Source organism: Akebia trifoliata, chromosome 2 (genome assembly GCF_017979445.1).
Source record: "Akebia trifoliata isolate Shusen 1 chromosome 2, ASM1797944v1, whole genome shotgun sequence".
In the NCBI taxonomy this organism is placed as follows: Eukaryota; Viridiplantae; Streptophyta; class Magnoliopsida; order Ranunculales; family Lardizabalaceae; genus Akebia; species Akebia trifoliata.
In genome coordinates this window covers 28,378,493-28,522,671 of record NC_141376.1, presented here as the reverse complement: position 1 = coordinate 28,522,671, position 144,179 = coordinate 28,378,493, and the positions used below count along the sequence as shown (strand labels likewise).

Below are 144,179 nucleotides of genomic sequence, written 5' to 3'. Positions count from 1 at the left end.
TCTTGGATTTTTTTAGTAAAAAGAAGTGATGTGGATTGAGGTATTGTGAGTACAAATGAAGACCACGTAATGAATATAGGCATGATTGTTAATCGAATTCAATGGAGGAATTAAAAATGTATTTTTTTATTATTTTTGATTGGTTCTACATGGCATGTTGGAAGACACTGTAATATCCTTGTGCATAAAGAATAATAATATGGATACAAGCATTTAGAGAGACCAAACTAATAGGTATTTAAATCATACTTCTAGTACTGATACGAAACTAATCGGCCTCAAAGACTCGAGCAAGTCCTAAGTCGGCTACCTTTGCAGTCATATTCTCATCAAGGAAAATGTTGCTGCAATTTGTGTCTCTGTGGATTATTCTTGTATGTGAACCTCCATGTTGAAATGTTAGCCCCTATTTGTTCTGACAATTATGTCAATTTGTTGCTGGCAATTTAAAAATTGGGCCGTGTTCCTATCTACAAACAAAAAAAAATTAACATTTTGCAAATATTTCTTCAATACACATGTAAATCTATTCCAAAAATTCAAAAAAAATTTAGATGTTTGGAATTGTAACTTAATAGTTCAGTACCAAAAGAGTCAGGAAACTAGGTACCGAAACAAGTATCAAAAAATTTACATTCGATTCATTAGAGGACTTACCAAAAAGAACTTGATCAAGGCATGATGATAGAAGAACTCTATCATCATGACTCATGGAAAACGCTGTGAGTTGGATCAAAGGATCTTGGTTGGATTGTTCTCTGTATAACTTTTACATTTTTCAATTTGATTAATAAAAATGCAGTTGATTTTCAAGCTCACGGTTTTATGGGACTTGCAGTGGAAAAAAATAATAAACTAAGTAACACTACGTGAAAATCACAAAAATTGAAAAAATAAAATATATTGTTGGGCTTCGGTCGACAAATTTAGAAACTCAAATTTGATGGGCCTGGGACCATGAATTTTGAGTTCTCAACCCCACTTTCTCAGTCTCTATCCAATTTGTTTCCCCTCTCTCACTTTTGTGTCTCTCTCAATCAACTGTGAGAAACTTTTCCAATTGTGATAAACTCTCCTTCTCTCTCTCACTCTCAATTGTGAGAAATTATAAGAACTCTTTGTGTCCCTCGATCTCATATCTCTCTCTTTATATGATCATTCTCTCTTTGTCTCTGATTTCTAGATCTCTCGATCTCTCAACACTAAAAATGATGGAGTGAAGAAAAAACCGTTATGAAGATGAAATCTATGGTTAACTAGAGCCTTAAAATGATCTCTTGATTTCCCAGGTTGGTGGAGCCATAACGTTGTTGAGGTTATTGAAGATGAGATGTAAGGTTTATGATTCCATGAGCTCTTCGATCTTTGAATTGATTTTAACCCTTATTTACTTGGATATGGTTTTGATTTTTTCTGTGAATCTGAACAGCAAGGATCAAGGTTCATGATCTCAGAGATAACTTAAAGCCAGATTTGTTAAGCGAGTTGAAAGATCTGAACATAGAACTCACTTTGTTCTGTGTCTCTAAGGTCATTGGTGGAGCTCCCAACAAGTTATTTCTCTAACCCTTTTTTCTCTAGATTTTAGATCTGTAAGTCCTTTCTCACAAGTGCATACGCGAATCTCACACTCCATTTCCCAACTAAAAGGTTAATTTTCTACTTTTTTTATGCAATTTATCTCCTTTGGATTTAATAGCAAAATCAAGCAAAGGTTCTCTCCTCAATTCTTAAGATTAGGTTAAATTTCTACTTTAATAATTGATGATGTAATAGTGTTTCAATGATTTTACTTGTACGAATCAATTTTCTTCCAAAAACTTCTTGAATATGTTATAAGAAAAAAATTCGATTAGTTGACACTGCATTATGTAGGAAGGTCATTAGTTTTAGTTTTGATAGAACTAATGTAACATTAATCATATCTTATAGAAAGACCAAACTAATAATTAGATAAACTACAAATGATAGCTCTTTTTCAATATTGACTCCTAGCTATACTTAGTTTAGTACTAAGAAATACAAGTATCGAGCTTCTGGATTCAACCTTAGTTCAATAAGATTCCCGACTTTCAATGACCATCACTCGATGAAGTTTACGTTCTAAGCGCTACCACTTGTACGGTACCCGTTGGTATCTTTAATAAGTATTACGTTGTGAGAGGTGTAGCCAACTATTACCATAGTAGAGGCATTGTTTAATTTATGTGAAACCAAACACAAATTATAACTGTGTTTTGGGTTTCTATTTTAAATGTGTAGCTTCTAGTTAGAGATCTCAAAGTTAAAAATTGAGAGGATGGTAGGTGAGGGTTAGACATTAATGTTCAGTTGATACCGTGAGTTCTTTTGGAAGATCTTTTAAGTGGGTGAAGCACTCGTGTCAAATTTTGACACTCAAACAGACTTTTGTGCACTCTTTCCAGATTTCTTTTTTCTTTCTTTGTAAGATAGTAACTAATATTTATCATAGAGTATGAGTTCTATTCTACCCATTCCAATTGATTTTTTTTCCCTTTAAGTAGATATATATTATGCGTATATGTATTTTGTCTATGGATATATGATATAAATTGTAAGATATGCCATTATGTATTTCATTTATCTTTATTATTGCATAAACATTTCTTATTTTTCACATTATTAGTGTTGTTTGAGACTTTGAGTATTACAAATCCTATTTTTTTTAGGGTTTGCCAATTCTGCCACTTTCTATATGTGTTAAGCTCTTAACGTCTACATCCTTATTACTGCAACGTCGAATTGTGACTCATCTTCCTTTTCACAAAGCAAGTTTCTATTTGGACTCTTTTATTATATCTTCTTTTTCTATTTTTGAGGGTTCTAATTTCGGGGGAGATAGAAACTCTCGATTTTAGAAGTAGAGATCTCTAGGGCTGTAAAATCATAGTAATTGTTCTTGATCTGATTTCTATGGATGTAGGCGCACTGCCAAACCACATAAATCTCCTTGTGTTCTTGTGTGCATTTTCTGGTCTCTTTGCTGTTTGTTTCTTTCATGTAGTTCATAGTTAAGAAATTGCCTTAACTGAGTCTGAAATACTACTATTTTTGCTTTAAGATTCCTATTTTAGGGAAGCTTGAGCAATTTCATTGGGTTCCAAAGCGAATGATTTTTTTTGTGGTTTGAAAATAAGTCAACTACGTTCTTTGGAGTAGCAACAACATATTTGATTCATTGGTGAGGCGAGATGGGTAGCATTCTGCATTTTTAGTAATGATTTGGTAAATTCACTACAAGTATATAGATCATGCTTCAAAAATGAGCCAGTCATGATGACCAATCAATTCTCAGTTTGAATTTTTCCCATTATGTCTTTTCCGATCCATTTTGAAATATCAATAATGTATTTGACATCTACTCATGCACACTGACCCATTTTGACTTGGAAGGGGAATGACCTTCATATCCTGATTTATTTTTGTTTTAACTTTCTTAGTATGTTTTATACTTTATAGGGTACCTAATTCTTAAACTTTACAATTGTCATGAAAACTGATCTTTGGATTAATATTATGTTTTCTTTTTTCCACAGTGCATGATCCTTGGAAATAAACTTGCATAAGAAAGATTTATAAAACTTAAATATTGGATTCAGTGATGACTAAAGTTTGATTTGATAGAGCTGAGGCAAATAGGTTGATACATGCACAGAAAATTGCTTTGCTTACTCATGTCTAGATTGGATTAGGTCTATTTGGTACTCATTATTATTCAAATCCTATCCTATTACAAATTTATATAGTTTGTCACTAAGAGATTATGTTAAGATACAATTTTTTTTTCTTGATTTGTTGAAAGTTTGATAAAACTACATCGTCCTTACTCATTCAACTTGTAGATGTCTTTTAACATCGACAATTTCGAGTAGGAGTGGATACTGAAACCTATGTTATCAAATGAATACCTCAAAGGTGTATATTCTTTAATAAAAAAAATATTGGTTAAGTTACCCATATTTGTTCCTTTATTTATTGAGAGGATTTTCTTTCGATAAATAAATGGAAAACACAAGCTGAGTGGTGGAGCATGTGATGTACGTGGAAATTGTGGAGAACGGATCTGCTACTATCCAACAGGGAGGCTTGTCAACTGCACCTTGTTCTTCCTTTCATTGAGGTAATGATTCTAAAGTTTATTTTTAAAAACCACGGTATTTTTTAAGAGAAAGGCTTTAGGAAACATCCTAATTTATTCATTTATGTCCATTATTCTGCAAAGAAATAGTGAGCAATTTGAAAATTCTCTGGTTTAAGTTCTATATCAATTAAAAATTAAATCTTGGGTTCTAGAATTATTATGTGTTAAAATACCTTTTATGTTACTTTCTTTATTTCTTGTGTTAGGTTCTTTGTTACTTATAAAAAAATAATTATAACTTAAATCTTATGGCTCGTCTAATTGTTTTTATTTTTTCTCTAAAATTCAATGCTAGCAATGCATTCAATGCAGTTCAATGAAAGCATTTGAAGACTGTGTGGCTTGTCACATAGGAATCACTGGGAGGCTTGTGATTGTGTTGGCAATGATGTTGTCCATGCATTCTAGTCCATGAGTTGGAATATGTACCTTACCTTATGAACCAGCTAATGGAAACTAGCAATATAGTGTTTCTATTTACCAAGGAATCATTTTATTCACTCTTGTGGTTGTGCAGCTGCTTTCGATCGCCTAGACGTCAATTTCAATTATTTTTTTTATTAGAAAATTTATAATGCAAAATCACCAAATACCAGCAATTAGACAAGTCCTTTTTTATGGTTGATTTTGAGTATTTTTTCCTTGCATTTCTTTTTACCTTTCACATATATGAAAAGCCTCCTTGTTGACTTGTTTTTAGGCTTATACTTTTCATTACATAAGTGTAATGAATTGACAATGAACATTTGATGTTATTGCCTTTGCTTGCTTCAGTGGTAGGGTAATGATCACATTTGATATGTGTGTTCCTTGTTAAAAGAATAATGGCTAGAGAAATTTAAGGTGTTTTTGTCTAACTTAAAACTGGAACTGGAGCTTTTGCACAGCAAACAAAGCTGCATAATAGCTTAGTGGTAAGATCATTTTAAGCTCATAGATGTTAGTTTTATCTTCCATCTAAATATAGAAAATTTTAACAAAGTCTAACTATGTCAGCACAAATCAGACAGACCCATCAATAAAAAAAAAATATTATATAATTAGTATAGAAGCATTTGAAGAAATGCAAAGCAATCCTAATAGGTAGTAAACTTTGAGAAAAGTCAATTGAGTTAACTTTCAAGTAAAATAATTCTAAATATTTTAAAACAGTTTAAATTCAAGAAAGATGTTTTCTTTATCATTTTATTTATTTACTATTATTATTATTATTATAATTATAATAACTGTTGAATTAAATATTCTATTGATATACATGTTTTGAAAACATCATGTCAAAATTACTAGAAGACTTTGACTCTAGACAGAGTGAAATAGAATATTAGGATTAGTTTAGCTAATCCCAAATCTTTGGGATAAGGCAGCGTCGTCAAAATAAATGGTGTGAAATAGTTATTGCACACAACATAGCAGAGTGTGAATGTGCACCCTAGCCACTAAAATAGTTGCATACCATTGTCATCCTCATTTCAGACCTAGAAACTAATGCAACAAATACAAGGATAGTTTAAACAAGGATGATTACTTATTGAAATAGGTCAACAAAAGCCATAATATTCTATAAAAACACCAAACCTCTCTACAAGATCTCTTTAGGATTAGTTATTCATTCCTCATAGGAAGATCTTGTGGAGGTTGTTCCCAAGGTCTTAGGTTCAAACCCCTCGAACCCCTTCTTATGCTAGTCTGGGTTTGCCTTAACCTTGTTGACCTTTCATGAAAAAAAATGTATAATAATCTAACCCAAGGGAGATGAAAGGTTCAGCAAGATATTTTAGGAATTTCATCCTTACTAACCGAATCCTTCAAACCCACTCACAAACATTGTATAACCTAGTTCTTGGTATTCCTTTCTCAATTGGATACCTCAACCCACTTTGAACTTTGGGCTCTCACTAAATACACATCCACTCTCCACTTCCTTACTTAGTCCCTATTCTCATTTCATACTTCTGAGTTCCCATGAATGTGTATAGTTGCATTCTTTGATCAAATGTCTTAGGTAGCTGTGATACCTTTGCTTTTGTATTTGATGTTTCTCTTTCTCAAATGGATAATGTATGTGCATGCAAAATTTTGTCAGACCATGAGCAAATAGCTTTCACATATGGGTTGGTTGAACAAAAATTTTAAAGGTTTCAACCATAAAATTCCAGAAGGGCAATATGATGGGAAGCTTAGAAATGATAGAGTTTTGGATGAACCTTCTAGTTCTATGGTAATTCAATTATTGCATCTTGTTGGGAGTTTCTTTTATCTTTTATGCTTGACTTACTTGGTAAGGACACTTTGTTCCCTCACATTTAGTTGGAAAGCAGTTCATAATTGATAGTTGTAGAGTTAATTAATGAATATGAGATGCTATCGAGCCTAATAGGGATAAGTTCCCGTTTTAGATTATATTCTTTATCTCCCATGAACATATCATAGCCTTGGTTAGATGATGGGTTTTAGATTTTTAAATGTTAAGTTGCTTCTTTCATGTTAGTGCTTTTCTAACTTTATTTTGTGGAGGAACTTGAATACATGATGCATTGTTTGAGTATGAAGATATAAATCGAGCTATTGCATTTTCTCTTTCAAAAGAAGATAAAAAAAAGGGAAAACAATGATTCGTGAGTAATATGGCTGTTTTGTGTGATTGTGAATGCTCTTGGAATTCTTTGATTGCATGACTGTAATTTATGCCTTAACACAGACAAGTAATTTGATCGATGACTTATACTAATTGCATTTGAGTATGGTCAGTGGGATTGATCTTTTTTCATGTCTATATATAGTTTTTTATGGATGGGTTTACTAATTGAGAATATAAACATTGGATTGGTGGGGCTCTAAAGAGTGTGTAAACATGAACTAAATTCTAAGATAATGGTGCAATTTTTAAATTTATATTGTTTTGTTTATATATATATAGGCATCATGCATGATCTTTGTTTGCACAATGTAGGACTTGCTAATCATTAAAATGTTGTCTTCTTAACCTGTTAAGAGATGCAACTTTTAGCAGTTGCCTTTGTGTAAGTACTACCTTTGAAATTGTTTTTGTGATGTTCAGAGTTTGATTTTCTGTTCTTTAGCGCTTGTTCTTGAATTTCAGTTATTGAGTTATGACAGATGCTTTTGTAAAGATGACACTCTTATAATACTTTTTCGTTGATAAATGTTTTTGTTTTAGTTCATTTAGGTTTATTACAAGATTGGATGGATTGTGACACGTGGCTATGGATGGAAATCACGGAGGAACAAGATCTAATTAGCTTACCCAAAAATCTTTCGAATAAGGCTTCGATGATGATAATGGCTAGATTGGTTGGTTGTAAATCAGGAACTCATTGTAATTAGCATGGCTTGGATGTGAATTATCCAACAAACTGGATTTGCAATTATATTTTAGATTTTATTTAATGAAATATAGCTTCTATGGATTGTGTGGCAATAGTTTTGAATGACTGGATGTTGATTGTTGGATGGCTTGGAGTACAGCTGGATATCATATATTTGTTAGCAGGCTTTACTAAACTACAAAAAAAGAAAATTAATTTTTTATTAGATACAATTCAAGTTGAAAGTTGCCCAGATTTGATGGCTTATAGCTATCAAAATTTCCCTAAACAAAATCTACAGCTTTAGGCAATTGCATTTTTTAGTTAGTTTGAAGTCTTTGGGCTGCCAAAAAATAATTCTACATTGAAAATTTTGACAGGCAAATTTGACGAGATGGTCCATCAAATTTTGCAAAAGTTGATGGCCCTCAACCGTCGAATAAGGCACTTTTTCACATAGTGTAAAGAGCATGAAAAAAGGTCCAATCATGAAAGCAATCCTTCAAATTCTCTAATGATTTTGAGCTAAATCACAAACACTTGCCATAGCTATAAGTACAAGCAGAAAGCCAAATTGAAGCTGCATTTAACTTATAGAGAAACAACTAACTCAGAGAGTGTCGATAGCACCTCTCCCCTGAGAGCCATTAGCACACCTCCATGAAAAAGGTATTCAAATTCTTCTTTTGAAGGAAAGAAAGGTACTGAAGAGACCCCATCAGCAGCAACATTCTTACTGTTACTTAGAAGGATGTTGGCCTCTGACCTTCTTCCCATTATCACTTACAACAGGCATGTATAGTGTAGCTCTGAAATAAGTAACACTAACAGTAAACAAAATAAAATATTAGTATGGCTATTATCGATAACGTGAAACCATCTCTATTTTAGAAATCCATAATATATGGAAACACATCATATCAGATTTACTCATATTCTAATTTCAAGAGAAAGTGAATTGTCTGTTATGCGTTCATTTTACCTTTCCACTTGAATTACATTCATTTTTCTACCCTTTCCGAAGTGATTGGATGTCATTTCCTTTTGTTACCCCTTATAAAAAACACAATTGATCAAAATTCCTTCATCATGTAGATGTTTAAAAAGAATGACATTGAAGTCATGGAAAAGGGAACAAATCTTTTTCATCATCTTAGTGGATTTTTGTACCTTAGGTATGTTTAGGAAGAGGTCCACTAACATAAGGTGGATTTTTACACCGTCACCCATCAATAAGAAAACATAAAAATATAAAAATGACTTAAACGTAAAAATATGATTAGATTAGACTGATTAGTTGGACGGAGTGGATCTTTTAGTATTTTTTCTCTTAAAGAGTATCTTGTCACTACAAAAAAAAAACTGTGAAATAGGAATTATTATTTAAACATGACATTAAGCAGTTTCTATTTAAAAATAGCATTAAGTGTGTAAAACCCCGAGTTTTCAATATGTATCTCGAGGAAAAATAAATAATGAAAGTTTGAGAAAATCCTAAAAGTAGGACTTAGGGGTAAAATTTTAGGATGTTTCTAATCATTTTTAATGGAATCTGACCTCACCATTGGATTCAAAAAGATTGAAAAATATACTTTAGCATGCAAGCATGCTCAAATGCGAGTCCGAACCGAAAAGTTACAAAATCCTCGATTATCCAGTCGGACCAGGCTAAAATAGCGACTTTTTACTGGAGTAAGAATTATTAAGATTTGATTACACCATTGGATTTATAACAAAAAATTATTGAACATGGACTATTTACATGTCATTTTTTTTAGCCCAAAAAGTCGAATTATCGTCAAAAATGAAAATGACATCAATTTTAGGGGTCACCTTAAGCCAAAAATGTAAATTTTTGTTAGAGATAGAATTTGTAAAAATTGACCACACCATTAGATCTAGAATGAAAAATTAGATGAAATAAAGTACTCAATTGTCAATTTTGGAGTCCGGATGGTCAAGTTATCATCAGTCGAAATAATAAGTAAAATACCGATTTTGTCCCAAGAATTTATATAAATAACTCTTAATTTTTTTTCACTATTCATTTTCCCATTTCGTTAAAAACCAGTGACTTCTTTTTTTGTTAAAAAATTTATTTTTTTCCAATCTTTCAACTTCGATTCGTCTCGAACCGTTCACCGTTGATGTTCGAAACAGAAGGGAGAAACGTCCGCAGTCTCGTTCTCTACAAAATCCACTCAAATTCCTTTCATTTTCTCATCTTTTTCACCCTGTATCGTCAAAAAATAGTCGTATATATACGGGAGTTTCGTAATTTCGACCTCAGATTTCATCCGTTTCGTGGTCAAACCATCCTCCGTCGTAGAATGGAGAAAGGATGACGATATCAAGATCTTCAAAACCACTGGCCCGATTTTGAAAATCAGTCGTCTCAAAGTACGAGTCACTTCGATTTTTGTGCCAATTACCTCGATTTACGTGCACATACTTCAATTTTGTCTTCTAGAGATTGTAAGGAACTCTCAATTTCTATTAGTAATTGTAGATTGTGAAAATTGCATTTAAGATTTTATTAAAAATTTGTGGTGAGTTTCCAAAAAATATCAAATTCAATTGGTTATTTCAAATTCACGCTAGAACTTGCATGTTTGATATGTTTAACTGTATTTTATAACAAATTATACGTGAGTAGGATATTTCATCGGGTTATTTCCGTCAGTTGGGTCCTGTGCATCACTCAGACTGCGTTTTGATTTAAGTTTTGTACTTTTTCAACGTTATTGATAAAAATGAATTTCATAGTTGAAAAAATGATTTAATATTCAATGAACTCATATTGAGTTGATGAATATCAGAAAGTGGATATTTTATTTGAGACATTAAAAACTGTAAAAAAAAATTGAAAAAAGAAAAAAAAGGTATGAAACGGTAAAATGTCAGAGTCATACTTAAGGGGTGATATCTGCATTTTACATTGTTGTGTTGTGTGTAGGTTAGTTAACGGATATCTAAGGATAGTGTTATTGGTTGCATATTTATTTACTTTCTACTAGCGCGAGGCGTTATTTACTTTTTCATTCTGTTATTTATTTTAGGCCAGTGGCCACACTTGCATGGTAGGAAACTTGATATCCATTCACAACCTTGTATTGTTAATTTCTCTTTTATTTTCATCTGAAAATAATATATATATATATAACTATTTTGTGAGTTGTTACAGAGTCTGTGAATACCTTAAGGGATAGTGCGTCATATCATCTAGAGTGGTGTACTATCCTGGGATGTACGATAGGGACTACCAAGCTCATACATGGTATGGGACGCGTATGAAAGTGGAGTCACAACCGGAATCCGGGTTTATTCTTCTTTATCTTTACCAGTGAACTTGTAATGTAAAGGTGGTCGTATACGAATGATTTATATATTTAGGAATCACATGCACGCCTGATAGGCATAGATGAAGATGATTAGTCTTTGATCACTAACAATCTATAGTAGTTGAACGTTCTGACACATCGAAAAGAGACCTATTACTTACGGTCACGTCAAACGGCCAGCCTAAGTCAGATAAATGGTCCCGCAAGTGTGGTAAACATTGACCAACCATAAAATCAAGAACTAATACTTTATTATGAAACATCATGTCCCAACTGGGAGTGATCCAGTCGTGAATCACAACTCTCTAATTCCACTACTCTACCATTGTGTATTATGTATCTGTTGCCTTATTTTGATAGATAAAATGAAATGCATGTTTAATGTTTTCATTTGATCAATTAGATTTGTATAAAAAGAAAATGTTATAGTGAGTTTTAAAATGTTTAGTTGCTCATCCCTCTGATTATATATACCAGTTAATCATAGTTTTTTTTGTAAAATTTTACTTATGTTAAAATGATTTAGTTTGTTTATTCGTTCATATTAGGAAATTTTATTGGCAGAAATTGTTTGCTTCCCTACTGTGTAACCATTGTTACTCACCCTTTCTTTCTCCAACTTTTTTAGTTTCAGATTCAAAGCTTGGCAAGGCAGGTATAGAGTACAAGTGAGGATCATCTGGTGGGTGAGATAAACAACCAGAGTTCGTCACCTGGCAAGTACTAGGGTTATATCCCCTAGTGGTGTCAGTTCGTCTAGAAGTATTATGGATTCTATATTGAGTGTTAGGACTTTTGTTAGAGAGGAATTTTTGTATAATCTTGTATTTTATTTACCTTCTGCACTCTGATCTATCGTACGTTATTAGATGTATATAGACTTCCATTAGTATGATATTTTGTATGTATATATGTAGGATTGTATGTCGTTTATTGGGTGCAGTTTGAACGCCTTGAAATGCTAACCTAAACAGAGGAGACTATGTCAAAATTTTGAGGTGCCACCTACTACCTCGGGATCTGATGTGGGGATTTGTGTTAGTGTTTGGCGAGGTGCCACAAATGGTATCAGAGCACAGCATTAGATCCGTATGGGATACGGATCTGCTGTGTTTTGAAGAGTTGACGGATACCATAGATATTAGAGCGATAATCGTAAAGTGTCACTAGGAATTCATTATCCGAGCTCATTAGTAGTTTCGTATTGGAATTAAGAGTTCTTCCATGTCTAGAAATCTATAGAACCTAGTAAGCCTAGGATAGGATTCTAGGTTTGTTCTGATAGTAATGGAAATGGAGTCTATTACGAAGTTCCAAGCTACGGTAATGATTCGTAGTTACGTAAGAACGTTTTTGGCCTTATTCTGATAAGTGCTTTGTTACGATTAAACACAAGCGAGACGAGTGGACGAGGCAGATGCCGAAACATAACAGAGATGAGACAGGTTCTGGATTAAACCACTAACCTGATAGCACAACTAATATCATTCATAAGATAGGTGGATGAGTCTCATCTCAAGTCCAGAGAAGAAATATGAATAATACAACCACCACCACCTTGAAGCCAAATGGAAGGAAAACAATTAGTATCTAATAAGAGACAAACAATTATGAAATTAGTAAATTCATAGGAAAAATAACCATACATGAGGAATGAGATTATAAACATACCAACTCAATGGATGGAAGAATTTTATAAAAAATAACATATACTACAAAATCAGTCAAAAGAAAGAGTTGTGGTACGTTATGAATGTAGCAAATTGGGATATAAAGAAGAGCAATGCTCGGGTCGACGTCAATCGATTAAGGATGTGTGACTCAAAAATATGTAGACAAGCTAATACAGAAAATAATAAGGTCATCAGATTTTAATAAAGCAGATAACGTACTCGTGCCACCCCGAACAGACAAGATGGTATCATTAGTAACCTTTTGAGATGAATGTATTGGGAGATGAATTGTTTAAGTGGGTAAACTTCAGAAAGATGTTTTTTGATAGATTTATATCTGAGACTGCTCGAAAAATCAAGCACTGAGATTTTTTGAGATTAGTGCAGTATAATCTATCGATTATAGACTATGATATGTTGTTCACTAGATTATCACGATATGTACTCAAGTTTATCCTGACAGATTTATAGAAGGCCCATAAATTCTTTAGAGGACTATAACCCTACCTAAGGGTCAGGAGGTCAATGATTTAGACTACCAATTATAGAGATACGATGAGTCGAATTTAGAGGGTAGAGCGAGAGGGGATGGAATTACAGATGTCCCAAGGATAGACCAGTCAACCATTGACCTCTCTTCCTTTCAGATCAGACCCGGCCAAAAGGTTGATGTATTTGAGGCCACCTACCCCTGGATCAGTTTACCCACAATATAGAGCTACTTCACCGTCGAGTTGTAGGATTCCCTCATCACCGATTCAGAGAGCAATTGGGACTCCAATGAGGCCAGTGGGGTCAAGAGTACCAACGAGACAGGTCTAGAGATTACAAGCTCCAGTTTACCAACTACCCACTCCACAAAAATCTACGAAGAAAAAATCACTGACCTGTTTTGCGTGTGGTCAGGAAGGACATATCCTGAGAGAGTGTCATCTATCGCAGTATCAAGCAGGGGGTGGTAACCCAGGAGAAAGTACCTGTCTCCAACGAAATTTTAAAAGGTACGATTTCTAATTATGATGTTAGAAAATTGGACTTTTATTCAATGTTATTTCCTTTAGATCATGTGCTTCTGATAAGATTATGCACACTTACTAAAGTTAAAAATGTCGAGATAGGCCGAGTAATAAAATTGTCTACACTACTAGAAGACTATGATTGACAAAAGGTTGTTGAGTACTAGGAGACAAAAAATACTGACGAGATATGCACAGTAGAGTAGGGTCGAAAAGAACATTACACGGGAAAATATATGTTGTGGGGATGAGTACATTTATAACATGATAATAATATGGTGTTGGGTTTGTGTGCGTAAAGGCTAAAAATATTTGTTAGTAAGTGATGTTTAGGATGATATCTTGTGAAGAAAGAAGGAGATTTTTTAAGAAAGATTAGGTAAGAACCTACAGAGTATAGGTGTGCAATCTAAAACTGAAATTTGGTAGGTGATCAAAATGAATGAATATTTGGAGATAAACTCGACGTGTGAATGATGAATTTCATTAGGAGAGGTAAGGGGTAGATTTATGAATAGTGGGACATGTTGGGTATGACAATTAGATAAGCTAAAAGTAGCGTTAAAAGGATTAAAATTATAGTAGGGAAGAGTTAGTTAGAAAAGATAGTTTTGAAAAGTAAAGTAGGTCAATGTAAAAATGAATGATTTTGTGACAAGGTTGCATTAATGGTGACATAATGGAATTGTGAGAAATAGATGAAGAAGGTAAGATAACAATATTGCTTATGAATTGAAAGTCATGAGAGATAATTGTGAGATTTGTAAAGGTTAATTGTGGTACTGTCAATATGGGATGATAAGTAGAAATATGTAGGATTTAGGCAAAATATAAAGTTATATGAATAAGGATTAATTGATATTACAATGATATTTAAACACTAACTAGTCAATACTGTAATTTTGGGAGTAGAGAAAGAAAGCGTGTTACTTGCAGCTTATGGGACCGTTTGAAGTAGTTGAATAGATGTTGTGCAAGTTCACCGGATGTTCCACGTGTCCATGTTGAAAAAGTATTTGTCAAGGCCTTCACATATGGTTAGTTGCGAAATAATTTATTTGATGTAAGATTTATCCTCTTGATTAAGATTTTAAATCATGAAAATTATGACAAAGGCCTTGAGGAGATGTCACGGTAAGTAGAAATGTACTACTATATTGAATATAAAGATATTAGTGTATTGGGAATAGAGATTTTAATGCGGTTTGTAAATTTAGTGTTAGTAGATATTTGTATTATACTAGGGATATAATAAGTGTGGAGGTTGTGTATTATTTTATTAAGGCGTATTAAATGATGTGCAAATAGCAGTGATGTGTTTGCAGTAAGTCTATGCAATGAGGAGTAATAATCAGGGTAAGTATGAAAATAACAAATAGACGGTGTAATTAGGGAGAGAAGTAAATATAAAGAATAAAGAAGATTTGAAAAAGTTGTTGTTGATAGATATTAGCAACGAAGTGATATAAGGTAAATTGATTGTTATCTTAGGATTATACAAATAATGGATCATTTGAATATGAGAATGATTTAGAGTGATTAATTGATGGACGTATTGGATTGATGAAAAATAGGTGACATAAGGTTATGAGTTATAAATGAGATTAGCTTAAAACTAAGAATATAAGATAATTATACATGTCGTATTAGTGGAATGGCAATAAATTTGATAAGGTATGATTTCAATTTCGAGGACGAAATTTTTATTAAGGGGGGGAGAATGTAAAACCCAGAGTTTTTGATTCGTATATCGTAGAAAAATAAATAATGAAATTTTGAAGAAATCTTGAAAGTGGGACTTAGGGGTAAAACTTTAGGATATTTCTGATCATTGTTAATGGAATCTGACCTCGTCATTAGATTCAAAACGATTGAAAAACATATTTTAGCCTGTAAGCACGCTCAAATGCGAGTCCGAGCAAAAAAGTTACAAAATCCTCGATTATCGAGTCGGATCAGGCTAAAATAGTGACTTTTTACTACAATAAGAATTATTAAGATTAGATTACACCATTGGGTTCATAATAAAAAATTATTGAATGTGAACTATTTACTTGTCATTTTTTAGCTCAAAAAGTCGAATTATCATCAAAAATAAAAATGACATCAATTTTAGGAGTCACCTTAGGCCAAAAATATAAATTTTTGTTAGAGACAAAATTTTTAAAAATTAACCACATCATTAGATCCGAAATAAAAAATTAGATGAAATAAAATATTCAATTGTCAATTTTGGAGTTCGGATGGTCAAGTTATAATCGATCGAAACAATAGGCAAAATATCGATTTCGTCACAAGAATTTATATAAATAAATTCTTAATTTTTTTTCACTATTTATCTTCCCATTTCGTTAAAAACCAGCTACGTTTTTTTTAAATTTATTTTTCTCCCAATCTTCCAACTTCAATTCGTCGCGAATCGTTCACTGTCGACTTCCAACGCAGAATGGAGAAACGTCCATAGCCTCGTTCTCTACAAAATCCACCCAAATTCCTTCCGTTTTCTTATTTTTTTCACCCCGTATCGTCAAAAAATAGCCGCATATATATATGAAAATTTCGTAACTTCGACCTCGAATTTCATTCATTTCGGGGTCCAATCGTCCTCCGTCGTAGAAGGGAGAAAGGACGATGACATCGAGATCTTCGAAACTAGTTGGTCAGTTTTGAAAATTATTCACCTTGAAGTATGAGTCACCTCGATTTCAATATTGATTGTCTTGATTTTCGTGCACGTGCATCAATTGCGTCGCCTAGAGATTGTAGGGAACTCTCAATTTCTATTAGTAATCGTAGATTGTAAAAATTACATTTAGGATTTTATTAAAAATTTGTGGTGAGTTTCCAAAAAATATCGAATTCAATTGGTTATTTCAAATTCATATCAGAACTTGCATGTTTGATATGTTTAACTATATTTTATAACAAATTATAGGTGGGTGGAATATTTCATCGGGTTATTTCCATCAGTTGGGTCATGTGCATCACTAGAACCGCGTTTTGACTTAAGTTTTGTACTTTTTTAATGTTATTGATAAAAATAAATTTCATAGTTGAAAAAATGATTTCATAATCAATGAACTCATATTGAGTTGATGAATATCAGAAAGTGGATATTTTATTTGAGAGATTGAAAACTGTAAAAAAAATTGAAAAAATGGAAAAATGGTATGAAATGGTAAAATGTCAGAGTCACACCTAAGGGGTGATGTCTGCATTTTACATTGTTATGTTGTGTGTAGGTCGGTTAACGGATATCCAATGATAATGTTACTGGTTGCATGTTTATTTACTTTCTGGTAGCGCGAGGCGCTGTTTATTTTTCTATTCTATTATTTATTATAGGCCGGTGGCCATACTTGCATGATAGGAAACTGGATATCCATTCTCAGCCTTGTATTTTTAATTTCTCTTTTGTTTTTAAATGAAAATAATATATATATATATATATATATATAGCTATTTTGTGAGCTGTTGAAGAGTCTATGAATACCTGAAGGGATAGTGCGTCATATCATCCGGAGTGGTGTACTATCCTGAGATGTACGGTAGGGACCACTAAGCTCATATGTGATATGGGACGTGTATGAGAGTGGAGTCACAACTGGAATCTGAGTTTATTCATCTCTATCTTTACTAGTGAACTTGTAATGTAAATGTGGTTATATACGAATGGTTTGTATATTTGGGAATCACATGCACGCCTGATAGGCATAGACGAAGATGATTAGTCAGTAATCACTAACAATTTATAGTAGTCGAACATTCTAACACATCAAAAAGAGACCCATTACTTACGGTCACGTCAAACGACTAGCTTGAGCCTGATAAATGGTCCCGCAAGTGTGGTAAACAACGACCAGCCACAAAATCAGGAACTAATACTTTATTATAAAATATCATATCCCGACTAGAAGCGATCCAGTCGTAAATCACAACTCTCTAACTCCACTACTTCACCATTATTTATTATGTATCTGTTACCTTATTTTGATATATAAAATGAAATGCTTGTTTAATATTTTCATTTGATCAATTAGATTTGTATAAAAAAATGTTATAGTGAGTAGTAATGATGATGTAATGTGAGTTTTAAAATGTTTAGTTGCTCATCCCTGGCTATATGTACTAATTAATCATAGTTTCTTTTGTAAAATTTTACATATATTGAAATGATTTAATATGTGTATTCGTTCATATTAGGAGAGGTTATTGGTAGAAATTATTTACTTCCCTACTAGGTAACCATTATTATTCACCTTTTTCTTCTCCATTTTTTTTAGTTTCAGATTCAGAGCTTGACGAGGTAGGTATAGAGTACGAGTGAGGATCATTTAGTAGGTCAGATAGACAACCAGAGTTCGTCACTTGGCGAGTATTGAGGTTATATCCCCTAATGGTGTCAGTTCGTCTAGAAGTATTATGGATTCTATATTGAATGTTAGGACTTTTGTTAGAGTGAGAAATTTTTGTATAATTTTATATTTTATTTACCCTTTCGTACTCTGATTTATCGTACGTTATTAGATGTATATAGACTTCTGATAGTATGATATTTTATATGTATATATGTAGGATTGTATGTCATTTATCAGGCGCAGGTTGAACGCCTTGGAATGCTAACATAAGAGGAGACCATGCTGAAATTTCGAGGTACCACTTAGTACCTTGGAATCTGACATTGGGATTTGTATTAGCATTTGGCGACGAGCCACAAAGTGGTTTTATCTTCTAAATGCATTTTAATTGTAATTTTAAAATTCCAAATTTCCATCTCATTATTTCCAAACGAACTGAACTTGGTCCATCTCTCTCTCTCTCTCACACACATAGTCTCTCTGTCGATCAACTTCTCGATCTCATCTCTCTTTCTCTCACACAGTTTCTTTCGATCTTCCCTTTTATCTCTATATATCTCCCTTGTATGATCTTATATCCCCCTTTATTTGATCGATCTCTCTCTTGAGAGTCTCCCTGTTTTATGTACTCGATCTTAAAGGAAGGATGTAGAGGTCTCAATCAGATGCGATCTAACAATCTAAAGATGGTTTCGACCTAGTACAAGCCAATGAAGAGAAGGATTCCGAAAAGGGTCTGGTTAGGGTTCCAAAAATCTCAAGGTGTCCTCGTGGGTGGAAATCACACCTCATCCAAGTTTTGTACTCGCTAATCTCTTTTTGATATCGAGGTAACCTAGTTTGATTTCATCTCTTCTTTTAAAAAAAATTTGATTTTTCTATGAAAATTCGTAATCTCTGTGATCTATTGTTCAGATCGAGGTAACATTCGATCACTCTCCCCCAGCACATTGAAAGATCTGAAATTTATGAGATTTCGAGTCACATAAAAAAGGAATCATGGCTTTAAAATTCTTGAAATCTCCAATTCTTCATGAATCCATAGGTAGACGTGTTCTCCTTCATGCTTTTCTCTTTTCATCGAATATGGCGATCTTTCCTTTTCTGCAACTTTTATGTGAAATCGGGCTGAATAACCTTTTCATGGTGAATTCAGATAGATCTCATCTCCCCTTCTATTTATTCTCTTTACCTGTCTCTGATATCTCGAAGTGATCTTTCATATCTCGATCACATTGGTCCCAAGGGCACAGTTACCTACTACATCACCTCATGCGACAAGTCAGGATTCATCGCGACTTCGGGCTAAGTATTCTCTATAATCCCTCTTTTCTTTATATAGATTGTATTAGGATTTTTTATCCAATATCTTTGGATTTGGATTGAAGATTTAGGTTTTTTATCCAATATTTTCATTATAGTTTCAACATCTTTCAATTTCAAAGATTCATTATTTGTTTGGGGACCTCAATTTAATTTCAGTTTCTTTCAAGATGTGAACAGTATTTCAATGCTATAGTTGTTGGTTCTGATTCATATATATATCGGGTCAAATGTTTAAAAAAATATTAAGTAGAATTTTAAATTTGTTTAGCGTAAGATATCATACTCCTCATTTATTAAAAGAAAATCAGTAAGAAATTGAGGGAGCACTGTGTGTCCTTATTTAAACTTGAGTTTTTCGTTTGCAATAAGTGGATAGTTTTATTAATTGATTGTAGTTCTGTTGGAGAATTGGAATCTTGGAAATTTAGGTGTCTTTAGACGAAATTTTAATGCATGCCAACAACAAAATACAATTCTTCCATTTTCCTTTATTGTTTAAATCATTATTATTACTATTCGTTTTTTACTTCAGTGATTAAATCAATGAGAACTTGTCCGAATGCATGAAGTGTATATATACAACTAGTAGGAATCTTATATTATATGGTTAAAATCTGAGATCACAAGATTTTCTGAAGTTATTATCTGATAGTTTATATATTTATCAAAAAAAAATCTAGTAATTTATATATGTACCATATATGGAGCTATATCTAAGATCAAAGGCTTTATTCAAACTAGATGATGTGTAACTATTTGCTTATAAATTCTCTTTAGTTAAAAGTATGACTGTTTCTTGTGGACTTAATAGAATTTTTGTAATCACTACTTGTCTGCCTTTCATATTTGCAGCATTTCCTAAGGACAGGATCTTGCAAATTTGGAACAACATGTAAATTTCATCACCCATGAGACAGGCATGATGCAGGATTGGTCCCATTGAACATTTTGGGTCTACCGATGTGTCAGGTGCTTGCTTTTATATGATTTCTATTTTTTTGTCTCTGGACTTGCTTGTGTTTGCATACAAGCATGCAAGGCCCCCGGAGCTAGATGTTTGTTGTTCTTTCTTCTTCCCAAGGCATCATTCATGCACATCAAGGCTAGAATACTTATACTGTCAGTAGTTTATCTCTTAAGTTGAACGAATTATTAATATGACATGTGGATGTTGATATAATCTCCATTTTGTGTAATGTATGTGTTCATTTGCAGCTGACTTATTTATGGTTTTCAACCTCTATTGTTTTTGGTTGATTGTTTATGTATAATGAAAAGCCATTTTAGAATTTTTTTATACATTTGATCCAAGCTTGTCAAAATGTTAGGTTGTTACACAAAAGTTTACACATTTACAGGTACATTTATTGAGCTATGCTTCAAACATTTCACTTATGCTTGCCAAATGTTTGGTTGTTACTTATTAAAAACCTTGTTATATTTCGTTGTGCATCGTGCCCTAAAGAATTCATCGATTTCATATCTTGATAATGAGAATCCATGGAAGACCTTCCTATCTAATGTTTAAGAAAATTGCTGGTGGCCATTGATACCTACATACTTATATTTGAAGCCCTAACTCCTTACCTAACATCCATACCCCAACTTTAGCTCAAAAACTCTTCAAAAACACCTAGAAATCCATAAAAAAGTTAGAAAATTCAGATCTAAGAAGAAAGTACCTCGTCCTGGAGATTTAAAGCGAATCCGTGATAGAATAAAGTAAGGAATATTAATCAAGGGATCTCTCCGCCAGATCTGAGGGAACAAAACCATTGCATTGCAAAGGTAAATATTTTTATTTATTTATTATTATTATTATTTAGGTCTTTTTAACAATGTAATCATTTTTTGGAATTAGTAGAGACCAACGTTTGCCTGGCAGGGTTGGTACCTAACACCTTCCAACCCCGTAATGTGATCCCCGGACTCAGTATTTTTTAGTAGATTAGTTATTTGTTTATCCGTTTTGAGTTAATATTTGGTTCCTAGACCGTAATAACTAGGTGGCGACTCTCAAACCTCAAAGTCAAAAGTGGATCCGCGCACCCCGCAGATTGAGGGCACTTTCACTTATTCATTGATTGATTACAATGTATAAAATATATAAGAGAATCAATTTACATAAAAAATCATGGATGTGAACAAATCCGTCTACAATCTCCCCCTACTTTAAATCCATGACAATTACTCATTCATGAATAGAGTTAAAATTGATTTTCGATATCCTCTTGAGATCGTTAAAGCTGCACAAAAAAAATACTTAAACCATCTCATAGCAACATATTATAATTTAAGAAAGCTAAGATAACTCCCCCAATAATCATGTAACCTCCCCCATATTACATCGTTATGTAAAACATACAAATTAGTCCAATAAGATTTCGAAATTCAAGTCATGTATTTAACCAGTGACAAAGAAAACACACATACACACACACAATCATTACCAAAAACATACACAATATATCATTCACAAGTGTGTGTGTGTTTGTGTTCAGTTTAAAAAGTGTTTTTTCATGATATCTCCCCTTATTTGGCTAGATATAACAAAAATTATAGACCAAAAAATAAATAAAGAAGAGAAATTAATCACTATCACTCTCATTAGCTCTACTTCCAACATCGTCTCTCGAAAACTGAGGATATGTAGGATAGTCATCATGCTTGCATCACAAGAAGTTGTCAATCAGGATAACTTTCTTATCAATGCCTTTAAGTAGCTTTAAAACTTCTGACTTATTGTAAAAAGACTCAGAATGAACCGAATTTTTTACCTTTGGATTTCTCAGTTGTTGTTGAGGTTTTGAGCTTCATGCACGATAAGGTAACAATATTGAGATGATTCATTTGATGAAGAATTGAGTCAGAAGGCTTAGGATGAAGACCGTAGGACTCGATGATTTTGGAGATAATAATGGAAAATGGAAGAGTAAGATTGGAGATAGTATGAACTAATTCTTCAATAATATAATGAATTATAACTGAAACCACATCGATGGGTTGTCGATTATAGATACACCCCAATAAATAGAACAAATCAGGACTTATCTCATCATGGTGCCAGACTTTAGTGACTAAATTTTAGGTCAACATCCTAGCAAGCGGTTTATAATTAGGAAAGAGAATCTACACCGAACAATACCCTATGTACTACTCTTTTGTTATCGCTATGGTATGTCATGTCACAAAACATCTATATATGATAGTATCACCTATGCTTTAGATAAAAATTGTGTTATAAATTATTAGTTTGTAGAATAATTAATTTTTTCTATTGCAAAGTAATTTGAAATTTCTTTGGCTAGAAAGGTCCTTGACTTACCTCAACTCTTGACCCATTCCTTAGGAATCACAAGAGTCCCTGGGCGTGGTATCTAGACCAATAAGCCATAGGTATTAGTAAATCTCTCCCTCACACAGTATTGAGGTTTATGCTCAAATTTTGGGTTTGAGGTGGGGTCGAGTATCTCCCAGTCATGTTGTCAAGTCAACAATAGTCAGATTTCGGGCGTGATATAAAAAAATGATACAAGACATAACAGTCAAAGTCTCATTATTTTTGTTGTTACAATTCATCTAACACTATTCAAAACAAATGAAGTACTGTGTTTACGATCAACATTATAGTACTTTTTTTTTTATTATCAAAAGCATGGATTATAATAATGGAGCATATCTAATTAGCTAAATCAAAAAAATAATAATAAAATAAAATAAAAAATAAAAATAAAAAATTGAGTAGTAAATTAAAAAAGACATCATACACAACAAATCCTAGAGGGAACCATTAAAGGTTGAATATTTACTTACTTTGACATGCCAAACAGGGGATCAATTATATGGCATGGTTTGGTAACTCTGAATCCACTTGTTATGCCACCAATGTAAGTATAGGAACCTATCCTTATCTTAATGGTTCTAATGGATGGACTTAGTTATCTAGAACTTATAGAATAGCTGCGCTTCATAAAAGACTATTCAATGCTTCTAGGCAATCTGGTAATTCAGTATTACATTATACTATAGCTCAATGTGAGCGATGATGTGTATGAAAACCCTTAAGATAGATCCATGGGGTACTATGATTTAGTCAGTTTGACGTGAGTCACAAGTTGCCACATTAGTTGGAGTACCATGACTCGATGCCACTTGTGAGTGGGGAGGAACCCACAACATGGCTTACATTTTTGTGACACATTAGAAGCATTAAAGCATTATAAAAGGTAGTAAGCGTGCCCGGGCACTTAAGACTTGCCCTACATCGGTCGGTCATGTCCAGTGAGTGTGATACCTTTGCTACCAAAAACTCCGAGATCATGAAAATTTCAATCTGTTCCTTACTATTAGGGTATTACATCTAAATTTCGCATTAATACTAATCTTCTTGAAGTCACATTTTTTCCTTCCAAATCAAATAATCCCATAACATAAAAATAATCTTAAAGAACGACCATCATCCATAAAATAGGATGTTAATGGGCTTTCCAACCTTTATCAAAGTCTAGTATGAAACATGAGTACCTATTCTAGATCCAATCCTGATCTAGGGTGAGCCTACAACTCAAAGTCAAAGATATAACGGCTCAAGCCATCAAAATTGAGTCTAGCCTATCCATGTGTATCATGAATTTGAGAATTAATAGTGGGTCTTGTACATAAAACCATAAATGGATAAAATAATGCTCAAATATAATAAATATTTAGAGAACCTTAATTTATGCGAAAGAACTTAATGGAATATAGGATCCATAATCATAAACACAAATCTTATTAACATACTTTAACTTATACAAGTGAAAATAAACTTAGGCTTGGATTGGTATGGCTTGGAGAGGCTCTGATTTTTTTAAAGTTAGCCCAAACTTTTCTTCAACACTCACATCCTCTGGCTTTATGCCATCGTCAAGCTTCCAACTAAATGAGTGGAGAAGTGATGCCAACATCAAGTGAATCATTTTATATGCCAATGGCAATCCTGGACAAATTCGTCTACCTGCACCGAATGGGATGAGCTCGAAATCTTGACCTCTAAAATCAATGTCTGACCCAAAAAATCTATCAGGCATGAACGAATAGGGCTTTTGCCATATGTTAGGGTCTCTGCCGATAGCCCACACATTCACTAGAACTTGTGCATGCTTTGGGACAGTGAATCCACATATTTCTACTTCGGTTTCAGCTCTACGAGGAATTAAGAGTGGAGCTGGTGGGTGTAGACGGAATGTTTCCTTAATGATTGCTTGTAAGTAAGGGAGCTGAGCAATATCTGACTCCTCCACGGTCTTGTTCTTGCCAATATTTTGTTCAAGCTCTGATCGAGCATTTTCCATTATATTTGGGTGGCGGAGTAGCTCTGTCATTGCCCATTCTAATGTGCTTGAGCTTGTGTCTGTCCCTACAACAAATATATCCTGCATAAACCATTTTACATTAGAATGTCTACTACTCTACTCGGAATCTTTAGGTTACCTTTTAAGGTTTTCCTATGACCTACCTCCATAATCAATGGCCCATATTGAATGGAGGAACAAAATTTGTTTAAGTTACCCTAAATCCCATCTTTTCGTTACCCCCTAATATTTACCTAATATCTAAATCATATTAATCAATAATTATCTATAACATGAACTACTAATCTTCTACTCAAATTAAACTTAAAAAAGGAAAAAAAATATTAAAAATGCATCAAATACAATTGATTGGATAAAATTTAACTTAATGAAACTATCAATCAAATTGGACATACATTAATATCTATGCTACTATGTAATGAAAATGAACCATTGAGGGATTGACATAGAATTATGCCAAACAAGCGCATATTAAAGTGCAATTTAGAAATAAAATTACAATGTCACGACCATATAATAAAGTTAGATAGTTTTTTTTTTAATTACCAAAATATCCTTTTTGTTTATTCTCCAAAATGAACTTAGTTAATAGAATAATGCTGAAGTGATCTGACATCGCACACCCTGATGTGAAAGTGTATGGGAACCATAGATACTTTCCTCGAGATACAAGAGAAAAAGCAACTATGGTTCCTATGTAGGATATTCTTCGAAAAAATAACATGTGACAATCTCGAGGAAATTTTGTAGAATGTCTAAATTACAAGACGATTTAGCTGAATGTCTGAAATCATAGAGACGGAGAAGAAAGGCCGGTTTTGCCTTTAATTGTGCTCTGAGGGTGTGTAATCGAAGTTCAGGATTCACAAATCCCATAAAATAAGGAGTATCAATATAATTGCGGAAATCAAAGCAAATCCCTAAAATGATGTAACCGTTAAAACAAAAATCAAGGAGAAAATCCGGGAAGATCTAAGGGAGGAAATCCATATAAATACCTAGATGCAAAGCACTGAATGGTATGAAATTTTCTCTGAAAATATCCTACACTATTCCTTATACTATAAATCCTGATTTCGGCGTTGGAGTGGTATTGTTGCGGGCACCCTTAGGAGCATAAGAAAGCTAGAATTCCTTTAACAACTAGAATCACAAGGTATTGCAAGTTTTTGCATCTAAAATTTGGCGTCGTCTGTGGGAAACATTACATGGAGATAAATGACCAACATGGTGAAGACAAGATGTGATGGACTTGGAGAGCCAACGAATCCCTTACCAATGGACCCACTACCAGCACCGCAAGACCCAATGCTGGTGCTACGCCATTTGTTAACAAAGACGAGGAAACAAATGCGCTAGAGGCTGAAAAAGAAAAATGATGACATCATGGCAATAAGAAGGGAAAATGAAGATCTCAAACAAAGATTGGGTAAGGGGACCGAAATGGGCCTGGTAGGGGAAGGCAGACAAGGACCTCTACCCCCTACAACAGAACGAACCGAGATGAGCGTACTGTGAACTCAACATATATCATAGCGCACTAGGAAAGCTCAGAAGCTCGAAATCCTATGACGAGGGGAGAGGTGGAAGAAATGTTGCAAAAAAGAAATGAAGAAACCATTTGAGAAAGAGATCTGGGACAACGATCTCAGAATGCAATTCGGGAACTCAAGGGGAAGCCATTTTCACCAGCAATAATGGGAACCAACCCTCCAAATTCCACCCCCCAAAGTTTAAGGCATACAACGGAACAAAAGACCATATGGATCATGCCCTCCGCTACTAGAGTCAGATGGTGCTATACCAGAAGACGATTTTTTTACTTTGCAAACTCTTTCCAACAACTCTAAAGCATGGGGCTATGTCTTGGTTTCAAGGGATGCTTACAAAATCAATAACAAGCTTCTACGAGCTCGAAGAAGTCATCGTCGGGCAGTTTGTGCACTTATAGAAAAATAAAGTTGGAGTAAAAATGCTTTTCCATCTATAACAGGAAGTTGGGGAGAGTATCTGATCTTTCATTACTTGTTTCCAGACAAAGATATTGATTGTGGAAAATCTGGATGAGGCGACCACATGTGCAGCCTAATTAACGAGTCAGCACGTGGTAGATTTCTCGCGAAACCATACTTTTGAGCAACCGCTCTCATTTCTCTCTCTCTTCCCTCACAACCATTATTGCTGCCCTCACCACTTTAGCCCCCATAACTGTAATCGAAAGTTAAGAGATTGAAGGAGGAGTGCGAATAAAGCTTCAGAGATGAACATAATAGATATCTGAATCCAAATTTGGAGAGGAAGAGATCCAACGTTGAGAAAAAAAGGAGAGAGAAAATCAATCAAAAATTCAGTTTTCTCCGGTTGATGTTGCCGAAAAATCTATCTTCGGTGAAGAAAATCAGTATTTCAATGAGTCAAATTCGATGAATCCTTAAGTGAGAATGGCGTCTCTATTTCTGTGGAGATGGAGCTTAGTAAAGAACCTGATTGTTTCTCATCTGTGATTCCTGTTTGGTTTTTTGAGATGAGCCCAATATGGTCGGGAGAGGCACATTCCTTAAAGGTAGAAAAGATCTTATTTCAAGGAAAAACCAAATACCAAATTTTTTTGATATTATAGTCGATAACACTTGGAAAGGTTCTTGTCTTGGATGGGGACCAGGGAGGACGGTTTCAATCTCCACCATAGTTGTATACTATACAACATATATTCCTTCCTACCTATTCATTATCATAGTATCTTCTTTTGCAATTTAAACCTTCTCTAATGACGGACAGTGTACACAAGTCTCTTGTTACATCGAAATCACGACAAATTTTGTGCCTAAACTTTTGAAATTGGAAAGAACATCCATTCTGCTCTCTCTCTCTCTCTAACAGATGTTTTATATACTTGAAGAAGAGAATGCCTTTGTTCTTTGCAAGTTGTTTTTGCCACACAAATTTTTAGTAAGTGCTACATGCATTTGTGTTTTAGTAAAAATAAAAAATAAAAGAAAAAGAAAAAAGTCGAGATGTGTGTTGTGTCTCATGTATTGTGGCAACTAGCAGCAACATATAGAAAAAATGTGAGTTGTGCTGCTATATGTATATGTTGTGTAATGACCTGAAAATCTTAAAAATGTATCTCGAGGAAAGAATTTTAGATCCGTACATTGATTTAAAAATATGGATTCTTAATTTTTAATATTTGAGAAAAATTAACTTCACCAATAGATTTAGAAGGATCAAAAAAATATATTTTATCCTGTAAGCACACCTAAATCTGAAGTCGTTTGAAAAAGTTATCAAATCCTCGAGTTTCGCATTAGATATTTTTCCAACATGTAAACAACACTTTAGAGACGTAATTTGAGGAAACCGATCATACTATTAGATTCGTGTCAAAAAATCACCCGAAATAGAATATAAGTTTGTCCAATTCGGCATTCGAAAAAATAATTCCCAAAATGACAAGTATGTCCCAACTTAAGTTATATAAATATCTGAATTCTATTAGAAAAATTAGATTTTTCTTATTCTCCTCTCCGAATAAATCTCAACCATTTTTCCTTGATATTTGAAACTTAGATCTATGCCAAACAAGAATGATCCTAGCTTAGCCGCAAAAAGGAAAGTTGTTCCTCTCATCGAGGGTTACGCGTGGACATAAAGAAATCCGATTTTCAACAGAAGAAAATTTTGGAGATTGGCCAGATGTGATTTTAAACTCCGTTTAACCGTTGAAAATAACTTGAGGTAGGTAGCCTTCCCTTCTACCTTCTAGTTATGCGATAATTTCATAGAAAATCCATGTGATTGTCGATAAATCGATTGTTTCATTAAGTTTATACATATTTGAACGATTTGAATTATATTTACATGCTTATTTATGATTGGTTTTGGTTCATTTGATGTAATATAAGTATTTTATAGTTGGTATAATATTTGGATTGATTTTGGTCAAGTTTCGAAAAAAAAAATCAGCAATTCGAAAAAGTATCCGAATGTTGAGTTTGGTGCTAATTTTTTTTTTGTTGCTTCCATATAGTATGTATACCAATTTCCTACCTTTATTTCATTAAAAACAGTTAAGTATTACCTTAAGTTTTTTAATTAATAAATAAATAATCCGTTTTCAATTTCGACTTTGAAAAATCATTTTTTCAACACTTAACCAAATTTTCATAGATTTCTAGCTTTTACATCTTATGGTTTTATCTTTGTTTTTGAGTCTTTCGACTCAACCAAAATCATCGAATGGAATTGGTTGATGCTATATGGATTTCCAATTACTTTAAAGGTGAAATTACTTTGATAAATATGTAGAAAATTAGATGATAGATTGATCGATTTAATTGATGGATGGATAAAGAGAACGTATGTTCTCGACTGATTGATGGGATAGTACCTCTAGTTCTACGTAGTGGCCATACCACATAAAACGTGATTGATAGATAGAGAGATTAGATGGTTGAAGGATGGAAATGATAGATAACTGTCACTAGAGGGCACTACCAGACTTTATTTATATTTTCGATTAAAAGAAATGATATATTATATACAAAATAAAATATTTTGTTTACCAGTAAAAGTTTGTAGAAAACCCATAAAGAGTGACGCGTTACGGTGTATCCGAAAGTGACGAGCCAATCTAGGATAACACTAGATGTCATATGCTCTTCGGTAGTATGAGATACCTTAGAGCATATTACAACTTATGAAATCCGGGAATTTCTCCTACTTATTTCCTAAGGAACGTTGTGTGTAAAGACGGTCTCTGTATAGTGTAGAGATAGGCGGGGTTCACATGCATTGCCTCTTGATAGGCTTCGACACGAGGGATTTTCTGAGCTAGTTAGTGATCACTGTTAGTCTATAGTTGTTAAACGGTCGACCTCACCGTTAGTTGAACTCAGTATTGGGTTCTTGGTCAACGATCAGTTTGAACCGGATAAATGGTTATCCAACTGTGGTATGCTAGACCGGCCACAAAATCAAATTATAACGATGAGATTCCACATCGGAGGTTAAGTTTGGAATATCGTATTGCCATAGCTGAGGCGGTTATATCGGCGTGTTCCTCTACTCTCTTATCGATTACACCGCCGTGTTCTTATTATGTATTTTTTCCTTATTTTGTAATGATTGATAGATGTTTTCATTTAAAAGATGCATATGCTACTTTGAATGATTGAAAATGATAGATTAAAAGTTATTATAACTATTTACTGAGTATGCTTAGACATTTATCGTATGTTGCATTATAAAAACTTGCATAATTTAATTGTTCTGATGATTACCCGTGCATGTATGACTCACTGTTAGAATGGTGTTCATCCTGCTGAGTAACATTTCCTTGTTACTCACCCTATCCTTCACATTTCAGATTATTCAGCTTTTGAGGAGTCGTTATTTGATGAGTCTTTTGAGGAGGTCCCTGAAGATGAGCAAATTGATGTCTTGTCACCACCGTGTCTTTGAGGATTAGTAGAGGATCCTAGCAGTTTTTGCTTGTAGATAAGAAACATGTTATTTTAGAAATTTTTAACCTGATGTATTATGAGATTGAGGATCTTGACTTATATTAGTGTTTGTCGATTTCTTTCGCTTACTCTAGACTCTCGTATAGATATTAGTTAAATGTTTATTCCGCTGTGTATATTTTCTTTCTATAAGTATTATTATTTGTGAATGTTCTATCAGGTTGTGTGATTGATTACCTCACACCTCGAGATTTTGCCTGATGAATCGTAGGGATTCGTGTTGGGATTTCGGGGCGTGACATGTTGTTGGCAGCAACCAAAAGAGGGGTTAAACTATCTTCACCAATTTAGTAAGATCTTAAATCTTGCTAACGATCACTAACCTCACCATGTGATAATAAAAAATTAGGGAATTATTAGCTGTCCTCTCTGTGGCCAAAGAAATGTCTCTTTATTGTCACACCAATTTTTCTAATGTTACCTTAATTATAGTAATTACTTGGTAATTTACATTGGGGTAGCATTGGTAGAAGTGGGTATGGCAACAACGACTCACTTCTTATTTTTTTTTTAGGATTTTAATTTTTAATTTTTTTTATTTTTTTTAAAGGGTTATTTGATTTTAAAGAAAAATCTCCATCCCAACAATTACCATTATCTCCTCAATATTCTTTGAGAATTTCGATGTGTTTGGGGTCACCAAAGCAATTTTTGATTGAATTAATAATAAAAAAATTGGACTAAAATATATATATATATATATATATATATATATTTATGTGCTTGTTTCGATGATTGAGTCTAATTATTAGTCCTATGATGATTGTTTATCTAACATGCCATAAATTGAGATATGTGTGCTTATTTTGATCCTAGTATTGATGTAATGGGATGTGATTGGTTTGTGTATTATTGGGATTAATATTTCAAGGTTGTAATGATATGATCAGGCCCATAGGCCCATTGGTTTGAAAAATGCCCCGAGCACACCCCACCCTGTATTGCACACACCACAAGCACGTTTACTATTTTGCACGCTTGCATGTCCCAATATAGACAACGTACCACTAGTGCGTGGCCCAATTCTATCGGAGATGCAATGTCATTCATGAAAATCACTATATCAAACTGGGGCATCAGTACCGTCTAATCAGGTGACTTTGAAAAGTATATCGATACACCCAGGCTGGAGCAACCTGAGCCTTTGACCTATTGTAAGCCGCACAGTTACATATCCCGCTTGTCAACGTAGTACTAATCCATGGTTGGTCCCCTTGTGAGATGCCAAACCATTTATGAAAGCTACAACTTTTGACTCGTACCTATAGGTATATCAAAGATAATATCAGTACACCAGTTGCACTTCTTGGTCAAAACTAGTGCCTAAGTGAGATCCTGCTCCGATGTATTATGGTACTAGGAGGATAGACTACGTCTATTCTAGAAAAGAGGTGATTTAAGAATGTATTTGCTCAAGCATCGCGTGCCACCTCTGATCTGGGGATTAAACTAGCTACTTTTGACTTTAGAAAAATGAGTTGAAGTTTTAGATTATCACTTATACGGCATATCAAACCAAGTTACCACGTACCGTCTGATTGAGTACGCTCGAGAGGTATATAGGTGTACTTGGGCAATGGTGGCCAAATAAGATTGCATTGCACGTAGTAAGCTTAGAGTCTAGAAACCACCCTTATAGGTCATGACTCGAACTTATTGTGGGTGTTCCAGGGTTGTTTATTGAATGAAACCTTGTAAAATGATGAATGCATGTGAATGATGATATCAGAATATATGTGAATGATGAATCAGAATGTATGGTTGTCCTCAAGAATTAAAGTGTTTTTTTTTACCTTATTAAAATGGGTGTACCGACCCAATAAAGAATCCATTTTAAACTTGGCAATGATTTATAATGACCCAGTCTATCTCGATCCAACGATCATTATGGGCCGATCCATTTGAATCAAAATAGAATTTAAACTATTTTCTAATTTAGGTTCTAATCCATTTTAAGAAAAGAAAAAAAAAATTCAGAAGAAAAGTGTTTTCCAAATGAAAAATATTTTTCAAAGAAAAAATATTTTCCAAAAAAAAAGAAAATGAAGGAAGAATGATTTACAAAAGATCTATTTTTGCATGTAAAATTTTTGAAATATGTTTTTTTTATGAAAAATCTATTTTTGCATGGACCTTGGAAAATTATCAAAATATGTTGCAAAAAATAATCAGATTTGTGAAAATTTTTATATAATGAAAACATTATTTTTCAATAATTTTCATGAATGTCATAAAATTATTTTCCTTCTAAATAATCATTGAACGAATAAATTGTTTAATGGATTGGTGCATAGAATTCAATAAAATCTCAGGGTTCATTTAAAATGTTATTAATGGGGTAATACTGAAATTGATAATCCACATTTGATTGGGTTACAAGGTTATCATTGTACTTAAGCTCAATCGTCCATCGTCTAATTAGGGTTGTAAATCCGGTCAGTTAAAACAAACGTCAATATCAAGTCAACAATCAAAAATGGCTTCAAAATTTCTTAATATCGCCCAGTTGTTCCCTAAAGATCATAGTACCTCAGTCCTACTAGTTAAAAGTAATATCTCGAGTCCGGAGTCCGTAATCAAGCCTGTTGTGGGTATTTGTCTTGAGTTTTCATGAGTCATTTGAGTTAACTCGAGTCCAATCAATCTAGCAAGGTCATGTTTTCTTTAGATTGAGTTTACTCTTTTCCTATTGGGTCGAGTTAGTTTATCTAGTCTATAGAGGTGTCTATCGCCCCTTCTTAATTTGATTGGATAGAGAGAATTTTTTAATACTTCGAGTGCATTAACGAATTAACTAATAATCTGGCTTCAAAGATATATTTTTCTCTTAAACAAGAAGATAAGGATTGAGGTCAACAACTTTCAATCAGAAAGCAAAGGTCATTGGACCTTAGAACAAAAAATAATTTCTAAGAAATTCAGATAGAAACTATCCTATCCCTAGAGGAGCACGAGGAGATAATGAATTTAATCAGAAATTTCAAAAGACTTGTTCGTGTAATCATATGAGGGTATGTTAAGTACAAGCTTGGGTGTTGTTCAACATGGAATAGATACTCATCTATATCAATGGAATCAAAGAAGATGTTAGAAAATATATTAGTGCTTTCCCCACTACATCTCGAGTTGAAAAGTTCATTTAAGCACATGTTATCAGTCGATATGGGGATACCTTTTGAGCTGATATTTGATAATGGATTGTACTTCAAAGCTTAGGTCATTACTCCGTGTTCTGTTCAAAATCTGACATCACAAATCATCTCCCTACTGTCTTCAGATCAATGGAGCGGCTAAAGCAGCCAAATAAGAGTCTCCAAACAATCATCAAGAAAATGCGTCCATCACACCAGGATTGGTCAAACAAGTTATCATTCACACTGGGGGGCGTATCATACTTCAATATAGTCTTCTACTAAAGCTATTCCCTATTATCTAGTATATGATATGGAAGTAAGTAGTCTTACCAGTTGAAATGAAAATCCCATATCTCAAGGTCTTGTTGGAAAGTCAGTTGTCAAAAGTAGATTGGGTTCTTCAATGTTATAAATAATTAAATTTGATTGAAGAAAAATGACTAAGAGCTCTGTACCACGTGCAGGCTTATTAGAGAAGAATCGCCCATGTATTTGACAAAAATATCAAGGCCTGTCACTTACAAGTCGGGGATTTGGTACTCAAAGAGAATCGGGTACCTATCTTTGACCCTAGAGGGAAGTTCAAGCCAAATTGGGGAGGTCCGTTCATCATCAAGGAAATATTACCAAAAAAAGCTGTCAGAATTCAAGACCATGATAGAATTGAATTACCAGAACCAACCAACCTTGACCAAATCAAACGGTACTACATTTAAGGAAGTCATCTGTGGTCGAATCAATCTTCCTATTACCCAGTTTAATTTATCTTTTCTCGAGCCTTTTGCAACCTTTTAAAAATATATATATATATATATATATATATATATGGATATATACCTTTTCTTTCTTAGACTGATCACCTAACCTAAGGGAGGGAAAATTCGAACAACATTTTTTGTCTGATCCCAAAAGTCTGGGGTACGTAGGCAATCTGAGAAGTTACTTCAGGCCTGACCACATCAAAGAAAATAATATATATATATATATATATATATATATATTTTCCTAAAAAAAATATAAAAATAAAAATAAAAAAGTATTGTCAAATAGGGAAGAAAGTTCAAAAAAAAGAAAAAAAAAATGCCACACAAGGGGCATTTGGGTTTTTAAGCCTCAAAATTATTTTATTTTATGCCTAGTCCTAAGCCTACCTATGAAAGTCCTCCTAAGTACTGTGTGAAAAAGTCAAGGAAGGTAGTAAAGCATGATCAGACAGTAACTCTAGAAGTTCAGAAAGGAAGAAAAAGAAAGAAAAAATGATAAAGCCTGTCAAGTTGAAAACCCGTAAAGGGCGACTTAGGCAAAAATTAGGGCAAGCTCGCAAGGTTGAAAATTCGAAAGGATGACTTTGGCAGCAATCAAAGCAAAGAAAAAAGAAAAGAAAGCTTACTAGATTGAAAATCTGAAAAGGCAATCTAGGCAAAAGCTAGAGCAAACTCGCTAGATCGAAAACCTGAAAAAATGATCTAGGCAAAAGTTAGAGCAATAAAAAAAATAGAAGAAAATTTCAGGCGGTCCAAGTCAAAACATCAGAAATCCGAATAATCAAATTCAATACTTAGCTTAAACTAGGCAAAGACTTAGGAGCCACAAATATCTTGTCTACGATTGATCTGCAATTTTTTGCTTCCCCAAGTGAATCAAAGGGGGAAAATGGTAAATTTCATGATGAGTCTCTAAAGGAAATATCTTGTTCTCTTGAGCCTGACTCAAAATATTTAATATAAAATGCCAAAATTAAAAGTTGAATCTTTATTGCACTTGTGGTAATCAAATATGTCAAACCTTCATACAAGGGACTTTTTTTTTCTTCTCTGACATGCAGTTTCCCCCTTATACTAGGGGCATTGTTTTTGTGTTTTTACAAGATGTGTTCAATATAATGTTTCCTATCAAACTGGGCGCATTTTTTATTTCAAGCCTGATCAATGTTAATCCTAAAAAAATAATGGGAACCCCTAATTTAAGGTCACCCTCTTGATAGCATTTTTTTGAAAACCCTTGAGGTTAAAAAGAAGTTAACATTCATAATTTTGAAAAAACCTTGAGGTTCAAACAGAAGCATTTCCGATTTCTCATTTGGTTGTGCCCCGAGATTAACTCATAACCCATTCACCTAGAATAAGAGATAGGGCATTATTTCTTTCCCAGATTCAATCATCCTTTCCCAGATCTATTCACTCTCAAATTCAATCATTCTTTTCTAGATTCATTTTCAATCATTCTACCAGATCTATTCATTCCCAAATTCAATCACTTTTTTCCAGATTCATTTTCAATTATTCTTTCCCAGATTTATTCATTTCCAGATTCAATCACTCTTTTTCAGATTCATTTTCAATTATTCTTTCCCAGATTTATTCATTTCCAGATTCAATCACTCTTTTCCAGATTCATTTTCAATCATTGTTTCCCAGATTCATTCCTTCCTTCCCAATTTTACTCAAACAGATACTGCCGAGGGTTTTCTCAAAATTATGCTCAAATATCACTGAGGATTTCTCGGAATTATGCTCAGATACCATTGAGGGTTTCTGGGAATTATGCTCAGATGCCGTCGAGGGTTTTTTTCAAAATTATGCTCAGATACTGCCGAGGGTTTTCTCGAAATTATGCTCAGATACCGCCGAGGGTTTCTAAAAATTATGTTCAAATGCCGTCGAGGGTTTTCTCGGAATTATGCTCAGATGCCGTTGAGGATTTTCTCGGAATTATGCTCAGATACAGTCGAGGGTTTCTCGGAATTATACTCAGATACCACCGAGGGTTTTCTCGGAATTATGCTCAGATAGGGTTTTCTCAAAATTATGCTCAGATACCGCCGAGGGTTTCTCGAAATTATGCTCAGATGCCGCCGAGGGTTTTCTCGGAGTTATGCTCAGATACTGCCTAGGGTTTTCTCGTAATTATGCTTAGATGTCGCCGAGGGTTTTCTCATAATTATGCTCAGATCGTTGAGGGTTTTCTCGGAATTATGCTTAGTTATGCTCAGATTTTACTTAGTTTTTGCTCAGTTTTTACTCAGACCATATGATATTTATCTCAAACACACACGTGTACATTTGTTCAATTATTCAAGGAGAATTTTCTAAAATTAAAGGATCTGACACTGCTAGTGAGAGCTCGCACTTGAAGACCTGACAACATTTTTGTTCGGGGAGAATTTTACCCTCAAGGATTCGAACGCCTCAACGAATTGCTAAATCAGGCTACAAAATAAACTGTCACTAACTTTGGCATTTAAATATCGCACTATCTACTAAAATAAATTTTGTTATCCAGTTTGCTTCAACCCTCTACCAAAGAGGGGCATCTATAGACACCCTATTTTTGCGCTCGCCTGATTAATCAACTCGTCAACCCAGTTGCAACAGTTCCCAATGATGGATGTTTATTCCAATGCTTTATTTTGTTACTAGATGTGTTTCAGAAATTCGGATGAGGTATTTCGAACTAACAAAACTGTAGAAATCACGCTACACTAAGAAAATATGACCCCAAAAACATAGAAATCATCATCTTGTAAGCAAAAAAGAAGTTTCACGATAAAATTCACAAACAAATAACAAAATTACCAATATACCCCTAACCTCAAAACATCCTTAGAGCCTACAGTACACTTAGAAAAATCCTTTCAAACACATAAAAAAATAAATTGAAATCAAATAAGTCATTTCACCAACTTTCACCAAATTTGACAAAATTACTAAAATATCCCTCATAAAGTTCACAATCATTTCGTACAAAAAAATTTATAAATGAATCAAGCTAGTACTCCCATTGAATTCCTTATGAATAATCAATTTCAAAACATCTTGGAACATTGAAAAATGACTTAAAATGCAAAAAGTCCTCTCCAAGAGCAAAATGATAATTTTACAATTTTAATAATTAAAAATTTTAAAATTAATAATTAAAATATTAATTAATATAAAGTAAAATTCTAATTAAAATTAAAGTCAAAATCTTAAAGTCAATCAAGTAAGACTCAAGTCAAAATCTTAAACTCAATCAAGTGAGACTAAAAGTCAAAATCCTAAAAGAATTATAATCAAGCTATAAAACTATCTAAAACAATTCTAATTAAATAATAACTCTATTTAAAACAATTCTAATTAAACAACAACTCTATTTAAAACAATTATAATTAAATTCTAACTCTATTTAAAACAATTATAATTAAATATTTATTCTATAATTCTAATTAGACACTAGCTCTATCAAAAAAATATCTAAAAAATCTATAAATAGGAGTCTCTACAACCTATTTTTGTAAGAAAAAATAAATCCTAAGAAAAGTAGGTCAAAAAGTTTTCCTAACTTCCTATAAATCCTAATTTTGAAGTCCCAACTCCTTACCTAACATCCAAACCTCAACTTTAGCTCAAAAAATACCTAGAAGCTCTTCGAAAATATTCTGAAATCCAAAAAAAGTTAGAAAATTTAGATCTAAGAAAAATGTAACTCGTCTTGAAGATCTGAAGCAAATCTGAAGACAGAACGAAACGAGGAGTGCTATATGAAGAACTATTCTACCTGATCTAAGGGAACAAGACCATTATTTTCGTAAAGGTATATATTTTTTATTTTTTAATGGTTAGATTTTTTTAGCAATGTAATTCTATTTGGGAATAAGTAGAGATCGACATTTGTCGAGCATGATTGGTGCCTAACACCTTCAAACCCCGTAATGTGATCTTCGGACTTTGTATTTTTTAATAGATTTGTTACTTTTTATCCGTTTCGAGTCAATATTTGGTTCCTACACCGTAATAACTAGGTGGCGACTCCCAAACCTCAAAGGTCAAAAGTAGATCTGCGCACCTCGCGGATCGAGGGTGCTTTCACCCTCAATCTCATATCTCTCTCTCTATATGATTATTCTTTCTTTCTCTCTCTTTGTCTTTGATCTCTAGATCTCTTGATCTCTCAACATTGAAAATGATGGTGTGAAGAAAAAGCCATTATGAAGATGAAATATAGGGTTAACTAGAGCCTTAAAGTGATCTCTTGATTTCCCTGGTTGGTGGATCCATAACGGCTTTGAGATTATTGAAGATGAAATCGAGGGTTTATGATTCCACGAGCTCTTAGATCTATGAATTGGTTTTAACCCTTATTTACTTGGATATGATTTTGATTTTTTCTGTGAATCTGAGCAGTGAGGATAAAGGTTCATGTTCTCAGAGATAGCTCAAAGCCAGATTTGTTAAGGTAATTGAAGGTTCTGAACACAGAACTCACTCTGTTCCGTGTCTCTAAGGTCATTGGTGGAGTCCCCAACAAGTTATTTCTCTAACCCTCTTCTCCCGATTTTAGACTTGTAAGTCTCTTTCTCACAAGTGCGCACGTGAATCTCACACTCCATTTCCCAACTAAAAGGTTAATTTTATACTTTTTGTTGCAATTTATCTCCTCAGGGTTTAATAGCAAAATCAAGCAAAGGTTTTCTCCTCAATTCTTAAGATTACGTTAAATTTCTACTTTCATAATTTATGATATAATAGTGTTTCCATGATTTTACTTATACAAATCAATTTTCTTTCAAAAACTTCTTGAATATGTTATAAAAAAAATTGATTAGATGAGACTACAATATGTAGGAAGGTCATTAGTTTAGTGTTGATAGCACTAATGCAACATTAATCATATCTTATAGAAAGACCAAACTAATAATTACATAAATTACATATGATAGCTCTTTTTCAATATTGACTCCTAGCTATACTTAGTTTAGTACTGAGAAATACAAGCATTGTACTCGATGAAGTTTACATTCCAAGCACTACCACTCATACGGCACCCATTGGTATCTTTAATAAGTATTTCGTTGTGAGAGGTGTAACCAACTATTACCATAGAAGAGGCATTGTTTAATTTATGTGAAACCAAACACAAATTAGAACTGTGTTTTGGGTTTCTATTTTAAATGTGTAGCTTCTAGTTAGAGATCTCAAAGTTAAAAATTGATAAGAGAGTAGGTCGGGGTTAGATATTAATGTTCAGTTGATACCATGAGTTCTTTTGGAAGATCTTTTAAATGGGTGAAGCACTCGTGTCAAATTTTGACACTCAAACTGACTTTTGTGCACTCTTTTCAGATTTCTTTTTTTCTCTCCTTGCAAGATAGTAACTAATATTTATCATAGAGCATGAGTTCTATTCTACCTATTCCAATTGATTTTATTTTCTTTTTAGTAGATATATATTATGCGTATATGTATTTTGTCTATGGGTATATGATATAAATTATAAGATATGCCATTATGTATTTCATTTATCTTTATTATTGCATAAACATTTCTTATTTTTGACATTATTTAGTGTTGTTTGAGACTTTGAGTGTACAAATCCTATTTTTTTAAGGGTTAGCTAGTTCTGACACTTTTTATATGTGTCAAGCTGTTAACGTCTACATCCTTATTGCTGCAATGTGGAAGTAATTTGCATCTGGTGTACTGTGACTCGTCTTCCTTTTCACAAAGCAAGCTTCTATTTGGACTCTTTTATTCTATCTTCTTTTTCTATTTTGAAAGGTTCTAATTTCGGGAGAGATAGATGTGTATAGGAACTCTCAATTTTATAAATAGAGATCTCTAGGGCTGTAAAACCATAGTAATTGTTCTTTATCTGATTTGTGGATGTAGGCACACTGCCAAGTCACATAAATCCCCTTTTGTTCTTGTGTGCATTTTATGTTCTCTTTGCTGTTATTTTCTTTCATGTAGTTGGAAGAGCATAGTCAAGAAGTTGTCTTAATTGAGTCTTAAATACTACTATTTTTTGCTTCAAGATTACCTCTTTTGGGGAAGCTTGAGCAATGTCATTGAGTTCTAAAAGGAATGATTTTTGGTGGTGGTTTGAACTTAGGTCAACTACGTTCTTTGGAGTACCAACAACATATTTGATTCATTGGTGAGGCGAGATTGGTAGCATTTTGCATTTTTAATAGTGATTTGGTAAATTGACTACTAGTATATAGATAATGCTTCGAAAATGAGCCAGTCTTGATGACCAATCAATTTTCAGTTTGAATATTTTCCCATTATGTCTTTTTTGATCCATTTTGAAATATCAATAATGTATTTGACATCTACTCATGCACACTGGACCCATTTTGACTTCGAAGGGGAATGATCTTCATATCCCGATTTATTTTTGTTTTAGCTTTTTTAATATGTTTTAAACTTTATAGGGTAACTAATTCTGAAAATTTTACAATTGTCATGAAAACTGATCTATGGATTCATATTATGTTTTCTTTTTTTCACAATGCATGATCCTTGAAAATAAACTTGCATAAGTAAGATTTAGAAAACTTAAATATTGGATTTAGTGATGACTGAGGTTAGATTTAACTAGAATCTAGGCTTGGGTGGACATTTGATAGAGCAGAGGCAAACAGGTTGATACATGCATAGGGAAATTGCTTTGCTTACTCATGTCTAAATTGGATAAGGTCTATTTGGGACTCATTATTATTCAAATCCTATCTTATTACAAATTTATATAGTTTGTCACTCTAAGAGATTATGTCAAGATACAATTTTTTTTCCTGATTCTCTGAAAGTTCGATAAAACTACATCGTCCTTACTCATTCAACTTGTAGATGTCTTTAACGTTGACAATTCCGAGTAGGAGCAGATAATGAAACCTAAGCTATCAAATGAATACCTCAAAGGTGTATATTCTTTCATAAAAAAAATATTGGTTCAGTTACCCATATTGGTTCCTTTATTGATTGAGACAATTTTCTTTTGATAGATAAATAGAAAACACAAGCTGAGTGGTGGAGCATGTGATGTACGAGGAAATTGTGGAGAACGGATCTGCTACTATCCAACAGGGAGGCTTGTCAAATGCACCTTGTTCTTCCTTTCATTGAGGTAATGATTCTAAAGTTTATTTTTAAAAACCATGGTATTTTTTAAGAGAAAGGCTTTAGGAAACATCCTAATTTATTCATTTATGTCCACTATTCTGCAAAGAAATAGTGAGCAATTTAAAAATTCTCTGGTTTAGGTTCTCTATCAATTAAAAATTAAATCTTGGGTTCTAGAATTATTATGTCTTAAAATACCTTTTATGTTGCTCTCTTTATTTCTTTTGTTAGGTTCTTTGTAACTTTAAAAAAAACAATTATAACTTAAATCTTAAGGTTCGTCTCATTGTTTTTTTTTTATTTTTTCAAACATCTCTTGCTAACAATGCATTCAATGCAGTTCAATGAAAGCATTTGAAGACTGTGTGGCTCGCCGCATAGGAATCACTGGGAGGCTTGTGATTGTGTTGGCAATGATGTTGTCCATGCATTCCAGTACATGAGTTGGAATATGGACCTTACCTTATGAACCAGCTAATGGAAACTAGCAATATAGTGTTTCTATTTGCCAAGGAATCATTTTAATCACTCTTGTGGTTGTGCAGCTACTTTAGATCGTCTAGGCGACAATTTGAATTTTTTTCTTATTAGAAAATTTATAATGCAAAATCACCAAATACCAACAATAAGACAAGTCCTTTTTTATGGTTGATTTTGAATTTTTTTTCCTTTCATTTCTTTTTGCCTTTCATATATACGGAAAGCCTTTTTGTTGACTTGCTTTTAGGCTTATACTTTTCATTACATAAGTGTAATGAATTGTTAATGAACATATGATGTTATTGCCTTTTTTTGCTTCAGTGGTAAGGTAATGATCACATTTGATATGTGTGTTCCTTGTTAAAAGAACTATGGCTAGAGAAAATTTCAGGTGTTTTTATCTAACTTAAAATTGAAAGTGGAGCTTTTGCAAAGCAAACAAAATTGCATAATAGCTTAATGGTAAGATCATTTTAGGCTCATAGATGTTAGTTTTATCTTCCATCAAATCAATCTAATTGAACATAGAAAATTTTAACAAAGTCTAATTGTGCTAGCACAAATCAAACAGACTCATCAATAAAAAAAATAGATAATATAATTAGGATAGAAGCATTTGTAGAAATGTAAGAGCAATCCTAATAGGTAGTAAACTACGAGAAAAATCAATTAAGCTGACTTTGAAGTAATAAAATTCTAAATATTTTAAAACAATTTAAATTCAAGAAAGATGTTTTCTTCATCATTTTATTTATTTACTATTATAATTATAATTATAATTATAATTATAATAATTGTTGAAATAAATATTATATTGAAATACATGTTTTGAAAACATCATGTCAAAATTACTAGAAGACTTTGACTCTAGACAGAGTGAAATAGAATATCTGGATTAGTTTAGCCAATCCCAGATCTTTGGGATAAGACGGCGTCGTCAAAATAAATGGTGTGAAATTGTTATTGCACGGAACATAACAGAGTGTGAATGTGCACCCTCACCACTAAAACAATTGCATACTATTGTCATCCTCATTTCAGACCTAGAAACTAATGCAACAAATACAGGGGCAGTTTAGATAATGATGATTACTTGTTGAAAAGGGTCAACAAAAGCCACAATATTCTATATAAAAACAAAACCTCTCTACAAGATCTCTTTAGGATTAGTTATTCATTCCTAATAGTAAGATCTTGTGGAGGTTGTTTCCAAGGTCTTATGTTCAAACCCCCTGAACCCCTTCTTATGCTAGTCTGGGTTTGCCTTAACCTTGTTGACCTTTCATGAAAAAAAATTGTATAATAGTCTAACCCAAAGGAGATGAAAGGTTGAGCAAGATATTTTAGGAATCTCATCCTTACTAACCGAATCCTTCAAACCCACTCACAAACATTGTATAACCTGGCTCTTGGTATTCCTTTCTCAATTGGATACCTCAACCCACTTTGAACTTTGGGCTCTTACTAAACATACATCCACTCTTCACTTCCTTACTTAGTCCCTATTCTCATTTCATACTTCTGGGTACCCATGAATGTGTATGTTTGCATTCTTTGATCAAATATCTTTGGTAGCTAAGACACCTTTGCTTTTGTATTTGACGTTTATCTTTCTCAAATGGATAATGTATGTGCATGCAAAATTTTGTCAGACTATGAGCAAATAGCTTTCACATATGGGTTGGTTGAACAAAATTTTTAAAGGTTACAGCTATAAAATTCCAGAAGGGCAATATTATGGGAAGCTTAGAAATGATAGAGTTTTGGGTGAACCTTCTAGTTCTATGGTAATTCAATTATTGCATCTTGTTGGGATTCTCTTTGGTCTTTCATGCTTGACTTACTTGATCAAGACACTCTGTTCCCTCACATTTAGTTGGAAAGCAAGACATAATTGATAGTTGTAGAGTTAATTAATGAATATGAGATGCTATCGAGACTAATAGGGATAGGTTCCATTTTAGATTATATTCTTTATCTCTCATGAACATATCATAGCCTTGGTTAGATGATGGGTTTGTGAATTTTAAATGTTAAGTTGTTTGTTTCATGTTAGTGCTTTTTTAACTTTATTTTGTAGAGGAACTTGAATGCATGATGCATTGTTTGAGTATGAAGATATAGATCGAGATATTGCATTTTCTCTTTCAAAAGAAGATAAAAAAGGGAAAACTGATTCGTGAGTAATATGACTATTTTGTGTGATTGTGAATGCTCTTGGAATTCTTTGATTCCATGACTATATTTTATGTCTTAACACAGACAAGTAATTTGATCGATGACTTATACTAATTGCACTTGAGTATCACTGGGATTGATCTTCTTTCACGTCTATATATAGTCTTTTATGGATGGTGTGAGAATCAAGAAAAGCTAGGGTTTCTTATTCAAATAATGACTAAATTGTTATGTTACACCTCCCCTCAAACTCACGATGCTACTACTAAAAGCATGGAGAGTTTGCCAAACAAGAAACAAAAACGCGGAGTGGAGTACGCCTTAGTAAATATGTCAGCAATTTGCACAGAAGAAGGAATGAAAGGCAATGTGATGGTGCCAAATTGAAAATGATGTCGAGCGACATGACAATCAATCTCAATATGCTTGGTCCGCTCATGAAATACAGAATTACGGGCAATCTGAATAGTACTCTTATTATCGCAATATAAGGGAGTAGGACGACGAAGAAAAATACCCATATCTGCAAGCAACCAAGGTAACCAAACTATCTCACAAGTAGTAAAAGCCATGACACGATATTCTACTTCTGTGGAAGATCTAGAAACAACATCTTGCTTCTTACTATTCTAGAAATGAGAGAATCACCAAGACAAATACAGAAGCCAATGGTGGACTTGCGATCCTTAGAATCACCAACCCAATCAACATCAGAGTACGCACACAGCTCTAAAGATGAAGTAGATGGAAGTAAAAGACTCTGAAACTGAGTGCCTCGAAGATACCTTAAAATACGAAGAACAACAGCCCAATGAATTGTAGTAGGCGCAGTAACAAACTGACTAACTACATGAACAACATGTGCAATATCTGGACAAGTGATAGAGAGATAAACCAAGCTACCAGTAATAGTACGATATAAACTAGGATCTAGTAAGGGAGAGCCATCAGACGAAGAGTACCGAGCATTAGTCTCAAGAAGGGTATCAACAATCGTATTATCAGTAAGATGTGTATGTTCAAATATATCAGCGATGTACTTGGATTGGGATAAAATATAACCTTTCGGATAAGAGGTGACTTCAATGCCTAGAAAATAACGTAACATGCCCAAATCTTTCATGATAAATCAACGAGCTAACTTAGACTTCAAAGATGCAATGCCATCAACATCATCACCAGTAATAATCATATCATCAACATATAAAGAGAGTAGAATACAACCTGCAGCAGTACATTTGACAAACAATGCCGAATCATGATGACTAGGATGAAAACCAAGTGAAGTAATCATAGTAAATAACTTCTTTAATCAAGCTCGGGGTGTTTATTTGAGACGATAAAGGGCTTTTCAAAGCCTGCAAATTGTACCAGGTTGATGGGAAACACCAGGAAGAGGCTCTATGTAAACTTCTTCATGAAAGATCACTATCCAGAAAGGCATTTTTAACATCCATCTGAGATATGTGCCATTGACGAACAGAAACAACTATGATGAGCGTACTAATAGTAGTCATTTTTGCAATAAGGGCAAAAGTCTCCTCATAATTCGTGCCATACTCCTGAGAGTAACCTTTAGCAACAAGTCGGGCTTCGTATCTTTCAATAGATCCATCAGATTTAGTTTTGATTTTGTAAATCCAACAAGAACCAATGGCACATTTTCCTAATGGTAAACATACCCAATCCCAAGTATGAGTCTGATGCAGAGTAGTAAGTTCCTCAGCTTGAAAGTGTCTTCTATCCGCGGGGTGTACGGATCCGTTTTTTATTTTTGAGGTTTGGGAGTCGCCTCCTAGTTATTACGGTCTTGGAACTGAGCATTGACTCAAGATGGATAAAAACAACTAATGTACAAAAAAAAATTAAGTCCGGGGATCACGTTACTGAGTTGAAAGGTGTTAGGCACCAACCCCGCCCGGCAAACGTCGATCTCTACTATTTTCTCAAGAATATTACATTGCTAAATAAACCTAAAATAAATAAATAACTCAAAAAAAAGATATAAAGAAAATATACCTATACAATCACTGCAATTCATTCGTTCAGAACTGGTGGAATTTTGGTTTTTCGTCAAATACTCATCGCTTCATTTCTTGTCACTGGATCCGCTTCGAATCTCCAAGATGAAGTATCTCTTTCTTAGATCTAAGTGTTTTCAAAATTTATTGATGAATTTCTGAATGTTTTGTGGAGAGTCTCTGGGTATTTTTTGAGCAAAAGTTAGGATTTGGATGATAAGTAAGGGGTTAGGACTTCAAAATCAGGGTTTTGGGAAGGCTAGGGGGACTTTTTGACCAACTCTTTCTAGGATTTTCTTTGACCTGCGAAATTGGATTGTGGAGGCTTTATATTAATAAAGTTTTTTGGAAGAATTAGGGTTTGACTAAGTCTCTTTTTAGATAAGATAAATTAGGATTTTGACTTTAGTCTTATGAGATTGATTTGGTCTTTTTAGATTAGGGTTTTAATTAGGATTTTGACTTAAATCTTATGAGATTAATTTGATTTCTATATATTAGGATTTTGACTTGAGTCTTATGAGATTGACTTGGTTTAGATTTTTAAATTAATTTTATTAATATTTTACTTTACGTTAATTAATATTTTATTTATTAATTTTGAAATTAAAAAATCTTAAATTTTGAAAATTACCATTTTACCCCCAAAGAGAACTTTTACGTTTCAAATCGATTTTCGATGTTCCGGGATATTTTGGAATCGATTTTTCATAAGAAATTTAATAGGATTATTGGTTTATGTCATTTACGAATTTTTTAGCATGAAATGATTGTGAACCCTATGAGAGGTACTTTCATAATTTTGTCGAATTTGATGAAAATTGGTGAAATAATTTATTTGATTTCAATTTATGATTTTATGTCTTTGAAAGGGCTTTCCTAAGCGTATAGTGGAATCTAAAAATGTTTTGATGTTAGGGGTATTTTGGTAATTTGATCATTTTTTAGTGATTTTTACCATGAAGCATCTTTTTGTCTGAAAATGATGATTTCTACGTTTCTGGGTCATATTTTCCTAGCGTAACGTAGTTTCTATAGTTTTGTTAGTTTAAGATACTTCATCCAAATTTATGAAACATATCTAGTAACAAATAAAGTATTGGAATAATCATCTATCATTAGGAATCATCGCGATTGGGTTAACAAATTGATTAATCAGGTGATTGCAAAATTGGGGTGTTTATAGATACCCCTCTTTGGCAAAGGGTTGAAGCAAACTAGATGGCAAATCTATTTTAGTAGATAGTGCAATATTTGAATGCTAAAGCTAGTAACAGTTCATTTTTCAACTTGATTTAGTAATTCGTTAGAGCGTTCTGATTCTTGAGGGTAAAACTTTCCTTGAACTAAATGTATGTCAGGTCCTCGAGCGCGAGTTCTCACTGGCAGTGTCAGATCCTTGAATTTTAGAAAATTCTCCTTGACTAATGGAACAAATGTGCACGTGCATATTAGAAATTTAAAATAAATCTCATATGCTCTGAGTAAAAATTGAGCACAATTTGTGTATAAACTGAGCAAAATCTGAGATAACTCTCAACGGCAACTAAGTAAAATCCGAGATAACCCTCAGTGGTATCTGAGCAAAATCTGAGAAAACCTTCGATGACATCTGAGAAAAATTCGAAATAACCCTCGACGACATCTGAGTAAAATCCGAGAAAACCTTCGACGGCATCTGAGTAAAATTCGAGATAACCCTCAGTGCTAACTGAGCAAAATTTGAGATAACCCTCGGCGGCATTTGAGCAAAATTTGAGATAACCCTCGACGACATCTGAGTAAAATCTGAGAAAGCCCTCGGTGGTATCTAAGCAAAATTTGAGATAACCCTCGGCTGCATCTGAGCAAAATGAATAAATCTGGGAGTGAATGGATGAATATGAGAAATAATGAATAAATTTGTGAATGAATCAATGAATCTGAGAAAGACTGAATAAATCTGAGAAAGAATAAATGAATCTGAGAAAGAATGAATAAATCTGGAAAAGAATGAATGAATTTGAGAAAGAGGGTAACCTTAAATTCGGGATTCCCATTATCCTTTCGGATTAACATTAATCAAATTTGAGAACGAAATGCCCCTAGTTTGATAGGAAACACTGCATTGAAGATAGTTGAACACATTTTTTTTTACTTTAAAAATGCCCTTAGTTTGACAGGAAACATTACATTAGAGATAATTGAACACAATTTTTTATTAAATGCCCCTATTATAAGGGAAAAAACTACATGTTGTTGAAAAAAGAGAAGTGTCCTCTGTTATGAAGGTTTGAAATATTTGATTACCACAAGCGTAATAAAGATTCAACTTTTAATTTTGACTTTTTATATTGAAGATTTTGAATCAGGTTCAAAAGAACAAAGTATTTTCCTCTTAAGACTCATCATGGAATTCACCCTTCTCCCCCATAGTTCATTTAGGGAAGCAAAAATTTTCAGATCAATCGTAAACAAGATAATTGTAGCTTCTGAGTCTTTACTTGGTTTAAACTAAGTGTTGAACTTCATCATTCAGACTTTTGATGTTTTGGTTCAAACCTCCCTTTAGCTTTTCAACTCTATGAGGATTTTCTTATGTTTTTCTTTTTTACTCTAACTTTTACCTAGATTGTCTTTTCAAGTTTTCAAACTAGCAAGCATGCTCTCATTTTTGCCTAGATCGCCTTTTTTAAGGTTTTGATCTAGCGAGCTTTCTTTTATTTTATTTTCTTTTTTTTGCTCTGATTGTTGCCAAAGTCGTCCTTTCAAATTTTCAACCTTGCGAGCTTGCCTTAATTTTTGCCTAAGTCGCCCTTTTTAGATTTTCAACTTAGTAGGTTTTTTTTTTTCTTTGCTCTAATTGTTGTCAATACCGTCTTTTCGAATTTTCAACCTTGTGAGCTTATCTTAATTTTTGCCTAAGTCACCCTTTCGAGTTGTCAACCTAGCAGGCTTTTTTTTTTTCCTTTTGAACTTCTGGAGTTATTGTTTGATCATGCTTTGCTACCTTTCTTGACTTTTTTGCACGGTACTTAAGAGGAATTTTATGGGTAAGCTTAGGACTGGACATAAAAATAAAGGAAATTTGAGGCTCAAAAATCCAAATGCCTCTTGTGTGGTATTTCTTCTAAATTATTTTCTTTTTCTTCGAATTTTCTTCCCCATTCTGACAATAGTTCTTTTTTCTTTTGAATTTTTTTTCTAGGTTTTTTTTGTGTGAGAAAATATATATATTTTTTATTTTGATGTGGTCGGGCCTGAAGTAACTTCTTAGGTTGTCTACGTACCCCAGAATTTTGGGATCAGAACAAGACGTAGTTCGAATCTTCCCTCCCCTGGGTTAGGTGATCAGGCTGAGAAAGAAAAATATTTTTTTTTTCAAGAAAATGCTGGAAATAGCTAAGAAAGTAGATGTTGAATTGGGAAGCATGAAAATTGACTCGGTCAAAGATAGCCTCCTTAAATATAGTACCGCTTGATCTAGTTAAGGTTGGTTGACTCTGGTAGATCAATTCTATTATGATCTGGAAATCTGATGGTTTTTTTTTTCAGGTAGTATTTTCTTAATGAGTGTATATCTCCAATTGGGTTCAAACTTCCTTCTATGGTTGAGGATAAATACTCAATTTTCTCAGAAGTCTGATGATTAAATCCTTGACTTGTAAGTAGCGAATTTTTATTTTCATGTCAAACGTGTGAGTGACTCTTCTCTGATATGTTTGCACATGATACAAAACTCTAATTTATTTTTCTTCAATCAAGTTTAGTTCTTCGTACTGATGACAAACCCAATTTATTTCTAATAATTGACTTTCCATCAAAATTTTGAGATATATGATTTTCATTTCAACTGGTAAGACAACTTCCATATCATACACTACAGAATAGGGAATAGCTCCAATGAAAGACTGTATCGAAGTACGATACACCCAAAGTATAAATGACAACTTTTGATTAATCCCAGTGCGATTGACACATTTTTACGATGATTATTTCGAGACTCTTATTAGTTGTTTCAATCACTCCTTTAATCTGAGGACGGTAGGGAGATGATGTCGGATCTTAAACTTTGAATATAGAGTAATAATCTCAACTTTCCCATTATCAGATATCAATTCCAAAAGTACCCTATATTAACTTATGATAGATGTAGTGAAGAAAATATTGATACATTTTGTAACATCTTCTTTGATCACGTTGGTATTTTCATTTCATCAAGCGAGTATCTATTCCATGTCGGACAACACCCAAGCTTGCACCTAACATATCCTCATCATACCACGCAAACAAGTCTTTTGAAATTTCTAAGTAAATTCATTATCCCCTTGTGTTTTTCTAGGGATAAGATGGTTTCTATTTGAATTTCTTTGGAATTTTTTGTTTTGAGGTCAATGACCTAAGGGTTAAGCCCAACCATTATTTTTTTTTCAGAAGAGAAATCTATCTTTGAAGTTAGATTATTAGTTAATCTGTTAATACGCTTGAGGTATTCAAAAATTTCATTTATCCAACCAAATTCAGATGGGGCAACAAACACCTCTATAGGCTCGACAAACTAACTCGACTCAACAAGAAAATGGTAGACTCGATCTAAAGAATACATGACCTTGCTGAAAAAATGACTCAAACTAACCCAAATGAATCATGAAAACTCAAGACGACAACCCACAACGGATTTGATTAAGACTGAGGACTAAGACATTGCTTACTACTGGCAAGACTAAGGCGCTATGATCTTCAAGGAACAACGGTGTTATTTTGAAAGATTATGGGGTCATTTCTAACCATTCACTTTGTACTGACGTTTGTACTAACTGATTAGACTTACAACCCTAGCTAGACTATGGACGATTGAACTTATGTGCAATGATAACCCTTAAACCTCATTGAAGGTGCATTATCAATTTCAATATTACCCCCTTGATAAAATTTTAATGAATCATAAGGTTTTATTGAATTATGTTCACCAATTCATTAAAAAATTTATTCATGCAATGATTATTTAGAAGGGAAATCATTTTATTGCATTTTTAAAAATTACTAACAAATAATGTTTTCATTGAATAAAAACTTTCACAAATCTGATTATTTTTTGCAATCAACATATTTTAATACTTTTTCAAGGTCCATGCAAAAAATATATTTTTTATAAAAATCTCTTTTTCTTTAGAAAAACATATTTCAGAAAATTTTCAAGGTCTATGAAAAAAATAGATATTTTGTAAATCATTTTTTAAAAATAAATCACTTTGTAAATTATTTTTTCTTCACTTTCTTTTCTTTCTAGAAAATATTATTTTTGGAAAATATTTTTTCTGGAAAACATTATTTTAAAATGGATTGAGACCCAAATTAGAAAAGAGTTTGAATTCTATATTGATTTAAATAGCCCGGCCCATCATGATCATTGGATCGAGGTGGACTGGTCATTATGAATCATTGCCAAGTTTTTTTAAAATGGACTCTTTATTGGGTTGGTGCACCCAATAATACAGTAATTTCGAATCATGTTAAAAAAAATTGATCTTTGAGGATAAAACCATACATTCCTGATCTCATCATTTGTAAGGTCCATTCCAACAAGCAACCCGGGAACACCCACGATAAGTTCGAGTCATGACCCTATAGGGGAGGTTTCTAGACTCTAGGATGACTACGTGTAATGCAATTCATCTGACCACCCTTGCCCAAGTGCGCCTATATACCTCTTGATACATGGTGACTTGGTTTGATATACCGTATAGGTGATAATCTAAAACTCCAACTCAAATATCTGAAGTCAAAAGGCAACTAGCTTAATCCCCAGTTGAGAGGTGTCGCATGATGCTGAGCAAGGGCCCACTTAAATACCTCTCGTCTAAAATAGACGTTATTTATCCCCCCTCATACAGTAGGGTACAGCAGAGCTGGATCTCGTTTAGGCACTAATTTTGAGCAAGAAGTGCAATTGGTGAACTTTGATATACCATATATGTATGAGACTAGGGTTGGCGATCGGGACATGTGACTTTGCGACTTACAATAGGACAAAGGCTCAGGTTGCTCCAGCCTAAGTGCATCGTTATACTTTTCAGTGTCACCTGATTAAACGGTACTGATGCCCTAATTTTATATATCATAAAGGTACGTGATTGAAGTTGTGGTTTTCATGCATAATGTCGCATCTCACGAGGAGACCGGGCCATACACTAGTGCCACGTTGGCTAGAAGGGACATGCAAGTATGCAAAGCGATAAACGTGTTAGTAGTGTATGCAAAATAGGGTTCGGTATGCCCGGGGCATTTTTCAAATAAAAAGGTCCGTGGGCCAGATCAAACCATCACATTATGGATATCACATAGATATTGAACATAACACACAAAATTCATAGAATCGAAATCAAGATCAAGGCATGTGCATCAAAAATATATATCGATTAGGATCATGGCATATTAGATAGGCAATCCATCAGATATAACACAAAATAACAACAAATTCCAACATTGAAACAATCACAAATTTTTTTTTTGGTCCAATCAAAGATCACTTTGAGTGACCCTAAATAAATCAAGATTTTCAAAGAATATTGAATTGAGGATAGAATGGTAATTGTTGAGGTGAGGAGTGATGAATTTTTTATTTTTTATTTTAAAAGACATGCATGGAAAATCTTTTGAGAACATAGGTTAACTTTAATAACTCATAAGGTTCCGAATTTTACTAAGGGTCATTAAGTCAACGTGGTCATCTCATCAATAATCCAATACCATAGCCCTTTTAGATTTGATAAAAGAGTTTGGATCCAAAAGTGAAATTTACATTTTTTTTTTACTTTGATCCAATGTTTTGAAAATGAACGGCTATGAAACCATATTTGATTTTTAAAGATTTTCTTGAAAAAAAAAATTTCTTGTTTTTTTGTAAAAAGCTCGTAGAATTTCATCCACCTTAGGCCTGTGGCATTGGATCTCTTTTTTTGAGTGCCACATGGCAAGGTTAACGACCCTTAGTAAGGAAGAGACCTTACTAAACTAGTAAGACTAGCCCATTGTTTTTATATATATAAAAAAATAAATTACAAATCAGAAATTTCCATGTTGCTGCCAGCAATACTCACAATCTAACATTCTTTGATCGTTACAATCACACACATATACCTCCATCATGTAGTTGCCAACACACAACAAAAACTCTCTTTTTTGTATTTTTTTTTTAATATATATTGCTGACACTGTATATAACTCAAAAAAAAAAAAAAAAAACTTTTGTTTTATATGCATTGCTGCCAACACATACAACTCAAAATATTTTTTTTTTTAAAACTGCAGCATGCAAGCAAATGACATCCTCTTAAACACTCTTTTTTTAATTGCAGCTAGCACAACACTTTTTGTTGTACTGCTGCCAACACACATAACACAAAAACAAAAAAACATTATTTTTATTTTATATGTATATGTTGCTGCTAGCCACCTAGCTTAGATCTTTGATTTAGGCTCTTGTGTGCTGTTGAAAAAAGGTTTATTTTAGTGGTGAAGGAAGAAAAAACAGCGTATACGAGATTAAAGAGAGATGTGTTCGAGGGTTGCTGTGTATTAAAGGAGGGTTGCGAATGGACAAACCGCCATTAAAGCCTCTCTCTTCACAAGATTAGGAGATTCTCATCGAAGATTTTCATCTCAAACTCAATCTCTTAGTCTACCTAAAAGGATTCTCACATACTTTGATCCCAGAAACTGATTCAAAACTAGGTTTGTCTCAAATATTCGAAATTTTCATATAGAAATCAGGAAGAATGACACACCCATGTATATTGTTAGGGCCTGATTAGAAGCCCAACCTGATTTTGCAAAGGATCGAAAGGTTTCAACTAAAATCTCTCAATCCGATTGAGTTTGGTTCATCCCTTCCACAGGATTGCGAAGCTCACGGGAAATATCAATGGGATCAACAAAAAGCCACGTTTTCAAAGAAGCTTGGATTGTTTCCAGATTCACCATCATTTGTAGATTCGAATTCGACAGAAACTGAATCGATGAAAATGGTTTCCTCATCGATCAAGAACACTACAGAACTCGGGAGAGAGGTTGATATGGAGATGGGAGAGAGAGTGTGTATGTGAAGGATGCGTTATTCTCGCTGTACTCTTCTTTTTCATAGGTGGAGAAGAAGATGAAAAAAGTAAAAATGATTTTTTGCTAATCACACACCAACTATGTTTTTTTTAAAGGTGTTGTTGTTGCTGACATCACGTAATTTTATGATTTTTTTTTTAAACAAAATATATATTGTCCAAGGACAGATCCACCCACGCCCAATGAAAACAAAAGAGTTTTTTTATATTTTATTTTACATAATATCAGTAGACAGATTGGCACACACTTGATAATAAGTAAATAAAATAAAAAGAATCTTCACAGGTTAACAATTATTATTCCATCGTTAATTACTTTCTTGAAATTTTGCATTATTTAGGGTCATTCCAAATGACCCTTGATTGAACCATAGAAAATAACATGCCAAAACCATATATTCAAAGTCCTAACAAATGATCAATAATTGAGTAAACAAGAATAATAAAAGCAAAAATAAACTGATAAACAAACAATTAAAAAAAAAACAAACTAAAAAAAGCTAGGTCATTTTGGCAATGTTTCCATACTTGGGGCTTTCCAAGTTTAATCCTTAGTAGTCCCCAGTGGAGTTCCCAGTGAAAGCGCCCTTGATCCGTGGGGTGTACGGATCCTCTTTTGATTTTTGTGGTTTGGAAGTCGCCACCTAGTTATTACAATTTAGGAATCGAGCATTGACTCAAGATCAATAAAAACAACTAATCTACAAAAAGAAACCAAGTTCGGGAATCACGTTACGAGGTTAGAAGGTGTTAGGCACCAACCTTGCTCCGTAAACGCCGGTCTCTACTATTTTTTCAAGAAGATTACATTGCTAAAAAAATATAAAATAAATAAATAACCCAAAAATAAATTAAAAAAAATATACCTATATGATCACTGCAATTCGTTCCCTCAGAATTGGTATAATGGTTCTTCGTCAGATACTTCTCGCTTCATTTCTTGTCACTAGATCCACTTCGGATCTGCAAGATGAAGTACATCTTTTTTAAATCTGAATGTTTCCTAAATTTATTGATGGATTTCTAGATATTTTGTGGAGAGTCTCTAGGTTTTTTTGAGCAAAATTTAGGGTTTGGATGATAGGTAAGGGGTTAAGGCTTCAAAATCAAGGTTTTGGGAAGACCAAGGAAACTTTTTGACCTACTTCTTCTAGGGTTTTCTTTGACCTACGAAATTGGGTTGTGGAGGCTATATATTTATAGAGTTTTTTTAAAGAATTAGGGTTGACTAAGTCTCCTTTTAGATAAGATAAATTAGGATTTTGACTTTAGTCTTATAAGATTGACTTGGTCTTTTTAGATTAGGGTTTAAATTAGGGCTTTAACTTTAGTCTTATGAGATTGACTTGGTCTTTTTAGATTAGGGTTTTGACTTAAATCTTATGAAATTGACTTGGTTTCTTTATATTAGAGTTTTGACTTAAATCTTATGAGATTGACTTGGTTTATATTTTTAAATTAATTAGATTATGGTTTTACTTTATGTTAATTAATATTTTATTTATTAATTTTGAAATTAAAAATTTTTAAATTGAAAAATTATCGTTTTTCCCCCAAAGAGAACTTTTGCGTTTCAAGTTGATTTTCGATGTTCCGGGATATTTTAAAACCAATTTTTCGTAAGAAATTCAATGGGATTATTGGTTTGTCATTTACAAATTTGTTGGCATAAAATGATCGCGAACCCTATGAGGGGTATTTTTGTAATTTTTTCAAATTTGGTGAAAATTGACGCAAAGATTTATTTGATTTTAATTTATTATTTTATGTGTTTGAAAAGATTTTCCTAAGCGTACTGTGGGATCTAAGGATGTTTTGATGTTAAGGGTATTTTTGTAATTTGATCATTTTTTAGTGATTTTTACTGTAAAGCTTCTTTTTGTCTGAAAATGATGATTTCTATGTTTTTGGGTCATATTTTCCTAGCGTAGCGTGGTTTTTACAGTTTTGTTAGTTTAAGATACTTCATCCGAATTTCTGAAACATATTTAGTAACAAATAAAACATTGGAATAATCATCCATCATTGGGAATCGTCGCGATCTGGTTAACGAGTTGATTAATCAAACGAATACAAAAATGGAGTGTCTACATAGCCATATCATCCTGTCAAAGTAGGTCATGAACAGAGGCTTAAAAAGACGATGAATAGAAACTAAAAATGAAGCAAAAGAGCTAGAATAACAAAAGTAAGAAAAATCTGGTAGCTTAGCAGACTTATGAACACTTATAGACTGGTGAATAAGAGGAGGAACCACAGTCTCAGGAAATGATTGGGCAGCAGCATAAGAAGGAACATGTGTATCAGGAACCAAAGTACCAAAATCTATTAAGCAGTTAGTGGGAAACGTACAAGATGCATTATCTAAAACTTGAGTAGCGGGTGGTGCTTCCTCAGTGGCAATAGTGAAGGGATCAACGCGAATAAGATCAAGTTTGGTTATATTATGAGGACTAGCAGGAATAGAAAATAATGAAATATGTTCAAGAAACACAATATGACAAGAGACATAACTTTTGACTAACTGGATCAAAGCAACGATATCCTTTTTTTCTTACACCATAGCCCAGAAAGACACACAAAACAGACCATGAGGACAATTTATTATGCTCAACATGAGGTCAAAGGACAAAATAGGTAGAACCAAAAACATGCAAGGAAGAGTAATCAAGAGCATATCCATATAACTTCTCAAATGGTGATAGACCTGAATTGTGTGAGGTTGGAATCCTGTTAATCAAATGAGCAGCAATAAGAATTGCTTCTCCCCAAAATGTAATAGGAACATTGGCAAACAATAAAAGAGAACAAGCTGTTTCAACAAGATGCCTTTCTTCCCTTTCTGCAACACCATTCTATTTGGGGGTATCTGTATAAGAAGTTTGATGAAGAGTACTATCGAAAGCAAGTAAATTAGAAAAATCGTTAGAAATGTATTCTTATCAAATCACAACGAAAACACTTTATGATAACCAAACGTTGAGTTTTTACAAGAGCTCTGAAGTTATTAAAAATAGAAAGATAATTACAACAACGTTTCATAAGATAAACCCAAGAATAACGAGTGCAGTCATCAATAAACGAAACATAATATTGTGACCCCCTTTTTGTGGTTATAGGGGAAGGTCCCAACACATCAGAATGGACAAGATAAAATGGAACAAGAGAAAAATAAAGACTTCTATAAAATGGTAAAGTAGAAAATTTTGCCAGTTTGCAATCACTACAATCAGAAATATCATAAGTTTTTAAATTTTTTAATGCTCCAGTAGAAGCTAAAAATTGTAAACGAAACGCTGAAACATGACCTAAACAAGAATGCCATAGATAAAAATCAGAAGATGAACGACTCAAACGAAAAAATGACAAATCCACACTTAAAGCTGTAACTTCCGGTACTTTGAGCTGATCCAAAACATAGAGTCCCCCTTGCCTATGTCCTGTCCCAATCAGCTTCTAAGATCACGGGTCCTGCACATAACAAGTGGAAGAGAAAAATAGACTAAGTATCCTAATTCACATAATTGACTAATAGAAACAAGATTCAAAGTAAGATTAGGAATGTAATAAACATCCAGAAGAGACAAATAAGATGTAACAATTGAACCAACACCTACTAATGGCATAGGAGTGCCATCAACAGTCACAACAGACACAGAAAAATTGAGAAATAAAGAAACAAATGATGATAGATTAGGTGACATATGATGAAAGGCGCCAGAGTCTAAGATCCACAAGGAGGAAGATATACCTAAAGTACTCGAAGACGACAAACCTATATGAGAGGAAGCTGACATGGCATGTGGCTGTGAGGCAAGAAATTGCTGAAACTACTCAAGCATATACAGATCTAATGATGGTGCAACCATTGCATTATTACGCTAGGGTGATTGATCACCAAATTGCCATGGAGGAATCTGAGATGGCAGTGGTGGCTGTTGAGGTCGTCGTTGTTGTTGTTACTGGGGTTGCAATGATTTGACTTTATTCAACATTAATGGGCACAAGCCTTCTAGTGGCCTTTTTTCTTACAGAAAGCACATTCATCAGGAGAAACCTTCGAATTCGATCTATTTTGATTCGGGGGTCTTTGAAGCGCTGCAAAAACAGGTGGAGTAGACATTGGGATAGTCCCTTTGTCTGCTTGAGACTTAAGACGTATCTCCTTAACTAAAAGTTCATTGACCACTGAATCAACAGAAGGAAGTGGGCTACAATGCAAAATTGTCCCACGCAATCCCTCAAAATCATCACGGAGGGCCATCAGAAATTGTACCAGTCGTTGGTCGTCTCTACGAGGGATATAAGCTGAAAATGCACGCAAATCAACGGATTCTGTAAATGTTAACTAGTCCCATAATTCTGACATGGCAAAATAAAAATCCCAAATACTCATATCTTTCTGTTAAAGAGCACGAATATATGTCTTCAACTGATACTATCTTGCAAAGTTAGACTGCCTGTATAGTCTTGCCAGATGATCCCAAACCTTCTTGGCAGTCTCATACTTTGCTAACTAAGCAACTATAGAGTGTGTAACAGAATTATTGATCCAAGTGATGATCTTCTAATTATCAACCTCCCAAAAATCTAATGATTTTATATAATCAATAGCCTTGTCTGTAGGTTGAATTCTCGTACCCATAACATAACCCCACATAGATTTGCCCCGCAAAAAATTCTTCATAACATAACTCCAATACAAATAATTTTTCCCATCTAATTGCATACTAATCGACTGGAGAGAATCATCTTTATGACCAGTCATGATGAGAAAAAATAAAGGAGACTAACAAATAATCACGAAATAATAATGAAATCAAATTGAGATGCGAAATCAAACAAGAATCCAATCAAGACGTGAGGAAGCGAGCGAAGAGTAGTGAAAACGATTGTACGTATGCACCAAAAAAAATATTATTTTTTCAACAAGATCCGCAGACTATACGGTCCGCGAAAGCTGTGACTAAGAATAATCTTTCTTTAATAAGATGAAGAAAATCCATAAGATGGTGGCACTGATACCATGTGAGAATCAAGACTTGTGAATCATTAAAATATTGTCTTCCTAACCTGTTAAGATATGCAACTTTCAACAGTTGCCTTTGTGTAAGTACAACCTCTGAAATTTTTTCTGTGATGTTGAGAGTTTGATTTTCAGTTCCTTAACACTTGTTCTTGAATTTCAGTTATTGAGTTATGACAAATGCTTTTGTAAAGATGACACTCTTTATTATATTTTTTCTTTGATAAATGTTTTGTTTTAGTTCATTTAGGTTTATTACAAGATTGGATTGTGACACGTGGCTATGGATGGAAATCACAGAGGAACAAGATCTAATTAGCTGACCCAAAAATCTTTCAAATAAGGCTTCGATGATGATGATGGCAAGATTGGCTGGTTGTAAATCAGGAACTCATGGTAATCAATATGGCTTGGAGTTGAATTATCCAACAAACCGGATTTGCAATTATATTTTAGATTTTATTGAATGAAATATAGTTTTTATGGATTGTGTGGCAATAGTTTGAATGACTGGATGTTGACTGTTGGACGGCTTGGTGTACAATTGGATATTGTATATTTGTTTGCAGGCTTTACTAAACTACAACAAAAAAATTAATTTTTTATTAGATATAATTCAAGTTGAAAGTTGCCCAGATTTGATGGTTCATAGCTGTCAAAATTTTCCTAAACAAAATCTATAGCTTTGGGCAATTGCATTTTTTAGTTAGTTTGATGTCTTTGGGCCATCAAAAAAAAAAATATTCTACATTGAAAATTTTGACAGGCAAATTTGATGATCGTCCATCAAATTTTGCAAATTTTGACGGCCCTCGACTTTCAAATAAGGCACTTTTTCACAGTGTAAAGAGCATGAAAAGAGGTCCAATCATGAAAGTAGTCCTTCTTCTCTAATGATTTTGAGCTAAATCACAAACGCTTGCCATAGCTATAACTACAAGCAGAAGCCAAACTGAAGCTGCATTTAACTTATAGAGAAGCAACTAACTCAGAGAGTGTCGATAGTACCTCTCCCTTAAGAGCCATTGGCACACCTCCATGAAAAAGGTCTTCAAATTCTTCTTTTGAAAGAAAGAAAGGTAATGAAGAGACCCCATCAGCAGCAACATTCTAACTGTCACTTGAAGGGATGTTGGCCTCTGACCTTTCCATTATCACTTACAACAGGCATGTATAGTGTAGCATTGAAATAAGTAACACTAACAGTAAACAAAATAAAATATTAGTATGGCTATTATCGGTAACGTGAAACCATCTCTATTTTAGAAATCCATAATATATGGAAACACATCATATCAGATTTACTCATATTCTAATTTCAAGAGAAAGTGACTTGTCTGTTATGTGTTCATTTTACCTTTCCAATTGAATTTCGTTCATTTTTCTGCCCCTTCCAAAGTGATTGGATGTCATTTCCTTTTGCTACCCCTTGTAAAAAGAATACAATTGATCAAAATTCCTTCATCATGTAGATATTTAAAAAGAGTGACATTGAGGTCATGGAAAAGGGAACAAATCTTTTTTCATCATCTCGGTGGATTTTTGTACCTTAGGTATGCTTAGGAAGAGGTCCACTAACATTAGGTGGATTTTTACACCGTCACTCATCAATAAGAAAACATAAAAATATAAAAATATAAAAATGACTTAAATGTAAAAATATGATTACATTAGATTGATAAGTTGGACGGAGTGGATCTTATGGTACTTTTTCTCTTAAAGAGTATCTTGCAGTTGTTTTTGACAGATGGTTGAGAGTGTCACATTAATAAGATAGCAAAATCACTCCATTTTTTGTACTTTTAGATCTAATCAAAGACATGAATCCTAGAGGGAGTAGGGAATGGCTCTCTCCATTGTCGAAAAAGTGCTACAGAAAAAACACACTATATAGAATATGGCCCCAAAACTTGATGGATTAAGGAATTAGATTTTTCTTCTTTTTGTGCATGTGGTATGGTGGCAGCTTAGCCCAACATTTTTTATTTTAAATTGTAATTTCTATTCTAGTTTAGTTCTTAACTTTTCAAATTTACCCCGACTTGAAGTGTAATTTTCTTCCAAGCCTCCTTTCTGCTTGAAAGTCAAAATGAAGAGAGATTCTGAAAGACCAATAACTTGCTTGTGAACAGATTCATGACAAAAAAGATGCAACAAAAAACGACACAAGTAGTTTAGCTAAATCTTATATTTCTTGCAATCACATTATGATTTTTCTCATATGAATTAATGGTTTCATTTGCAAACTAATAAATAAAATCCCAATAACATTAAAAGTAAAAGAAAAAAAAAATTTATTAATAGATTATAATATAGAAAAAGAGAAGAAATTGATAAGGATATTTATCAAAAGTTAAAATGTAAAAAAGAATTGAAGCTATACCATGTTTTGGTCTAGATCTTTGAACACTGAAAGAAGCAAGATTGCAATTAGCCGTCCTCTCATCAATCACAGGAGCAACATAGCCACAAGCTCCTGTAGCTGATTCAGATTTGCGAAAAGTTACCTAAAATTTCACTACAACAAAAATGCCCATCAGGAACGGTTTGAGACGTTCCTAAATTAGTCTAAAACGGTTTTAAGACCGTTTCTTAAGGGGCGGTGCGAAACAACTTATCCGTAATTGAAACGGTTGTAAACTGTTCCTGAGTTTCTATTTTGGCCCCGCACAAATAGTAGAACGGTTTTTAACACCCTTCCCAATTTTAAACCTAGTGAATATAAACAAAAATAAAAATAATAGAATACAAAATCATGCCCAATTGCATGAGACTTATCAAATTCTTATTATACAAAAGATGAAATTGAAAATCATCTCTCAAAATGTGTTAAAAACAACAATATTTTGTTGAAATTGAGAATCATCTCACAAATTAAAATTACACATAAGTAATCAAACAAAATAATATTAAAAAAAAGAATCAACCCCCTCACCCCCTCCACAAAAAAAAAAAGAAGAAAAAAAAATTTAATTAAGATAGAAGAAGATGAATATATGAGCCTCGATCATCAAATGATCAAAAATCGATGTTGCATTTCATAGTATTGAATGCACCAATCGAGTTGCGATCCGATCCCAAAGGCAACCTCAAATCATACTCAATTTTAGGCTTAAATCGATTAGTCTTGAAATCTCCCAACTTATCCCTATTGAAAACTCCATCCCCCTTCTCCCTATTGAAATTTGTGATTTCAGAACACCCAAGCTGTATTGGAGCTTCACCTTTGAAGATCAGGGTGTAAAATTGTAGTGTTCTTATGGCCTTGGTAGAACCGTGTCAAAGGTACTATAGAAAACATTACGTCATTGTAATAAAATCTAGCTTCGATCTGATCATAGTAAATACCAATCTTCTTGTTTGGGTTCCTCACAACCAAGTCGATTTCAAAGTTGTAGAAGTATGTTATCGCTAGTGAGATTGAATTCGGTGAGGGAAGCATTGATGACATGGAATTTAACATTGGAAGGACGAAGGATTAGCCAAAATACGAGGACTGCAATGCCTACGATAAGGACAACGATGTTTGGGTAGTGAAGTATGTTATCGCTAGTGAGATTGAATTCGGTGAGGGAAGCATTGACGACATGGAATTTAACATTGGAAGGACGAAGGACTAGCCAAAATACGAGGACTGCAATGCAATGCCTACGATAAGGACAACGACGATTGGGTTGGTGGTGGTGGTGGTGGTGCTATTGTGGTTGTGGTTGTGGTGGTGCTGATGGAGGTGGAGGTGGTGTGGATTGAGGTAGTGGAGTGGCAAGTATCACTCTGGGTGGACGCAATTGGATGATTTGGCCAGTGATTTTATGTTCGTAATCAACTATCTCCTGACACTTCCAAACCTCTTCTGTAATCAACCTGTCTTGCTCTCTCTTATCTATGGTATCCAAGAATCTTTGTTGCATGGTCTCCTGTTTCAACAATAAAACTACCCACGATCACCAAGAATGGAGCAAATAGATGTCGCAAAAATCTATCAACAAAACTAAGATTGAAGAGTAAAATCTAAAAGTGTTTCAAATGTACATAGAAAAATTGGAATTAAAATGTCTAACTAAATCTTTGGCTTCTTCCATTAGCTATTGTTCCTTCTTGTAAAGTTCATTCTTCAACCTTTTGCGCTCAACAAAAGTGGTGAATAGGTGATTTCAACTCCACTGAGGAAACCTGATTGCCACTTGAGTATATACACACCTACCATTTAAGCTATTGTTTGGGTGTTAGGGTCCATTGATACTTATAAATCAAACAATAACATCAGAATAAATGAAAAAGAACTCCATACTAGAATGGGTAGAAGTATCTCCAGGAGTCCAAACCTCCATAGTAGCCTCAAAAAAGCTTCTGCAGACACAAATGCTAGCATATAATTCATTTTTATGATAAGCCTTCCCCATGAAAAATTTTCAAAACAACAAGAGATTGGGGGATAAATAAAATATTTCATTTAGCTAAGGGAAAGAAGACATAGTAAAACAGTAAGACCTAGTATTTTAAGCACCTTGTCAAAATCTTCCACAGAGCGAGTTGCAATTCTAACTGCATGTAGAGTTCTGCCTCTGAGAATACAATGGTGCAATGGTGTCTGTCCTCTTGAATCAAGAGCATTAATGTTGGCACCATACTGTAAAAGAAGTTCTATCATGCCAATGTCTGCTGTTTGACATGCAAGGTGAAGCATGTTGATTCGAGAGAGTATATATTTTATTGATGAATTCAAACCTTTAAATAAAATAAAATAAAAATCAGAGCTGCACTTAACAGAAAAATAGGCAACAACTAACCCATGACTAACAACTCCTAATCTCATGGGCTCTCCCTATAAAATTGGTAAACACTACCCAATTTCTTAAAGAATAGGACTACAAATTTCTTCTGCTGAATAAAAAAATAAAATAAAACTTTAACACCCTCCCTTAAAATGAATGTTATAAAATCAGTTTAAACTATAAATTGAAACAACTCCAAGTAAATCACATAGCTTCACGAATGCAACCAATTTAAGAGGCTTGGTTAGAATATCTGCAACTTGGTCTTCACTGCGACAATAAACCTATTCAATGACTCCTTTTTTGAGATCACGAAGGAAATGATATCTTACATCTATGTGCTTGCTCCTACCATGTAAGACTGGATTCTTAGTGAGTTTAATGGGGAACTATTATCACAATAAATATGTATATGTCCCTGCTTGAAACAATGCAATAACTCAACTATTCTTTTCAATCAAATAGCTTGACACTCACAAGAGTTGCTGCTACTATAAACTCTGCTTCAGTTGTAGACAATGTAACGACTTATTGCTTCTTCTATGCCCATGAAACAACTCCTGAACCTATCATAAAGACATGACCAGAAATAATTTTTCTATCCTCCAAGTCTCTTGCATAATTACTGTCACTGAAGCCAATAATATCCGATCTTCCTTCTTTTTGATAAAAAATACCAAAATCAAGTATACCTTTAAAGTAGCGTAAGACCCTCTTTGCAGCAAGGAGATGAAGCTCAGTTGAACATTCCATAAACCTAGTAATTAAACTTACATCATATAGGATGTCAGGTCTAGTTGCTGTTTAAGTACATCAAGCTTCCAACAATTTGCTTGAATAAAGTACTGTTAATCTTCTTTCCTTCGGAGACTTTTGTGAGCTTCAAACTTGGTTCAATTAGAATTCCCACTGAGTTGCAATCCATTATTTGAAACCTGTCCAAGATCTCCAAAGCATATTTCTTTTGTGTGATGAAAATCCTAGTTGCTGATTGCACTACTTTAATGCCAAGAAAATATGCATCATTCCTAGATCGGTCATCTCAAATTCTGTCATCATGAACCTTTTAAACTCCTCAAACATTGCTAGATCATTTCCTATGTAGATAAGATCATCCACATACAAACAAACAATTAGAATTTTCTCTGCAGGTCTCGATTTAATAAAGAGAGTATGCTTATATGGACATTTTTAAAACCCGGCCTTAGCAAAATAAGTCTCTATACTGCTGTACCAAGCTCTAGATGCTTGTTTCAGCCCGTATAAAGCCTTCTTAAACCTGGACACTTTATCTTCACTTCCTCGTTGCACATAACCAGGGGGCTGATCTCTAAAAGCTTGCTCATCTATATTGCCATGTAGAAAAGCTGATTTTACGTCCATTTGAAAGATTGGCCAAGAATTTTGTGCTGCTAATGCCACCACCATTCGAATTGTATCATGCCTTGCAACTAGAGCAAAAACTTCCTTTTAATCAACACCAAATTTCTTCTTGTATCCCTTTGCAACGAGTCGAGTTTTATATTTTTCAACTTTGCCATCTTTGTTCAACTTAGTTTTATAACCATTTAATACCAATGGATTTTTACCATTTTGGAAGTTCCGACAGCTCCCATGTGTTGTTTTTCTTTATATACCTGATCTCTTCATCCATGGCTTTTTGCCATTTTGAATCTTTGATAGCTTCTTGGAATGTTATTGGATCACAATCTGATAATAAAGCATAATGAGCAAGAGTATCATCAGATTGATCACTACTAACCTGATAATCCTACATTCAAGTAGGTCCTTTTTCTAATTGGTTGAGATCTAGAACTTGCGCCTTCTGTTTGAGCTTCATTGACATTAAGTGGCTGCTGCAGCTGCTGGCCAAGTTGTAATGACAAAAGCACATAAAAAAGAGTTGGTTGTTTTTGCATTTTTGCTCCTTTTTCTTCAAAATTGACAGGTATTTGTTGCTGCCCTGTAGTGTTTTCTGTCCAATTCCATGTATTTTCTTCATCAAAAACAACATCACAGCTGATAACAATCTTCCCTGTGATTGGATTGAATACCTTATAAGCCTTTGATTGCTCACTGACTCCAAGAAAGACACATTTTTTGTCTTTGTCATCCAGCTTCTTCATCTTCTCATCTGGAATGTGTACATATGCAATGTACCCGAAGACTTTAAAGTGATCAACTGATGGTTTCTTCCCACTCCAAGCTTCTTCTGGAGTCATGTTTTTAACAAAAAATGTGGGATTTCGATTCAAAACATGAGCATTCCAATTTACTACTTCTGGCTAAAAGCTCCTCGGAATCCTTCTGTTTGCTGGCATGCTTCACACCATGTTGAGGATAGTTCAATTATTCTTCTCTGCTAAGCCACTTCGCTAAAGAGTATAGGCTGCTGTTAATTGCCTTCGAATTCCATGCTTATCACAAAAACTTGCAAATTTTTGTCACATATATTTTCCCCCATGATTTGTGCGGAGAGTTTTAATTGTTCTCCCAACTTCATTCTCTTCCAAGGTTTTAAAGCTTTTAAAAACTATGATGGCTTCAGATTTTTCCTGTAAAAAATAAATCTATGTTTTCCGACAATCATCATCAATAAAAAAATATATATATTTTCTTTTTCCATTTGATATCGGGTTTTATTGGACCACATATATCAGAATGGATCAGCTCCCATCGTCTCTGCGCTCTCTATGCCTTGCTTTTTGGAAATTGCTCACGATGTTGTTTACTGACATCACTTTCTTTGCATATTCTGGAAAGAGGAGTAATCTGAGGAAGGTCGGTCACCATGTGCTTCTGAGAAAAAATCTGTAAGCCTTTGAAATTCAAATGGGCATATCGCAAATGCCAAATCCATGTCAAGTCATTTATAGCAGAATTGAAACATGTTTGAATGCTTTTTATTTTCAGTGGAAACAGCCTGTTTGGAGTCATCTTAACATGAGAAATTACTCCTCTTCTTGGATCATAGATCTCACAAGTGCCCCCTTTGATTGTAGTCTCATAACCATTCTCTTACAGCTGTCCCACATTTAACAAATCGCTTTGCAAGTTAGGAATATAAAAAATATTTGATATAGTTTCAATATTGTCCTTTTTAGTCCTAATTTAAACATCACCTTTCCCATAACATTTATTTTAGAATGATCATCAAAAGTCACAGTAGTATGAAAATTTTCATTTAAATGAAAAAAAAAAGACTTGTTACGACACATATGATTGATGCATCCTATATCTATATACCATATGCCTGGTTTAAGCTCCTCATTGAGGTGAGATGCCATCAAGAGTGCTTCTTGTTCCTTTTTTTCTGCAAAATTGGAATGCTCTCCTTTGTCATTGTGAAAGTTTGTAGTGCATACGGACTTGTAATGACCAAACTTGTGGCAGCGGTAGCGCTCAATGTTGGACTTATCAAACTTTGAGTCATTGTTGAATGAGTGTTCGTGGTGATCATGTCCTCTGCCTCTGCCCTGATAATCTGGTGTGTGAGAACCTCTGCCTCTTCTTCATCCTCTTTCATGGCCTCGACTATGACGTCTACTGGATCCTCTCCCTTTAGAGATTTCACCATGAGTTGAAACCTTCAAAGCTTGTTATTCTATTGAACCTGTTGTTATTGTCATTCTCTGCTCATGCACCAGTAATGAACTTTACAGTTCATCACGATCTTGTAACTCCTCAATAAAACATACCACATAAGAGAATTTCGGAGCCATTAATAGAAGAATTTTCTCCACCACTGCCACATCTTCAATTTTTCATCATGAATAGGCATCTTGTTTACTATTGCCAGTGTTCTTGAGAAATAAGCATCAAATGACTCTCCTTGCTTTATGTGAAGAATCTCGAACTCTGTGTGAAGGGCTTAAAGCTGCTACTTTTTCACCCTTGTTGTACCTTGATACTTTTTCTTCATGGAATCCCAGATCTGTTTGCAAGTATCCTTCTAGAGAATAGTCTCCAAAATTGAACGATCAATTGCTTGAAATAAATAATTCTTCACCATGAGATCCTTCAACTTTTGTTCTTCCAGTTTCCTCTATTGTGCATCTATCAACACAACTCCACTAGCTGATTCAGTTACACTTGTTTCCACAACAGTCCAATACTCTTTGGATCGTAGAAAATTCTCCATCAACATACTCCAATGATCATAATGACCATCAAAGCGAGGAATTGCTGGTTACACATACTTGTTGTCTGAGGCCATTGATACCTGCTGGCTGCCTACAAAATAAAATAACAAAACTACTATTTTTTATTTTAAACCAAACCTTCCTTGGCTCTGATACCAAATATTGATTCGAGAGAGTATATATTTTATTAATGAATTGAAACCTTTAAATACAAAAAAATCAGAGATGCACCTAATAGAAAAATAGGCAACAACTAACCCATGACTAACAACTCCTAATCTCATGGGTCCTCCCTATAGAATTGGTAAACACTACCCAACTTCCTAAAAAATAGACTACAAATTTATTCTACTAAATAAGAAAAATAAAATAAAACTTCAACAAAGCAAGGAAAAGCCCTCAAGATTTTTAAGTTTAAGTCCATCTTGAGTTTAAATTTATGAGAATTTAAATTTCGTGTTACTGATTTATCTTTAATGACTAATAACTGCATATTGAGATTTCTAAGTCCATCTTGAGTTTTACCATTAAAAAAGTGAATTAGTAATATTTTAAACACCAATATACAACAAATAGTGTGGATACAGGTGGCGCATTATAGTTTAAGGCAATAACAAATCATGGTGACAGATCAAGTAAGGTATAAGACTTACACAAGGATTTTCATTAGATGAGAATACATCTTATTGGTGATCACTCGACACCAAGAAACCTTAGAGGTAAACCATGTACATAGTTTATCCTTGTGTTGACATCATCAAGTTTCAGGCCTTCCACAAGAATACTTAATTATATATTTGTGAAACTTTTAATTATTCAAATATTAAATGTGTTTCGTATTGGAAAATAAAATAGTAATGTATTGTATTATATATTATTAATAAAAGAAACCAAAACTTAAAATTCCATTGTGAAATTTGAGGTTTGTGTCTTATGCCTCGAGACACACACCTCGAGTGATGGTCAATTGAGCAGAGCGCCTTATGCTACGAGGCTCAGCACATGAAAACATTTTGTTTGTCCTTGAGCCGTTCTATATTGACTTCCTACGACGTTGCAAAGATGATGAATTTCACTCGTATGTCAGGGAAAAACATCTCTGGTTCTTTGCACATGTCCAAGTCAGCATAGTGTCGAATACAATGTCGTAGGACGTCAGTTTACCCATTTTCTTTGTTCTTTTATAACCACCTGATCTATTGGAATTTCCAAGTTAAATTTGCATAGCATCCTAAAAGTCATCTCAGACATCCCAATCAGGAATTTATGGGTTCTACCTTTAACTTCAATTCAACTGCAACAATTATTAGTTTTTCTAGTAAATGTGGGCCAGTTAGGGTCCAATTTTGATGGGGTATGAGATCTTATTTTGGGAAGTTTCGTTGGTCCCATTTAGTTTCAATTAGCGACTCGAGATTCATGTAGAAATATGAAACATATAACTTCTTGTTGAACAAACTAAATCAGCACGAAGTTACCTGCTTAAATATATTAGCTCATGTTAATAAAGGCCAAGTGACCCATTAGTAGTGTGCCTAGGAGTTAAGACATAGTGACAAGAGTTTGCTCCTATTGGTTGTGTGGTTATGAAACTGAGTGCAGTCTCTAGAACTTTCACACGCTAGTACATCACATCTTGCAAGGCCACGAGTGAGTCTATACGTGACTACTTTAGGGGTGATTCAATGGTGCACACCTATTGCTTGTCCTACATGCACCTATCCACTATGCATTTCCCAGAGATTTCTAAGTCCATCTTGAGTTTAAATTTATGGGAATTTAAATTTAGAGTTACTGATTTATCTTTAATGACTAATAACTGTATATTGAGGTTTCTAAGTCCATCTTGAGTTTTACCATTAAAACAAGTGAATTAGTAATATTTTAAACACTAATATACAACAAAGAGTGTAGAGCCAGATGGTGCATGATAGTTTAAAGATTGTAAAATCAAGTCAGTTAGAAAACTGAATTCAATTATTTGAATGAAGCCCTTGACAAAAATATAGCTAAAAGAATACCCCAATTTATAGGGGGGAAAAGTTTCTTACCCTGTCTTTTAAGAAAACATGATGAGAAGGAATTAAATCGTCATACGCAACAACATATAAGTAATCAATTCCTATATTTCACAACAAATAAAAACATCAGAAGTAAAATAATTTTGTGAATAATCATCATAAAAATGTAAATGCAAGAGATGAGGAAGGGATTCCATCAGAAGCTAGAAAAAATATAAAATGACCAACTCCTGCAAAGCATATGCGTACATTCCTTTAATAAGTGGATAAGCAAGAAAAAAATGGCTATAATTTGGGAAGACTAGACTTGGGTTTTATAACCAAGTAGAAGGCGAGTACTAGGTAAGCAGTATCTGAATATACCATCTGCCTCGATGAAAATAAATAAGAGATCATTCACGTACTTTCTCTCAACACAGCTTGGATAAGTTAATTTGAGCTATTACATACCACACCTGACCTCAACTGACAAAACCATTTCCCACTAAATTTAGAAGATTCGGTCACTACACCAAGGAAGCTAGGGTTCATGTCTCATTACCGAGTTCTTTCCAACCATGAAATGCAAGCCTTCTATGGCTTCATTCAAATAAAGCATGCATGCAAGAACAAATAAAGTAGAAATATATCTACTAGAGATGAGTAAAACCATCATTTAACCTTATCTGAGTAAGGGATGCAACAAAAGTTAATTAAAGAAAGTAAGGAAAATTGCTACAAAGATATCTTGGTTTCTTCTTTTTATTCAAGGCCTTGGTGTTACTAGAAAATAGTCACAATGTAGAGCTTGATTTACGCATAAATTTTATTAACAGCTCCATTGCAGATTTGAGACCTAACCATTAACATAGAAGTGATGGGAACAGTAAACCATGTTACCAAGGGTGTCAATCGAGCCCGCTTGCCTGGCCCACTGAAAAAAATAAGGTTAAAGGCCTTGGCATCCAAAGATTCTCAAGTATCCATGTCATTTCCTATAAGTGTAATACTTTGGCCCTAAATCAGCCCCAAATGAGCCTATGAGCTTAATATCCATATCATTTTTCAGCATTTCGGGGTCATTTGGATCTTACTTGTTTAATTAGTTATTTAGGGTGTTAGATGTAAATAGAAGTTTATGGTAGGGCATGTAAGTAGAATTGTTTTTATTTTATTTAATTGATCATTTGGAGCAGTATGATTAATACTATGAATAAGCAAGATTATGCTTATTTCCACCATTAAGAAGCTTAGGAAATACAGCAATTCTTCAAAGATCAACATGATCTCATTGGTATTATATATATAGAAAACAAGCTTTGCAATAGTTAGAAATGACTAATATCCATTTAAATAACCATCTGACATATAACAAAACTCTATATTCTAACCTAAAACTTATGCCAAGACAGAAGAAGATGGAAAATCATCAAAATCTAACATCACATACAAATAACCTATGAATATTAGATGCACGTCTAACTAATGTACATAAAATCAAGATTGCATATACACTTGGCTGAAGTTCTGGATTTTTTCGCAACAAGTTTTTAATAAGTTCCCAACTAATATAGAAAAAAAGAAACTGATCAGAGCTAATCCATTCAAAGAAAGGAATGATTTCTTACCATCTCCCCTTTATAGGCAAGGTGAATATAAGCTAACCATATCCATTTTCCAACTTTGAGAGAGTAAAGTTTGCTTAAGCCTGAAAAATGCATCTACAAACTTAACCAAAAAAAGATAAGACTAAGGCGGTGTTTGTTTGAGTTATTTTTCAGCGCTTATTGCTGAAAAAAAATTAAATTCAGCACTTTTGTCAAAATAGTGCGTTTGTTTACTCTATATTTTCAGTGTTTATTGCTGAAAATAAGTGAAAAAAATTCAGCACTATTTTGATGCTGAAAAAAAGTGCTGAAGCGGTAAACATTTCGCTTTTTTCAACACGGACAAGTATGCCCTTTGTTTTTTTTAGCATGGACAAGTATGCCCTTATTCTTAAAAGGATATTACCTCTTATATCCCATGGATAAGTACATAAACACCCCACAAATTAATAAACCCACACCATAGCTAAATTATTTTGTCTTATATGAGTTAAAAGTTTTGGAATGATTTTATTTTTGGTGAGGATGATCTCTACAATGAGGAGATCATCATCACAAAAAATCAGCACATCTTGAAACTTCTAACCCTATCAAAACAAGTTCAAGAACCGTAAATTATCTCTTTTTTTATTTTTTTTTTGAAAACTATATTTGACAAGTTAGAAGTTTCAAAATAGATTGATTTTTGGTGAGGATGATCTCTAGACCATATAGACCATCCTCACTAAAAATTTGCTAATTCTAAAAACTTTAACCCATATAAAACAAAACAAAAAATGGCTATAGTGTGGGTTGCCCTTATTAATTCATAGGGTGCTTTTATAATTACACATCCTTCATTTCCATTAAAAATTATTCATCCAAAAATTAAGTTCTTTTAAAGTTGATTTCAAATTTTGATGACTTGTATGACATTATTATTTTTAATTTTAAATTTGTGAGCTTTTATAAATAGAAATTATTATTTATAAATTGAAGATTTGAGTATTATTTATTATTTAAAAATAAATTGTATTTTAATTTTATAAGAAATTACTTTTTTCATTAATCTATCTCAACACATCCTCACCTTAATTACATTCATTATTGTTCTTGTTTGTTTGTTTGTTCTCGTTGGATGTTTGATGTGTTTCGAATAAGATTTGTTTGATTAGTGAGGATTGACCCTCTGGATTCAACTCTTTATAAAGTAATTTGGGATTGATTCTTGATAGATTGTTTTGAGGTTGGGTATCCCCATAGATGAGACAAAAAAGAAATAATCTTATATGGTTGCTAAAAACTATGTTGATATTGAGATCTCAGCTAATAATCTTATAAGTATTTGTGTTTTTTTTTCTGGTTTCTATATTTAGGTGTTTGCATGGAAATATCATATTTAAGATATTAATCTATTAGCACTGCTGATTTTTATACTATATGATAATCTTTGGTATTCGTGTATTATTAATCTCGAGAAACACCAAAGGTATGATCCTAAGATTGCATAAGGCACTTTTGGTTTAGTGGACATAATAGGGACACAACCCCAAATATCTAGTAGGTAATTTATATTTGTTTGGAGTACCTTGACTTAATTTCAATTTCTTTTAGATTGTGAACAACATTTCAATGCTATAAATGTTGGGTTTGTTATAAGCTTGAATCTCGATATTTGTAAGTACTTGAAGTATTCTTGTAGAGGAGGTGCATTTATTTATAAAATATATTTTTTTTGAGTCATAGGTGAATCTTATTCAATTAATATGTTATTTCAACTTTTTAGTAAGTCCAAATGTCGGTTTTGGATTCAATCCAATTCTTACACTACAAGAAAATGTCGAATTACGAACAAAACTTTGAAACGACTTGTAGCCCTTTCAAATCGAAAACGGTTTAAAGCCGTTTCTCTATTGAATACCGTTTCTTACTATTGATTTTAGATTAGCAACCTCGAGAGAAACCTTTAGATCTTACATTCGAAAAGGAACGAATTGTGAGACGAATACCTTAATGAAGTTCCATATTCTATTTCCATCATGTAATCTTTGACTTTTCACATCTGGTTCTTGTTTGTCAGACTCTAACGAAGCTCCCTCTTTGATTTCTATCAAGTGATCTTCGATTTCTCACATCTGACCTCTGTTATTCAAACCCTAATGTATCTCCATCTTTGATTTCCATCAAGTGGTCTTCGACTTCTCACATCTGATCTCTGTTTTTCAAACCCTAACAAAGCACCTTCTTCAACTTACATCAAGTGTTTTTCTATTTTTCAAATCCTCAAACCCTACTAAGCTCCATCTTCATCTCGACCAGCCTCAATGCATAAGTGTACAGGGAACTTTTTCTAGGGTTTCGTTGCAGAGCATTCTCGAATTGCATTCCTTTTGAGATTTTAAAGTTCTATTTGAGGATTTCTAACAATCTTCAAGGTACGATTCTCTAATTGTGAAAATCTTTCATATAGTTTTTTATTTTTTAAAAATTTTAAAATTTTTTTGACAAAAGTTTGAGTTTTAGTTGTTGTTCTTGCTCGATCATTGGCAGTGGAAAATCGAATCTAAGCAGAATTCATTAATTTTTTTTATGAAATTCAAGCTCTTCGAAGGATTCCTGTTGATTTTCAATGTATGATCCTAATTTCAAGCATTCTGCCTTTTATTCTCTCTCTTATGTGGTTTATATCTGAAAATCAAACATTTCTAGTTGGTTTTGTTCTAAATGAGACATAAATTTATAATTTTCTTCCAAAACTAAGTAAAATCCTATGATTTCCAAATAATCATGCCTTCTAGAGGTTGAAGTAATCTCTATTTAAAACTTCAACCATTATTTGTGGTTTTGATTGTAGGGTATAAATTTGATCGTTGGAGGCAAGAGAAATAAAACGAAAGTGAATAGCTCTGAAATCATACGATATCTACCTCAAACTTCTTGCCAAGGTTAGGTTTTTTTACCCCATACTTAATAATCTATGTTTCATCTTTAGAGATTCTTCATGGATCTATTGTGTTTATCTTAATATATAAGTACTTGTTTAAATGAATATACTATTAAGTAATGATATGTGAGTGCTTTTATGTATGAGTTAGTATGCTTAGAATACATAGATAAATCTAGGAATTGGGAAAAACACATTTGGAAGCAATGTATCATATCCCTATAAGAATTGGTATATTTTTACGAAATTCTCAGTTTATTGACTTTTAGTTTAAACTTGTGAACTATGTGTATTCGATTTTCTTACCTTCGCAAGACAGAACATGGGTTCAAAACATGATTTTAAATATGAATACATATCATAGTGAAGTGTATGGGCAATATAGTTAATTGTGGAAATAAAGATCATCTACATGTTAGAATATATTTGTCATAATTTATCTGAATGTGTTGTATGATGTGCTAAAAGAACTATAAGATTTACCCATGTAACTACTGACGTAGTGGAAGAGTGTGAATTAATAAATTCGATAGATTGTGTTCAATGGAACACTCAAAATCAATTTGAATCAATAGATTCAATTGATAAACAAACAAAAGCTTGAAACAAAATAAAGTATAAAACTTAAAAAAAAAATTAAAAGAGAAAAGATAATTGAATTGATTATTGAATTTTGGATTTGGAGTTCTTTATATAGATAACTCCATCATAACAACTTGTAATCCTACTAAAATATTAAAAATTAATATTCCTAACCTATCTATAATATAATATTAACTTTCTAATCCTATTAGAACTCAAATTAGAGACTTCTAAGCACTTCTAATTATAATATAAATAATAAAAATAAATTTAAAACAAATTAGAAAGTAACAAGGAATTGTACTCCTAACATAACTATAAAATACAAATTCTACTAGAAGTAGAAATAGAAATACTAGTAAAGCTCTAACTAGAATTGTAGATGTCCTACATCAGGCTCCTTTTCTTTGAAATAACTCATTCCCAAGTTTGGTATAGGAATAAAAAAACCATCATTCAAAAAATAAAGATAGATGTCCTTAACGTTGAATATCAGGGATATGTGCATATCATCAGGCAAATCCACTACATAAGTGTTATCACTTATTTTCTTTAAGATACGAAGGGGTCCAATTTTCTTTAGCTTGGTCTTGTTTTAAGTTCCAGGGGAGAAGCGATCTTTACTAAGATAAACCATGACCAAGTCTCCTTCTTCATAGCTCTTGAATCGTCTATGCTTATCGGCATTTACTTTATATTGTGCATTAGAAGCTTCAATGTTCTTCTTCACTTGTCCGTAGAGCTTGTGAAAGTTCCCAATCATATCATTGACCGTCACATTGGAGTTAAGGAGAGAAGGAATTTGTACCAAGCCCAAAGTATGATTAGGCACTTTGGAATAGACTATGTTGAATGGTGCGTAGCCTGTAGAATGATTAGGGACTGAATTATAAATGAATTTAGATTGTGCAAGTGCCAAGTCTCATTGTCTCGGTTTATCACCGGAAAGGCACCAAATCAAATTGCCAAGAGTACGATTCACAACTTCTGTTTGTCTGTCCGTTTGAGGATGGGTGGTGCTTGAAAACTTAAGTTCAATTTTCAATCTTGCCCATAAAATCTTCCAATACCAACTCAAAAACTTAGAGTCACGATCTGAAGTGATAGTCTCGGGGATGCCATATATACATACGACTTCACGAAAGAAGATGTTGGCTATATTTACGGTATCGTGAGTTTTGTGGCAAAGGATAAAATGTGCCATCTTAGAAAAGCGATCAACAACAACGAAAGTAGAATCGTTGTCGCATTGTGTTCGAGGTAGTCCAAGCACAAAATCCATTGAAAGATCTTTCCAAGGGCCATTAGGGACTAGTAAAGGTGTGTACAAATTAGTGTTTTGTGCTTGTGCTTTCCCTTTTTGGCATATAAGGCATCGACGAACAAAATCTTCAACATCTTTCTTGAAGGACTTCCAAAAGTACCGTTCTTCCACAAGTGCAATGGTCTTTTCCCGTCCAAAGGGTTCTGGGAGTCCGCCACCATGTAACTCTTTGATAAGATGCTCACGAATAGAACCATTGGGAATGCATAACCTTGTTCCTTTGAAGTGGAACCCATCTTGAACCACAAAGTCTGAAGAACCTTGCTGTCTCGAGTTACACTTTTCTCACATAACTTGGAATTCTGGGTCATCAATGTAGAATTCTTTGAGTACATTGAAGCCTATCACATTACTCCTTATAGTAATGAGTAAAGAATCTCTATTTTGCGAGGTATGAAAAGGACTACGACTTAATGCGTTAGCAACTTTATTGTTAAGGCCAGATTTGTATTGAATAGTGAAGTTAAACTCTTGAAGCAAGGTGATCCATGAAGAATGCAAGCGACTGGTCGGACTTTGATTTTGGATGAATTTCAAGGCCTGGTGGTCCGAATAGAGCACAAATTCATTTTAGATCAAGTAATGCCTCCACTTTCTAAGAGCACGAATAACAGCATAGAATTTGAGTTCATATGTACTCCACTTTTGCCTTGCCTCCGTTAGCTTCTCACTAAGGAATTCAATAGGCATTCCTTCTTGAAATAAAAGAGCTCCTACTTCATGTATGGAGGCATCACAATGGACTTCAAATAGTTTTTCAAAACAAGAAAGTGTCAAAATAGGGGCGGAAGTAAGTTTAGCCTTTAAGATATGAAAGCTAGCTTCAGCATCATCGGTCCAAGTAAATTCTTTGTTCTTCCATGTGTCAATTAAAGGTGCTACGATAGAGCTAAAGTCTTTGATGAAACGCTGATAGAAGGATGCTAACCCATAAAAACTTCGAGCTTCGGAGGCTGATTTTGGAAAAGGCCAATCCTTTATGGCTGCAATTTTAGTTTCATCCATGTATATGCCCTCTTTGGAGACTATGTAAGCCAAGAAAAGTACCGAAGACGTGAAAAAATGACATTTCTTCAAATTGATGTAAATATAATTGGCTTTGAGAACCTCAAAAATAGTCCATAGATGCAAAAGGTGCTCTAAATTAGATTTGGAGTAGATTAAGATATCATCAAAATAGACCACAATGAACTTACTAATGAAGGGTTGTAGTACTTGGTTCATGAGACGCATAAAAGTGATTGTAGACACCCCATTTTTGCATCCGCCTGATTAATCAAGTCGTCCACCCGATCGCAAAGGTTCCCAATGATGGATGTCTATTCCAATGCTTTATTTTGTTACCAGATATGTTTCAGAAATCTGGATGAGGTATCTCGAACTGACAAAACTTAGAAACCACGCTACGCTAGGAAAATACGACCCCAGAAACATAGAAATCATCATCTTGCAAACAAAAAAGAAGCTTCACGATAAAAATCACTAAAAATGATTAAATTACCAAAATACCCCTAACCTCAAAACAACCTTAGAGCCTACATTACGCTTAGGAAAATCCGTTCAAACACATAAAACAACAAATCGAAACCAAGTAAACCACTTCGCCAATTTTTATAAAATTTGACAAAATTACGAAAATACCCCTCATAAAGTTCACGATCATTTCATATAAAAAACTTCATAAATGACAAAAACCAACATTCCCATTGAATTCCTTACGAAAAACTGATTTCAAAACATCCTGGAATATTAAAAAATGACTTAAAACGTAAAAAATCCTCTCCGAGGGCAAAACGGTAATTTCACAATTTTCATAATTAAAAAATTCGAAATTAATAAATAAAATATTAAATAGTTAAAGTGAAACATTAATGAAATTAATTTAAAAAGTTGAACCTAAAAAATCGATTAATTGGACTCTCAGGCAAAATTGTTGAGGGTTCGTGGGATATTTCTTTAAGGTCCCCTCCATTTGGGGGTCCAAAGAATTAAAGATATAATAGAAGGGGGTTCTCCAAAAATTAAAAGTAAATCAAGCAAGACTGAAGTCAAGGTATTAAAGTCAATCAAGTGAGACTGAAGTCAAAATTAAAGTCAATCAAGCAAGACTGAAGTCAAGGTACTAATCGAGTCAATCTCATAAGACTAATGTCAAAACCCTAAATCAAAATCCTAATCTAAATTAATCAAGTCAATCTCATAAGACTAAGGTCAAAACCCTAAATCCAAACCCTAATCTAAAACTAATCAAGTCAATCTCATAAGACTAAAGTCAAAACCCTAAAACCCTAAAGACTAAGTCAAAACCCTAATTGAAACCCTAAAAGAAACCCTAATCAAACCCTAAATGCTTCTAAAAACTTTATAAAAAGGAGTCTCCACACCCTATTTTCGTATCAAAGAAAAAACCCTAGAAAAAGTAGGTGAAGAAGCCTCTACAACCCCTCCAGAACCCTAATTTTGGAGCCCCAACTCCTTCCCTAACACCCCTACTCCGATTTTAGCCTAAAAAACACCCAAAAACCTCTAAAAAACATCTCAAAAATCCACAACAAATTCGAAGCACCTAGATCCAAGAAGGAGATACTTTACCTCGGAGATCAGAAATCAGATCCGGAGATAGAACGAAGTAAGGAACACGGTACAAGGAGTCGTTTTCACCAGATCTGAGGGAATAACACTTTTGCAGATCAAAGGTAAGCTTATTTTATTATTTTTTTTCTAGGTTTGTCATTAGCAATGTAGATTTATTTGGGATAAGTAGAGACCGGCATTGGCCGGGCGGGGTTGGTGCCTAACACCTTCCAACCCCGTAACATGATCCCCGGATTCAGATTTCCTGTAGTAGATTAGTTTTTATCCATTTTAGAGTCAGTTTGGTTCCTAGACCACAATAACTAGGTGGCGACTCCCAAACCTCAAGGGTCAAAAGCGGATCCGCGCACCCCGCGGATCGAGGGCGCTTTCAGTGGCGACTCCACTGGGGACTATTGAGGATCAAACTTGAAAAACCCCAAGTATGGGAGCATTGCCAAGATGACCTAGTTTTTTTATTATTATTTAGTTGGATTTCTTTTATTTATTTTTTGTCTTGATTGTAGATGATTTTGGGTATTGCATTTTTTTTCCCAATTAAGGATCACTTTTTGATGACCCCTAAATAATGAAAGATTCAAATTGACCTATGAAAATGATGGAATGATGAAGGTTGGACAGAAATATTAAAACTTTTTTAGATAATATTCTAGTGAGAATTAAGTCTGGGAGCCTCTTAATAAAACATAGATCTCGTCGAGTAGATTAATTTAGAATCAGATTTCACTCAATTTCGTTATCGGAAGCCTTAGATATCATCGATGCAAGTTCAATCTGTAAATTTGGAATTATTTCTGAATGAAAGTTGGGACAGCAACGTTAAAACGTTTTTACAGAACATTCTGATGATAACTAAGTCTGGACACCTATTAATAAAATGTAGATCTCATCAAGTAGATTAATTTAGAACTTGATTTCACTCGATTTCGTTATCGGAAGCCTTAGATATCATCGATGCAAGTTCGATCTGTAAATCTGGAATTATTTCTGAATGAAGGTTGGGACAGCAATGTTAAAACGTTTTTACAGAACATTCTGGTGAGAACTAAGTCTGGACACCTATTAATAAAATGTAGATCTCATCGAGTAGATTAATTTAGAACTTGAGTTCACTCGATTTCATTATCGGGAGCCTTAGATATCATCGATGCAAGTTCAGATTGTATTTTCCTAATTCACAGAAAATCTGAATTTATCTAATATTGGCACAATTAATGTTCTTGAGAGTGAGCTCATCTCAACCATTGTCATTCTATCATCAATGTAACACCTATTGGAATCTCGATCTATTTTGGATCACCCAAAAGTGATCATTGATTGGACCTTAAAAATTATAAAAATCATGCCTATTGCAATGTTTATTTGATCAATTATTATATGCCATGCTCATTAATTGATTTGCCATGATCTTGAAAGATATATTTGTGATGTATTTGATTTCATCTCAATTTCGATGTGATGGGTTTTGGATTATTTTCTTGATCAATATTCATTTGATATTCATATGTGATGACATAATCTGGCCCATGGGCCCACGTGTTTGAAAAAGGCCCCGGGCACACCCCACCCTGTTTTGCACACACCACATGCACGTTTACTGTTTTGAGCACTTACACGTCCCATATAGCCAACGTGGCACTAGTGCGTGGCCCGGTCTCTTCGGAGATGCGACGTCATTCATGAAACCCACAACTCCAGTCACGTACCTTAGGGTATATCAAACTGGGGGCATCAATACCATCTGATCAGGTGATTCTGAGAAGTATGTTGATGCACCCAGGCTGGAGCGACCTGAGCCTTTGACCTATTGTAAGCCACACAGTCACATGTCCCGATTGCCAACGTAGTACTAGTACGTGGTCGGTCCCCTCGTGGGATGCCAAACCATTTATGAAAGCTACAACTCTTGACTTGTACGTGTAGGTATAAAAGGTAATCTAAGTATATCAATTGCACTTCTTGGTCAAAATCGGTGCCTAAGCAAGATCTTGCCCCGCTGTACCCTACTGTACGAGGGGGATAGACTACGTCTATTCTAGACGAGAGGTATTTAAGTGGGTCCTTGCTCAGCATTGTGCGCCACCTCTCAACTGGAGATCAAACTGGCTGTTTTTGGCTTCAGAGAAGTGAATTGAGGTTTTAGATTACCACCTATACGGTATATCAAACCAAGTCTCCACGTATCGAAAGGTATATAGGTGTGCTTAGACAAGGGTGGCCAGATAAAAATGCATTGCACATAGTAAGCTTAGAGTCTAGAAACCTTCCCAGTAGGTCACGACTCGAACCTATCGTGGGTGTTCCCGGGTTGTTCATTGAATGGAATCTTATGAGACTTTGTGATTGATATGAATGTATGTGAATGATGAGATCAGAATGCATGTGAATGATGAAATGGATGTATGTAAATGATGAGATCAGAGTGTATGATTGTCCTCAAAGATAAAAAAAATGTTGTTTTTGAAAATCAAAATGGGTGCACCGACCCAATAAAAAATCCATCTCTTACAAATGACCCAGCCCAACTCGATCCAACAATCCTGATGGACTGGGCCATTTAAATCGAAATAGAAATCAAATTTTCAAAGAAGAAAAATAGTTTACAAAGGGAAAGTATTTTTCAGAAAAAAATATTTTCGAAAAGAAGTGTTTTCCAAAAAAAGTGTTATTCTCTAAAAAAAAAACAAAATGTTTTCTAAGAAAAAATATTTTCCAAAAAATATTTTCCATAAAAATAAGATTTTCCAAGAGAAGATACTTTTCAAATAAAAAACTATTTTTCAAAGAAAAAATATTTTCCAGAAGAAAATGTTTTCCAAAATAAAAGAAAAAGAAGGAAAAATAATTAGGAAAAGATCTATTTTTGCATGAAAAGTTTTTATGGACCTTGGAAAACTACCAAAAAATGTTGCAAAAAAATAATCAAATTTGTGAAATAAAAACATTATTTTCCAATATTTTTCAAGAGTGCAACATAATTATTTTTCTTCTGAATAATCATTGAATGGATGAATTTTTTAATGGATTGATGCACAAAATTCAATAAAATCTCAGGGTTTATTTAAAATGTTATCAAGGGGGTGACACTGAAATTGGTTAAATTCACCTTCAAAGAGGTTAAGGGTTATCATTGTATCTAAGCTCAATCGTCTATCGTCTAGCTAGGGTTGTAAATCCGGTCAGTTAGAGTAAACGTCAATATCAAGTCAACAGTCAGAAATGACCTCAAAATTTCTCCATATCATCCAGTTGTTTTTTGAAAATCATAGTGCTTCAATCCTACCGGTTGTAAGCAATGTCTCAGTTCTCATCAAGCCCGTTTTGGGTAGTCTTGAGTTTTCATGAGTCATTTGGGTTAACTCGAGTCCTTTTTTCTAGCAAGGTCATGTCCTCCTTAGATTGAGTCTACTCTTTCTTATTGAGTCAAGTTATTTCGTCGAGTCTATAGAGGTGTTTATCGCCCCTTCTGAATTTGATTGGATAAAGGAAATTTTTGAATACCTCGAGCGCATTAACGAGTTAACTAATAACTGGCTTCAAAGAGAAATTCCTCTAATAAGGAACCCCCTCCTGAGCAAGAAGATAAGAGTCGGGTTCAAGAAAAGAAAGGTCATTGACCTCGGAAGAAAAATAAATTCCAAAAGAGATCCAAATAGAAACCATCTTATCTCTAGAGGAACACAAGGGGATAATGAATTGACTCAGAAATTTCAAAAGACTTGTTCGTGTGATCATATGAGGGTATGCTAGGTACAAGCTTGGGTGTTGTTCAACATGGAATAGATACTCGTCTATATCAATGGAATCAAAGAAGATGTTATAAAAATGTATCAGTGCTATCCTCACTACATCTTGAGTTTCAAATCATATATTATCAGTCGATATGGGAGTACCTTTTGAACTAATCTCTGATAATGGGTCGTACTTCAAAGCATAAATCATTACTCTATGTTTAAAGTTGAAGATCCGACAGCACAAATCATCCCCCTACCGTTCTCAGATCAATGGAACGGTTGAAGTAGTCAGTAAGAGTCTCAAGACTATCATCAGGAAAATGTGACAATCACATCGAGATTGGTTAGAAAAATTATCATTCACACTATGGGCATATCGAACTTCAATTCGATCCTCTACTGGAGCTACTCCCTACTCCTTAGTGTATGGCATGGAAGCAGTCTTGCCAGTTGAAATGGAAATTCCATCTCTGAGGGTCTTGTTGGAAACTCAATTGTTAGAAACAGATTGGGTTCGCCAGCGGTATGAAGAATTGAATTTGATTGAAGAAAAACGACTGAGAGCTTTGTATCACGTGCAAGCTTATCAAAGAAGAGTTGCCCGTGCATTTGATAAAAAGATCAAAGTTCGTCACTTACAGGTCGGGAATTTAGTACTCAAAGAGAATTGGGCACCTATCTTTGACCCTAGAGGGAAGTTCAAACCAAATTGGGGAGGTCCGTACATCATCAAGGAGATACTACCAAGAAAAGTTGTCAGGCTTCAAGATCATGATGGAATCGAGTTACCAGAACCAACCAACCTTGACCAAATCAAACGGTACTACATTTAAGGAGGCCATTTTTGGCCGAATCAATTTTCCTATTACCAAATTCTTTATCTCCTTTCTCAACCCCTTTGCAGCCTGTTCAAAAAGAGAAAAATTGTGCCTTTTATTTCTTAGCCTGATCACCTAACCTAGGGGAGGGAAAAATCTAAACTACGTTTTGGTCTGATCCCAAAATGTTGGGGTACGTAGGCAACCTGAGAAGTTACTTCAGGCCCGACCACATCAATAAAAAAAGAAAAAAAAATCTCTATTTCCCCACACAATAAGAAATGAAAAAAAATTCCAAATGGGGAAGAAAATTTAAAGAAAAAGAAATAATTTAAAAGGAAATGCCACACAAGGGGCATTTGGGTTTTTGAGCCTTAAAAATCCTTTTCTTTTATACCCAGTCCCAAGCCTACCTATAAAAGTCCTCCTAAGTACCGTGTGAAAAGGTCAAGGAGGGTAGTAGAACATGATCAGACAGTAATTCCAGAAGGTCAGAGGAAAATAAAAAGATAAAAAAAAAAAATGATGAAGCCTGCTAAGTTGAAAACCCGAAAAGGGCGACTTAGGCAAAAATTAAGGCAAGCTCGCAAAGTTGAAAATCTGAAAGGACAACTTTGGCAACAATCAGAGCCAAGAAAAAAGAAAAAGCTCGCTAGATTGAAAACCTGAAAAGGCGATCTAGGCAAAAGTTAGAGCAAGCTCGATAGATTGAAAACCTGAAAAGGTGATCTAGGCAAAAGTTAGAGCAATATAAAAAACAAAAAAAAAACAAAAGAAAATCCCAAGCTGAGAGCAGTTCGAGCTGAAACATCAGAAATCCGAATAATCAAGTTCAATACTCAGCTTAAACCAGGCATAGATTCAGAAGCCACAAGTATCTTGTCTACGATCGATCTGAAAATTCTTACTTCCCCAAGTGAACCAATGGAGAGAATGGTGAACTCTATGATGAGTCTCAAAAGGAAATATTTTGTTCTCTTGAGCCTGACTCAAAATCTTTAATAAAATTAATCAAAATTAAAAGTTGGATCTTTATTGCGCTTGTGGTAATCAAATATTTCAAACCTTCATACAAGGGGCATTTTTCTTTTTCTCTAAATTATGTAATTTCCCTCCTTATACTAGGGGCATTTTTTAATGATGTATTCAATTATTTTCAATGCCATGTTTATTGTCAAACTAGGGACATTTTGTTTTTGGAGCAATGTTAATCCTAAAAACCTCAAACTTAAAGTTACCCTCTTGATAACAGTTCTTCAAAAAACTCTTGAGGTTCAAAAGAAATAAAAATTCAGGTTTTAAATTCATAAAAATTTTGGATAAATCCTTGAGGTTCAAACAAAAGCACTTCGGATCTCACATTTGACTGTGTCCAGAGATCAACTAATATGGTATTCCCAGATCCAATCATTCCTGGATTCGATCATTTCTCTTCCAGATTCAGTATCTTCCAGATTTATTCAATTCACTCTGATCAGTCTTTTCCAAATTCATTCTTTCTTTCCCAAAAGTCCTTCATTCCTTTGCCAATTTTTCTCAGTTGCCGCCAAGGGTTAACTTGGATTTTGCTCAGTTACCGCCAAGGGTTATCTTGGATTTTGCTCAGTTTCCGCCAAGGGTTAACTTGGATTTTGCTCAGTTGCCGCCAAGGGTTATCTTGGATTTTGCTCAGTCTCCGCCAAGGGTTATCTTGGATTTTGCTCAGTTGCCGCCAAGGGTTATCTTGGATTTTGCTCAGTTGCCGCCAAGGGTTATCTTAGATTTTGCTCAAATGTCGCCAAGGGTTATCTTGGATTTTGCTCAGTTTCCGCCAAGGGTTATCTTGGATTTTGCTCAGTTGCCGCCAAGGGTTATCTTGGATTTTGCTCAGTCTCCGCCAAGGGTTATCTTGGAATTATGCTCAGATAACGCCAAGGGTTTTCTTGGAATTATGCTCAGATGCCGCCGAGGGTTTTCTCGGAACTATGCTCAGATACCGCCAAGGGTTTTCTTGGAATTATGCTCAGATACCGCCAAGGGTTTTCTTGGAATTATGCTCAGATGCCGCCGAGGGTTTTCTCGGAATTATGCTCAGATACCGCCAAGGGTTTTCTTGGAATTATGCTCAGATGCTGCCAAGGGTTTTCTTGGAATTATGCTCAGATGCCGCCAAGGGCTTTCTCGGAATTATGCTCAGATACCGCCAAGGGTTTTCTTGGAATTATGCTCAGATGCCGCCGAGGGCTTTCTCGGAATTATGCTCAGATACTGCCAAGGGTTTTCTTGGAATTATGCTCAGATGTCGCCGAGGGTTTTCTCGGAATTATGCTCAGATGCCGCCAAGGGTTTTCTTGGAATTATGCTTAGATGCCGCCGAGGGCTTTCCTGGAATTATGCTCAGATACCGCCAAGGGTTTTCTTGGAATTATGCTCAGATGCCGCCGAGGGTTTTCTCGGAACTATGCTCAGATGCCGCCAAGGGTTTTCTTGGAATTATGCTCAGATGCCGCCAAGGGTTTTCTTGGAACTATGCTCAGATGTCGCCAAGGGTTTTCTTGGAATTATGCTCAGATGCCGCCAAGGGTTTTCTTGGAACTATGCCCAGATGCCGCCAAGGGTTTTCTTGGAATTATGCTTAGATGCCGCCGAGGGCTTTCTCGGAATTATGCTCAGATACCGCCAAGGGTTTTCTTGGAATTATGCTCAGATGCCACCGAGGGTTTTCTCGGAATTATGCTCAGATGCCGCTAAGGGTTTTCTTGGAACTATGTTCAGATGCCGCCGAGGGCTTTCTCGGAATTATGCTCAGATACCGCCAAGGGTTTTCTTGGAATTATGCTCAGATGCCGCCGAGGGTTTTCTCGGAACTATGCTCAGATGCCGCCAAGGGTTTTCTTGGAATTATGCTCAGATGCCGCCGAGGGCTTTCTCGGAATTATGCTCAGATACCGCCAAGGGTTTTCTTGGAATTATGCTCAGATGCCGCCGAGGGTTTTCTCGGAACTATTCTCAGATGCCGCCAAGGGTTTTCTTAGAATTATGCTCAGATGCCGCCAAGGGTTTTCTTGGAATCATGCTCAGATGCCGCCGAGGGATTTCTCGGAATTATGCTCAGATGCCGCCAAGGGTTTTCTTGGAATTATGCTCAGATGCCGCCGAGGGTTTTCTCGGAACTATGCTCAGATGCCACCGAGGGCTTTCTCGGAACTATGCTCAGATACCGCCAAGGGTTTTCTTGGAATTATGCTCAGTTTATATTTACTTCATGCTCAGATTTTGAGCCCACACACTTACACAGTTGTTATATCAGTCAAGGAGAATTTGTTTTAAAATTCAAGGATCTGACACTGCCAGTGAGAGCTCGCGCTCAAGGACCTGACATTTTTCTAGTTCGAGGAGAGTTTTATGCTCAATGATCCGAATACCCCGACGAATTGTTAAATCAGGCTGCAAAATGAACTGTCACTAACTTTGGCATTCGGATATTGCACTAATCTACCAAGATAGATTTGCTATCTAGTTTGCTTCAACCCTCTGCCAAAGAGGGGCATCTGTAGACACCCCATTTTTGCATCCGCCTGATTAATCAAGTCGTCCACCCGATCGCAAAGGTTCCCAATGATGGATGTCTATTCCAATGCTTTATTTTGTTACCAGATATGTTTCAGAAATCCGGATGAGGTATCTCGAACTGACAAAACTTAGAAACCACGCTACGTTAGGAAAATACGACCCCAGAAACATAGAAATCATCATCTTGCAAACCAAAAAGAAGCTTCACGATAAAAATCACTAAAAATGATTAAATTACCAAAATACCCCTAACCTCAAAACAACCTTAGAGCCTACATTACGCTTAGGAAAATCCGTTCAAACACATAAAACAACAAATCGAAACCAAGTAAACCACTTCGCCAATTTTTACAAAATTTGACAAAATTACGAAAATACCCCTCATAAAGGTCACGATCATTTCATATAAAAAACTTCATAAATGACAAAAACCAACATTCCCATTGAATTCCTTACGAAAAACTGATTCCAAAACATCCTGGAATATTAAAAAACGACTTAAAACGTAAAAAAATCCTCTCCGAGGGCAAAACGGTAATTTCACAATTTTCATAATTAAAAAATTCGAAATTAATAATTAAAATATTAAATAATTAATGTGAAACATTAATGAAATTAATTTAAAAAGTTGAACCTAAAAAATCGATTAATTGGACTCTCAGGCAAAATTGTTGAGGGTTCGTGGGATATTTCTTTAAGGACCCCTCCATTTGGGGGTCCAAAGAATTAAAGATATAATAGAAGGGGGTTCTCCAAAAATTAAAAGTAAATCAAGCAAGACTGAAGTCAAGGTATTAAAGTCAATCAAGTGAGACTGAAGTCAAAATTAAAGTCAATCAAGCAAGACTGAAGTCAAGGTACTAATCGAGTCAATCTCATAAGACTAATGTCAAAACCCTAAATCAAAATCCTAATCTAAATTAATCAAGTCAATCTCATAAGACTAAGGTCAAAACCCTAAATCCAAACCCTAATCTAAAACTAATCAAGTCAATCTCATAAGACTAAAGTCAAAACCCTAAAACCCTAAAGACTAAGTCAAAACCCTAATTGAAACCCTAAAAGAAACCCTAATCAAACCCTAAATGCTTCTAAAAACTTTATAAAAAGGAGCCTCCACACCCTATTTTCGTATCAAAGAAAAAACCCTAGAAAAAGTAGGTGAAGAAGCCTCTACAACCCCTCCAAAACCCTAATTTTGGAGCCCCAACTCCTTCCCTAACACCCCTACTCCGATTTTAGCCTTAAAAACACCCAAAAACCTCTCAAAAACATCCCAAAAATCCACAACAAATTCGAAGCACCTAGATCCAAGAAGGAGATACTTTACCTCGGAGATCAGAAATCAGATCCGGAGATAGAACGAAGTAAGGAACACGGTACAAGGAGTCGTTTTCACCAGATCTGAGGGAATAACACTTTTGCAGATCAAAGGTAAGCTTATTTTATTATTTTTTTTTCTAGGTTTGTCATTAGCAATGTAGATTTATTTGGGATAAGTAGAGACCGGCATTGGCCGGGCGGGGTTGGTGCCTAACACCTTCCAACCCCGTAACATGATCCCCGGATTCAGATTTCCTGTAGTAGATTAATTTTTATCCATTTTAGAATCAGTTTGGTTCCTAGACCACAATAACTAGGTGGCGACTCCCAAACCTCAAGGGTCAAAAGCGGATCCGCGCACCCCGCGGATCGAGGGCGCTTTCAGTGATAGGCACATTTGATAAACCAAACGACATAACTAGCCATTCATACAAGTCATCATTGGTCTTAAAGGCCGTTTTCCATTCATCTCTAGGTCGGACTGTATTTGATGGTAGCCACTTTTCAAGTCGAATTTGGAGAAGATGATTGAACCCGTTAGTATGTCGAACATGTCATCAAGCCTTAGAATCGGAAAGCAATATCTTATAGTAATTTTGTTCACCGCATGACTATCAATACACATTCTCCATGTACCATCCTTCTTAGGTACCAATAAAGTCGGGACCGCGCATGGACTAAGACATGGTTGAATGAGACCCTTGGAATGTAAGTCTTCCACTTATTCCTTCAATATGTCATGCTCTTTTGGACTCATCCTATAATGGGACAGATTTGGGAGACTTGTATCAAGCACCAAATCGATGTGGTGATGTATATTTCTCATGGGAAGCAATGAATCTGGTAAGTCTGAAGGAAGAACACAAGAACATTCTTCAAAGAGAGGTTGCAATTGAGGAGGAACTTGAGTAAGAGGATCCCGATTGGAAGGGTGTACTGCCACTGCGAATACTTGGCTTGCTTCTTTTAAGTCTTCATTGATGTTAGGAGAAAGGAAACATGTTATCTTCTCCCTAGGTGGGAAGCCTTGGGCTTGGCATAGGAAGAATATAGGATCACTTTGACACCATTATACATGAAAGAATAGGTATTGGCTTTACCTTGATAGATGACATCATTATCATGAAGCCAAGGCCTTCCTAAGAGGATGTGGCATGCTATTATTGGGACGATTTCACAAATAACATAATCCTTATATTGTCCAATGTTAAAAGAAAGAGAGCATTGATTTGAAACATTCTTCTTACACTTATTATCCACTCAATCTATAGAATAAGGTGTAGGGTGTTGTGTTGTAGGTAGCTTGAGTGCATCGACCATGTAGCTTAAAATTATATTTTCTGAACTTCCACTATCTATAATTAATTGACACAACTTGTCTTGCACATTGCATGTAGTTAGGAAAAGACTATGTCTAGTTGAAGGAGCAGCATGTTGTACCGACAATAAGTTGCGAATAACACAACTTAGATGTTCACCTTCGTCCTCCTCATAAGTCTCAAAAAAGATAGTCACATCATTATCAACATAGTAGTCATCTTCGTTATTTTTTATAATTAGCCTCGACTACTAATGTGTGATTCCTTCGGCACACTTTGGAGATATGACCTATTTTTTCGCACTTAAAACACTTATTTTTCTTTGGGTGTGCATAGGGATTAGGTTGGTGAGGTTTAGGATGTGGAAGTGAAGCTTGAGAGGTGGAAGCATAAGAATTAGGTTGGTGGGTTTTAGGATGTGAAGGTAGAGCTTGAGAGGTGGAAGCATGGTTGTTGTCATAAGGGGGGTGATTGTGGAATGGATAAGGTTAATAAGATGGAAGGGCGGGTTGTGAATAATTAGACCTCCGATTGTTGGTATAAGAAGGACGAAAAGAAGTACGAGAATCAAACATGAAGGATTCTACCTTTAAGGTATTGTTTATGGCTACGTGCATGCTTGTGTATTGATGCGTAGTCAATTTCTCTTGAATTCTTCTATTCAACCCATTGATGAAATGCCCAATAGTTTGGTCTTCATTCTCTTTAAGTTCATTCTTTGAGAGAAGTCGAGAAAAGTCATCAACATATTCTTATATACTTTGAGACCCTTGCTTACAATTTTATAGGTTGATGAATAAGGTTTGGATGTAATCCAATGCTAAGTATCGGTGCTTAAGCAATTACTTCATAGCTGGCCATGATTGAACTTGTCGAAAGCCTTGACATAGTCGATCTCATTGGAGATGGTCCCACCAAGAGGAGGCTGCCCCGGTTAGCTTAAAAGCCACAAGTTTGACCTTCTTATCCTCCGAAATTTTCATGTACTCGAAGAATCGTTCAACATTGGAGATCCAATCAAGAAAGTCCTCAATGTGCAAGAGCCCGTTAAAGGAAGGAATATTCATCTTAAGCCTATAGTCAAAAGACAGTTCTTGTTGCCCATTGTTGCGAGGATAGGGGGTGCATTATGCATGAACATGCGTTCAACCTCTTAAAAATCATGGAAGGGTTGATTTGTGGGTGAGTGATGATGGGTCTGTCTTGCATTGGCTTTGCAATATGGAGGTCGGTGAATATGGGGGGGTTAGGAAGAAGTCTATCATGGTTAAAATATGGATGTTTAGTTGGGGTAGGGGTAGTATAAGGATCCAATTCATCTATGTAATCCATATATAGGATTGTTATGGTCGTTGAAAGGTCATTAAAGTTATTTGATGGGTTTTGAGGGTTAGGAGAAACGTTTTGTGAGGGTGGATATATGGCTGTTGGAGGGTAAGGGATTTTATTTTGAGAGTATAGGAGTGATGTAGTATGGTTAGAAGGTTGAGAGATGGTGGTCTGAGGTGTGAAAAGTGGTACGATTTGGGCAAAACCAAAATTATGGGTAAAGTTCTAGTTTTGAGGGAATTCGACCTCTTTAGAAGAGTTTCTAGGAGCTAAATTATGAGGGAAATTGTGGAAGGGATGGTGGGAATCCTTTGGGTCTTCTTCTCCAAAAGTTTTCTTACCTTTTTTAATCTCAATGGTGTTGAGAACCATGCCTTGAATACGGGAGTCCAACATAGCCATAATTTTGTTAGTGATTCTTTCTTCAAACTTCTCCAATTTGGCTTCCAATTGAGTTTCTAGATAAGATTATGTGGTAAAATTATTTTCACCATCCATCTTTTGTGGATCGTAACAAGAGCTTTGATACCACTTGATATAGCAGAAGCGTGTGAATCAATAGATTCGATAGATTGTGTTCAATGGAACACTCAAAATCAATTTGAATCAATAGATTCAATTGATAAACAAACAAAAGTTTGAAAGAAAATAAAGTATAAAACTAAAAAAATGTAATTAAAAGATAAAAGATAATTGAATTAATTATTGATTTTCATATTTGGAACTCTTTATATAGATAACTCCATCATAATAACTTGTAATCCTACTAAAATACTAAAAATTAATATTCCTAACATATCTATAACATAATATTAACTTTCTAATCCTATTAGAACTCAAATTAGAGACTTTTAAGCACTTCTAATTATAGTCTAAATACTAAAAACAAATTTAAAACAAATTAAAGAGTAACAAGGAATTGTACTCTTAACATAACTATGAAATAGAAATCTTATTAGAAATAGAAATAGAAATCCTATTAGAAGTAGAAATAGAAATACTAGTAAAGCTCTAACTAGAATTATAGATGTCATACATCATATCCAACTTTCCAATCATACCCAATTGGTTTCTGCTACAAGTGGTGTCAATTTCCCTAATTTAATGTGAATGGCTTTATGGATTGATAATATATTTTGATTTGAAGTAATGGGTAGCTCATCTTGCTCTCGTTTAAGCCAAACAACAATTAAATTAGCCCATGCAACTACTCTATTGATGGTTCCAATCATACCCAATTATTTCGGGATGTCAATTTCCTTAATTTAATGAGAATGACTTAATGCATTTATATGATTTATGATTTTGAGTCATGGGTAGTTCATCTCTTGTTCAACTTTCGCACCAAAATACAATTAGATTTATCCCTTGTACCTACTTGATCCAAGTTTTTCTCAAAACCTCATTGCTTTATATTTAATGACATAGGTGAGAATTAAAACACTCTCATGAATGGCATTTGAGAGCTGTGTTAAAATTGATGTTCTTAGCACAGGTTTCATGCTAGCTGGAGTGTACTTGGGACTAGGAAGAATGATATAATCAGTGAGGTCATATCGAACTTGTCTATGATCACTTTGATGGTCAGATTGAAGCTCAAACTAGACAAGGCCCATACTGCATTCACATATCGTCTTTGGTCTGCTATCTTGTTGTTCTGATTTATCTGTAACTATCTATTTCACTCTAGAACCAAGTCAATACCATATTGTTTGGGGTGGTTTTGTTTTTCTGCTATAGCTATAATTGCTTCCTGAAAAAAATTTAGCTACACTAACGTTTTTTTTTATCAACTACACAAACTAGACTAAACTCGGTCAAATTCATCTGAAATATTAAAGAAGCATTTCAGGAAGGAAAAAAATTCAGACCCCCACTATTTTGTATTTTCAAGGATAAAAGTAGGAAAATGAATTATATTTTACTACCTCTCCTAAATCTTCTCCTATCTAGTCTCCAATGCCTCATGGATAAAAACAATCCTCAAGATATTGTTTATGAGCATAATTCTTGAGACAAAGAGGGTGGGACCCACCTTTATATTTTATTATATAGATGTTACTATTGGTTTGGTCCCTAGACCTCTCTTTGTTGTACCATTTGCTCCAGCTTCTTTGTGTCCGTAACAGGGGCTATGGAATTCAAAACTAAAGAGAATTTCAATTAATATTTCTTTTTTTCCTTTTCCAATCTGTTCTTATTTGGTTCTTTTATCGATTTAGAATTTTTTTTGTTACCTATTATGGTATGAATAATTGGATAAATCCAAATTTGTTTGGAAGAGTTTGTTGCCATTATTACTAAATATTTTATCCTCAATCACCACCTCAACCTTCCTTTTATAATGAGATACATTGACAATGATACAATGTATTTCATGCATCATAATGTGATGCATCTCTTACAGTGTCCGACATGGTTTTTAGAAAATGGAATGTACTTGTTACATTAGTTTTTATGTGATTCTTGCTCCTTTAACTTTAGTTGTAGTTCTACTTTCTTTTACATCTTACTGATATTATGTTTTTTATTGAATTCTTCAAAGGGCATGATGAGTTTGCATCCATGTTTTTTTTATTCCCGAATTTGATTGCTGATACTTTGATCTCATAAGCAGGTAGGACTTCAGCAACCAAATATATTAGCTGTGAATTGTACTTCCCTTTCAAGTACTTCTGAAATTTTCAGCAAGCTATTGAACTCAATGGGTTATTCAATATGAACTATGAATATCCAAACATCATATGTTCTGATGTCCAATTGCTTTCCCTGTCAGATAATTGAAATGTACCAACCTCAGAAAAAGACCAATGGCTCTTCATCAGCTCTTCAGCATCTGCAAAAGTTGTTTTCACAGAAGAAAGAATTTAGTGAGAATATGGTGTAAGAAGCATACCCAAATCGTTTATGTCTGTATTCTCTTTGTTCATTTAGTTTTCTTTAAGCAACACTAACGACATTCCTTTGCAGTTATGAACTATGTTAATGCTTATTTTCCACCTTGAATAGTAGTTAATAGGTTGATTGATTCAATTATCCTTTTTCTTGTGACAGGTCAATAGATCTGTGCTTCATCATCTTTTCATGCTTACAGCGTTCCCATTCTCCAAATGTACATTAATAGGTATGGCGTCTAAAAAAATATCTAAATCTAAATCTATTGCTCGTCAATTTAGCATTTTGTTTTACATAATTTAGATTTAGACGTCAAGGATTGAACTCCCCAATCTAAATTTAAAGTTGACAGTGCTTTTTTCCCTATTGCAGGGATAGCAAATGCAATAGACCTGGCCGATCAGTTCTTGCCAAAATTTCAGCTTTGAATTGTGAGTTCATTATCCTCTAGTTGGTTCAATTTGGAATGTAATTGCAATTATTGACAATCCGGTACAATGCATTCTACAATCTGTTTCTTGCAATTTGTGCTTTGATTATTGAAAATGGAATTTTTTTTGCCTTTGTTTCATCCCCCATCCTTTGGGTGTTCAGGAAGCCTGTTGATGCAAGTGTTTTTTCAAGGAAATTAACGAGCTATAATAGGATAACACATTTGCATTGTGCATTCTCTCAATTTATAGATATATTGCTTTGCACTCTCAGAATGATCCTGATTTGTTCTTCTGCTCTCTTCATTATGGTGGTAGGCAAGCCTATGGTTGTAACTTTTCGAGCTTAGTCTAAAGATCAGATCCTTAGGATTCTTCAACAAAGGCTCATGGTAGGTCCTGGTGCCTTATCTTTTTTGTCTTTCAACTATTTTTGTATTCCTCTTTAATTTGAGCTATAAATTTTCATTTATGTTTCATGATTTGTAAGCTTTTACCACTTTCAACAGCAAATCAGTGACTGTTATAGGATAATTGTTTTCATCAAGCAATTACATCACCTAGTGTTGTAAAAGCAATAAAACACCTAGGTTAACTCAGGATTTTGACCTTGGTGGGTGAAGTATTGACTTCGATGCCAATGAAACATTACTGTTATAATGGTCCCCTTAAGCCTTAGTTTAAAGTCTACATTTTTAGGTTCTAGAACTTTGGATCTATCAATAAATATATATTATTATAGTATTACTTTTATTTTTTTTTACTATTTCCAACTCTGCCTATGTAGTTTATCGTACGCTAGATGGTCGGTCTCAAGCTCAGATATAGCAGATGGGTCAGTTCTATGATACAACTAAGCACCACAAGTTTGTGAGGCAACAAATTGTTAATCAGGTTGGATTTTCATTTGCTGTTTAATGTTTCATAGATACCTTACCTTTATAAGGACTTTGAAAGTATAGTTTAACCATTCTATTGTTCTCTCATGCAATGGTTGGATATAATCAGCTCAAGTCTCACTCAGAGAGTTATGAGGAATATGTTCCCATGGGTTATGGTGACTACTTGAAGAAGATGTCCAAGTATTTTTATACTCATTTATCTTCTTTTTTCTTTTTCTTTTTTTTTTCCTTTTATCACTTTAATCTCTAATTTTTTTACCAATATCATGTTATGTTTTATCTTACCTTAAATGCGAATGAAAACAGGGTGAGTGAATGAGGCGACCATGTCACATTATAAGCTGTTGCAGATTCAGTATGAAATAGCAACTACCATGTCCTTCTATTCATGAAACTTGAGTAGTTCTTTAGTTTCTTGAGGTTTTGTTTCATATTTTAGTGTGATTTTGGTAGTTTGAACTCGAATCTCATCTTGAAGTTTTTCATTGTTTTCTATAGCTATTTGAGAATGATCTCTGCCTATTTCTTGAATTTAAACTAGATTTTGCTTGAATAGTGGAGATTGCTAACATGCAATCTAATTTTATGGTAGAAAACATCTGTCATTGAATGGTCTTGTTAGTTATGCTTACCGATCTTGATAAGTGGCATTGGCTTTATGGTTACTGCAATTTCATGGTGTTTTAAGTTTTCTTCTGACATTATTGTCGTGCTTTCTTTTCTTAAGTTTTCCAAGTCCAAACGTTTCCCAATTAGTAGATTTGGTTATGGGCGTAAGGGACAAGTAATTCCACTGCTAAGCAATCATTTTAGAGTTAATACTAATAATGGAGATGGCTATTTTTTTCCACTACAGTATATGTATCTGTCTTTCTCAATGTCTTCTATTCTGGATTGTTTTGGTGCTAAAGTTGATAATTCCCTCACCTAATGATAGTCTTATTCATCTTCATTGGAGCAGGTTTTCTTGTTTTACGATAATGGTCGACCCATTGATGAGAAAGGTATCGAGAGAAGAGTGATCGATAGAGTTCATAAAACATATGATACTAAGCTTGGTGGAAAGGACTTTGTTTATGATGGAGAAAACAGTTTATTTACCGTTGGTCCTCTCCCGCAAAATAAGCTTGAGTTCTTTGTTGTGCTTGAAGATATCTCATTGATCAGGTAGACATGTGTGGATCATAGTTTGGATTTTATTCAAGATTTCATGATATTAAATTTTCTAGATGATTTTGTACATAGGAATACTGGGAATGACAGCCCTGATGGCAGTGGATCTCCAAATGAGGGACAATTGCAGTTTGTTTGTAGCATTATACGACATTTCGTAATTTTGATAGTGAAGTACTTAATAATTTTGTAAATTATGACTAATTGTAACTCTTTTTGTATATAAATGAATGTGATAGATAACCTCAATGTTCTCTATTTATCTCTATTTTAACTGCAGGTAATAGGTGCATAGAAAAAAATATATTAAAAATAAATTTTTTTTTAAGTTCAGATATCGGTTTATGACCACTTTAGATAATGGTTTGTAATCGATGTCTAAACTCTCAGACTTAAGACATCAGTCTTATAGACATCGGATTTTAAATCGATGTCTGAGGTTTTTTTTTTTTTTTGTGTGCGTGTTAGTGCTTTCAGATTTGGAACGGGTTTACGCTGTTCCAAATTCTAAGTTCTGGAACGGTTTTTAACTCTTCCAAATCCTAAGATCTAGAACTACTTCCAGCCATTTAAATTCATTAATCACGCCTCGATTAGAGACAATCTGTAAATCATTTCATACTAGCTTAGGAATGGTTATAAAGCACTGCTAATTGCCATATTTTTGTAGTGCACGCGGTATACTCAATCAATACCCCTAACGTGACAGGCTCAAATACCATAGATCTCATCTCATCGGCATACAAAACTGCACCATTTTATGGGAAGGGTAGTTCTATATCCCGAGGAAAGCAGATCTATGGTTCCCAAGCCTGTCACATCAGGGGTGTTGATTGAGTATGCCAAGTGGGTAAGTCAGATTACCACAATTCAATTTATAATAGTTAATTTACCGGAAAAAAAAAAAAAAAGACAAACGATTCTTCAATATTTGTTGTTTATATTACAATGAATGAAGACGAAAAAAAAAATTTTGATTTTCTCTGAAGTTGGCTGACACTAATCTGTCATAAAAAAGAAAGGGAAATTGTTTATATTTCTATTCTCACATATCACTATCTACTGGTCCTAGATCCTTGGAAGAGTTATATTTGTCATCCCATCTCAACCATATGTTTGATGTTTGTTTTAGGTAAAAAAAGACTAAAGATGATTATGATGTTTAGATAGTAGCATGAGTAAACTTACTGTACGTGTGATTGTTGGGATTTCTTTCCGAGGGATACGAAATGAGGTCAATCTTAACGTCACACTAGCAGGACTCTAGGAAAATATCAAAAGGAGACTTGGTTTCAAGTAAAATTTAGAATTTACTGTGCCAATCAGTTAACAGCTCAGCTTGAAAATGGTGTGAGTTAGCTTAAAGTTCGCTTTCTGTTTGATTGAGGGCCTCAAGTACAGTGGGCTGACTTGAGGATAGAAAAGTCCTATTTTTAGAGATACATTTTTGTTGAGAATCCTGAGGATCTCAACAGTAGCTTAAGGTGTTTTCCATTTCTGAAAGATCAGTTAAACTTTTCTTAGGATTTAAATGCACAGAACTTATTGGGTTTTTTATTTTTCTTATTTTTTACTGCCTTGGTCATCTACAATAATTATTCCAAATTACTAATAACCATCAACAAAAAAAAATGTGATGAACATGAGCTAGCATTAGAGATTTAGGGGACTCGCCTTGGGTAAAGCTTTGATATGTTGAAGACTGAACTCGAAATTGTTCTCTTGTCTAAGATCGAGAAGAGTGCCTATTATGTCATTAGATTTGGACACTTCTGGTTCATAATTCCATCAAAAACCTCATCTAATTTACTATAATAACCCTCCATACGATGCCTTATACCTTGTGGATCAACGGATTGGAGCTTGCATTAGGAAATAGTCCACTAAATTTGGCCTACCTGCCTCTTCCAACTTTCCATACAAGATTCTTGAATTCTTGTGCAGATTCGGAATTAAATGAGCCAAGTTGGTGGAGAACATAGTGTTTGACAACAAATTAAGCATGATGAAGAAAGCGGGTTTACCGTTATCCACTGCTTGTACAATTTATAATGACTTGACCGACTAGCCTTACGAACTTAGTCAGATTTCAACTCTTACAAAGTGTTGTTGACTTCATCTTATGACATCCAAAAACATGACCCATGTCACAGGGCTATAGAAGACAAAATTCTATTAACTTTGAAAAAAAAGTTATTTTTCCAAGTTAATTTTAAACTTGGGAGTTTAGTCGAAGTTCTGCAGTTGTCCATTTTCAAAACCTTGGATGAAGCTCCCCAACCCCAACCCTGACAAAAAAGGATTAAAAATAAATAAAAATTGAATTATTTTTCTATTATGATGTTGAGTTTTTCCATGAAATCTAAAGGGTTATGGTGATGGATTACCAATGTGGTCATCCATTTTAGTAAGACAGCCCTTAGTAAGAGTTCAAATCTTATTAAGTTAGTAACGAAAGTATTCTTTTTTTATTATAATAGAGTTTACACTTGTTTTGACACTACTTCATATTGTTGGCATATAATAACCTAACTAAATAGCATAAAATAAGGAGGTTGGCATATAATAACCTAACTAAATAGCATAAAATAAGGAGGTCGTATCTTTATTGAACCGTGATAATTAGACTACCCCACGTGGCAAACTCAATCGAATAAGTTGACGTGACACATTTGGGAATTGTAGAGTTGTGCTCCTCGGGATACACAGCTGCACTTCCCCATAAAAAATATATCTCGAGCACACCGTGTACCCCATGGAGTGTAGATCTACGGCTCTTGAACTTGTCATGTCAGGTAGTCGATTGAGTATGTCTAGTGGGGTAGTTAGATTATAATGACTCATCTTTATTATGGGCTCAAGCCAAGTCAGTTGATATTTTCCTCTTAGTTCTTGCCACATCAGCAATAGTTTTGACTATTGATCTTTTCACTATAACGTCCAAGATTGAGAGTAAAACCTAGGAGAAGGAATCATGAGTACCTATATATATATATATATATATATATATATATGGGAAATGTTCAGCACCCTAAGTTTTACCACACACTTTAACAAACGTGTTTTGTCCTACATGGGTTAGAAGTTTTGGAATAGGCTGATTTTTGGTGAGGATGATCTCTATGATTAGAAGATCATCCTTCCCAAACATCAGCCCATTCCGAAATGTTTAGCCCCATGTTTACACGTTGAAAAATCGTGGACCGTCCATTTTTTGTAAATCATTTTTGATGGGGTTAGAAGTTTTGGAATGAGCTGATTTTTGGTGAGGATGATCTCCTCACCATAGAGATCATCCTCACCAAAAATCAGCCCATTCCAAAACTTCTAACCCATGTAAGACAAAACACGTTTGTTAAAGTGTGTGGTAAAGCTTAGGGTGCCGAACGGGACCCTATATAATATATATATATATATAGGGTCCCGTTCGGCACCCTAAGCTTTACCACACACTTTAACAAACGTGTTTTGTCTTACATGGGTTAGAAGTTTTGGAATGGGCTGATTTTTGGTGAGGATGATCTCTATGGTGAGGAGATCATCCTCACCAAAAATCAGCTCATTCCAAAACTTCTAACCCCATCAAAAATGATTTACAAAAAATGGACGGTCCACGATTTTTCAACTTGTAAACATGGGGCTAAACATTTTGGAATGGGCTGATTTTTGGGGAGGATGATCTTCTAATCATAGAGATCATCCTCACCAAAAATCAGCCCATTCAAAACTTCTAACCCATGTAAGACAAAAAACGTTTGTTAAAGTGTGTGGTAAAACTTAGGGTGCTGAACATTTTCCTATATATATATATAGATATGGGAAATGTTCGGCACCCTACGCTTTACCCTACGTGTTTTTTCTTACATGGGTTAGAAGTTTTGGAATGGGCTGATTTTTGGTGAGGATGATCTCTACGGTTAGATGATCCTCCTCACCAAAAATCAGCCCATTCCGAAATTTCTAGCCCCATGTTTACAAGTTGAAAAATTGTGGACCATCCCTTTCTTATAAATCATTTTTTATGGGGTTAGAAGTTTTGGAATGGGATGATTTTTGGTGACAATGATCTCATCACCATAGAGATCATCCTCACCAAAAATCAACCTATTCCAAAACTTCTAACTCATGTAGGACAAAACATGTAGGGTAAAGAGTAGGGTAAAGTGTAGGGTGTCGAATGGGACTCAATATATATATATGGGAAGTGTTTAGAGAACCTAAAATAGGGTTAGAAGTTTCGGAATGGGCTGATTTCTAGCGAGGATGATCTCCTCATTATATAGATCATCCTCACAAAGAATCAGCCCATTCCAAAACTTCCAAAACTTGGCTCTCTTTAGGGCATTCGAACACCACCATATATATATAAAGAGAATTGAAATTACTAATTAGAACATCTATTGGGGGGTGAATAGGTATACTTCCAAATCAAATCTATTTAAAAAATTTAACCAAGCAATAACAAAATTAGACATTCAGATTTGCAAAAACAATATACAATAGTAGAGTTCAGAGAAATTTAAATCACATAAGAAATACAAATTTATGGTGTTTCAATGACCTCAATCTTTAGTCCACTCTCAAAAAACTCAAAATCTTGAGCTGATATCTTTTTATTCAATGCTTTTGGATTACAACTACTTACACACAAAAAACGAGCATGTCATCACAGTACTATGCTAGGAACTTTCACCCAGCCATTCTAAGACTTTATAAAGAGAAATCTTACTGGAGAATAACTAATAAAAAAAGCTTTCACTCTTTCTTTAACTCAAAATATTACCAATAGAAGGATCAGAGAAGAAGAAAGAACATATGAAAAACTTAGAAGTTATCTCTCAGATTTGAAAATATTTTACTTTTCTTTTTGCTTGATAAAAAACTTTGAGAGTTCTGTCCTATTTATAGAAAAAAGATGAGTGATGGAGTTTGAATGAGAAACCCTAACAAACTAGGATAGACTCTGAAAAAGTCAACAAGTTTGGAGAAACCAAAAGATCAGATTTATTTTGAAAAATATGTTTGTTTGAAACAAACTTAGAAAAGGTTGCAAGACTGCTTCTTAGCACTTGGTCGATCGAACAGGTTTGTGTCGACTGAGTGACCAAACTCAAATGCTTTGAGACTTTCAAGTTCGGTCAACCGAGAAGTCTCGGTCGTCTGAGTGAACAAATAAAGAGATTTTCAAGTTTCGAGTTCAATCGATCGAATATATTAGGTAGATCGAGATAAAAGGAATGGGGTCCACGAATTTCAAGTTCGGTTGACCGAATATGTTTGGCCACCCAAGAGAGAAGAAAAGGAAGAAACTCAATTATGAGTTCGGTCGACCGACCAAGGACATTCACACACTAACTTGAATTTCTTCAGTCCATTTTTGACGAGTGTTGAACTTGGTTTTATCCTTCATTTTTCCTGATCTTGAATTTGTCCTTCACTTTTCTTAATACCTCCTTTGAGTCTGATCGTCAATGGAATTTTACTTAGACGATCTAACTTAAAGATAAGCACTACTTGAAACAATCTTATACATTGATTGACTACAATGAATAAAATATACAAGAATATCGATTTGCATAAAAAATTAGGGATGTGAACAAATCCGTCTACAATCTCTCGTACTTTAAATCCATGACAATTACTCATTCATAAATAGAGCTTCCTCTAGAATTGATTTTCGATATCCTCTTGAGATTGTTGAAGCTGCACAAAAAATACTTAAACCATCTCATAACAACATATTATAAGATAAAAAAGATAAGATAACTCCCCAAATCATCATGCAACCTCCCCCATATTACATGATTATGTAAAAACACAAATTACACCAATAAGCTTTCAAAATTCAAGTCATGTATTAATCCAAGGACAAAGAAAACACACACACACACACACAATCATTACCAAAAACATACACAATATATCATTCACAAGTGTGTGTGTGTGTTCAAGTTCAAAAAGTGTATGTTTGTGATATCTCCCCCTAATTGGCTAGATATAATAAAAATTACAGACCAAAAATAAATAAATAAGAGAAATTAATCACTATCACTCTCATTAGCTCTACTTCCAACATCATTTCCCGAAGACTAAGGATACGTATGATAGTCATCATGCTTGCTTCACAAGAAGTTGTTAATCAAGGTAACTTTCTTATCAATGCCTTTAAGTAGCTTTAAGACTTCTGAGTTATTGTTAAAAGACTTAGAATGAACCGACTTTTTACCTGTGGATTTCTCAGTTGTTGTTGAGGTTTTGAGCTTCATGCACAATAAAATAACAACATTGAGACAATTCATTTGATGAAGAATTGAGTCAAAGGGTTTAGTATGAAGACCGTAAGACTCAATGATTTTTGAGATAATAATCGAAAATAGAAGAGTAAGACGGGAGACAATATGAGTTGATGCTTCAATAATGAAATGAATGATAACTGAAGCCGCATTGATGGGTTGTCGATTATGGATACACCCTAGTAAATAGAACAAATCAGGACTTATCTCATCACGATGCCCAACTTTAGTGACTAAATTTTAGGTCAACATCCTAGCAAGCAGTTTATAGTCAGGAAAGAGAATCTACACTAAACAATACCCTACAAACTACTCTTTTGTTATCGCTATGATATGTTATTTATAAAACATCTATATATAATAGTATCACCTATGCTTTAGATAAAAATTTTATGTTATAAATTATTAGCTTGTAGCATAATTAATTTTTTCTATTGCAAAGTAATTTGAAATTTTTTTGGGTAGAAAGGTCTTTGAATTACCTCAACTCTCGACCCATACCTTCGGAACCACAAAAATCCTAGGGCGTGGTATCTAGACCAATAAGCCATAGGTGTTAGTAGATCTCTCCCTCGCATAGTATTGAGGTTTATGCTCATGTTTTGAGTTTGGGGTGGGTTCGAATATTTTCCAGTCATATTACTGAGTTGACGATAGTCGGATTTGGGGCGTGATACAAAAAAAATGATACAAGACATAACAAATCAAAGTCTCCTTATTTTTGTTGTTATAATTCATCTAACACTGTTCAAAACAAATGAAGTACCGTGTTTTTATCAACATTTTAGTATATTTTTTTTATTATCAAAAGCATGGTTTACAATAACGTAGCATATCTAATTAGTTAAAGCAAAAAAGACATCACACAACAAATCCTAGAGGGAACCATTAAAGGATCAATATTTACTTACTTTCACATGCCAAACAGGGGATCAATAATGTGGCACCACGTCGGACTTTGGGCATGGTTTGGTAACTCTGAATCCACCTGTTATGCCACCAATGTAAGTATGGGAACCTTTCCTTATCTTAATGGTTCCAATGGATGGATTTAGTTATCTAGAACTTCATAGAATAGCTGTGCTTCATAAAAGACTGTTCAATGCTTCTAGGCAATCTGGTAAATCTCTATTACATTATACTATAGAGCAATGTGAGCAATGATACGTACGAAAACCCTTAAGATAGACACATATGGCACTATGATTTAGTCAGGTTGACGTGAGTCACAAGTTGCCACAATAGTTGGAGTACCATGACTCGATGCCACTTGTGAGTGTGGGTTGGAACCCGCAACATAGCTTGCATTTTTGTCACTTTAGAAGCATTAAAGCATGATAAAAGGTGGTAAGACTGCTCGGGCACTTAAGACTTGCCCTACGTCGGTCATGTCCAGTAAGTGTGCAACCTTTGCTACCAAATACTCCAAGATCATGAAAATTTCAATCTGTTCCTTACTATGAGGGTATTATATCTAAATTACACATTAAAACTAATCTTCTTGAACACCCATTTTTTCCTTCCAAATCAAATAATCCCATAACATTAAAAAAATCTTAAAGAATGACCTTCATCCATAAAATAGGATGTTAATGGGCTTTCCAAGCTTTTTCAAAGTCTAGAATGAAACATGAGTACCTATTCTAGATCCAATCCTGATATAAGGTGAGCCTACACCTCAAAGACAAAGCTCGACCTAATAATAATTGATATAACGGCTCAAGCAATCAAAATTGAGTCTAGCCTATCTATGTGTGTATCATCATGAATTTGAGAATGAATAGTGGTCTTGTACATAAAACCAATAAATGGATAAAATAATGCTCAAATGTAATAAATATTTAGAGAACATTAATTTATGCAGAAGAACTTAAATGGAGTACATGATCCATAATCATAAACACAAATCTTATTAACATTCTTTAACTTATACAAGTGAAAATAAACTTAGGCTTGGATTGGTATGGCTCGGAGAGGTTCCAACTTTTTTAAAGTTTGCCCAAACTTTTCTTGAACACTCACATCCTCTTGCTTTATGCCATCCTCAAGCTTCCAACTAAATGAGTGGAGAAGTGATGCCAATGTGGAGGATATTTCACACTAGGAACTGAGGGTGACATGTGACACCTAGGGATTCGAATTTGGTATGGATATACGAGAGTAAGCTTGGTAGAAAGTACAAAATATGTACGAGAAAAATCCCCTTCTAAGTTGGAGAAGGGTAAAATCGGTAGTGGGGTCCATTTAAGTTCTAAGGTCTCATCTCTATATAGATAGATGGACACATGAGCTAAGAGGTATGATTTTCTCCCCTCTCAAGACTTCACTTATTGTTTGTACTAAATCTCTGACTTGGGCGTCGGAGTGGTGTCATTGCAGGCACACCTAGGAGAACAAGGAGAGGGGATCGCGAGGTGGCGAGACATAACTGAAAGTAGAGCAAAAATCCGCCTCTACAATTGGCGTCGTCTGTGGGAATCTCGAATATGAACCACGATTTCACCAAATGGGGTTAATGGACGGGGGAAGATTTCGAAAAGTGGTGGCTGTGTTCGGGAGAAACATAAAAAGAGTCATTTTTGATAATTTGCAGGGGGGATCCACCTTTTAAATAGAAGAAAAACGTAGAAACAGAGAGAGAAGATGTCTTCAACAAGAACACCATTGTTGGAATCTGAAGGAGAAGAGAGAAAGAGTGGAGGGTGGAAGAAGAAGGTTTTGGATTTAAAGGAAGCCAAGCATCAAGTCTTCTTCTCTACACCTATGATCATCACCAATCTTTCTTATTACTCTATCACCTTAGTATCTGTCATGTTTGATGGTCACCTTGGTCAGCTTGAACTTGCTTCCTCTACTCTTGCTAACTCTTGGGCTACTGTCACTAGTTTTGCTCTTATGGAATCAAGGAAGAAGTGATAGAAAATTGGTTGGAATTTTTGTTGTCTTTGTTCTACCTCTATAGGTTTTGAGGAAGTTTTATCTGTTAGAGGATTTAATACCGAATTACAAATCAATGGGTAATGATGGAGGATGATTTATCCCAACCCCATCGTTGGTAGTGCTGCGAACGATGAATCAAACACGTTGGCAGACTAACCTTCGGACTTCTTGTGGAGCTTCAACTTGAGAGGTCGAAGACGTAGGCATCGGCATTTTCTTTCTTCTATCTATAAGATCTGCCTGCTAGAGAAGAGGTAGCCATTAATGGTGGTTTCCAACCTTGATGACTTCATCTACAAGGAAAGCTAAAGCAATGATGTCGCCAGGAACTTATGATACATGAGCAAGTTATAGGAAACGTGTTAAGGGGTGGTACAGTGAGTCAGTGGCATGAGTCAGTGGCATGCAGGTATTTTTACTTACCTCTGTTATTTAAAGTATTTTGAATGGGAAGAGAAAACAAAAAAAAAACATGAGAGTGGGTTTGATGCGTACAGCTCATCAAGAGTTGATGAGTGATGCTGTGATGCATCCACATCAATTGTTGATGTTCTTTAAAATCAGCAACCATTTAGTAAAATCGAGCAGAAGCATAAAGAAGGGCTTAAAGTAGTAATTGAGTTTGGATTTGGTGCATTGATTATACATCATTTTTGTATGAAAATCTCTTCTTAATATTGGAAGAGGAAAGTGAGGTCAGTGGTTAAAGAATATTGGGGTGTGGGCACATTTTCTATAATATAAAAAGGGGGGAAAAAGGATTTGAGTCTAATATAGGACTCCTAATTCCCACCAAGTCACACTGAGTTACTTAATTGTCGATTCAATCGAGTCAATTAATGTATTGTGCCGAGCGATTATATTGCTTGGGGGAGCTTAAGTCGCCCCTATAGTAAGGTGCCACATGACCCAATTTATCTCTTGAGTTAGTTCGACATAAAGTGACTCAGGTGGTTAAGTGCAAACTCGACTCAAGAGTCAAATTTTAGAACTTTGATCGAGTAGAATGATGTAATTTGAAGGCTTAACCCAAATCTGACTTACCAAGCCATATGGTATAAGTAGGGTCGTGATATAAAGGTAAGTGGTTTGCATCAAGTGTGATGTTGATGATTGTTGGGATCTAATTAAGTTAGTAAAATGGTATAAATTGGGGGCTTAACTAAGCCCGACATGCCGAGTCACTAGACTCCAATGAATCGGATTTATTAATTAGAAACTCGATGAGTTGAGGGATTCCACTAATTCGAGCTACTAAGTTTGTAATTCAAAATTTTGATCGAGACAAGGTGCCTTCGTCAAATAGTGTAACAAATAATTAGGAATTCGACCAAGTCAAATAGCTTAGTGGATTAATGGAAAATGTATGTGAGGGTTCAATTTAACCCCGACTCACCGAAGCATATGGGCAACCAACCCCAACTCACTAACATCGACTCAGCAAGTCAATTGGTTTTAATTTAGGGGGTAATTTTATAATTGAGATTGGTACAATCTATGGAGTGGCACAGATCGACAACACCGGACTAAGAACTAATTGCCTTATTGTTTTATGAAATTATTATTGTTGCATGTCTACTGTTACTTTAAAGATGCAGGAAGCAGAAGAACTTGACACACACCCGACTTATATGGGGAGTCTGGTCCATATTCTAAGTCGGTCATGCCAGACTACTTAGTGCAAAATCCGACTGTTGGGGGTCGGCCTACAAAAAAAGCCTTGGCCCTTCACTGGTGCCGAGCCCGACCGAGGGGTTGGTGTAGCGGAAAGCCTTGGCCCTTAACTTGTGCCGAGCCCGACCAAGGGGTTGGTGTAGCAAAAAGCCTTGGCCCTTTACTCCCTTCACTGGTGCCGAGCCCGACCGAGGGTTGGTGTAGCAGAAAGCCTTGGCCCTTCACTGGTGCCGAGCCCGACCGAGGGGTTGGTGTAGCGGAAAGCCTTGGCCCTTCACTGGTGCCGAGCCCAACCGAGGGGTTGGTGTAGCGGAAAGCCTTGGCCCATCAGGGGAGCCGAGCCCGATCTGGACTTCGATCGGATATCCTACCATTTATCAAAGCCTTGGCCCATTAGGGGAGCCGTGCCCGATCTGGACTTCGATCGGATATTCTACCATTTATCAAAGCCTTGGCTCATCAGGGGAGCCGAGCCCGATCTGGACTTCGATCGGATATTCTACCATTTATCAAAGTCTTGGCCCATCAGGGGAGCCGATCCCGATCTGGACTTCGATCGGATATTTTACCATTTATCAAAGCCTTGGCTCATCAGGGGAGCCGAGCCCGATCTGGACTACGATCAATTATTCTGCCATTTGTCAAAGTCTTGGCCCATCAAGGGAGCCGAGCCCGATCTAGGACTTTGATCGGATATTCTACCATTTATCAAAGCCTTGGCTCATTAAGAGAGCCGAGCTCGATCTGGGACTTCGATCGGTTATTCTACTATTTATCAAAGTCTTGGATTGTTGTGAGATCCAAGATCAATCTGAGATTTCGATCATTTTTTCTATTATTAATCTAAGTCTTGGATCATTTCAAGATCCAAGCCCGATCTGGGACTTCGGTCGGTTCTTATGTTATTTAACGAAAATCCTGGTTCGTGAGAGGAGCAAATCTCGATCGTAAGGGGGTCGGTACACAGCAAAAATCTTGACGAGTGAAGGAAACCAAACCCGATCAATGAGAGTCGGGTTTACTCGTCTGTGTTTTTTTTAGTATATATATAACGATTGGTTTATAAGGGAAGCAAGTCCATCCATTGGGGGTGGGTTTAATTGATTTATGTTCCAAACCCGACCATAGGGGGTTATATCTATTGGTTTTGGAGATCGGGTTTATGATGGTACCAAGCGCAGTCAATAATCAGAAAATGACAATTTATGGGGTGCGTGACCACGTGTCACATAGTTCCATTCATTTATTCTCGGGCGCTCAGACTAAAAGTCCAAACCCCCGAGAGGGGGTATTGTGGAGGATATTTCACACTAGGAACTGAGGGTGACACGTGACACCTAGGGATTCGAATTTGGTATGGATATACGAGGGTAAGCTTGGTAGAAAGTACAAAATATGTACGAGAAAAATCCCCTTCTAAGTTGGAGAAGGGTAAAATCGGTAGTGGGGTCCATTTAAGTTCTAAGGTCTCATCTCTATATAGATAGATGGACACATGAGCTAAGAGGTATGATTTTCTCCCCTCTCAAGACTTCACTTATTGTTTGTACTAAATCTCTGACTTGGGCGTCGGAGTGGTGTCATTGCAGGCACACCTAGGAGAACAAGGATAGGGGATCGCGAGGTGGCGAGACATAACTGAAAGTAGAGCAAAAATCCAACTAAATGAGTGGAGAAGTGATGCCAACATCAAGTGAATCATTTTATATGCCAATGGCAATCCTGGACAAATTCATCTACCTGCACCAAATGGGATGAGCTCAAACTCTTGACCTCTAAAATCGATGTCTGACCCAAAAACTCTATCAGGTATGAACGATTTGGGCTTTTGCCATATGTTAGGGTCTCTGCCGATAGCCCACACATTCACTAGAACTTGTGCATGCTTTGGCACAGTGAATCCACATATTTCTACTTCAGTTTCAGCTCTACGAGGAATTAAGAGTGGAGCTGGTGGGTGTAAACGCAATGTTTCCTTAATGATTGCTTGTAAGTAAGGGAGCCGAACAATATCTAACTCCTCCACAGGCTTGTTCTTGCCAATCTTTTGTTCAAGCTCTGATCAAGCATTTTCCATTATATTCGGGTGGCGTAGTAGCTCTGTCATTGCCCATTCCAATGTGCTTGAGCTTGTGTCTGTCCCTGCAATAAATATATCCTGCATAAATCATTTTACATTAGAATGTCTACTACTCTACTCAGAATCTTTAGGTTACCTTTTAAGGTTTTCCTATGACCTACCTCCATAATCAATGGACCGTATTGCATGGAGGAACAAAATTTGTTTAACTTACCCTAAATCTCTAAATCCCATCTTTTCGTTACACCCTAATATTCACCTAAGAGCTAAATCGTATTAATCAATGATTTACTACAGCATAAACTACTAATCTTCTACAAAATTAAACTTAAAAAAGGAAAAAATGCATCAAACACAATTGATTGGATAAAATTTAAATTGTGACATATATTAATATCTATGCTACTATGTAACGAAAATGAACCATTAAGGGATTGACATAGAATTATGCCAAACAAGTGCGTCTTGGTTCTAGATCAAGACTAATTTATAGGTTGAAGAACTTGAATATGACATGTTTATTAAACAAAATAGTTTTTTTCATTTTTGTGGTTCTAGGTTGATTATGGATGCAATTAAATAATTTTTCATTAATCTATAAGAGAATACCAAGACGAAGAGGCATCTCATCAATTTGAAAACATATAGGGCACCTCAAATATTCACCATAAGAGGTAGTGGTGTTGTATTTTGTAACTAAATTGTAATGGCAAATATAAGAAGGACGCATCTTCTAATGAAATTAAATTATTTCTTCTGTCAGCTTTCAACCCATCTCTCTCTCTCTCTCACTCACTCAATCACTTTGGACATGATGAAGGGCATCACAAAAAATAATGAGCTCAGACACCCTTGGCATTTAGCTTCTTCCAAAATGTTGAGTGATTGTTTGCTCACAGCCAAACACTTATTTGACATATGATACCGATGACATAAGTAACAAGAAAGAAAGTTCTCTCTCGTGCCACCACATCCATTCTTAGAAAGCTTAATTTTTAGATTTCAAATCTTAAAAAGAATTATGGGATCCACATAGATTATCATTTTGAAAATTGAACACCACTACGTTCAAGATTTCATGAAAACACTCATGAAAAAAAAAAATTGAAAAAATAATAATGTTTTTCGACCCCATGAAAGGTGGTTACAAACTAATAGTAAAAAATTGACAGTTTGCGATTCTTCAACTTATAAACTAGGGTTAGATATTTCAGAATTTTTTGATTTTTTATGAGGATGCTTTTTTCATCACAGAGATTATACTCACAAAACGATCATCTCATTTCAAAACTTTTAGCCCATATAAGACAAAATGCTTTGTCTAGAATGTTGTCTAGGATTTTGTCAAAATAATGCTACCTTATATTTATATAATAGCTTATATTGACTTTAAGAGTACTAGACGTAAAGACTACTACAACATTTTGGAGTGATTGTTTGCTCACAGCCCAACATTGATTTGACATGTGGTGCTGATGACATAAACAATAATAAAAGAAATTTTCTCTCTCTTACCCATGGTAAAAGAATGAAATTTCCTAATAAAATCACCTTGTGGCATTCGGAAACATGATCTAATAAAATAACATTCGAAAACATAATCTAATAAAACAGTCGAATACAACATAAGATAATCATGTTAACACCACGTTGGCTCACTAATGTTGGTTGTCAAATGTTGGGAAAATACTAAAAACATAATAAACATGGATCTATTAAAATAATAATAATAATAATAATAATAATTCCAACAATCTCCCACTTAGCCTTCACATATACCTTTTGTTTAAAACGACTCTTTGGATAGGTACCTTTTGAATAATCGAGTGCAAACTTTTGAAAAACAATTCAAATAATCTTTAAATGTCCCCTTCATTCAAATATACCACTAATGATAGATCATGGATGTAACAAAATGCTCATTTGTCAATCCTAAGATAGTTTCATGATCTCAAAACTAGTACCATCAATAAATTTAGGAGTTTATCTTTACGTGAATTTTCTTTGTGGTATTAGAAAAATGTACACTCCTCAATGTAGTCTGTATGTATATTCCCTAGGTATCCAATTTCATACTCATTGTATGTCATTCTGATATTTTACAGACAGCCATGTGATATTCCATCACCTTTCTATCAAGAATGAAAACTTCATTAATGTGATGCCAAGTCACGTCTAATTCAAAAAATTTTTAAACTTTACGAGTACATCTACTCATAGGCAAATATAACATGTGTACATAATAATGCATAAATAAAGACTAGTTATAATCAATTTTTTTAAGTAGCAATAAATAGTTTATGAGAAGTATAAATAAATCAAAAATTAAGAATAAAAGAAACTCAGTATTTAAATAACATAAACAAATGACATGATAACTCCCATACGAGTTACATATTCCTTGAAAATCTTTGGCGGGAATCTTTTTGTGAAGGAGTCAGCTATCATATTACTAAAATCTATCTTGGCAATATCGATCAATCCTTCACGAACCTTTTCACATACTAAAAGGTACTTTATTTCGATGTGCTTATTTCCTCTTGTTACTCTTTCATTCTCTGCAAATTAATAGCGACCTTGTTCTCACAATAAATAATAATAGGTCTATCAATAGAGTCCACGATCTTTAATTCATCGATAAAGTTCTTTAATCAAATTTCTTGACAGGTTGCTTCATAGCAGCCAATGAATTCTGAATACATGGTCAAATCTGTTAAAATGACATATTTTAAGTTTCTCTATGAGATAGCTCCATGCCCAAATATAAAAATATAACTTGAAGTAGATTTTAAGCTATCACGACAACCAGTATGATCCGCATTAGAATAACCAACAACTCGAAGCTCACTCGATCTTTTGTATACTAGCATAAAGTCTTTTGTTCTCTACAAATATCAAAATATTTTCTTTACTACTCTCCAATGAGCAATACCAGGATTCTACTGATATCTCTCAACCATACCAACAATGTAATTGATATTGGGTCGGATGCAAATCATTGCATACATAAGACTACCAACTACTGAGGCATATTCTAATGCATCGACCTCCATCTTTTCAAACTTATTTTTGATACACTGATCTTGGCAAAATATATCTCTTTTTATCACAAGAGCCTCTCCAGGGGCACATTTATCCATACTAATTTTTTGAACACATTTTCAATGTATGCCCTCTGTAATAAATCCAAAACTCAACTTGTTTATCTTTGTGAATTATAATCCCTAAAACATATTGAGCATCCCCCATATCTTTCATATCAAAAAATTTTGACGAAAAAAACTTTCTATCACACAAGAGAAGAATATCATTACTTGCCAGTAATATATCATCCATATAAAATAGAAAAATGATGAATTAACTCCCACTTATCTTGAAATATATGCATTTGTCAACGACATTTTCTTTAAAACAGTATCTGGTTACCACTTAATCAAATTTCAAGTACTACTGCCTTGATATTTGTTTCAACTCATAGATGGATCTTTTCAATTTATAGACAAGATATTCTCTTTTACCAACTTTAAAACCATCAAGTTGTGCCATATAACTTTATTACTCCATTTCACCATTCAAAAATGCAGTTTTAACATCAATCCAATGTAAACTAAATCATAATGCACCACTATTGCCAAGATGAACCTTAGTAAATCTTTAAAAAAAACTAGGGAATAAGTCTCACTGAAATCAATACCCGGCTTTTGCTTGAACCCTTCATCACAAACTTCACTTTAAATCTCTCGACCTTACTGTAGACACCCCATTTTTGCACTTGCCTGATTAATCAACTCGTCAACCCGATTGCAATGATTCCCAATGATGGATGTTTATTCCATTGCTTTATTTTGTTACCATAAATGTTTCAAAAATCCGGATGAGGTATCTCGAACTGACAAAATTTTAGAAACCACGATACGCTAGAAAAATATAATCCCAGAAGCCTAGAAATCATCATTTTGCAGAGAAAAAGAAGCTTCACGATAAAAATCACTAAAAATTGACCAAATTACCAAAATACCCCTAACCTCAAAACAACCCTAGAGCCTACGTTACGCTTAGGAAAATCCATTCAAACACATAAAATAACAAATCGGAACCAAATAAATCATTTCACCAATTTTAACAGAATTTGGCAAAATTACGAAAATGCCCTCATAAAGTTCATGATCATTTCACACAAAAAATTTCATAAACGACAAAAACTAATGTTTTCATTGAATTCCTTACAAAAAATCGATTCTAAAACATCCTAGAACATTAAAAAACGACTTAAAACGTGAAAAGTCCTCTCCGGGGGTAAAACGGTAATTTCACAATTTTCATAATTAAAAATTTCGAAATTAATAAATAAAACATTAAATAATTAAAGTGAAATATTAATGAAATTAATTTAAAATTTTGAACCGAAGAAATCGATCAATCGGGCTTTCAAGTAAAATTGTTGAGGGTTCGTGAGATATTTCTTTAAGGACCCCTCCATTTGGGGGTCCAAAGAATTAAAGAAATAATGGAGGGGGGTTCTCCAAAAATTAAAAGTAAATCAAGCAAGACTGAAGTCAAGGTATTAAAGTCAATCAAGTGAGACTAAAGTCAAAATTAAAGTCAATTAAGCAAGACTGAAGTCAAGATATTAAAAGTCAATCAATTAAGACTAAAGTCAAAACATTAAAAGTCAATCAAATAAGACCAAAAGTCATAATAGAGTTCTAATTAAATAATAACTCAATCAAATAGAGTTCTAACTTAAAAACAATTCTACCTAAAATAATTCTAATAAAAATACAATTCTACCTAAAACAAGTCTAACTAAAACACAACTCTAATTAAAAGAACTCTAATTAAATACTAACTCTATCCAAATCAACCCCTAAAAACATTTATAAATAGAGGTGCTCACACCTTATTTTCGTATCAAATCATAAACCCTAAGAGAAGTAGGTCTAGAAGCCCCCATAGCCTCCCATAAACCCTAGTTTTGGAGCCCCAACTCCTTACCTAACATCCCTCCTTCAATTTTAGTCTAGAAAACACCTAAAATCCCTCCAAAAATACCCCCAAATCCGCAATAACTTGAAGAGTTCAGATCCAAAAACAAGGAGATACCTTGATCTAGGAGATCCGAAGTCAAATCCGGAGACAGAACAAAGGAAGGGAGTACAGTACAAGGAACTCTTTTTGTCAGATCTGAGGGAGCAAAATCCTTGCAATCGGAAAGGTATCAGATATTTTTATTTTTATTTCTATCTAGGTTTTTAGCAATGTGATTTACTTGGAAAGTTAGTAGAGACCGGCTTTGGCCGGGCGGGGTTGGTGCCTAACACCTTCCAACCCCGTAACGTGATCCCCGGACTATTTTTTTCTCTTTCGTAGATTAGTTTGCCTTTTTTAGAGTCAGTTTGGTTCCTAGACCTTAACAATTAGGTGGCGACTCCCAAACCTCAAGGGTCAAAAGTGGATCCGCGCACCCCGTGGATCGAGCGCGCTTTCAGTGGCGACTCCACTGGGGACATTGAGGATTAAACTTGAAAAGCCCCAAGTATGGGAAGCATTGCTAATAGAGACCTTATTACTTTTGTGTTGTTGTTTGTTTTTATTTTATTGTTTTAATTTATCTGTCTATTTTCATGGCTTATCTCTCTCGTGACTCTATTAATGATTATTATGTTGAATATTGTGTTTAGCCTGTTTTTTATGGTTCAATAAAGGATTATTCGGAATGGCCCTAGATGAGGCGAAAGTTCCAAGGAAAATTTTATTGAGGATAATGATTATATAGATCATGGGGATTGTTAAAATATTTTTTTTCTTCCTTCTAAGTTATTATTCATTATTTGATTGTTTTAAAAAAAAAAAAAAAAAAAAAACACGTATGGATGCATTCTTTAATCGCATCATTACTGATTTTTATTATTTTTTTTTAAAAGAAAGGGGATATTTTTTGTTGCTAGGTATGTTCAAGCAATTATTTTTTTAGGTTTTTAATTTTTTTTATATATATTAATTTGTTTGGTCAATTTTTCAAAAAAAAAAAAACAAAAAAAGTGGTTTTTTTATGTTTAGGCGTGCTGCCCTATGGACAGCAAAGAAAAAATAAAGAGAAAGTAAAAAAAAAAAAAATTTTTAGGCTCTGTCAGCAGCACAAGGTGCTGAAGTGGGTGGGGTGCCCCGAGTAATTTTTTATTGTTTTTTCTCCACACCAATTAACAGCAACAATGTGCTTTGTGGGTGGTGTGCGATAAGTAAATTCTATTTTTTTGCTCCCCCCACATCATCTTCTCCAAAGGATTAATGGTTTTCTTTCAACAGAGACCGATTCGGCCTCTCTGTTGATCAATTGAAAATCAGTCCAAACTGATTTAGAATTCCTTTGGAATTTTCGAAATCGTCCTCTCCTTTTGACTTCGGACCTAACTCAAACGATTTTGTTAAAAAGACAAAGGAAAAAAAATTGATTTCACTTCTCACTGTCGAAGGAAATGTAGAGTTTAACCAGCTGAAATCGTTGAAAGTTTGAGCTTTGGGAGGTACGATCGAATCCAAATCATGTTCATAATAGTACTTGAAGGTTTTTTTAACTTCGGAGATCATCACCGATCGGCTGGGTTCTCGTTGCTTCGTTCAATTAAATTACATGGTCGCCTAATCTGAAAATCATGATTGATGTTTAGTTTTAAGAAATTCTGCGAATGGTTCTTTCCTAATCGACTTGTTTTTTTTAGAATGATCGATTGGTAGCTCCTAGAATTTATGGAAACGGTTTCCACTTCGATTTTGAGCTGAACAAACCCTTAAATGGCATGATTTATCGTAGTTAATCTGGAGTTTAAAACCACAAGACCTCGATGATTAACGTGGAACTTTAAATCGATCAAACTAACCTCAAATCGATTGGGTTGAGAGGCTAAAGCATTCTCTGTTTTTTTTAAAAAAATTGATGAACTTGTTTGAAAATCGTTTGAGAGGCTAAAGCATTGCGGAAATTAAATAAAAATTCTCATTTTTACTAAAGCCACATCCATTTATTGAAGCTGATGATCAGTATGGCTAAATAGCTCCTTATCACATTGCCAATGGATTTGTCTTTTAGTTTTTTATTTTTTTTCTCTTTTTCAATTTTTCTCTCTACTGTTTTTGCTTGTTGGCTTGTTAATGGTTTTCCTAAAAAAAACTATGTTCATTTAAGTTTGTTTTAAAAAAAAAATTGATTTGCGTTTTAAAATGTCTCATTTTTTTTTCTCTCTCTCAATTTATTTAAAAATCATCCTAATTTCTCATCCCAACGATTGTTATTTTTAGTCCAATATCCTCAGAAATATCAACTTGGTTAGGGTCGCCCCAAAATAACCTTGATTGAACCATAAAATTTGTTGAGACTTGGAACTAGGGGCTTATTTCAATAACTCGATTTAATTATTAATTTCTAGTCGCCCTTCTAACATGCCATAAGCTTGCTTGAAATAGATGTTTGATTGTGATCATAATGTCGATGTGATGTGATCGGATTGGTAGTTTTAATATTCATGTGATTCATGGTTTAATTGGACCCATGGGCCCATTTGTTTGAAAAGGCCCCGGGCACACCCCACCCTGTTTCGCACACACCACATGCACGTTTACTGCTTTACTCACTTACACGTCCCATTTAGCCAACGTGGCACTAGTGCGTGGCCCGGTCTCTTCGGAGATGCGACGTCATTCATGAAACCCACAACTCCAGTCACGTACCTTAGGGTATATCAAACTGGGGCATCAATACCGTCTGATTAGGTGATTCTGAGAAGCATGTTGATGCACCCAGGCTGGAGCGACCTGAGCCTTTGACCTATTGTAAGCCACACAGTCACATGTCCCGATTGCCAACGTAGTACTAGTACGTGGTCGGTCCCCTCGTGGGATGCCAAACCATTTATGAAAGCTACAACTCTTGACTCGTACCCGTAGGTATAAAAGATAATCTAAGTATATCAATTGCACTTCTTGGTCAAAACCGGTGCCTAAGCAAGATCTTGCCCCGCTGTACCCTACTGTACGAGGGGGATAGACTACGTCTATTCTAGACGAGAGGTATTTAAGTGGGCCCTTGCTCAGCATTGTGCGCCACCTCTCAACTGGAGATCGAACTGGCTGTTTTTGGCTTCAGAGAAGTGAATTGAGGTTTTAGATTATCACCTATACGGTATATCAAACCAACTCACCACGTATCGAAAGGTATATAGGTGTACTTGGGTAAAGGTGGCTAGATAAAAATGCATTGCACGTAGTAAGCTTAGAGTCTAGAAACCTTCCCAGTAGGTCACGACTCGAACTTATCGTGGGTGTTCCCAGGTTGTTATTGAATGAATGCATGTGATTGATGAATGTATGTGAGTGATGTGAATGATGAGATCAAAGTGTATGATTGTCCTCAAGGATCAAAGAAATTTTATTTTTGAAAATTAAAATGGGTGCACCGACCCAGTAAAGAATCCATTCTTTTACAATAATGACCCAGTCCATCCCGATCCAACAATCATGATGGACCGGGCCAGTTAAATCAAAATGGAAATCGAATTTTCAAAGAAGAAAAAGAAAATATTTTTCAAAAAAGATTATTTTCCAAAAGAAGTGTTCTTTAGAAGAAATTTTCCAGAAAATATTTTTCATAAGGATAAAATTTTCCAAAAGAAAATAAATTGATCTTTTACATGGACCATTGGAAGAGTACTAAAATACCCTTTTGTGCCAAACCAGGATGTTAGCCGCCGACGATAACCCAATCGATCAGTTAGTCAAAACAACTGTCATAGGAATGCACCTTCTAGAGAAAATCAATTTTGGTAGATTCATGTTGAGGAGTGCTCTTTATTTCCATAAGTTTGAGATCGACTGGAACCTCTTACATGCTATGGCTAAGAGATGGAACCCCTACCTTCACATATTCCACATTGGGCGTATGCATTTGTGCCCCACTCACGAGGATTATTGCAGCATCATTGGGATATCCATTTCAGGACCTCTAGTCAGGCCCTCATTGAAGACCGGGTATTCTGGTGACCTCGCCACAGGACTAAACATTTCCAAGGAAGAAGCCAAGGCCTTAGTTCAAAATGGAAGACTGGACTTAGTACCCTTACTGGGCCCGTATCGCTCCCGCAGTCATCCTATCAATGTAAAACCCGAAGCCTGGCGAGCCACTAGAGACTATCGATTATGCTTAGGAATCCTAGCCCAATACATACTGACCTCTAATAGTGATGGCCAAACTATCCCTGAGTCCTTCATAGATATAGCCTCTCAACTCTCGAGGAAAGCCAACCCAGTACCCCTCATCTTAGCTGAAACTTTCTCAGGTCTAGATGCCATAAAAAATGGTGAGCGGGAAAGCTTCAAAGGAAGCCCCTACTTACTCTATATGTGGCTTTGTGATCGTCTCAAGATTGTAGATGTTCCCTCAAACCTCGAATATGGGCCAGAACACTTTTCCAAGAGAAACCTGTTAGTGCGTCACAACTCAGTCAAAGCTTGGAGTAAATGGTTAGACTCTCGCTTAGCCCGTCATATCGGTTTAAGATGTCCTTGGTGGATGACTGATCCCCCCATTCTAGGAACCAAAGGATCCTACTATGTCCGTCTGATCGGTTTAGAAGAAACATCTTTTTACCATCCTAATTTGATCCCAGAACAGTATGATGTACCCATAGAGTTATCCTTACCTCAACCCAAAGCTTTCTTTTCCCCCGAGCCTTTGACTGAAAAGTTAGTACACCTCATTGAGAAAGCTTGGAACAAGCGCACCTTAGGGTATCCAGACGGACCAGCAGAATTCAGAGAGCCAGTTGTTAGAGCCAAGAGGGTCAAGCCTGACAGCAATCCTGATGACCATCAAGACAAAGCCAAGCGTCCATGTAAAAATAGTTCAAATCAAATTTGTTGAAAGATGTTTTAATAAGAACATATTGTTAATCATTTTCAATAAAACTATCTTTTTTTTTTTGAATAAATATCTCCTTTTCAAATACTCATTGTGTGAATGGATTAATTAATGGATTGGTGCACGTACCTCAATAAAATGATTCTTAAAAATGTTATCAAGGGGGTAATACTGAAATTGACTGAATCTACCTTTGATGGGGTCATATAGGATTATCATTGCGCCCAAACTCAAGCGTCCACCTCCTAGTTGGAGTCGTAAGTCCAGTCGGTTAGAAAGAACCACAGTACCAAGTCAACAAGCAGAGATGGCTTCAGAATCTGAGCTCACAGAGATCCGTAAGATCTTGGCAGCCTTTGCCAATGATATCAGCAATATAAAAGGCAAAGTGGAAATGTTAGAACAGACCTCGGAATCAACGGGAATTCCCCTAGATGACCCAAAGGGGAAAAAGGTTGAAGAGAAACGTCCACGTGAAGTCTTCGAGCTCGACGGAGATGAAGAGTATGTTGATGAAAATCCGGCGTTATCTAATAGAATGTCTCAATTGGAGTCAGCAATGAAGAGTATAAAGGGTATTGATGAAATTGCAGCAGGCATTGAAGCTTTGAATCGCATCCCTAGAATCCATTTGCCAGAAAAGTTTGTGATGCCTGAAATGGACAAGTTCAGTGGGACAGGGTGTGCGAAAACACATCTTAAGGTGTATGTTACCAACATGCGCACTATGGGGCTCAGCGACGAACAATGACATTGTTGTTCCAAAGAACTCTATCGGGATCAGCACTACGTTGGTTAATGTCTCAAGATCCAGTTACTGTGGGTACATGGGAAAACATGTCAAAGGCCTTCTGGCATCAGTATAAGTACAGTACCGAGATTGAGACTTCAAGAAGGGATTTGGAAGCAACTAAACAGAAAAATGGGGAGACATTCACTGATTTCATTGGTCGCTGGAGGGCCAAGGCTTCTCAAATGTGGGATAGACCTTCGGAGAAGGAACAAGTAGCAATTATCCTAAAGAACCTCTCTCAAGGATATGCTCAACACCTAGTGGCCCAATACCTCCCTACCTTTGAATCCTTGTTGCAAGCCGGGAGCCAACTTGAGGATGCATTTGCCTCTGGGATCCTTTCTAACCCCTCAGATAACAAGCCTAAGAAACCATATGTTCCCAAACCCAACATCAACCATACTTACATCGCCAATACCTCAGTTACCCCAGCTCAACCCCCAGCCCGGTTAATAACCAGGTCACCCGAGTCAACCTCGAACTCCGCGTCAATTTACCAACTTAGGGATGACCCTTACCGTAGCTTTGCAAAAACTGTTGAAAAAAGGGTTGCTTACCCCGATTCAACCCCGACCTTTACCAAATCCCTTGCCAGCCGGACACAACCCCAACTTATTCTGTGAATTTCATCAAAATCCTGGCCATCACACGGATCGATGTATCACCCTGCGCCATGCCATTCAAAACCTTATTGATAACAAAAAGATCACGATCCCTAGCCCACCAAATGTCACCACTAATCCACTACCTACCTATCAACCTCCACCAACCCTAAATATGGTTTCTCACACCCCATTACCATTCGATCCCATCTCTCTTATCCATCCAATCCAAGTCAAACCGCCCAGTTACCCCCTTGCCGGGATAGCCTTCACTGATGAGGTTTTCACCAAACTATGAACCATTTGATTTAACCTCGGATGATACCTATTGTTTATCCCCCTCGTTACGATAGTCCCGCGTTCACTAGTTACCTGTTGGCCCAAATGAATCTGAAAAATCCTGTACCTTTAACAGACGAAGATCCATACTTGTTGACTGAAGAAGATGAGCCCTTCTCCCTTTCTGTGATGAAGTTAGACATATGACTCGAGGGGGAAGAGTTTTTAAGCCACAAGAACTCTGTGTTGATAATCCTGCAGCCCTGGCAAGAAAAGAAGGAGAAGATCCCACCAAGGAAAGCATCGAAGAGGATAACTCCGTGATCAAACAGTTGAAAAAATCAGGGGCCAATATCTCAGTATGGGGTTTACTCATGGCTTCCACTGCTCATAGGGAGGCTGTTCTCAAAGCACTAAACACAGCCCAAGTCTCCCTTGATACTTCTCCAGATCAGCTGGCCAGTATAGTGGGGGCAACTTACGTGGAGAATATCCTATCCTTCTCGGACTCAGATCTCCCAAAAGAAGGGACAAGCCATACTAAGCCGTTGCACATTACAGTTGACTGTAACGGAATGAGGGTACCTCTAGTTTTGATTGATAACGGGAGTGCACTGAACGTTTGCCCGCTGAAAATAGCTACTTGTCTCGGATTTAAGGCTGAAGATCTCAAACCTACTAATCAAGGTGTTAGAGCCTATGATAACACCAAGAGGGATGTACTGGGAATTTTGCACCTTCGACTGTCCACAGGCATAGCTGAATTTCCTGTGGAATTTCAGGTTATTGACATCCAGTCTTCTTTCAATTTACTGTTAGGGAGACCATGGTTACACCAGATCAAAGCCATCCCTTCTACACTACACCAGAAGGTCAAATTTATCAAGGATGGGCTGGTAATTACTCTTCATGGAGATGCTGAAATTGTAGGGATCATAAATAATACTGAGGCTAAGGATGAGCCGTTGCTTGAGATTCAACCAGAACAACAGGGAGTAGAGCTCAGTGGGTTCGAAGTTGAAAAGATATGCTCAGTCCAATGGGATCAAGCCATGAAAGAGTATTTTCCAATGGAAAATACCTATAATTGTTGCATGGCCAATATATTCAAGAAAATGAGATTCTTCCCTGGTATGGGCTTAGGTCGCAAGCAGCAAGGTATTAAAGAGGCACCAATGATTAAAGAGGCCATCGGCACATTCGGACTAGGATATAAGCCTACTAAGGAAGATTGGGCCCAATACTGGAAGATAAAATGGGATAAGGCCATTGTTAAAAGGCAAAGGCGTACCACAGATCTCATTAAAATGAAGCCCTATCGAAAGACCCTCAATGGTTATTTTGTGAAAGAAGGAGAAGACTTCCGCTACTGTGGGTTCCCAGAGCCTTTCATTGATCACATCACAGGTACTCGTTTGCCAGGATTTGAAATCTTCTTTGGCATGGAATGGCCCGAAAAGGAAGCAAGCACAGAAGTTAAGGAGAAGAAAGTTGAAGACTGACAACTCGACCTGGACTCCCTCAACATCGATCAGCTATTCATTGAAGATCATAGTATCTTAGTGTTGTCAGTTGAGAAAGGGATCCCAAATCCTCAGTCTGTAATCAAATCCGCTGTTGGGTCTCTATCAAATTATCATGTAATCAGTCCTGTGTTGCATGTCAAGGCTGGGTCTGTCGGTCCCATTAGTCCTGTTCAGTCTGACATGCTAGTTGAGTCCTTTATTTCTGTTGAATCGAGTAAGTTAGTTGTTTCTGCTGAGTCTGTTATTTCTAGGGAGTCTGTTTTTCCTGCTGAGTCGAGTGAGTCTGTCAAGTCTGCAATGAGTCCTGTTACCCCATCTCTTTTTTATGAAATGAAAGAAATTTTTGATTACCCCGAGCGCAATGATAATTCAACTAATAATCTGGCTTTGGAGGGAGAGTCTTCTGATGAAGAACTTCCCCCTGAAATAATCAAATTACTTAAACAAGAAGAGGAACGTCAGGCTCAACCTCTAATAGAGGAAGTAGAGGTTATTAACCTCGGAACAAAAGAAAGTCCTCAAGAAATTCGTATAGGGGTCACTTTATCTCCTGATGAACGCAAAGGGATAGTAGATTTACTCAGAAAGTTCAAAGACGTATTCGCGTGGTCTTACGAGGATATGCCGGGGGTAAGCACAGATATTGTCCAACATCGGATTCCGTTATATCCTGATGCTCGACCAATCAAACAGAAACTTCGACGTATGAAGCCGGAATGGACTTTGAAAATCAAAGAAGAAGTTACGAAGCAGATTAACGCTGGATTTTTGGAAGTAGTAGAATACCCTGAGTGGATTGCCTAATGTCGTCCCGGTACCGAAAAAGGATGGAAAAGTTAGAATGTGTGTGGATTTTAGAGACTTAAACAAAGCAAGCCCAAAGGATAGTTTCCCTTTACCACACATAGATGTTCTAGTAGACAGTACAGCAGGACACGCGTTGTTGTCCTTCATGGATGGATTTTCAGGGTACAATCAGATAAAGATGGATCCTCGAGATATGCAAAAGACGTCGTTCATCACACAGTGGGGGACCTTCTGCTACAAGGTCATGCCTTTTGGTTTGAAGAACGCTGGAGCTACCTATCAAAGAGCAGCCACGACTTTACTACATGACATGATACACAAAGAGGTCGAAGTCTATGTAGATGATATGATAGTCAAATCCAAAGAACGACTAGGGCATGTTACTGCGTTAGAAAAATTTCTCACAAGGATTCAAAAGTACCAACTCCGCCTCAACCCACAGAAATGTGTATTCGGAGTAACTTCTGGAAAGCTGTTGGGATTTGTAGTCAGTCAGAGAGGAATCGAAGTAGACCCTGTAAAGATTAAAGCTATCCAAGAGATGCCACCGCCCGAGACTGAAAAGCAGATTCGAGGTTTTCTGGGCAGAATCCAGTATGTTAGCAGGTTCATCGCTCAACTCACCAACGTCTGCGAACCTATTTTCAAGCTTCTCAAGAAGAATGAACCAACAGTTTGGAATGAGCAATGTCAAAAGGCTTTCGACCAAGTCAAGGAGTATCTCTTAAACCCACCTATTTTGGTTCCACCTACACCGGGTGAACCACTTCTTCTTTATCTGTCAGTCACAGAAGAAGCTATGGGATGCATGCTTGCACAGTATGACAAAGATACTCGCAAAGAAAGGGCCATCTACTACATCAGCAAGAAGATGTTAGAGTATGAACGAAAATATTCATCCTTGAGAAAACTTGCTTAGCATTGGTATGGGCTACTCAGAGACTCCGGCACTATATGCTGTCTCATTCAATTATCCTGTTATCTCGGATGGATCCTCTCAAGTATCTTTTCGAGAAATCGGCATTGACAGGGAGAACCGCACGATGGTTATTGTTGCTATCAGAGTTTGACATCACGCATGTTACGCAGAAATCCATCAAGGGGAGAGCTGTAGCAGAATACTTGGCAGATCACCCTGTAGTAGAAGGAATAAGGCCTGTCGATCAATTCCCAGATGAGAACATCTTGCACGTTAAAGAAGAACCGCAGAACCAAACATGGCAGTTATACTTTGATGGAGCGGCCAATCAAAATGGGTATGGAATAGGGGCAGTCTTGTTATCTCCAGAAGGATGCCATATTCCTATCGCTATTAAGTTAGCCTTTTCGAACACTAATAACACGGCTGAATATGAGGCGTGCATCGCGGGGCTCGAAGCTGCTTTGAACCTGGGCATTACAGAAATTGAAGTTTTTGGGGATTCAGCCTTGGTCATACATCAGTCATTGGAAGAATGGAAGACTAGGGATGAAAAGTTGAAACCTTATCATGAGTATTTGTTAAACTTAGTCAGTAAGTTTAAAGCTATCCTGTTCCAGCACTTGTCAAGGGAGGATAACAGATTTGCTGACTCCTTAGCAACTTTATCTTCAATGATCCATTTGCCCCCTGGCATGGAATTAAGGCCGATCACTGTTGAAGTCAAAGACAAACCCGCATACTGCCATCAGATCAACATTGCTACTCGACTACCCGATGGAAAGCCATGGTACACAGACATAAAGAAAGTGTTGGAAAAACAAGAATTCCCGGAAGAAGCATCGAGGAAAGAACGACAGACCCTACTAAGATTAGCATCTCAATTTATCCTGTGCGCAGGAAGTTTATACAAAAGGTCTTATGATGGGATTCACTTGTCGTGTGTTGATGAAGATCAAGCTGAACAGATAATGATTGAACTACATTCAGGAGAATGTGGCCCTCACATGAGTGGGAAAATGTTAGCTAAGAAGATTATGAGACAAGGATACTACTGGCCCACGATGGAAACAGATTGTCATCACATGGTCAAAACCTGTCATAAGTGCCAAATACATGCGAACCTTATACATGTGCCACCATCTCAATTAGTGGGTCTGACTTCACCATGGCCATTCTCAGTCTGGGGAATTGACATTGTTGGTAAAATATCGCCTAAGGCATCAAACGGGCATGAATACATTCTGTTGCCATCGATTATTTTACCAAATGGGTCGAAGCTGCCTCTTATGCTGTCCTCACGCGTCTCGAGTTGCAAAGTTTATTCAAACGAACATCATCAGTCGATACGGGGTACCTTCAGAGTTGATCTCTGATAACGGGTCGCACTTCAAAGCTGAGGTTATCAAATTGTGTTCAAAGTTCAAAATCTCACACCATAAATCATCTCCTTACCCCTCAGACTAACTGGAGCAGTCGAAGCAGCTAATAAGAATATTAAGACTATCCTCAGAAAAATGTGTCAATCACATCGAGATTGGTCAGAAAAACTGCCATTTGCATTATGGGCATATCGAACCTCAATTCGATCCTCCACCGGAGCTACTCCCTACTCCTTAGTGTATGGCATGGAAGCAGTCTTGCCAGTTGAAATGGAGATTCCATCTCTCAGGGTTTTGTTAGAAAGTCAGTTGTCAGAAGCAGATTGGGTTCGCCAACGGTATGAAGAGTTGAATTTGATCGAGGAAAAATGACTAAGAGCGTTGTATCACGTGCAAGCTTATCAAAGAAGAGTCGCCCGTGCGTTTGACAAGAAAATCAAGGCCCGTCACTTACAAGTCGGGGATTTAGTACTCAAAGAGAACAGGGCACCTATTTTTGATCCCAGGGGAAAGTTCAAACCAAATTGGGGAGGTCCGTTCATCGTCAAAGAAATATTACCAGGAAAAGCTGTCAGACTTCAAGATCATGATGGAATCGAATTACCAGAACCAACCAACCTTGACCAAATCAAACGGTACTACATTTAAGGAGGCCATCTTTGGCCGAATCAATTTCCCTGCTACCCAGTTCATTATCTCATTTCTCAGCCCTTTGCAGCCTTTTCAAAAAAAAATATTGTGCCTTTTATTTCTTAGCCTGATCACCTAACCTAGGGGAGGGAAGTTTCGAACTACGTTTTGGTCTGATCCCAAAATTCTGGGGTACGTAGGCAACCTGAGAAGTTACTTCAGGCCCGACCACATCAAATAAAAAAAAAAATCTATTTCCCACACAATAAAAAAAATCAAGAAAAAATTCAAAAGAAAAAAATTGTCCAAAATGGGAAGAAAATTCAAGAAAAGAAAATAATTTAAAAAGAAATGCCACACAAGGGGCATTTGGGTTTTGAGCCTCAAAATTCCTTTCTTTTTATACCCAGTCCTAAGCTTACCTATAAAAGTCCTCCTAAGTACCGTGCGAAAAGTCAAGGAAGATAGCAAAGCATGATCAGACAGTAACTTAGAAGTTCAAAGGAGAAGAAAAGATAAAAAAAATGAAAAGCCTGCTAAGTTGAAAACCCGAAAAGGGCGACTTAGGCAAAAATTAAGGCAAGCTCGCAAGGTTGAAAATCTGAAAGGACAACTTTGGCAACAATCAGAGCAAGAAAAAAAGAAAAAGCTCGCTAGATCGAAAACCTGAAAAGGCGATCTAGGCAAAAGCTAGAGCAAGCGCTAGATTGAAAACCTGAAAAGGCGATCTAGGCAAAAGTTAGAGCAACAAAGAAAAACAGAAGAAAATCCCAAGCTGAGAGCGGTCCGAGCTGAAACATCAGAAGTCCGAATAATCAAGTTCAATACTTAGCTTAAACCAGGCATAGACTCAGAAGCCACAAGTATCTTGTCTACGATCGATCTGAAAATGTTTACTTCCCCAAGTGAACCAAGGGAGATAAGGGTGAATTCTATGATGAGTCTCGAAAGGAAATAATTTTGTACTCTTGAGCCTGACTCAAAACCTTCAATAAAATTAATCAAAATTAAAAGTTGAGTCTTTATTGCGCTTGTGGTAATCAATTATTTCAAACCTTCATACAAGGGGCATTTTCTTTCTTTTTTAATGTAACTTTTCCCCCTTATACTAGGGGCATTTTTTTGCATGATGTGTTCAATTATTTTCAAGCCCATGTTCATTGTCAAACTAGGGGCATTTTGTTTTTTTAGCAATGTTAATCCTAAAAGATAATGAGAACCCCAAATTTAAGGTTACCCTCTTGATAACAGTTTTTTGAAAAACTTTTGAGGTTCAAAAGAAATAAAAACTCAGGTTTAAATTCATAAACTTTTTGATAAATCCTTGAGGTTCAAACAAAAGCATTTTGGATCTCACATAGGAGATAACATTCTTTCGTTCTCCAGATTCTTTTCCAGATTCAATCATTCTTGGAATCGATCATTTCTCTTCCAGATTCATTATCTTCCAGATTTATTCGTTCTCCGTTCGTTCTAATCAGTTTTCTCCAAATTCGTTCATTCTTTCCCAAAATTCATTCATTCCTCTGCCAGTTTTGCTCTCAGTTGCCGCCAAGGGTATCTTGGATTTTGCTCAGTTGCCGCCAAGGGTTATCTTGGATTTTGCTCAGTTCCGCCAAGGGTTATCTTGGATTTTGCTCAGTTTCCGCCAAGGGTTATCTTGGATTTTGCTCAGTTGCCGCCAAGGGTTATCTTGGATTTTGCTCAGTTTCCGCCAAGGGTTATCTTGGATTTTGCTCAGTTGCCGCCAAGGGTTATCTTGGATTTTGCTCAGTTGCCGCCAAGGGTTATCTTGGATTTTGCTCAGTTGCCGCCAAGGGTTATCTTGGATTTTGCTCAGTTGCCGCCAAGGGTTATCTTGGATTTTGCTCAGTTGCCGCCAAGGGTTATCTTGGATTTTGCTCAGTTGCCGCCAAGGGTTATCTTGGATTTTGCTCAGTTGCCGCCAAGGGTTATCTTGGATTTTGCTCAGTTGCCGCCAAGGGTTATCTTGGATTTTGCTCAGATGCCGCCAAGGGTTATCTTGGATTTTGCTCAGTTTCCGCCAAGGGTTATCTTGGATTTTGCTCAGTTGCCGCCAAGGGTTATCTTGATTTTGCTCAGTTGCCGCCAAGGGTTATCTTGGATTTTGCTCAGATGCCGCCAAGGGTTATCTTGGATTTTGCTCAGATGCCGCCAAGGGTTAACTTGGATTTTGCTCAGTTGCCGCCAAGGGTTATCTTGGATTTTGCTCAGATGCCGCCAAGGGTTAACTTGGATTTTGCTCAGTTGCCGCCAAGGGTTATCTTGGATTTTGCTCAGATGCCGCCAAGGGTTATCTTGGATTTTGCTCAGATGTCGCCAAGCGTTATCTTGAATTTTGCTCAGTTACCGTCGAGAGTTTTCTCGAAATTATGCTCAGTTATGCCCAGTTTATGCTCAGTCTATGCTCAGTTTATGCTCAGGTTATGCTCAAATTTCACAGTACACACACTTGCACATTTGCACTTTTTAGTCAGGGAGAATTCCTTAAAATTCAAGGATCTGACACCGTTAGTGAGAGTTTGCGCTCAAGGACCTGACAACCTTTTAATTCTGGGAGAACTTTACCCTTAAGGATCCGAACACCCCGACGAATTGCTAAATCAGGCTGCAAAATGGACTGTCACTAGCTTTGGCATTCAGATACCGCACTATCTACCAAAATAGATTTTCTATCTAGTTTGCTTCAACCCTCTGCCAAAGAGGGGCATCTGTAGACACCCCATATTTGCACTCGCCTGATTAATCAAATCGTCAATCCGATCGCAATGATTCCCAATGATGGATGTGTATTCCATTGCTTTATGTTGTTACCAGATGTGTTTTAGAAATCCGGATGAGTATCTCGAATTGACAAAACCTTAGAAACCACGCTACGCTAGGAAAATACGACCCCAGAAACATAGAAACCATCATCTTGCAGACCAAAAAGAAGTTTCATGATAAAAATCACTAAAAATTGATCAAATTACCAAAATACCCCTAACCTCAAAACAACCCTAGAGCCTACGTTACGCTTAGAAAAATCCATTCAAACACATAAAATAACAAATCGAAACCAAATAAATCATTTCGCCAATTTTAACAGAATTCGACAAAATTACGAAAATGCCCCTCATAAAGTTCACGACCATTTCACATAAAAAATTTCATAAATAACACAAACTAATATTTCTATTGAATTCCTTACGAAAAATCGATTCTAAAACATCCTAAAACATTAAAAATTGACTTAAAACGTGAAAAGTCCTCTCCGGGGGTAAAACGGTAATTTCACAATTTTCATAATTAAAAAATTCGAAATTATTAAATAAAATATTAAATAATTAAAGTGAAACATTAATGACATTAATTTAAAAATTAGACCTAAAAAAATCGATCAATTGGACTTTCAAGTAAAATTGTTGAGGGTTCGTGGGATATTTTTTTAAGGACCCCTCCATTTGGGGGTCCAAAGAATTAAAGATATTTTAGAGGGGGGTTCTCCAAAAATTAAAAGTAAATTAAGCAAGACTGAAGTCAAGGTATTAAAGTCAATCAAGTGAAACTGAAGTCAAAATTAAAGTCAATTAAGCAAGACTGAAGTCAAGATATTAAAAGTCAATCAATTAAGACTAAAGTCAAAACATTAAAAGTCAATCAAATAAGACCAAAAGTCATAATAGCATTCTAATTAAATAATAACTCTATCTAATAGAGTTCTAACTTAAAAACAATTCTACCTAAAACAATTCTAATTAAAATACAATTTTACCTAAAATAAGTCTAACTAAAACACAACTCTAATTAAAAGAACTCTAATTAAATACTAACTCTATCCAAATCAACCCCTAAAAACATCTATAAATAGAGGTGCTCACACCCTATTTTCGTATCAAATAAAAAACCCTAAGAGAAGTAGGTCGAGAAGCCCCCCTAACCTCCCATAAACCCTAGTTTTGGTGCCCCAACTCCTTACCTAACATCCCTAATTCGATTTTAGCCTAGAAAACACTTAAAAGCCCTCCAAAACACCCCCAAATCCGCAACAAACTTGAAGAGTTCATATCCAAAAATAAGGAGATACCTTGATCTCGGAGATCCGAAATCAAATCCGGAGACAGAACGAAGCAAGGGAGTACGGTACAAGGAATTATTTTTATCAGATCTGAGGGAGCAAAATCCTTGCTATCGAAAAGGTATAAAATTTTTTTTATTTTCATTTTTATCTAGGTTTTTAGCAATGTGATTTATTTGGAAAGTTAGTAGAGACCGGCATTGGCCGGGCGGGATTGGTGCCTAGCACCTTCCAACCCCGTAACGTGATCCCCGGACTTTTTTTTCTCTTTCGTAGATTAGTTTGTCTTTTTTAGAGTCAGTTTGATTCCTAGACCTTAACAACTAGGTGGCGACTCCCAAACCTTAAGGGTCAAAAGTGGATCCGCGCACACCGCGGATCGAGGGTGCTTTCACTATGTATCCAGAAACGACGAGTCAATCTAGGATAGCGCTAGATGTCATATGCTCTTCGGTAGTATGGGATACCTTAAAGCATATTACAGCTTATGAGATCTGAAAATTTCTCCTACTTATTACTTGGGGAACGTTATATGTAAAGGCGGTCTATTTATAATGTAGAGGTAGGCAGGGTTCACATGCATTGCCTCTTGATAGGCTTCGACGTGAGGGGTCTCCTGGCTAGTTAGTGATCACTTTTAGTCTGTAGTCGTCAAACGGTCAACCTCACCGTTAGTTGAACTCAGTATTGGGTTCTTGGTCAACGACCAGTCTGAGTTGGATAAATGGCCATCCAACCGTGATATGCTAGACCGACCACAAAATCAGATTATAACGATGGGATTCCACATCGGAGGTTAAGTTTGGAATATCGTATTGCCATAGCCGAGACGGTTATATTGACATGTTTTTCTACTCTCTTATCGATTACACCGTCGTGTTCTTATTATATATATTTTCCTTATTTTGTAATAATTGATAGATGTTTTCATTTAAAAGATACATACGTTACTTTAAATGATTGAAAATGATAGATTAAAGTTATTATAACTATTTACTGAGTATGCTTAGACACTTATCGTATGTTACATTATGAAAACTTGCATCATTTAATTGTTCTGATGATTACTCGTGCATGTATAACTCGCTGTTAGAACGACGTTGATCCTGCTAAGTAACATTCCCTTGTTACTCACTTTATCCTTCACATTTAAGATTATTCAGCTCTTGAGGATTCGTTATTTGAGGAGGTCACCGAGGAGGATCAGATTGATGTCTTACCGCCGTCATGTCTTTGAGGACTAGTAGAGGATCCTAACGGGTTTTGGTTGTAGATAAGAAATATTTTAGTCTTAGAAATTTTTGTAAGCTGATGTATTATGAGATTGAAGATCTTGACTTATATCAGTGTTTGTCGATTTCTTCCGCTTACTCTATATTCTCGTATAGATGTTAGTCAAATGTTTATTCCGCTGCATATATTTTTTTTCCATAAGTATTATTATTTGTGAATGTTCTATCAGGTTGTGTAATTGATTACCTCACACCTCAAGATTCTGACTGATGAATCATAAGGATTCGTGTTGGGATTTTGGGACGTGACAGCGTGGCATTAGAGCTCAATATTAGTTTCGAATGAGACGAGAGCTATTCTGTGTCTAGAGGTCTGTTAGTGTCTAGATTTGGAGATAGGATAAGAAATAATAGAAAATTGCTTAAGGGTATTAAGTACGAGAAAATAATTATTTGACGAATTAATGGACTGAGTAGTATTAATGAATTATGTTTGAATGCATATATGCTTGATGTGTAATTAGTACTTTGCCTGGAATTTGATGAAATGTCTTTTGGATTTGGAGAAATTATAAAGATTGTTTAATTGCAGATTTGATTAGATGGTAGGCAGAAGAAGTATGCCAGACAAGAGGCCCCCCAACCCACAGATGCAGGGACATCTAAGGCTAGACAGCCGACAGAGATGGAATTGATGATGCAAGCCATAATGACGATATCCCAGAACCAAGTAAGAGTGCAAGAAAGACAGATGAAGATGATAAAAGATTAGGCAGTCTTCATGAGACAGTTAACCGGGATGATAAGGCGCCAGAACCAGTCAAGTGCACATATACCTGAGGCTGCTCCGGAGCATACCCCTGACTCCACACCTTATCAGGGTATACCCCCACCTCTACCAGCACAGATACTGAGACATGTACAGTTGGTGTGACCACCATATCAAGGTCATGCAGGTGTTCTTCTGAGAGAATACCGGGGTATGAAGCCACCCAGTTTTGATGGAGCTGCGGACCCCACTATGGTGGAAGAATAGTTGGAGGAGTCTGATAAATACTTATGTACTATGGAGTGTTCAGACACGCAGAAGATCTTGTGTGCCTCTTTCATGCTTCAAAGGAGTGCAGCACATTGGTGGACTTCGGTGAAAGACAACCAATTGGAGATTCAGAACAATTGGACAATTTTTCAAAGAATATTCCTAGAGAAGTATGTTCCCGCTAGCTCCAGGGACAGAAAGAGGATGGAATTTGATCGGTTGGCACAGGATAACATGACTGTGGACCAGTACGAGTCCTGTTTTACCCAATTGGCTCGTTATGTTCCCGAGTTGATTTCTACCAACCAGAGGAAAGTCGAAAAGTTCGTTAGAGTGTTGAAAATCACTTTCAGAAGTAGGATGGCAGCCTTCAAGGTTACTAACTACTCCGAGGTGGTTACGAGATCCCAAAGACTAGAAGGGTAGATGAACTCATTCATGAGCAGAGTATTGGGATGAGGACGATACCCCCACGGCTAAGAGGCAGGTGATTTACAGGCCTAGTAGTTCAGGGTAGCAATGGGCAAGTCAACCACAGGGTCAGAGTAGTTTCTGACCCCTAGTATCTACAGGCCAGTACCCACAGAGAACAACAGTACCAGTGCAGGACAGGGGTCAGGCTACTCGTTCGCAAAGTCAAATGACTAGAGGCTAGGGACAGACTTCGAAGCCTCAGGTTCAGATTGCTAGACCTCCACTACTATCACAGAGGACACCTACAAGTCAGGCCAATAGGGAGCCAGTCAGATGTTATGAGTATGGAGAGTTGGGAAATTTGAGGAGACAATGCCCCAAGATTCCCAAGCAGACCCGTGATTCGATGACCCAGGCAAGGGTCTATGCTATGACGCAGACCGATACTACAGCTTCTGAGGATGTCGTGGAAGGTACAATTATGTTATACAATTGTTTAGCATATGTATTGATGGATTCGGGTTCCACACATTCATTTGTATCGTCTAGCATGGTAGAAAAGTTAGAACTTTCTACAACAGACACCAATAGGACACTTTCATTGATTACACCCTTGGGAAAAAAAATAATGCCACATCGGGTGTGTAACTTGTGCATTCTCAAGATAGGAGATAGTTCGTTTGAACTGAACTTGATAGTCTTAGAACTTCGAGATTTCGACATCATCATAAGCATGGACTGGCTAGCTGCATACAATGCAGTTATAGATTGTTATGCGAAGACATTTAAGTTTGGTGTGCCAGGACAGCCAAAGTTCAAGTTTAAGTTTAAGGGAATTCGGAATCGTGTAATCTGAGTGATTGAACCATCCAAGAATGGAACTGATTGGGATAGATTGTATAACATGAATGCTACCGTTAGTAAGGAGAATGAAGAGTCATTAAAGGTGGAGGCAATCCGAATAGTATGCGACTATCCCGATGTCTTTCCTGCAGAGTTACCTGGGTTACCCCCATTCAGGAAGATTGACTTCTCAATCGAACTGATTATAGGAACTAGATCCATATCGATTCCACCTTATCGAATGGCCCCAGCAGAAATGAAGGAGCTAAAAAGCCAATTAGAAGAGTTGACAGGTTTGGATTTCATTCGTCCGAGTAGCTCGCCTTAGGGTGCTCCAGTTTTGTTCGTAAAGAAGAAGGATGGGTCAATGAGATTATGCATTGACTATCGAAAACTGAACCAAGTGATGATAAAGAAAAAGTATCCACTCCCCAGGATTGATGATATGTTTGATCAACTAAGAGGTGCCAAGTATTTCTCAAAAATTGATCTAAGATCGGGATACCACCAGTTGAGGATCAAAGAGGAGGATGTTTCAAAGACAGTATTCTAAACTTGGTTAGGGCACTTTGACTAACTAGTAATGTTGTTCGATATGACTAATGCACCTGCGGTGTTTATGGATCTCATGCATCGAGTGTTTTGGGATTTCTTGAATGTCTTCATTATCGTCTTCATTGACGATATCTTGATCTATTCAAAGACGAAATTTGAGCATGAAGATCATTTGAATGTCACACTTCACAGGTTGCGCCAGGAGAAGTTGTATGCTAAATTCTCCAAGTGCGAATTCTAGTTAGATGAAGTAAAGTTCTTGGGTCATGTGGTTTCCAAGAATGAGATATCGGTGGACCCGTCGAAGATTGAAGTGGTTATGAACTAGCATAGACCTACTACAGTTTCTGAGATCAGGAGTTTTCTTAGACTTGCGGGATACTACCGTAGGTTTGTAGAAGGCGTCTCGAAGATAGCTTCGTCATTAACGAAGTTAACTCAGAAAGGGGTCAAGTTTGAATGGATCGATAGCTGCGAAACAACATTCCAGGAGTTGAAGACTTGACTAACCATGGCACCCGTTCTGATAGTCCCTAAGCTAGGAGAGAAATATGTCATTTATGCTGATGCTTCTCATATGGGACTTGGGTGTGTATTAATGCAGGATGGTCAGGTAATTATTTACCCATCGAGATAGTTGAAGATCCACGAGAAGAACTATCCGACCCATGATTTAGAGTTGGCGGCTATAGTGCACGCACTCAAGGTTTGGAGACACTATTTGTATGGGGAGACCTTCGAAGTGTATTCAGATCACAAGAGTCTCAAGTATTTATTCTCGCAGAAGGAATTGAATATGAAGTAGAGGCGATGGATGGAGTACTTGAAAGACTATGACTTTACATTGCATTACCATCCTTGTAAGGCTAATGTAGTAGTAGATGCGTGAGTCGAAAGAAAGATGGGGTGTTTTCTCACATAAGGATTGAGGAATGGAAAATACTAAAAACTACAACCGCTTACGCATTCAACATTCCCTCAGAAACATATGAGCAAAAATCCTATGTAGCTCGCATGAGAGTACAACCCCAGATCGTTGAGAGAGTTATTGAAGCGCAGAAGATGGATACGAAATTGGCAGGGTACAAGGAGAAGGCAGAGGACTTTGGTGAGCAGAGTTGGAGAATTCATGATAATGGTAGTATACGGTTCAAGAGTAGACTTTGGGTTCCTCACGACGCCTTGTTGAGGAAAGACATAATGGATGAAGCCCATAAGTCATATTTTTCTATTTATCTAGGGAGTACCAAGATATATCAGGACATGAAAAGAAATTTTTGGTGGCCAGGAATGAAAAAGTATATTGCCCAGTATGTGAGTCATTGTATGATATGTCAGTAAGTAAAGGCTAAGCATAGGAGACCTGTAGGGTTATTGCAACCACTTTCTATTCCGGAATGGAAATGGGGGCACGTGACTATGGATTTTGTCAGTGGGTTACTGAAGGCCAGTGATGGGATTGATGCTGTATAGGTGGTTGTAGATAGGCTTACTAAATCCGCTCATTTTCTACCTATCAAGATGACATACACTGTGGATAAGCTGAGAATGATTTATGTTTCAAAGATTGTGAAGTTACATGGAGTCCCAGTTTCTATTGTATCTGATAGGGATCCACATTTTACATCTCAATTCTGGTAGAGTTTTCAAGTTGCATTTAGTACGAAGTTGAAGATGAGTACAACATTCCACCCACAGATTGATGGGCAGTCAGAACGTGTTATTCAGATATTAGAAGACATGTTGAGGGCTTGTGTACTAGATTTTGGAGGTAACTGGAAGAATCACTTGGCAATAGTTAAATTTGCCTATAACAATAGTTACCAATTGTAGACACCCCATTTTTGCATCCGCCTGATTAATCAAGTCGTCAACCCGATCGCAAAGGTTCCCAATGATGGATGTCTATTCCAATGCTTTATTTTGTTACCAGATATGTTTCAGAAATCCGGATGAGGTATTTCGAACTGACAAAACTTAGAAACCACGCTACGCTAGGAAAATACTACTCCAGAAACATAGAAATCATCATCCTGCAAACCAAAAAGAAGCTTCACGATAAAAATCACTAAAAATGACCAAATTACCAAAATACCCCTAACATCAAAACAACCTTAGAGCCTACATTACGCTTAAGAAAATCCGTTCAAATACATAAAACGACAAATCGAAACCAAATAAATCATTTCACCAATTTTCACAAAATTTGACAAAATTACGAAAATACCCCTCATAAAATTCACGACCATTTCACACAAAAATTTCATAAATGACAAAAACCAACATTCCCATTGCATTCCTTACGAAAAACTGATTCCAAAACATCCTGGAACATGGAAAAACGACTTAAAACGTAAAAAATCCTCTCCGAGGGCAAAATGGTAATTTCACAATTTTAAAAATTAAAGATTTAGAAATTAATAAATAAATCATTAAATAATGTAAAGTGAAACATTAATAAAATTAATTTTAAAATGTGAACAAAAAAATCGATCAATCAGGCTTTCAGGCAAAATTGTTGAGGGTTCGCAAGATATTTCTTTAAGGACCCCTCCATTTGGGGGTCCAAAGAATTAAAGATATAATAGAGAGGGGTTCTCCAAAAATTAAAGTCAATCAAGCAATACTAAAGTCAAGATATTAAAGTCAATCAAATAAAACTAAAGTCAAAATTAAAGTCAATTAAGTAAGACTAAAGTCAAGTATTAAAGTCAATCTCATAAGACTAAAGTCAAAATCCTAAATCAAAACCCTAATCTAAACTAATCAAGTCAATCTCATAAGACTAAAGTCAAAATCCTAAATCAAAACCCTAATCTAAACTAATCAAGTCAATCTCCTAAGACTAAAGTCAAAACCCTAAGTCAAAACCCTAAAGACTAAGTCCATCTCATGAGACCAAAGTCTAAACCCTAATTGAAACCCTAAAAAGAAATCCTAATCAAGCCCTAATGCTTCTAAAAACTTTATAAATAGGAGCCTCCACACTCTATTTTCGTATCAAAGAAAAAACCCTAGAAAAAGTAGGTGAAGAAGCTTCCACAACCTCCCCAAAACCCTAATTTTGGAGCCCCAACTCCTTCCCTAACACCCGTACTCCGATTTTACCCTAAAAAATACCCAAAAACCTCTCAAAAACATCCCAAAAATTCACAATAAATTCGAAGCACCCAGATCCAAGACGGAGATACCTTACCTCGGAGATCAGAAATTAGATCCGGAGATAGAACGACGTGAGGAATACGGTACAAGGAGCCGTTTTCACCAGATCTGAGGGAATATCACTTTTGCAGATCGAAGGTAAGATTTTTCATTATTTTTTAATCTAGGTTTGTCATTAGCGATGTAGATTTATTTGGGATAAGTAGAGACCGGCAATGGCCGGGCGGGGTTGGTGCCTAACACCTTCCAACTCTGTAACATGATCCCCGGATTCAGATTTTCTATAGTAGATTAGTTCATTATCCGTTTTAAAGTCAGTTTGGTTCCTAGACCATAATAACTAGGTGGCGACTCCCAAACCTCAAGGGTCAAAAGCGGATCCGCGCACCCCGCGGATCGAGGGCGCTTTCACCAATCCAGTATAGGTATGGCATCATTTGAGGCATTGTATGTCAGGCCGTGTAGATCACCAAATTGTTGGGCAGAAGTCGGGGACGGTATTCTATTGGGACCCTACATCGTCTTAGAGACTACTGAGAAGATTAGAACTATACAATAGAAGTTGTGAGTCGCACATAGTCGACATAAAAGTTATGCAGATCATCGTCAATGACCGTTAGAGTTTATGATGGGCGACTTTGTGTTTTTGAAAGTTTCTCCTAAGAGAAGAATCAACAGGTTTGGGATTAAAGGTAAACTAAAGCTAAGGTATGTAGGACCATTTGAGATCATAGACAGAGTTGGCACGGTTGCATACAAGTTGGCTTTACCCACTCAGTTAAAAAAGGTTCATAATGTATTTCATAAATCGATGTTGAGAAAGTATGAACCGGACCCATCCCGCGATATTGATTGGCAGTCCTTGAATCTAGAGGAAGACATATCGTACGAGGAAGGGCCAGTACAGATTCTTTACCGTAAGGAGAAAATGTTGAGGTCACGAGCTATTCCGTTGGTTAAAGTACTTTGGAGACATCACAATGTCGAAGAAGCGACTTGGGAGAAAGAAACGGAGATGCGTGCTCAATTTTCAAAATTATTCTTCGAATGAGGTATGTTTAATTTCGAGGACGAAATTCTTATTAAGAGGAGGAGATGTAATGACCTGAAAATCCTGAAATGTATCTCAAGGAAAGAATTTTAGATCCGTGCATTGATTTAAAAGTATGGATTATTAAATTTTAATATTTGAGAAAAATTAACTTCACCAATAGATTTAGAATGATCGAGAAACATATTTTAGCCTGTAAGTACGCCTAAATCTGAAGTCGATTGAAAAAGTTATCAAATCCTCGAGTTTTGCATTAGATATTTTCTCAATATGTAAACGATACTTTAGAGACGTAATTTGAGGAAACCGATCATACCATTAGATTCGTGTCAAAAAATCACCCGAAATAGAGTATAAGTTTGTCCAATTCGACATTCGGGAAAACTAATTCCCAAAATGACAAGTATGTCCCAATTTAAGTTATATAAATATCTGAATTCTATTAGAAAAATCAGATTTTTCTTATTCTCCTCTCCAAACAAATCTCAACCATTTTTCCTCGATATTTGAAACTCAGATCTATGCTAAACGAGAACGATCCAAGCTTAACCGCAAGAAGGAAAGTTGTTCATCTCATCGAGGGTTACGCATGGACGCAAAGAAATCCGATTTTCCTCTAAAGAAAAATGTGAAGATTGGCCGGAGGCGATTTTAAAATCCGTTCAACTGTTGAATATAACTTGAGGTAGGTTGCCCTCCCTTCTACCTTCTAGTTATGCGATAATTTCATAGAAAATCCATGCGATCGTCGATAAATCGATCGTTTCATTAAGTTTATACATATTTGAACTATTTGAATTATATTTGCATGCTTATTTATGATTGATTTTACTTCATTTGATGTAATATAAGCATTTCATAGTTGGTATAATATTTGGATCGATTTTGGTCAAGTTTCGACGAAAAATCAGCAATTTGAAAAAATAATATAATAATAGATAAATAAATAAAAATCCAAATGTTGAATTTAGTTCCAATTTTTTTTGCTACTTCCATATAGTATGTATAACTATTTCCTACCTTTATTTCATTAAAAATATTTAAGTAATTTCTAATTACTATAAGTTCTTTAATGAAATTAAGATTTTACCCCCCATTTCGAAACGTTGGGAATGGTTTTAAGATCCCAATCTCATCGTATCAAAGTGTGAATTTTGATATAAAAAATAAAACGTAAAATTCGACGTTTTCGACCGATTTTCAAAATGTGATATCTTTAGCGTCATTTTGAAAAATCACAGTTTTCTAGTTTTTATGCCTTATGGTTTTAAAGTGTTTTTTGAGTCTTTCTACTCAATCAAAATCATGAAATGGAATTGATTGATGTTCGATGGATCTCGAATCAATTTAAAAATAAAAATACTTTGATAAATATGTAGGAAATTAGATGATAGATTGATCAATTTGATGGATGGATGGATAGAGAAACATATGTTCTCGACTGATTAATGGGATAGTGCCTCTAGTTCTATGTAGTGGCCATGCCACATAAAAAGTGATAGATAGATAGATGGATGAGATGGTTGATGGATGAAAATGATAAATGATTGTCATTTGAGAGCACTACCAAACTTTGTTTGTATTTTCGATTAAAAAAAAGATATAATATATACAAAATAAACTATTTTGTTTACCAGAAAAGGTTCGTAGAAAACCTATGAAGAGTGATGTGTTGCTATGTATTCGGAAGTGACGAGTCAATCTAGGATAGCTTTAGATGTCAGACTACGGGATACCTTAAAGCATATTACACCTTATGAGATCCGGAAATTTCTCCTACCTATTTCCTGGGGAACGTTGTGTGTAAAGGCGGTCTCTGTATAGTATAGAGGTAGGCATGGTTCACATGCATTGCCTCTTGATAGGCTTCGATGTGAGGGGTCTCCTGGGCTAGTTAGTGATCACTTTTAGTCTGTAGTCGTCAAACGGTCGACCTCACCGTTAGTTGAACTCAGTATTGGGTTTTTGGTCAACGGCCAGTCTGAAACGGATAAATGATCATCCAATCGTGGTGTGCTAGACCGACCACAAAATCAGATTATTACGATGGAATTCTACATCGGAGGTTAAGTTTGGAATATCGTATTGTCATAATCGAGACGGTTATATCGACGTGTTTCTCTGCTCTCTTATCGATTACACCGTCGTGTTCTTATTATGTATATTTTTCTTATTTTGTAATGATTGATAGATGTTTTCATTTAAAAGATGCATATGTTACTTTAAATGATTGAAAATGATAGATTAAAGTTATTATAACTGTTTGCTGAGTATGCTTAGACATTTATCGTATGTTACATTAAGAAAACTTGCATCATTTAATTATTTTGATGATCACTTGTGCATGTATGACTCGGTGTTAAAACGGCGTTCATCTTGCTGAGTCACGTTCCCTTGTTTCTCACCCTATCCTTCACATTTTAGATTATTCAGCTCTTGAGAAGTCGTTATTTGAGGAGTCGTTTGAGGAGGATCAAATTGATGTCTTGCCGCCGCCATGTCTTTGAGGACTAGTAGAGGATCCTAGCGATTTTTAGTTGTAGATAAAAAACATGTTAGTCTTTGAAATTTTTGTAACCTGATGTATTATGAGATTGAAGATCTTGACTTATATCAATGTTTGTCGATTTCTTCCGCTTACTCTAAACTCTCGTATAGATGTTAGTCAAATGTTTATTCCGCTGCGTATATTTTCTTCTCTATAAGTATTTATTTGTGAATGTTCTATCAAGTTGTGTAATTGATTACCTCACACCTCGAAATTCTGACCGATGAATCATAAGGATTCGTGTTGGGATTTTGGGGCGTGACATGTTCTATATCCAAAAAGTTTTAAGTGTGATGCAGCAAGGTATTCCATGCTTTTGATGCACCATGATTTTGGCAATCTACATATATCAGGTTTGTGGGGGTTAGTGTTTCTGTCTCATTATATCAATGTGACAACAACACAAGTATCTATGTCCTTGTTAAATACAATCTATATTTCATGAACTTTTTTAAAGGCATGAAGTTTGCATATCGGACAACCTCAAATTGGATACTAACAGACTCTAGTGCAATACTGAGAGCCATATACATTCCACATCCAGATAGCATTACTATGTCTATATGGGTAAGTGTGATAGATGCATGTGCATGATTTGCATCAAATTAGTAAAGGAAGCCGAACAACAAATTTGAAAAGATGCCTACCTCGTTAAACTTGAACAGAAGAGATCAAAAATCCTTCCCACTAAACTTTTTGAACCTGATTTGAAAAACTGGAAAAAAAAAAGAAACAAAAGGAAAGGCATTCCAGCAAATCTACGTTCCTACAAATACTTGCATAGTTATCTACCCACGTGGGATAAGTTCTCACTTAGACACATAAAATTATTTTTTTCATTTAATTTTCAGATTTCAAAAGAGTATTCTTCTAACAATCTTCCCAAATAAACCATAATGAAAATTCTCAGCTGAATTGCATTTAAAATTGGAAAAAGAAAAAAGGCAAAGTGACAAGGCAAGATAATTTCACGTGTAAAGCTACCTGTTATATAAAAGAAAAAAAAATTATCCAAACCATTGATTGAAACAAGTGAGAAAGATTTGATGAGTACAGCACCTCCAACATTGTGTACCAGGACTAAGTTGAAGTAAGAATGACCATTGATGGTGAATCTGATTCCACCCTCTCTCCAGCAGTGTACCCTACAAGACCCAAAATAGAAAAACATTATATACACAACTCAGCCTTTTCTCGTAATAATATAACTATTATTTACACAGCTCATTTCTTTATCAACCAATGAACCTGCAGACTTCAACTGCAAATACAGCTGATCACTAAAGTAAGGCAATAAAAACTCATATGCCCTGTATAAAAAAAATTATATACACAGCTCATCCCATATCTAAGAAAGGTAACAGTCAAAAATAAGTATATTTGAGAAAATTATGGAATAGTTCCTATAGGAAATAAAATAAGATAAAGTCTATTTGTGATGTGTGCAGTGAGGACCAATAACAGTACCAATGATTTTAAAAGGCAAGAGGAAGCCCAACCATGAACATTGTTTGGTGGGCAAAAATTAGTGGCTAAGGCCACATTGGAGCCAGACAAGCACTACTTTCGGCCATTTACACACCTAATTTCATAACAAGACCCACAAGACAACCCATTGTTGAACATTACAGTAGTGAGAGCTGCTGTGTTTGTCCCATACCCTTCGCTGTAGAGATTTACATCTAAAGAAATTAAGATAATGCATCAAATTGTGGTATTTTTCAGCAATAGTGTGGTTGGATGACAATTTCTTCAATCAAATTCTGAAAATAGTTTATTTTTATACTCGCAAATAGTTTTGCGATAATTAAAACATGAGGAAAAAAAGGAACTGAAAACTTAGCATTAAAATTATCTTTAACAAGAACAACAACATTGGGATTTGCAGTAAATAAAATCTTTGAGGAAAAAATTGGTTTTTTTAATTTTTAATTTTTAATTTCAATTTTGGAAAATTTATCGGAATTAGGGACCAATTAATACCACCACCACTCTCAGCCTGAAGATTCTATCTTCTCCAACCTTCAAAACTCTAGAACAAAATAGGGTTTTAGAGAGGTTGAAGCCAATGGGTTGTTGGGAAGAAACCCAAAAACATCTTTTGTATAGTTTCAAAAAAATTTTGAATTTTATTTTCAAACTTTTATGGCTTTACAGGAATTGAAGTAAATTGAAAAAAGAGGAAAAAATGAACCTGAGAGTGCATAAAGAAGACGAGGGTTGAGAGAGAAAGACGACGATGGCTTCGATTAGTTCAAACTAAAGGCCTGTAACTTGAGAGAAAGAGAGAGAGAGAGACATCGATGGCAAGAGACTGATGGCGACGGGGAGAGTATGTGAAAACAGTGATGGTGTCGGGTTGTTCGAGAGATAGTTTCTGTAACTTTGTTTAGAGAGAGAGAGAGAGGAGAGAGTTTCGATCGAATAGGTTTAGAGAAGAAGAGAGCTTCTGTAACTTGGTTTAGTTTTGTGACGGATTTGTAAAAGAATACAAAACTTTTACAAGGGCGTTATGTAATAAGATTACGTTTTTACTTTAAAGTGGAAGACGTCTCCCACACCGTCGGATGCGACCAGATCTAACGGGTTAAAAAACTTGGAACGAAGCTTGGTTTCGTTTAGGGCCGCTGAACCGCTCCCATATATATATATATATATTATCTTAGAACTTCTATTAATAAGTGTCACCTAGTTAAGTAGTAAGATGTGTGGAAAAGTGTTTTTACATCCTAGGTTCAAATATCCACCCATAGTTTTTTTACTTACTAACATTAAAAAGGGCGTGCCAATGAATAGAGCGCAGGGTGGGGCGTGGGGCGAGACTGTATTACCATTAAAAAGGGATGGGGCAGTTACGGGACATACAAAAAGTATTAAGGGATGGGTCATAAAAATCAAACCCAAGTCGGGGTGAGTTTGGGGCAAACAAATATAATCAGGGATAGGGACGGGTTTAGTTAAGCTTTGCCCAAACTTGCCCTATTGCCATCCCTAACAAAGAAGCATAGCAGGAAAAAAAATAAAACAATCTTGCATTATTCAATCAAACCCAGCCTAAATAAATCAATTTGGGTTAGGGGCGAATGTGTTTAATTGAAA

At 35.4% G+C, this 144,179-nt stretch overlaps 2 pseudogenes; both read right to left on the bottom strand.

Annotated features, from left to right (window-relative positions):
* Positions 1-23,952: 23,952 nt before the first annotated feature.
* On the bottom strand, positions 23,953-98,327 carry LOC147410045 (geraniol 8-hydroxylase-like; annotated as a pseudogene).
* A 10,452-nt stretch (positions 98,328-108,779) lies between these two features.
* Positions 108,780-109,474, bottom strand: LOC147410044 (geraniol 8-hydroxylase pseudogene; annotated as a pseudogene).
* Between the last annotated feature and the right edge of the window lie 34,705 nt (positions 109,475-144,179).